General features: G+C 37.1%; 12 protein-coding genes and 1 pseudogene across 14 annotated transcripts; 8 read left to right on the top strand and 5 right to left on the bottom strand.

Moving 5' to 3' along the window:
• Positions 1–5,137: 5,137 nt before the first annotated feature.
• LOC106394045 (AAA-ATPase At3g28570, mitochondrial-like) lies at positions 5,138–6,631 on the bottom strand. Its single transcript, XM_013834663.2, has one exon. It carries the CDS (start codon positions 6,195–6,197, stop codon positions 5,619–5,621), a length of 579 nt encoding a protein of 192 aa, XP_013690117.1. The 5' UTR covers positions 6,198–6,631; the 3' UTR covers positions 5,138–5,618.
• Positions 6,632–7,159: 528 nt separating this feature from the next.
• On the bottom strand, positions 7,160–11,361 carry LOC106394046 (AAA-ATPase At3g28570, mitochondrial-like). Its single transcript, XM_013834664.3, has one exon. The coding sequence runs from the start codon at positions 10,723–10,725 to the stop codon at positions 9,250–9,252; it is 1,476 nt and encodes a 491-aa protein (XP_013690118.2). The 5' UTR covers positions 10,726–11,361; the 3' UTR covers positions 7,160–9,249.
• Positions 11,362–12,360: 999 nt separating this feature from the next.
• BNAC07G25150D lies at positions 12,361–12,822 on the top strand. Its single transcript, XM_013834665.1, has one exon. It carries the CDS (start codon positions 12,361–12,363, stop codon positions 12,820–12,822), a length of 462 nt encoding a protein of 153 aa, XP_013690119.1.
• Positions 12,823–51,114: 38,292 nt separating this feature from the next.
• On the bottom strand, positions 51,115–53,250 carry LOC106391419 (AAA-ATPase At3g28510). Of its 2 annotated transcripts, XM_013832056.3 has the most exons (2): positions 52,143–52,857; positions 51,315–51,436 (listed from the first exon to the last, which is right to left on the bottom strand). In XM_013832056.3, the coding sequence occupies exons 1-2, from the start codon at positions 52,813–52,815 to the stop codon at positions 51,315–51,317; spliced, it is 795 nt and encodes a 264-aa protein (XP_013687510.2). In that variant the 5' UTR covers positions 52,816–52,857. The 2 variants fall into 2 exon arrangements, with proteins under 2 accessions (XP_048618109.1, XP_013687510.2); XM_048762152.1 differs by having other exon boundaries at positions 51,115–53,250.
• A 10,899-nt stretch (positions 53,251–64,149) lies between these two features.
• On the bottom strand, positions 64,150–64,656 carry LOC106395760 (60S acidic ribosomal protein P2-5-like). Its single transcript, XM_048762153.1, has one exon. It carries the CDS (start codon positions 64,603–64,605, stop codon positions 64,264–64,266), a length of 342 nt encoding a protein of 113 aa, XP_048618110.1. The 5' UTR covers positions 64,606–64,656; the 3' UTR covers positions 64,150–64,263.
• Positions 64,657–65,392: 736 nt separating this feature from the next.
• LOC106391422 (probable prolyl 4-hydroxylase 7) lies at positions 65,393–67,521 on the top strand. The gene is made up of 8 exons (XM_013832059.3): positions 65,393–65,590; positions 65,698–65,784; positions 65,873–65,930; positions 66,060–66,164; positions 66,504–66,561; positions 66,661–66,836; positions 66,907–66,967; positions 67,081–67,521. The coding sequence occupies exons 1-8, from the start codon at positions 65,484–65,486 to the stop codon at positions 67,380–67,382; spliced, it is 954 nt and encodes a 317-aa protein (XP_013687513.2). The 5' UTR covers positions 65,393–65,483; the 3' UTR covers positions 67,383–67,521.
• A 181-nt stretch (positions 67,522–67,702) lies between these two features.
• On the top strand, positions 67,703–69,057 carry LOC106395254 (transcription factor MYB35-like). Its single transcript, XM_013835762.3, has 3 exons — positions 67,703–67,982; positions 68,073–68,202; positions 68,287–69,057. Exons 1-3 carry the CDS (start codon positions 67,703–67,705, stop codon positions 68,933–68,935), a joined length of 1,059 nt encoding a protein of 352 aa, XP_013691216.2. The 3' UTR covers positions 68,936–69,057.
• An 84-nt stretch (positions 69,058–69,141) lies between these two features.
• On the top strand, positions 69,142–71,092 carry LOC106391424 (putative rRNA methyltransferase YlbH). Of its 2 annotated transcripts, none has more exons than XM_022705717.2 (9): positions 69,142–69,391; positions 69,475–69,563; positions 69,666–69,761; positions 69,856–69,960; positions 70,049–70,153; positions 70,224–70,362; positions 70,447–70,562; positions 70,653–70,709; positions 70,782–71,092. In XM_022705717.2, exons 1-9 carry the CDS (start codon positions 69,232–69,234, stop codon positions 70,857–70,859), a joined length of 945 nt encoding a protein of 314 aa, XP_022561438.2. In that variant the 5' UTR covers positions 69,142–69,231; the 3' UTR covers positions 70,860–71,092. The 2 variants fall into 2 exon arrangements, with proteins under 2 accessions (XP_022561438.2, XP_013687514.2); XM_013832060.3 differs by having other exon boundaries at positions 69,143–69,391; positions 69,663–69,761.
• Positions 71,093–71,280: 188 nt separating this feature from the next.
• On the top strand, positions 71,281–73,176 carry LOC106395208 (CLAVATA3/ESR (CLE)-related protein 25). The gene is made up of 2 exons (XM_013835720.3): positions 71,281–72,456; positions 72,842–73,176. Exons 1-2 carry the CDS (start codon positions 72,260–72,262, stop codon positions 72,876–72,878), a joined length of 234 nt encoding a protein of 77 aa, XP_013691174.1. The 5' UTR covers positions 71,281–72,259; the 3' UTR covers positions 72,879–73,176.
• A 730-nt stretch (positions 73,177–73,906) lies between these two features.
• LOC106394691 (inactive LRR receptor-like serine/threonine-protein kinase BIR2) lies at positions 73,907–84,515 on the bottom strand. Its single transcript, XM_048764254.1, has 3 exons — positions 84,454–84,515; positions 82,611–83,224; positions 73,907–75,042 (listed from the first exon to the last, which is right to left on the bottom strand). Exons 1-3 carry the CDS (start codon positions 84,513–84,515, stop codon positions 73,907–73,909), a joined length of 1,812 nt encoding a protein of 603 aa, XP_048620211.1.
• A 5,779-nt stretch (positions 84,516–90,294) lies between these two features.
• Positions 90,295–92,793, top strand: BNAC07G25060D. Its single transcript, XM_013877893.3, has 4 exons — positions 90,295–90,456; positions 90,552–90,728; positions 90,818–92,444; positions 92,630–92,793. Exons 1-3 carry the CDS (start codon positions 90,442–90,444, stop codon positions 92,399–92,401), a joined length of 1,776 nt encoding a protein of 591 aa, XP_013733347.1. The 5' UTR covers positions 90,295–90,441; the 3' UTR covers positions 92,402–92,444; positions 92,630–92,793.
• Positions 92,794–93,888: 1,095 nt separating this feature from the next.
• Positions 93,889–94,968, top strand: LOC106436944. Its single transcript, XM_013877896.3, has one exon. It carries the CDS (start codon positions 94,212–94,214, stop codon positions 94,836–94,838), a length of 627 nt encoding a protein of 208 aa, XP_013733350.1. The 5' UTR covers positions 93,889–94,211; the 3' UTR covers positions 94,839–94,968.
• Positions 94,969–96,896: 1,928 nt separating this feature from the next.
• On the top strand, positions 96,897–119,144 carry LOC106436943 (annotated as a pseudogene).
• The last annotated feature ends 13,447 nt before the right edge of the window (positions 119,145–132,591 follow it).

Here is a 132,591-nt window from a genome sequence, read left to right as displayed (position 1 = left end):
TGGATAAAAATATATTAAATCAACTTGTATCAAACTAATAAAAAAATTGTTATAAAAGTTGTATAATTATCAAAAACTAAAACCCAATATTTCTAAATTTTGTAGATCATATAAAAGAAACTAATAACATTGAGATTAAAAATTTATAATTTAAAAACAAATGTAAAATTTTTTGAATATCTTTTAAGTAATATAATTGTATAATTATATAAGATAGAAATAAATAATAATTTGAAATTTTGAAAATATTATTATATTTCTATTATTATATTATTTAATATCATATTTGAGTAGATTTACTTGAATGATGATGTATAATTTACTATCATATTTTTAAATATTTATCAAAAATAGAAATAATCATTTAAATGTAATTGTTTATGTCAAATTTAACCATATAAGTCATGTCATTATTTCTATCATATCACATTCATCAGTGAAAATGATCTCAGAGAAAACATGTTTCAAAATCACTTTGTAAATAATCTCCGGGAGACTGTATATGTGTGCAAAAACATTTCTATACTTGCATTTATTTGAATTACATGACGCTGATTCATACTTTATCCTTAACGATGATGAATATGATGGTTGTAGCTAATTAGTCAGCTTCATCACAAAACGGGGAGTTGAGAAAATCAATATTTTATGGGTTAAGAGTTTAAAAATTGCCCCATACGTTGAAATCGATGGCCCAAAATTGTTCAGCCAACTAGAAGTTGGAGAAAATAGCAGACAAAATCCTTTTAGCTAGTCGTCTTTTGAAAGCCAGCAGTTAATTCGTGCTACGCACAGAGCTATTTTGACTTTCAAATGTTAACTATATAGCTATATTTTTGGATGTTATATTCTAAACAACAACAAAATTCTAAATTTTATGTTTGTGTGAATATATGTTTCCCCAGAAAAAATAGAAAACCATACATTTTTCGTATAGATGTTTGATATAGTTTTCTATTTCTTATATTATATATTTACTTATTATCTAGTTTTTCTTATATTGTAAGGTAATACTCTCAAATATCTCTTTTTAAGTTTTTGTCACAAAATAGCATTCAATAAGAAAAATGACCAAAATAACTCCTTTTTACTTTGAAAATTTTAATTTTAATTTTTTTAAAATTTGAAATCCTATCCTCAAAACCTCACCCTTAACTCTAAACCCTAAGTCTAGATTAGTTAACCCTAGAGTATAAATATATTTCTACTATTTAATAAAACTTCTTTTGGTTATTTTTCTCACTAAAGACTATTTTTGTGACAAAAACTTAAAAATGGCTATCCTCGAGAATTTCTCTATATTGTATATTTATTTATTCTAATTTTCTTGCTTTAGATGAAATGGTAATATTATGATAGATGTTTAATGTAATATTTCTATTTTTTATATTGTATATTTACTTATTATTTATGTAACTATACATTTTTCATTTAACTATACATTTTTTGATAGATGTTTAATTTGGTTTTCTATTTTTATATTGTATATTTACTTACTATTTATCTTTTCTTATTTTGTATATTTTCTTATTCTAATTTTTTTGCTTTTATATTAATGATAATATTACTATATATATTTAATGTAATTTTTTTATTTCTTATATACTATATTTACTCATTATTTATTTTTTTCTTATATTTTATATTTACTTATTATAATATGTAACATTTCTATTTCTTATTATTTATTTCTTCTTATATTATATATATATTTACTTATAAAAATATTTGTAAATAATAAAAATGTAAAACAATACATTTTTCAGATAGGTGTTTAATGTTAGTTTTTCATTTCTTATATTGTATATTTACTTATTATTTATTTTTTTCTTATATTGTATATTTACTTATATTGTATATTTATCAAATGGTAATATTATTTATAGAGGTTTAATTTAGTTTTTATATTTCTTATATTGTATATGTACTTAGTATTTATTTCTATTCTAATATTATGATATTTGTTTAATGTAATATATTTATTTTTTATACTCTATATTTACTTATTATTTGTTTTACTATATATTTTTCAGATAGATATTTAATTTAGTTTTTCTAGTTCTGATATTGTATATTTACTTATTGTGAATTTTTCCTTATATTGTATATTTACTTATTCTAATATTACGATAAATGTTTAATATAATATTTCTATTTCTTAAATTGTATATTTACTTATTATTTATTTTAATATAATTTTTTTTTCACAAAGATGTTTAATTTATTTTTTTAATTTCTTAATTGTATTTTACCTATTGTTTATTTTTTCTTATATTGTCTATTTACTTATTTTAATGTTCTTGCTTTTATATCAAATGATAATATTATGATAGAGTATATAATATTATTATTTCTTATATTGTATGCTTGTTTTTCTTATATTGTATATTTACTTATAAAAATATTTGGAAATAGTGAAAATGTAAAACTATAAATTTTTCATATAGATGTTTAATGTAGTTTTTCCATTTCTTATATTGTATATTTACTTATTATTTATTTTTTCTTATATGTATATTTACTTTTGATTATTTTTCATTTTTTTGGTAATAATGCCACGTGTCATCTTTCGGGAGAAACTTTTTTCGCTGATATGGATGCTCTATGGAGCCTAAAAAGGTTACTCATTATATTTTCCTTGTTTTATATGAGATAATAATATTATGATATATGTTTAATGTAATATTTCTATTTCTTATATTGTATGCTTGTTTTTCTTATATTGTATATTTACTTATTATTTATTTTTCTTATGTAGTATAATTACTTATTCTAATTGTTTTGATTTTATATCAAAATTGTAATATTATGATAGATGTTTAATGTAATATTTCTATTTCTCATTTTGTATATTTACTTATGATTTATTTTATTATACATTTTTTTCAGATAAATGTGTAATGTAGTTTTTCTATTTCTTATATTGTATATTTACTTATTATTTATTTTTCTTTATATGTATATTTACTTTTAACTATTTTTTATTTGTTTTGGTAATAATGCCACGTATCTATTTTTCGGAACAAGTTTTTTTCGCTGATGTGGACGCTCTATGGAGCCTCAAAAAGTCCATATAGATTTAGAAGCTTTGTAAATTACTAAAAATCGCCTTGGTGCAGCAACAATTATGGACAAGGCTCGGAATGATTACGAGGCATGGGCAGAGGTTAATATTTTGAACTCCTCTCAAGTGTCAGATGACATTGCTGATGTGGCTTTGATCGGGAAATGGGAGAAGCCATGTCAGAGCTTTGTGAAATGTAACATTGATTCATCGTAAACACCGGAGTTTCTTGGATTCTTCGTAATAACTTTGGTGAGCCTCTGATACACAGTCGCAGATCCTTCTCTTCAGTCCCTACTAAGCTTGAGGCAGAGCTCTTAAGCTTCAACTGGGCTATCGACTGTCTCTCTGACTTACACCTTGATAAAGTTGTGTTTGAATCATCCTCTTACCTTGCGGGTGAAGCAATCCTTAGACCTGCAGAGTTCCTTGTTTTTCAAGACTTGCTGGCTCATATCCGGGTCAAGCTGACTGGCTTTAGTCTGTGGAACATCTCCTATGCCCACCTTGAAGGCAATAGATGCGCCCATGAAATTGCTCTCAGTGTCACTCGAGACCACCGGTACCAATCATACATAGCTCGTGGTGGACCATTCTGGCTGAGAACTTTGACCCTAGAGGATGCGAAGGACGATACATGAAGTCACCTCGTTGAAGAAACCTTCTCCTTGATTGGTCTGGTCTTCTTCTTCTTCTTCTCCTGCGATCGCGACTTCGGAGTGTTCTTCCTCTCTTGCTTCATTTTGGGACCTATCGGTTCCCTTTGGTTTTGGCTTTTTTTTTTATTGTCTTATGTTGAGGTTGCCAGACTTTGTTGGACTGAGCTTTGCCTCGTCCCCCTCCTATCTTCTGATGGAATGTTACTATGAGTTAAAAAAAAAAAAATTACTAAAAATCTCTCTCTCCTCTTCTTTTTCTCCAATTTCTCTCTAAAAAACTCGGGTAATTGGAATTCGACTTTGGTGGCCGGTGGCTTATGCTGCCGCTTACCAACTCTTTTTGTTTTTTTGTTTGTAAATACACCTTTCGATCTCTAGATCGAACTTCGTTTTCCGGTTAGCTAATCTTTTCTTCCCTAGGGGATTTTGATGGGTTTCAATCTCAACTTCAAAGCTTATCTTCATGCTCCATCTTTCTTTGATTTGGGATTGATTAGTAAACTATCTCACTTTTTCCTCTGGTTTTCAATTTCTAAATGCCGTTTGACATTGAGAAATGATCGTCTTTTTCTAGTTATCCTCGGGACTAAAATTTGAAAAGAATCAATATTTGCCTTTCTTAAAGAGTATTGTCCGGTCTGGCCTACATGCAGAGTATCTAATCAAATCTGGCCTTTGAGTTATTTGATTTTGCTAGAGAATTTTGGAAGACTCAGTAGAGTTGAAGCTTTTCATAAAAAAATTGTTTCAACGAAGTCTCTTTCCAGATTGTTCTCAGAAGCTTTTCACCGTTTTACACATCTGGTAAAAGACATGATGTTCTTAGTGTCTACGGTTATCGAGGGGTAAAAGTTAAGCAAGTGGATTAGAAGCCGGCGAATCTTTGCCATATTCAGAGATTAGCTTCCTGCTTCTAGTCGGTGAAGAGGATCAGTGAGATTTCCAGTATCTCCAAGCAGCTGCTCACTTCTTAACAGATCCTCGGCGTGACACGTAGAAGGGCATGCATAGTCAGGATCCAGACATGTGTTTTGATCTTATCTGCTTATCGTTGGGTTTGGGTGGGCTTGTTATAATTGGATCTGTTTATAAAAACTCCACTTGTATCCATTGGCGGATCTACATGGTCAATGGGAGGTAAAGAACGCATAGATTTGTACATTTGGTGTAATTTTCATACAGATTTTTAATTGTGCCCCTGTTAAAAACTCCAAGTTATTAGAGGTATAGACAGTGTTTTATAATTTTGCCCCTGATCAAAACTAATCCTAGATCCGCCACTACTTGTATCATCATCTGAGCTTTTATAGCTCCAAAAGCTTTAATGAAAAGCAAAACAGGTGACAAAAAAAATCATTTAGAAGCTTCAATGATAATTTTCTAGATTAGGGTTTTGGAGCCGATTAGCTATAGACGACTAAAAAAAAAAAACTCTAGATCTGCACCATCCCTTTGTCTCTGATTTTCGCCGGCTTTGTGGACAGCGGCTGACTAGAGTTTTCGGGGCTCTTCAGTGGCGGTGAAGGTGAGCTGGTGGAAGGGAGTGGTGTTGATCTATCCACTCGCTGGCCCCGCACCGGCAAAATCGAGCAGATCCAGTTACTACTCTAATACTTTAATCAAAAATATCATTCAACCTGTGGGTTGGCGGGTCAAGCGAAGCGGGTTTGACCCGCAACCCATCACTAGGTTGATCGGTTGAGTACTCACATTATTGACTGGGCCTAGTGCTAAATCTATTGAAACTTGGAATTTGGTAGTTTTAAATAGTGGGATTTGGTGCTAAATCTGTGTTTATTTTTTTGCAATCCCTATATATGATCTGTAAAATGGAAGATGTGAAGTACTAATAATAAACACCATATCAAAGCAGATACTAAAACTGCAAATATTATTTATTTGTTAATCTCCTTCTGTTGTTCATCTGAATGTTGGTTCAACTTCTTCTGTTCCAAAGCTCGGATCAAACCCTTGAGTGATCCATCAACACCATCTTTCACCATCAAATTCTCCGCAACATCAGCCGGTGTCATATTCGTTTCTTCCAGCAACGTCTCAATCTTACCAAACAAGAGATGCGAATCAAGATTCAGATAGTTCTTGGCAAGAATCTTGAACGCTTCAAATCTGCAATAAGACAACTCTATATGCATATCCATCCGACCTCTTCTGATCAAAGCTTGGTCAAGTTTCCCCAAATGGTTCGTTGTAAAGACAAGTATCCTCTCTTGTCCACAAGCCGACCAAATCCCGTCTATAAAATTCAACAATCCAGAGAGTGTAACTGCATTCTTCTTCTTCAACTTCTTGATCTCTGCATTGGTCTGAAGATCCTCTTTAACTCCCCTCTCTCCCGTGAGATCCAAGGAACAGTCTATATCCTCAATCACAATAATCGACTTACTAGTTGTAGCTAGCAACAGCTTCTTGAGCTCCCAGTTGTTCCCTATCGAAGTTAGCTCAAGATCATACATGCTATAACTCAGTTGTTTCTCTCTATCTCTCTCTCGCTGTCTGTCTTGTGTATTTTTCGTCTGTGTCTTCTGAACTTGGATTCTTCATAAAAAGGTTAACCTTCTTCTTCTTTTCTTTAATGGAGTAGGTTTGAAAAGACCCATCATCACCATTCCTTCTCTCGAATCTCTGTTTTAGGGTTTTGGAATAGGTTTATTTAGGTTCCGTGAACTAGAAGGAAGGCTTCTGAGATGAGATTAAGCTGAGAATTTGATCAGAAAGGAAGCTTAATGTTGGGGAAGAAGATATAGTGGTTCTGGCATACAAGAGCTTATGACATTTATAACAAAATTTTACTTGAGAAGTCTCTATCAATTTTGTATTATAGATGTTATGAGATCTAGGCCTGTGACGGATCGGGTATCCGGATCCGGATCCTTATCCGACAGATCGGGTATCCGGATCCGGATCCTTATCCGACGGATCCATAATTTTACTATCATTATCTGGATCCGGGGTTCTCGGATATCCGAGTGTCAGATATCTTTCTAAAAATTGTAATATCCGGCGTATATCCGGATCCGGATTTGGATCCTTAAAATAAATAAAAAATAATATTAATATATAAAAATATTAAAAATAATTTAAAAATAAAAAATATATAATGTTTTTAATTATTTCAGGGTATAATATTACAAAATTTACATAAAATTTATATATACTATTAGAAAAATGAAAATATATTAAATAAAACTATTTTTATATATAGATATTATTATTTTTGAAATAGTTATTAATAAAACTTACGAATCCGGATATCCGGACAAAAAAATTAAGATATCCGGATCCGGATCCGCCTTTGACGGATCCAACATTTTACTATCCGGATCTGGATTCGACCCTTCCGGATATCCGGATTTTCGGATCGGATCCGGATCGAATCCGGATCTCGGATAAAAGTCCCAAATCCCAAGTCCCAAGTCCCAAGTCCCAGGCCTAATGAGATCACACTTGGAAACTACCTAACCACTAATTATTTACAGTTTTTGTTGGAAAAAAAGAAGAAAATAACTCAACAAAGACGGCAAAGAGAACGAAATTCCATGGTTTCACCGTCAATTTCATCATAAAGTTATTCAATATAAGTAATTCAATTAAAAGTAGCGTCCATAAAAACTAGTAGGCTGGGCGTCTGAGTGTTTGGGTTAGGTTCAGGCTGGTTTTTTTCGGGTCCTAAACATTTAGACCCTATAGATATTTGTAAATTTTTGGTCCGGATTGGTTTTTTTTGGGTTCAGAAGAGTTTTTTTCAGGTCTATTCGGGTCTATAATTAAAATACATATAAAAAACCTATAATTTTCGGTCCATAACGAGTCTGGATCGGATTCAAATATTCAATATCCGAAAAGAACATGAATTACCCAACCACCCCCTCCCCCAATTAAATTTAGTTGAAATCTATCATATATATCTAATTTTTTTACGAAATAATTTAAAATAAGATATTTTTAAACTCTAAATTTTACATTTAATTCTTCATATTTCTTGAAAAATGTTACAGAAATAATACCAAAGATTCTTAACAAAAAAACATTTCAACTAAATCATAAAATAAAATATAGAAAATAGAACACAAAAATTGTAGTTTTGGATATTCATATTTTTAACTCAGGTATGAATCGGTTCTTATCAGGTTGGATTCGGTTAGGTTTTTTCCGAGTCCAGGTCTATTCGGGACGATTCTTTTTGGTTCCGGTTTTTTGGGGTAAATTTTTCTTGGATCTAATAGGTATTTGTAAATTTTCGGTTAGGTTTCGAGTCGGGTATTTTTGGATCGATTCTGATTCGAATTTTCGGTCCGGATAAAATGTTCGGGCCTAAAAACTAGTAAAACTAGTATACCAGTAAATGCCAAAATGTGTCTGAGTTACATAATTGTTTATCTGATAAAGTGACATGTAGTGGTGGACTAAAAACGTTTTGATATCCAACTTTCTTTGGGTAAAGATTTTCAAACTGGATAGTAACATATATATGTTTTTTTTTTATCGAAAACTGGATAGTAACGTATTATTTCTTTAACAAGTATATAACCTAATGCGGATGACCTGCGCTTAGATGACAATCGGATCCTTACATCATATGATTACGTATACATAGGAATACAATAGAGACAAACAAAACCCAATCTGTATATATATATTTTTTACACAAGTTTTAAACCCAGTACCATCCACGGAAAAACGGCTTATTTCTGAACTATGAGTTGCTGAAAAAATATTAAGTAAACTCTATATGTACACAAAAACATTTCTATACTCTACATTAACTTGAATTACGTACATGGATTTTATAAAATCGACGCTAATTCATGCTTTATCTTTAACTCTTTTAAATTATTGTTATGGACGATGACTATGATGAGTGCGGATTAATATTATCTGCGGATCCAGTGGATCACCCAAGAGTTTAAGCGGGATGAGTGCGGGTTTTATATTTTCTTCTTTCGGGTCAAGCACACCATATTTTTTTAATCAAAAACATCACTTAACCCGTGGATTGGCTGGTCTAGCGGGGTGGGTTTGACCCGAAACCCATCACTAGGCTGATCGATTGATTACTCACATTATAGGCTGGGCCTAGAGCTAAATCTATTGAAACTTGGAATTTGGTAGTTTTAAATACTGGGTTTCTCTTGGGAATAAGATTTAGGAGGCTTTGTTTATACTTATGAGATTAATTACATTTTCTTAGATCCTGTCCCAACTCTTGACTTAAGCCCAAAGATAATCCATACTAAACACACAACAAAGAATGAAAACAGAGACAAGAACATATGGAACTAACAGAAATTCACTTGAGATTACTTTCTTCACACATCAAAACATTGTGTTTTTGTGTTTATTTTTTTGAAATCTCTATATATGATCTGTAAAATGTAAGATGTGAAGTACTAATAATAAACACTAATTTCAAAGCGGCTATTAAATTCGATTTTACAAGCTATAATTGGTGCTAAAAACATAATGAAACACTGATATCAAAGCAGATGATAAAACAGCTAACATTATTTATTTGTTAATCTCCTTCTGTTGTTCATTTGAATGTTGGTTCAACTTCATCTGTTCCAAAGCTCGGATCAGACCCTTGAGTGGTCCATCAACACCAGAGTCACTATCTTTCACCATCAAGTTCTCCGCAACATCAGCCGGTGTCATATTCGTTTCTTCCAGCAACGTCTCAATCTCACCAAACAAAAGATGCGAATCAAGATTCAGATAGTTCTTGGCAAGAATCTTGAAGGCTTCAAATCTGCAATAAGACAACTCTATATGCATATCCATCCGACCTCTTCTGATCAAAGCTTGGTCAAGTTTCCCCAAATGGTTCGTTGTAAAGACAAGTATCCTCTCTTGTCCACAAGCCGACCAAATCCCGTCTATAAAATTCAACAATCCAGAGAGTGTAACTGCATTCTTCTTCTTCAACTTCTTGATCTCTGCATTGCTCTGAAGATCCTCTTTAACTCCCCTCTCTCCCGTGAGGTCCAAGGAACAGTCTATATCCTCAATCACAATAATCGACTTACTAGTAGTAGCTAGCAACAGCTTCTTGAGCTCCCAGTTGTTCCCTATCGAAGTTAGCTCAAGATCATAGATGCTATAACTCATTAGATTCGCCATAGCTGCAATCATCGTGGACTTGCCTGTCCCTGGAGGTCCATGCAACAAGTAGCCCCTCTTCCAAGCTTTCCCAATCTTCTTATAATACTCTTCACCCTCTCTAAACGCTAAAAGATCATTTATAATCTCACCTCTCTTCTTTTGATCCATAGCCAATGTGTCAAACGTTGCTGGATGCTCGAAGTCAATGCTACTCCATAGATTCATCGTAAACATCTCCCAGTTAGGGCTTGGATTGTTCATGAAGATCTTGACCTTCTTTTTCTTTTCTTCAATGGACTTGCCTTCTTCCACAACGTATTTCAAGTAGGAGCCAGTCACAACCTCCCAGTTACTTCTGTGGAAAGTAAGCCTACACATTTTAACCCCATCATTGAATTTAACAACCTCCCACCAGAGCTTCACACCTTCGTACTCATCCTCGAGTTTATCATCGTCGCGTTTGAAATCCAAAGATTTTCTCCCCCTCGTCTGGCTACCCTTGAGATTCTTCACTTGAGGGTTAACTTGCGCGCCAAGGTAGGTCGTGATGGCAGGGTAAGCGTAGTTGTATCTATACTCCTCGATTTCTGTGAACCTGATCTGAGCGTAAGGAGAGAAGAAGGCAAGAGTCTTGTCGGCACACTTCTTGAAAAAGGGTAGCCGGTGGATCGCGTTGACGAGGAGTTCTTGGATCGTGACCTTGAGCTGTCCAGGGAAGTATCTCCTTAGGGTTTCGATGATGAAGAGTAGACCAGCAATGTTTGATCCAATAGTTGTTAAGTTGTCTCCGAAGAGTGGCTTCACGATGGATCCCATCAAGATTTCGATTAGGTTTCTTTTGCTTTTCTTTTTCTGAAGAAGAAGCTTCTGATCTTGACTCATGATTGTGTTGTGTGTGTGTCTCTCTCTTTCTCTCGCTCTCTGCCTTTTGTATTTTTTTTTTCAGGTCTTCAGAGTGATGACCTATAAGTTTCTTATTGCTCTCTAATTTATCACTCTCGATAATCGTGAGCGTATTATTTGTGACATTGTTTGTATTCATCATCTTGTTTCAAATTATGTCAAGAAAAAAAATCTTAAGTATTCCATTTTTGAGTGAAATATTTCATATTATCTTATCTCCTACTAAATTGGAATGTTCTCTTATTAAGAAGTTAATAAATTATCTTTTTATGGTAAACAATATATACTTACTTCTTTAAAAAGGAAAAAAATCGTTTTCTATTATAGAAGTTTTTCAAGTCACACATGTTGTATTTATGTTCTCGAATCTTGGGTACGAATTTGACTGAAATAATTCAAAGATATATTTTGATATGAATTCGAACCTTTTTTTTTTAAAAAAGATCAAACTTAATGTCATGCGTATCGGGACCAATTTGATATTGACCCATCTCTGGCTAAAGCTGGCATTGTAAATTGTACAACTTTGGTTTGAGGTAATTGCTAATAATCTTTTATGTGAAATGAATTCTCATAGTCACTTCAAAAATTCTTATATCACCACCACGTTACATACAGTATTTGATTCTTCCACAAGTAGCCATGACTTGAGCAAATACACCAAAATCTTTGAATACTTTTGGGGTCTCAATGGTAATCGCATATTAGATAAAATCATAAAATAAATGGTGCATTGTTAAAATACGGTACAGTTCTATTATAGTTCATATGTTATGCTTGATAAATGTGGTTTTAATAGAATAAATGATGTCGAACAATATTTGATTGGTAAAAACATTTTGTGGTTTCGCTTGATAAATATTAAATATAATGTGATATATTTTTTAATTTACAACTTTTAATTTTTAATTTAAATATTATAAAATTTATTTTTAGTAGTGAACTAGATCACCATTTTGACGAATTTGGCCAAAACTTTAACTAATTTCTCCAGCTTAACTCAAATATGGTTTCTTAACATAAATCTAAATCAAATAGAGGAATAAGTCATGCTTCGACAGACCGGTTTAGTCCAACTTTTAAGTTGTTCTCCCAAAATTTTAAAACAGTACTAAATTAATGAGATTAGCCGGTTGTGATTTTGTCATGTATAATTGTACGTATAAAAAATCATTTAATTTTGTATATGTAGAAGTACATATCGCTAACGCACTCCCGACGGGCTTAAACCTACAAACAAGAAGAGTTCTCGTCAACACAAATTGCTTAAGGTGTGGAGAACCTGAATCTATATCTCATATTCTCTTCGACTGTAATTTTGCAAAAGAAGTGTGGAAACTTGACCCATGGCAGAACACAGTAGACACAAATGAAACATCTACCGTCATTAAAATGATACAAGAAGCAATTAGATAGAGGAACCTCCCGCCCTTCGGCATCTCAGGGAATGCGTTTCCATGGTTCTGCTGGGTGATCTGGACGTCGAGAAACCTTTTTATCTTCGAGAAGAGATACCTCACACCCATTGACACAGCAACCAAAGCGATTTTGGCCTAAAAAGAATGGGAACAAGCTCAATCATCTAGACCCTCTCAGACCTCTCAGACTCCGCAGATGAAGCCTCTAGCCCGAACCTCCTCCTCAAACGATTTCACTGTATTTTGTGACACAGATGCTGCTTGGCGATCGGATCTGATGGCGGCAGGGATGGGGTGGATCCTCACAGACCGACATGGCCAGGAGATCTCCAGAGCCACAGCCTCTCAACTCAATGTAACATCCGCTTGCATGGCTGAGGCACTGGCCATTAGAGAAGCTCTCATCAACGCATCGACTCAACACATCACACATATATGTTTCCGCACAGACTCTCAAGTGCTCGCTCGAGCAATTACGGCGAGAAGAACATCGACGGAGCTCTATGGCATCCTCTCAGACATCGACTCCCTGACTTCCTCTCCTTCCTCTCCGTTCACTAAATGTTCCGTCGTTTTCATACCTAGAGCTCGTAATGGGCCGGCGGACCTTTTAGCAAAATCATGTCTCGCAAATTTCATCATGGGCCTGAGGCCATAAAAACATTTTGCTTTGTTTTGTAACTTTTTTATTTAAATGAAGGTTTGCCCAAAAAAAAAGTACACATCGCTATTAACTTTTCTATACACTATATAAAGTCATTCAATAAGATCTACTGCATTAATTTAAAAATGCATAGAAACTAACAAAATTTACTAAAAATAGTTATATTAGATCATGTATAACATTAATATGTATTTGTATTAATCTATATAATTATTTAGTACAGTATATATTAACCATATTATCAGTTTAATTTAAATCCAATGCCTTAAATTAATTAAAATTTTACTTTACTTTTTTTTGTCGTAGAGAAAAACAATTGATTTGAGAGAGTTGAATTCTAAAACATTTTTTTAGGTGTAGAATGAATGTTCTACTACTGTCCAGTAGATCTTTATATATAGTTTTATTATTAAAATTATTGTTTTAAAAAATCGAAAATAAAAAGCTAGTATTAACTAGGCTTGAGACTTTTATCCGAGATCCGGATTCGATCTGGATCCTATCCGAAAATCCGGATATCTTGAGGGGCCGAATCCGGATCCGGATAATAAAATGTTGGATCCGTCAAAGCCGGATCCGGATCTGGATATTTTAATTTTTAGTCTGGATATCCGGATCCGTAAGTTTTATTAATAACTATTTCAAAAATAGTAATATCTATATATAAAAATTAATTTTGTTTAATATATTTCATTTTTATAATAGTATATATAAATTTTATGTAAATTTTGTAATATTATACATAGAAATAATTAAAAACATTATATATTTTTATTTTTAAATTATTGTTAATGTTTTTTATATATTAATATTATTATTTTATTTATTTTAAGGATCCAAATCTGGATCCGGATATCCACCGGATATTGCAATTTTTAAAAGGATATCCGACACCCGGATATCTGAGAAACCTGGATCCAAATAAGGATAGTAAAATTATGGATCCGCCGGCTAAAGATCCGGATCCGAAAACCTTAAAATTGTTTGGATACCCGATCCGTTCCAGGCCTAGTACTAACCAGTGCGGATTTCACTGGACGTCTGGTTAATATCCGCTGGCCCTGTCTTTACTAGCCTATTTTGTCATTTTTTGAAGTGAGTTTTTTTATTTGTTTTACAATTTACAACGAAAGGGCATTTAAAAACTAACTCGTGATTGGTGCTTTATTGCTGATTTCTAAAAAAAAAACGCTTTGAAAATCGCATTAATACTTTCAGTCAAATTCGTACTCAAGACCATGAAAATTTCGTGAATAAAAGTATTACAAGTAATAAATAAAGATTGAGTGGTTAAGTAATTTAGTCACAAAGTCTCATGAGAAACCAAAAGAAAGAAAGCAAAGAGTTTCTTGAACACACAAAGATGCGTGAGACCGGAGGAGTTTGGGGGTTCACAGGCTCCACAATGACAAGCCTTATGTTCTTCTGCGCGATCTACAAACAGTTCTTCCCTTACCAGCTCCGAGTCCTGATCGAGAAATACGTTTACAAGTTAATGGGATGGGTCTCTACTTCTGTTCACATCAAGTTCAACGAGTACACAGGTCTCAAGAAGAGCGAAGCTTACAACTCCATCCGCAACTACTTGTCCTCCAAGTCAACATCTCGTGCAAAAAGACTCAAGGCTAACGAGAAGAGAGGCAGCAAATCTCTGGTGCTTAGTTTGGACGGCCACGAAGCTGTTGAAGACGTGTTCAACGGCGTGAACGTCAAATGGTGCTCTCACGTGAGCAAGCGTGAGGAGCACTCCAACGCGAGCTCAGGTTCCGAGGAGAGAAGGTACTTCACTCTTAGCTTCCACATGAAGCACAGAGAGATGATCATCGAGAGTTATCTCGACCATGTTTTGAGAGAAGGGAGAAAGATCGAGTTCAAGAACAGAGAGAGCACTACAAGAAAACAACGATATTCTGACGGACATTCCGACGGAAAATGAAATCTTCGGAATATCCCGAGGAATTTCCGAGGAAATTCCGAGGAAACACAAAATTGGGTTTCCTAGAAATTTCCTCGGAATATACCGACGGAATTCCGAGGAAATATCAATCCGTCGGAATATTCCGAGGAAATTCCGAGGAAAAATGTGTTCCTCGGAAAAAACCGATGAATTCCGAGGAAATATTATAGCCGTCGGAGAGCCGTTGGGGGATTTTACAAAATTCCGAGGAAATTCCGACGAACTAGCCTTTTCCGTCGGAATTCCGTCGGAATTTCCTCGGTCTGTCGGTTGGATTTAAACTATAAATACAAGCATTCCTCTTCCTCTTCATTCACTCCATATCTTCATCCTCCCTCTTACTCTATTTACACACGAATTTGATTCATAAAAAATATGTCTTCTTCAAATTATTTTCGTTCTTGGATCGATCGACCTCATTTGGATCCGAACACGAGATTGCTTACGAAAGAATACCAACGAGTTATAACCGAATTCATGGGGTTAGTTCACCGACAACCGGAAGCAAAAACAGGTATGTTAAGATGTCCTTGCTCTAATTGTAAAAATAGAAAGGTTATTAAAGAGTGGGATGTTTGGACTCATCTATATTTGAGTGGGTTTACACGAAGTTACAAAATTTGGTATCATCATGGGGAAACTGATTATGAACATGGTAGTACTAGCGAACCTCAGCCAGCGGTTAGATTAGAAGAACCAATTAGAACGGATGTAGATTATGGTGTAGGTACTGAGCAGATGGTAAATGATCATTTTAGAGGGGAAGATTTACCCAATGCACAAGCTAGGAGATTTTATGATATGTTGGATGCTGGAAAGCAACCATTGTACGAAGGTTGCAGAGATGGTCATTCAACTTTATCATCTGCTACAAGATTGATGGGCATTAAAACAGATTATAATTTGGCTGAAGACTGTGTGGATGCGATTGCTGATTTTGTAAAAGGTATTCTACCCGAGGATAATGTAGCTCCTGGTTCATACTACGAGGTTCAGAAACTCGTAGCTGGTCTTGGTTTATCGTATCAGGTAATAGATGTATGCAGCGACAACTGCATGATTTATTGGAGGGCGGATGAACAGCGGGTTACATGCAAATTTTGTGGAAAGCCTTGTTATAAAGATACGAGTGGAAGAGTTCCAGTGCCATATAAAAGAATGTGGTATTTACCTTTGACATAAAGGTTGCAGAGGTTGTATCTGTCTGAACGCACAGCGCAACCAATGAGATGGCATGCGGAGCACTCAACAGATGGTGAGATCAGACATCCTTCAGATGCAAAAGCGTGGAAGCATTTCCAATCAAAGTATCCCGACTTTGCGTATGAGAGAAGAAATGTCTACCTTGGATTATGTACTGATGGTTTCAGTCCGTTTGGCAAGAGTGGAAGACAATATTCTCTATGGCCCGTCATTCTTACACCATACAACCTACCCCCAAACTTGTGCTTGCGACGAGAATTTTTGTTTCTCTCGATTCTCGTTCCCGGACCAGAGCATCCTAAGAGATCACTTGATGTGTTTCTTCAGCCACTAATATATGAGTTGCAACAACTATGGGCTCAAGGTGCTGAAACATACGATGTTTCGTGTAAAGAAAACTTTCAAATGCGGGCAGTACTAATGTGGACAATAAATGATTTTCCAGCATATGGTATGTTGTCTGGATGGACAACGCATGGAAGGCTATCATGTCCATATTGTCAAGATAACACTGATGCTTTCCAACTAAAACACAGAAGGAAAACGTGTTGGTTTAACTGTCACAGGAGATTCCTACCACCTGATCATCCATATCGTAGGAGTAGGAATTTGTTTACGAAGAACAAGAGGGTGTTTGACAGTCCACGTCTGGAAATTTGTGGGAAAGATTTGAAGATACAACTAAGAGATTTTGGTGCAGAAAGGACGCCAGACGTCGGTGGACATGAGCGTTTTCCGGTAGATGCTGTTGGAGAACTACATAACTAGCACAAAAAAAATATTTTCTGGGATCTGCCATACTGGGAGGATCATCTGCTAAGGCATAATTTAGATGTCATGCATATTGAGAAGAACTTTTTTGACAATCTCATGAACACGATCCTTAATGTTCAAGGTAAAACAAAGGATAATTTGAAGTCAAGACTGGATTTAGTCGATATATGTGCTCGTTCAGAACTTCATGTTGATGAGAATGGTAGGGCTCCTTTTCCCATATACCGACTTGATGCAGAGAGAAAAGATGCGTTCTTTGATTGGATTTCAAACGATGTGGAATTTCCAGACGGTTACGCATCAAATTTGCGTAACTGTATCGACATAAAGGAAGGAAAGTTTACTGGCTTGAAAAGCCACGATTGCCATGTAATGATGCAGCGCCTCCTTCCGTTCGCCTTCAAGGAACTATTACCACGAAATGTTCATGAAGCAATTGCAGGGATAAGTGGTTTCTTCCGCAATTTATGCACGAGATCAGTGATTCTTGAAGGTATTGAAAATTTGAAGACTAACATAGCCGTGATTCAGTGCAACCTTGAGAAGATATTTCCTCCCTCATTTTTTGATGTTATGGAGCATCTTGTTATTCACCTGGCAAGAGAATTGGAACTTGGTGGTCCTGTGCAGTATAGATGGATGTATCTGTATGAGCGGTATATGTTCCATTTGAAGAAGATGGTGAAAAATTTAAGTAGGGTGGAAGGTTCTATAGTCGCACAGATGATCAATGAAGAAACTTCAAACTTTGCCGAGTACTACTTTCCAGCAGAAGTTCAGACCAAAAACAGAAGACCTGCTCGGCATGATGATAGAGGCGAACGGGCAACATATCATGTTACGGTCCCAGACATTTTCACAGACGTTGGACGACTTAGCGGAAAACCAAAGGACCGTCGACTTACTGAGCAGGAGCGCAGTCATTTGCAAACATATTTTCTCACCAACTGCGAAGACGTTCTTCAATATGAGAGGTAAATAAATGAGCTTACAAATTTTTATTTTAACAAGTTGAAATTTAAATCTTAATTAATTACATTATTGTCATCATATACATGATTTTCATGGCAGAAAAGCGGTTCGAGTATAGATATGCCACAGAGGACGAACTAGAAGAAATGAAGCAGAGAGAATTTACTGGATGGATGTTTACTTATGTGAGTGCTTTAAAAAAATTAAAAGTTTGCGGCCAGCACCGGTCCCATGTTGAAGGCAGTAGCAGGTGGGAATGTAGAGTTTCCAAATGCCGGTAGCAAATGCCTCACACCTTGGTACATGAGGCACAACTCCCATTGCGTGACTGATGCGGCTGTGGTTGTCCCGTATAGGAATGAGCCAATGAGGCGTGTGGCATATCTCAGTACTGGGGTCCGGATAAGTGACTCCTTTGCCTGAGAAGATCTACAAACCCCTGTGCCAATCGTTTCCCAGAAGTTCGACAGCTCTGAAGTCCAATAAAGACCAGATGTCCTCTCCCCTGCACTCAATCCAAATAGTCCGCAGAGGTCTGTGAAAGATACCTCAAAGTATACTTTCTGCACTACGAATGCCAGAAAACCTTCCTGATGGCTATCATCGGGATGGCTGACGTATGCGGATGCTATGAACTGGCGTACCAACTCCGGATAAGTGGGTTCGTTGAGGTTGCATAGTTGGCCTAGACCCATGTTCTGGAACAGCCCTTCAATGTCTGATTTGATTCCCAATATTGTCATCGTCTCAGGACATGCTAGTTGTGTAGCCGGAACGGCTACCTTCTTCATGTTGTTGTAGTGGGTGGTATCAGACTTATCCCACTTCTTTGGTCTTTGCTTCTCTCGCTGAGACGAACCCTCTTCTTGTGTGTTCTTCTTTGCTGATGTTTTTGTGCGCTTCATTCTCTACAAAATAGAATCTTTGAAACAAGTAAGTATGCAGTATATGTTTTTCAAAGCAGCGCAATACTGACACGAATTCAATAAACACTAGCGACTCAGCTAAGGAACATCAATCCATAATCAGTTCATTCCCCAGGTTCATCATTCCAATATGTATTTCAACAACGATTTGCTCTCAACATGATTATAATCAATTAAGAACTCAAATCAACATGAAAATGAAAGGCGAAACATCTGTTTCATGCATATTTGATCAAGGAATCAACACGGAAATAAGAAATTCACAAAACCCAAAAAATTGCTCAAGAACACGATTTGAGAATGTGGAGATTCGCGGAGTATACCTGTCTTAGGGTGAAAACGAGTGTAGGAATAAGGTAGAGCTCAAAAAATCAAGGGGAATAGAGCCCAAAATTGTTCAAATCGGATGATTATAGAGAGAGAAAAGGGGGGGGGTGTTGAATTATAGGGGAAATCGGAGGGGATGAGAGTTCTGAGGTTTTGATCCAAAAAGTTCAGGTTTTGCCTTATAATTCCGTTTCCCGCACACGCATCGATCGATGCGTTTTTGTACAAATACGGATCGATCGATCACATTTTTACGCTTTGGTCCATCTTAGTGATCGATCGATGCGCTTTCAGACATATATCCATCGATCGATCCGTTTATAAAAAAACTTACAAGATTTTTCGAGGACATTCCGAGGAACGCTTGAGATTCTCGATCGATCGATGGGATAATCTAATCGATCGATCACATTGTTACGCTTTCGTCCATCTTAGTGATCGATCAATGCGTTTGGATATATATACATCGATCGATCCGTTTATAAAAAAACTTACGAGATTTTCCGAGGACATTCCGAGGAACGCTTGAGATTCTCGATCGATCGATGGGATAATCTAATCGATCTATCACATTGTTACGCTTTCGTCCATCTTAGTGATCGATCGATGCGTTTTTGGATATATATACATCGATCGATCCGTTTATAAAAAAACCTACGAGATTTTCGAGGACATTCCGAGGAACGCTTGAGATTCTCGATCGATCGATGAGATAATCTAATCGATCGATCACATTGTTACGCTTTGGTCCATCTTAGTGATCGATCGATGCGTTTTTGGATATATATATACATCGATCGATCCGTTTATTAAAAAAAAATTGACGTATTGAAACCCCAAACACTAGTTCCTCGGAATTTCCTCGGAATATTCCGACGGAATTCCGAGGAAGAAGAGGGTTTCCTCGGAATTCCCTCGGAATACTTCGAGGAAATTCCGAGGAAATAGGGTTTATAAACCGAAAACAACGTTTTGCGGTTTGAATAACACCTATATAACCCTTATTAAGTGTCTTACGTTCATTATGAAGTCAAAAATTTGTTCCTTACCGTATAATTAACACTTTTCCGATTGTATGAACGAAATCCCACAACATAAGAGAAACACTTATACCTTTTAATGAACGGTAAAGAAAATACTTTTAATTAGTTTTGAAATTTGTTATTTCATGGTTTATGCTCATCTATACAAAGAATCCTCAATGGTATGCATTACAATTGTATAAGAAATGAAAGACGGCAAAAAAAAATTGATGTTTTGAAACCCCAAACACTAGTTCTTCGGTATTTCCTCGGAATATTCCGAGGAAATTCCGACGGATATTTTACTATCCGTCGGAATTGCCTCGGAATATTTTCATTTTACCGGGCAAATATTTCGCGAAAATTGAAATTAGAATTCCGACGGAATTTCGACGGATAATGTCCGTCGGACCCTAGGTTTTATAACCACGAGCCCCTTCTTCTTCCCCATTTCTCTCTTCTTCCTCTGCGCGACTCCTCTCTTCTCTCCGGCGATTTCCCCCTGAAATCCCACTCTCTTAGGTTCTATTTGTTAGGTTTTTGTGTAGTTTTGATAGATTTTTGTTAGGGTGATTGGTTAGGATTGTGATTTGGTTGTATAATAGGTTTAGAATTGTGATTTGGTTGACTAATTTATTTTGTTGAATTGATTTAGATTTTTTTTAGAATTTGTTTTATTTTTTTTGTATTTATAAAATTGATTTTTGTATATAAAATCGATTTTTGTATTTTACAAAACGGTTTTTAATATCTATAAAACTTTTTTTGTGATTAAAAACTATTATTTGGGATTTAAAAATATTTTAATATATATATATATTATTAAAACTATTTTTTGTAATTATTAAACTATTTTTTATTTATTAAAACTATTTTTTGTTTATTAGAACTATTTTGGGATTAAATTATTTGGGATTTTTTTTAAAAAAAAATTAATTTATATATTTCTGTATTTATTAAATATATTTTTTTAATTTAAAGGTCTCATGATGATCAGACCCGGCCTCGACAGCGTCGTGGTCGTGGTGGTACGGGGAGCCAGTTTCGGGATTCCAGCCATTTTCAGGATTCCCCTTCGCCCCACAGCTCCAACCATACATCTCCCTCCGCTGCACCTGCTCCTGCTCCTCTCGCTCCCGATGCTGCATCCGCTCCTGCTCCTCCGGGTCCTCCGGGAGTGATGAGTGTTGCGGAGTTGGTTCAACAGTCTGGTCGTGACCATCTTCCGTATCCACATGGACGGGGTCAAACATGGTAATTAAACATTTTTTTTCTTTAAATTTGGATTCATTATTAACCGTTTGTTCTTTTTATTAGGTTCAACCGATCCGGGAACGGGATCAGCGCATGGATCAACCGTATGATGTACTCGGCCCTCGACAGGGGACATCCGACTTTCACTCACTTCCCTACCGACAACCAGGTTCTGTGGTTTCGTTAGTTTGCGGTAAGTATTCTAATTTTTTACTTATATTTTTAATCTTTAATATAAATTTTCTACTAATTGTGTTTTTTTTTTCAGCAAGAGTTCAACTGGAATTCCGATGAGACGCTCTTTATCTATCACCACTTCGTCCATAAAGTTATGGACAACTATGGGAAGCAGATCCACGAGTGGAAGAAGAAGTGGGAAATCAATAAGGTTCGATTTAATTTATTAAACAATTTTTTAATTTATTAAACAATTTTTTAATTTATTAAACTATTTTCTTTTTTTATTTATTAAAAGGTCCCAAAGTCGATGAACGACACGGTCTGGAAGGAGTTGTGTGCGCATTGGGATAAGGAAGAGACGAAAGAAACTTCTTCCACCAACTCCACCAACCGCATGAGCGACCGTAAAGGGAAGGGCATCTACAAGCATAACTTGGGTGCTCAATCTATTGCCACTCTGGGAGATCGCATGGTAAGTTCAACCGTTTTTTCTTCAATTATTTGAGTTTCAGAATTTTAATTTATTGTGCATTTCTTCTAATTTCTAATGTTTCTTTAATTTATGTTTTTTTCAAGGCGGAAGAAAATGATGGCGAGCCGGTTGATGATCTCGTCCTAATAAAGAGGGAGGGCGTATACCAACAAGAAGACCGGCCAGATTGATGACGGTCTTGTGAGGGACGTGATCGACCTGGTCCAAACTCAGGTGGTAGACGAAGTGTCTCAGCTTCAAACCGAGGATGACGCTTCGACGGCTTCGACCAACTTGTCCCGGTTTCGAATCAACGAAATCGTTGAATCAGTAAGTTCTTTTTTTTTTAAAGTTCAATTCATTTATTTCTTGGTTTAAATTTGTAAATTTGGCTATTTTCTATTCAGTCGGTTCCAAAGAAGAAAGGACGTTTGGTCGGTTTGGGTCGTCGCACCCGGTCAGTTCCTCCTTCTTCTGCACCACTGCCCTTTGTTGATCCAGAAGTACTTACGGCTCAGTTGAAGGACAAGGATGATCGCATATCTTTGTTGGAGACCCAGATGGCGGCTCAACAGACGGGCTATGAGGCACAGAGGAGGCTGAACCAGCAAATGATGGAGATGATGCAGAGGATGTACCCGAACGAGGTGTTCCCGGACGTGCCAGACCCGTAGTTTTTTTTTTTTTCCAAAAACTCGGAATGTTTTATTTTTATTTGTGAAACTTTGGATATTAATTAATATGATTTCAATTTTAATTTTATATTTTCGAATTTAAATTTCAAAAATTTTATTTTTTTAAAAAAATTAATATTTTTTACATTCCGAGGAAATTAATTATATTTTTTACTCGATCGATCGATGCGTTTTTGGACATATATCCATCGATCGATCTGTTTATAAAAAAACGTTCGGAATATACCTAGGGACATCTTCCTCGGAATATACCGAGGGACACCTTTCCTCGGAATATCCCGAGGGACATGTTCCTCGGAATATTCCGAGGAAGATGTCCCTCGGTATATTCTGATCGATCGATGGATATATGTCCAAAACGCATCGATCGATGAACTTCCGAGGAAATATCTCGACGAAGTTCTCCCTCGGTATATTCCGAGGATATTTCCGACAAACTAGTGATCCTCGGAATTTCCTCGAAAATTTGTTTCCTCGGAATTCCGTCGGAAAATTCCGAGGGATTTCTGAGGAAAGAAGAAATTCCGAGGAATTATTTCCGAAAACTTGTTTCGTCGGTATGTCGTCGGAATAACGTTATTCCGACAAAATTTCGACGATTTTTTCCCTCAGTATCCTTGCTGTTTTTTTTGTAGTGGAGGAAGCTTTACACTAACAACAAGACTCACGGTTGGTCTTTTAAGGAAGGCAAATGGTGTAGCGTTCCTTTTCATCATCCGGCTACGTTCGAGACTTTGGCTATGGATCCGGAGAAGAAAGAAGGGATCAGGAAGGAGCTGGTTAAGTTTAGCAAAGGGAAAGATTATTACAAGAAGGTTGGGAAGCCTTGGAAGAGAGGCTATCTCTTGTTTGGTCCTCCCGGGACTGGTAAGTCGACGATGATCTCTGCTATGGCTAACTTCTTGGAGTATGATGTGTATGATCTTGAGCTGACGACCGTGAAGGATAACTCTGACTTGAAGAGGTTGTTGTTGGATACAAAAAGGAAGTCTATAATTGTGATTGAAGATATAGACTGTTCCCTTGGTGTTACCGGGCAGAAGAGGAAGAAGGAGGAAGAGGAGGATCAAGAAGAAGAAGACGAAAAGGGGAAGAAGAAGAAAGCATCTGAGAAGGCTTTTTATGAAGAGGGAAAACGGAGTAGGGTTACTTTATCAGGGCTACTGAACGCTATTGATGGGTTATGGTCAGCTTGTAGTGATGAGAAGATAATGGTGTTTACTACCAACTTTGTGGAGAATCTTGATCCGGCTTTGATAAGGAGAGGAAGGATGGGTAATCATATTGAGATGGGTTATTGTAGGTTTGAGGCGTTTAAGGTTTTGGCTAAGAACTACTTGGAGGTTGAGACGCATGAGTTGTATGGAGAGATTGAGAGGTTGGTGGAGGAAATAGATATGTCTCCTGCTGATGTTGCTGAGAATCTGATGCCTAAGTCTGATGAAGAAGATGCTGAGGTATGTCTTATGCGTTTGGTTAAGTCTTTGGAGGAAGAGAGGGAGAACTTGAGGACGTTACCCGAGGAAGAGGTGAAGAAGAAAGCAGAGTGGGAAGCTAGGAAACTCAAGAAGAAGAAGAAGGCTGATCAAGAAGAGAAGAAGAAGAAGAAGGCAGATCTGGAAGTAAAGGAGAAGGCGGCACATCAAGAAGAGAGGAAGTAGTTAGTTTGCTTCTACAACAAGAAAAGTTAGAAAGAAAGGATCGTTTGCTTTTGCTAGATCACTAATCATTTTTTAAGTATTTTGTTTAATGAGTGTTTTTAAGACTAATCATGTGTTAATGCTTTCTTTAGTATAAGAGTATTTTAAGATTGATCATGTATTAATGCTTCTCTACGTGTCACATTGCTCCACTTTGCTCCTGTCTCAAGCATCTTTGTGTTGCTTGCGTTTCACGAAACTCTTCTCTTTTTTCTTTCTCTGTTTTGGTCTCTTTGCTTCTTAACCATTAACTCTCTATTTATTATAGCATCTTTATTGGTGTCTTTAATGACACCTCTTACCACTAAATGAAATAAAAGAAAATAAAAAAAAGAAGGAAAGTTTGGACACGCCTCTTGCGTAAATGCCGTGAAGGGTTGCCTCTTAGTGCCACGTGTCAACTCTGGATAGGCTCTCGGATCGGTTACGCGTTGAAGTCTCTCTCTCTCTCTCTCTCTCTCTCTCTCTCTCTCTCTCTCTCTCTCTCTCTCTCTCTCTCTCTCTCTCTCTCTCGAAAGGTCTCTCTGTCGATGAAAGGCGATTCGCCGTCTCCTTCGGTGGATCTTGGCGGCGACATCTCAACCGGTGATCTCTGGCTCTCTCTCGGTGGTTCTCTGTCTCTCTTTCTCTCTCTCTCGGTGGTTCTCTGTCTCTCTCTCTCTCGGTGGGTCTCCTCGAGGCAACGGAGCTCTCCTTCGGTGGCTCTTCTCAGAGACGTCTCCTTCGGTGTCTCTTATCGGCGACGTCTCTCTTTGTCGCTATCTCTCTCTCTGTGGTTCTCTCTCTCTCTCTCTCCTGGTGGTTCTCCTCGAAAGGTAAGCGGTTGTTGTGTTCCTCTTGATTATGCATGTCTTAATCATGTATATTATTGGTCTGATCGGTTGTTTTCTATGTAGTTTGTTGGAACTCTTCGGACCCGTCTCTCGGTGGGTCATCTCCTCAAAGCTTTCCATCGGTGGCTCACCTCAAATCGAAAGGTAAACCGGATCTTCTCTTGTCTCATTACACATGTGATTGATTTTTCTATAACTTGTTATGATCTCAGTTTTAAAATTTTGACATGTTTGATTCGGTTTGTGTTAATTAAAAAATTGGATAGATCAAATATGATTTGTTTGTACGTTTGTTTCTGCTAAGACTTATTGCGATCAATGTTGATTTGCTATGCTTTAGGTAGTAAAATATTATGGTTGTGTTAGTAATAACTAGGTTTAATGGTTGAAGTGTAATAAATTCATTCTCTTGTCAGATATAAGGATCAAGCTGAAGATCGACTAAAGGTTCCAAGGTTCATCGAGGACAGAGCACACTGCACAAATAAGGTTAGTGTTACTCTGTCATCTCGTTGAAGAACCGAATTGATGTAGTTTGTGGTTAGAATTGAATCGAGTGTAATTAATGTGTTGGTTAGAGTAAGGATATGGTTGTGTGATAAATTGAAGTGATGGCTAGCTAGAATTGCTAAGGCTTACTGTGATTAATGTAGTAGATATATATCAAATCTTTTTGTTTGTTGGTTGTCATGAATGCATCTGAATGCACATTCCTCATTCTCTTCCTTCTCGGCCTTTTATAAACTCTCTTTCTTATCATCTCCTTCATATCTTCTGAACTGCTCTCTCTATGGATTCTCATCAAAGCCAATCCTCTAGCTTTTTACACTTACTAAACAGTCAACAACCACCTATCAATGAAAACCCAACTCAGTTTATAAGTTTTCAACCCTCTTCAGACCTTGGAGGATCTGGTTCACGTGCAGAAATTGGTGAGGACCGTAAGCAAAGGTCGAAGTGGTCAACTGCTGAAGACCTGGTCCTCATCAGTGCATGGTTGAACACCTCCAAGGACGCAGTAGTTGGGAATGAACAGAGGGCTAAAACTTTTTTGTTGAGGATAACCTCTTACTATAATGCAAGTCCCAAGGTCGTTGGTTTGGCTAAGAGAGAGCAAAACAAGTGCAAGCAAAGGTGGGGGAAGTTAAATGAAGGTGTCTGCAAGTTTGTGGGATGCTATGACGCTGCAACAAAACAGAGAACTAGTGGGCAGAGTGAAGATGATGTTTTGAAGGCTGCACATGAAATTTTCTTCAACGATTACAAGGTGAAATTCGCATTGGAGCATGCCTGGAGGGAGCTTAGGAATGATCAGAAATGGTGTGGGACTTGTGGAAGTACTCAGCAAAGCTCTGGTTCAAAACGAAAGAGAGTCAAGGAAGAACAAACTTTTCACTCATCATCATCTATGCCCAGTGTCAATGGAGAGAATGAAACAAGGCCTGTCGGTGTTAAGGCAGCCACGGCGAAGGGTAAAAGGTCACTGGTTGACGAAGGGAAGAATCTGCAACAGGTGTTAGCTTTGAAGCAGGAAGTTAAAAAGACCAAACTGCTTGACAGTTTGCTCTCCAGGACAGAGCCACTTACTGAATTAGAAGTGGCGCTTAAGGATAAACTCATTACTGAAATGTTATCTATGTAATCTTTTAAACTGTCAATGTTATCAAACTTGATGTGTGATATAAGTTTATGTGCATTTCTCTTGTTTTTATTTAACTGCCAATGTTTTAATTTAACTCGGTGAAGCAATTCAATGTGTTTAATAATATCTCTGTTTCTTTTAAACTGTCAATGTCTAAATAATTTCTCTATTTATTTTTGCTTTTCAGGGGTTCAAGTAATACACATCCACAAATGGAAGCAAGAAAACGATTGTCCGTGGCCTCTCAGCAAGAGGAATCATACCACCTCTCCCACAAGAAGTTCATGTTGCGGATGTCACACCAGCTGGAGTAGAAGTAGTGGAGATATCAGATGAAGAAGAAGCCGACGTGGTGGAGTTATCAAGCGAAGAATACATGAGGAGTATGGGTTACTTGATTAGGGTGGAGGAATCAGAAGATGACATAGAACCTGAGGTCAGAAGGATGTTGAAAAGGATGCATAAGGAAGAGAAGAAGCTGAGAGAGAAGAAGTTCAAGGTTTTGAAGTCTGGAATCAAGCTAGAGGAAGGAGAATCCTCACGGACTTCATGAAGACAGCTTGTACTGTCTCTTGTCTTGTTTGTTTGTACTATCTCTTGTCTTGTTTGTTTCTGTTGTGTCTGGTCTTGTTTGTTTCTGTCACGGGAGTCATGAAGTTGTTTATGTTTTAGACTTTAAAGCTCACGGACTATGAGCTTTTTATGTATCACGGACTATGAACTTTTTTATGTCACGGACTATGAACGTTTTTATGCATTTTGTATGTCACAAACTCTATTTATATTCTTCAACATACTCATCTTCTCTCCATGAGAAGAACAACAAACTCTTCTTCTCTTTAAAAGACCAAACACCAAACATATCAACAAACTCATCTTCTCTCTATTTTTTAAACACCAACCATATATCAACAAACTCATCTTCTTTCATATTATCCTTAAACACCAAAGCCATATTTTCAAAATATGGCTTCTTCTTCTGAAAATACATTTGATGAATCGGTTGATGATAGAATTGAAGAGCTCTGTGAGCAACATTTTGAGGAAGCCTTTGAGAATTTAACTTTTCTCAGTAATCAAGAAGAACGAAGAAAAAAAAGAAAAAAAACGAGCTTATATCGAAAGACATCGTGAAGAGGGGCATATTCGTTTATGGAATGATTATTTCAGTGAAACTCCAACGTATCCTGAAAATATCTTCCGACGACGTTTCAGAATGAACAAGCGATTGTTTATGCCCATCGTTTATCGACTCTCCAATGAAGTTCATTACTTTCGGGGAAAAACAGATGCTCTCGGAAGGAACAGTCTCACACCTCTTCAAAAGTGTACCGCAGCAATTCGTGTATTGGCGTATGGTTCTGCAGCTGATACTGTCGACGAATACCACCGGCTCGGTGAAACAACAACTCGGTTATGTGTGGAATATTTTGTGGAAGGTATAATATATTTGTTCGGCGATGAGTACTTAAGAAGACCGACACCGGCTGATCTCCAACGTCTACTTGACTTTGGAGAGTATCGTGGCTTTCCCGGGATGATAGGAAGCATCGACTGTATGCACTGGGAGTGGAAGAATTGTCCCACCGCTTGGAAAGGGCAATATTCTCGTGGTTTGGGTAAACCAACGATCGTTTTGGAGGCGGTTGCTTCATTCGATCTCTGGATATGGCATGCGTTTTTTGGACCTCCAGGTACATTAAATGATATCAATGTTCTTGATCGTTCGCCTGTTTTTGATGACATAATAAACAGTCAAGTTCTGAATGTCACTTTCTTTGTCAATGGAAGAGAGTATCATATGGCTTACTATCTCACCGATGGTATATATCCGAAATGGGCAACTTTTATCCAATCTATTCCTTTACCACAAGAGCCGGAAGTAGTTTTATTTGGTAAAAAACAAGAAGCTGTCCGAAAAGATGTGGAGCGTGCTTTTGGAGTTTTGCAAGCTCGTTTTGCCATTGTTAAAAATCCGGCTGTTTTGGGATAAAGTCAAAATTGGCAACATTATGAGAGCATGTATCATACTCCATAATATGATAGTTGAAGATGAGCGAGATGGATACACTCAATATGATCTTGCAGGGTTCAATGAACGAGAAGACACTAGAACTTCACATGTCGATCTCAATTTTTCTTCACATATGCCTACACATATCACCGAAATGATGGAAGCTCGAAATGATATTCGTGATAGACAAATGCATCAACAACTGAAAGATGATTTTGTTCAAAATATATGGCATAAATATGGATCTAGTCAAGACAACAACTGAGCTCGGATGCTTCTTTCAAGTTATTCTCGTTTTTTTAACTAATCTTTATTTCTCTGTTTTTATTTATCATTATCTATATGTAAAATGTTATTTTTAATAATTGTATTAATAAAATTTAAGTTTAACAAAATAATTTTTTTTTAGAACCCGTAAATAAGATACTTGCAATGGTCTTAAATTGTCCCGACTCTTAACTAAGACCCTTAACCTAACTTTTCCAACTTAAAATATTTAAATATGCTTAAGAGTCCTTAAACACCTCTTAGGGATAAGGATGCTCTTAGTAGGGGTTATTGGTTCTAGTATTTTAATGGATTTACAAATCATCTTAGATTTAAAAATCTTTTGTACATCCAAGATTTTAAAAATCAAACAAGTGGATTTAAAAATAATTTATATGAGTTTCAAAATCAAAATAGGTGAATTGTTATAAATCGATAAAATGGATTCAATCGAGCAAGTAACTAGATTGAATCAATAAAATGGATCAATAAAGTGGATCCAATCAAGTAAGCAACGAGTTATTACAATTAAGTGGGACGAGACTTTGATGTATTTTAATAATTTAAAATAGGTGAATTGTAACTAGACCTAAATAATGACCTTACTAGTTCATGAGGGAAAATGTTTTGGGACAGAGAAATTGTTCGAATATACTAATTTTTGTTGGTTAGTGTGGGAAAGTGATAAGGTAACATTTAGAAAGGTCCAAAGCTAATTAATTACATACAAGAGAATAACTCAAAATATTGAACTATTGCCGGTGATTATAAATTGAACAAGTTGAGAATTCATTTGTTACCCAGAGAGAAGAAGGTAATGATGAACACGATAATAATATATTGACTGAATACATAGGTTTTGGGAAATTGACGGGGTTGAAAAATAGAAAACGTATTATGTACGTGAAAACTTGTTCAAACGTAAAGAACTGGAAAAAATATTACAAATCCAATCAAAATAACAAGGTTGAACTCAATATTTGTTCTTTTATATTTTTACTCTAAAAACATGCATAAATCCATTCAAATCCAATTTCAAATCAAATCTTTAAATAAATCTTTGTTTTTGAATAACACTAGATTTTGAAATTTATTTTAAAATCATAAAACCAATAATACTAGATTTGAATATAGATTTTAAAATCATAAAACCAATAACACTGAATTTGGTTTGGATTTTCAAATCTATTAAAATAAATAAACCAATAACACCTTCTTAGACTCCTGCTACAACTTCAAGGGTCTCAGAAAGGCCACTACATTTAATGTTTATTTTGATAATTAAAATTGTTCACATATTATAATAAAATTTTCTTGTAAATATGAGGGAGACTAGAAATTTGTGTTCATATTCAACATTTTTGTTCACATGTCACTACAAGAAAACACATGCTTAACGACGAAATTTAACGAGGAAAAACAATCCTCGTAAATTTACGTCGAGTTTACGAGGAATTTACGTGAAAAACTAAAGTCATCGTTATTTCCTCGTAACGTAACGACAAAAGTGTTTCGTCGTAAAGTGGATGTAACTTTACGAGTATTTTATGAGGAAAAACTATTTCCTCGTAAATACGACGTAAACTTTGCGTGTTATTTACGAGGAAATAGTTTACGTGTATTTAGCGAGGAAATTTTTGAATCCACCAACTTTATAGGTGTTACACGTTTTTTTTGCCCACCTAATTAATTTTTGTCGTAAATTCATAGGAAAATAACTACCAGATTCGAATTTTCCTACAAATATGGATGTTTGAACATCATTTTAAACACACCAACAACAAAAAACGTGAAGGTAAAAAAATGGATGGCTCCGGGACTATTTACGAGTTGCGGAAGTGGATGTATATGCATAGAGATGCTAACGGGAGAGTGACGAAAGAATACCTTGCGGGTCTGGAGACATTTATGCATCAAGCAGATTCAACACCGCTCGCCCAAGAAAGTGGTAAAATGTTCTGTCCTTGTCGGAAATGCAACAATTTGAAACTGGCAAACCGTGAAAATGTTTGGAAACATTTAATAAATAGAGGTTTCACGCCAAATTACTATATCTGGTTTCAACATGGAGAAGGTTTTAATTATGATCAGAATGAAGCTAGTAGTAGTAATAGCAATTTTCAGGAAAAAGAACCGGTTGATCATCATTTGCATAATGAACATAGTTACCATCAGGAGGAGATGGTAGATTATGATAGGGTTCATGATATGGTAGCTGATGCATTCGTAGCTCATGATGAAGATGAAGAACCTAATATAGATGCAAAAAAGTTTTACGAAATGTTAAACGCGGCGAATCAACCACTTTACAGTGGTTGTAGAGAAGGTCTCTCTAAATTGTCGTTAGCTGCTAGAATGATGAATATTAAAACTGATCACAATCTACCTGAAAGTTGCATGAACGAATGGGCGGACTTGTTTAAAGAGTATTTGCCGGAAGACAATGTGTCTGCTGATTCTTATTATGAGATTCAGAAACTGGTTTATAGTCTTGGGTTGCCTTCGGAGATGATAGATGTTTGCATCGACAACTGCATGATCTATTGGAGAGATGATGAGAAGCTAGAAGAATGTCGATTCTGCAAGAAGCCACGATTCAAGCCGCAAGGACGGGGACGTAATAGGGTACCGTACCAAAGGATGTGGTACCTACCAATTACAGACAGATTGAAAAGATTGTATCAATCAGAGCAGACTGCTGGAAAGATGAGATGGCATGCCGAGCATACTCAGACGGATGGTGAGATGACTCATCCATCAGATGCAAGAGCCTGGAAACATTTCAACAAAGTACATCCAGATTTCGCTAGCAATATCCGGAATGTGTATCTCGGATTATGCACAGATGGATTTAGTCCGTTCGGAATGTCAGGGAGACAATATTCATTGTGGCCAGTCTTTCTTACTCCATACAACCTGCCACCGGAGATGTGCATGCAACGGGAGTTACTATTCTTGACCATATTAATACCTGGTCCGAACCATCCAAAAAGGTCCCTGGATGTTTTCCTACAACCACTGATAAAAGAGTTGAAGGATTTGTGGTCAACAGGGGTGAGGACGTATGACTGTTCAACGAAGACGAATTTTACGATGCGAGCGATGCTTTTGTGGACCATAAGTGATTTTCCTGCCTATGGGATGTTGTCTGGATGGACTACACATGGGAGATTAGCTTGTCCATATTGTAATGGAACGACAGATGCGTTTCAACTGAAGAATGGTAGGAAGACAAGTTGGTTTGATTGTCACCGTCGATTTCTTCCCATTGGCCATCCTTACCGAAGAAACAAGAATTTGTTTAGGCACAAAAGGTTGTGAGAGACACTCCTCCTCCATATCTAACTGGAGAACAAATTGAAGCGCAAATCGACTACTACGGAGCTAACGAAACAGTTCGTTGGGGTGGTAATTGGCATGTCCCTCGTAATATGCCAGATTCTTACGGTGTTCATCACAACTGGCACAAGAAGAGTATATTTTGGGAGTTGCCATATTGGAAGGATCTTCTTCTGCGCCACAACCTCGATGTGATGCATATAGAGAAGAATTTCTTTGAGAACATCATGAATACAATATTGAATGTCCCAGGGAAGACAAAAGACAACATAAAATCGAGGTTGGACTTGCCGGATATTTGCTCAAGAAGCGAGTTACATATTAAAAGCAATGGACAAGTTCCCGTTCCGATATTCAGATTATCTTCAGAAAAAAAGTCGGTGTTGTTCAACTGGGTGGCATCAGAAGTGAAGTTCCCCGATGGGTATGTTTCGAATCTCTCTAGATGTGTTGAAAAGGGTCAAAAGTTCTCCGGGATGAAGAGTCATGATTGTCATGTCTTTATGCAACGACTACTGCCCTTTGCATTTGCGGAGCTACTTCCAACAAACGTACATGAAGCACTTGCAGGTACGTAGTGTATTATATCACAATAATTTACAAAATAATATATGACTAACAATGTGTTTAATTTTTTTTTGAATATAAAAGGCATTGGAGCATTTTTCAGGGATCTGAGCACACGCACTCTTAAAGAAGAAGTTGTGGAACAGCTTCAGGAGAACATTCCCATCTTATTGTGCAACTTGGAGAAGATATTTCCTCCCGGATTTTTTGACGTCATGGAGCATCTAGCTGTCCACCTCCCATATGAGGCATTGCTTCGTGGACCTGTACATTACGGATGGATGTATCAGTATGAGCGAGCCATGAAATATTTGAAGGGAAAAGCAAAGAACCTCGCCAAAGTTGAAGGTTCTATAATTGCTGGAAGTTTGACGGAAGAAGTTTCTCACTTCACATCGTACTACTTTGCGTCAAAAGTACGTACCCGGAGAAGAGCTCCAAGAAGATATGATGATGGTGGTGTTGCGCCAACATATGCAGTTGCTGGTGTTCCAGACATCTTTAGCCAGATTGGGCGACTCGGTGGGAAGTCTAAAGAGGTTTGGTGGTCGAGTGAACAAGACGCTCATAGTGCACACACCTATATTCTACTCAATTGCGAAGATCCATTGATGCGTTATTTTGAAAGGTAACATATATTGACACTTCGAAACACATATAAGTATAATTAATTGTATAATTGCGAGAGATTCATTCCTATAAAATGTGATTTTACAGCCTATTTGTTTCTCAAGTCGAAGAAACATTTCCTGGTATATCCACAAGTGACGTAGACAAAAGGAAAGATCAACACTTCATTAAGTGGTTGCGGAATCAGGTATTAACTCAAACTTTTTTTTCATACATGATCTGTATTTCATTAACATTCTCTTTATTTTTGCAGGTTGATTATGACGACGACGATGCAGATTATCCTAAGTGGTTACACGAAGTAATTCAATCTCCACTTGTAAAGGTCACCACATCACAGATGTATTTCACACGAGGCTATACTTTTCATACATATGACTATGGTAGACAGCGGGCGACCAGTAACTATGGAATATGTGTGAAAGGGGAAACAGATTTCTACGGGATCTTGACGGAGATTATTGAAGTCGAATTTCCAGGGATACTGAAGCTGAAATGCGTCCTCTTCAAATGTGAATGGTTCGACCCCGTCGTCAACAGAGGTGTTCGGTCTAACAAATTCGGTGTAGTTGATGTCAACGGTGGACGAAGGTACAACAAATTCGAGCCTTTCATCTTAGCTTCACAAGCAGACCAAGTTAGCTTCCTTCCATACCCTCGGATGAGAGATTCAGGTATAAATTGGTTAGCAGTGATCAAAGTTACACCTCGAGGACGAATCATCAGTGGAGAAGAACCACCATTGCAAGAAGAACAGATAAATGAAGTCGAGGAACCTGAACAAGAAATTGATGACATCCTTCTCATTGATCCGCATAATCACGAGTACGAAGATCTTACCGATGATGCCACAGACGAAGCTGTTGAAGACGAGTTTAATGAAAATGATGATGTTTCTAGTGATGACGAGAATGTCGATGTATCCGATTGATGTATTTGTTTTATGAATAAGATGAGGGAGTTTGTTTTATGAATAAGATAATGTGGGGTTTGTTTTATGAATAAGGTAATGTGGGAGTTTGTTTTATGAATAAGCAAATGTGGGAATTGTGGTTTGGAATGGAAATAAAGATGGGGTTTGGAATATATGAAGTAGGAAATAAGGAATATGGGGTTTGGGGTTTCGGGTTTCAGGTTTCGGGTTTTGGATTCTAGGGATTTAAACATAACACTCGTTAATTCCACGTAAGCACAAATCGTCGTAAAGTCCTCGTATTTCAACGAGGAAATAACGACGAAATATAAAAATAAAGAACGCGGGACTCGTTAATTCCACGTAGGATGAAATCGTCGTAAATACCACGTAGGATGAAATCGTCGTAAAAACCACGTAGGATGAAATCGTCGTAAAAACCACGTAGGATGAAATCGTCGTAAAACCCACGTAAGACAACGAGGAAATAACGACGAAACCTAAAAATAAAGATGAGGTTTGGAATATATGAAGTTGAAAATAAGGAATATGGGGTTTCGGGTTTTGGGTTTCGGGTTTCGGGTTTGGGGTTTCGGGTTTCGGGTTTCGGGTTTCGGGTTTGGGGTTTCGGGTTTCGGGTTTCGGGTTTCGGGTTTTGGGTTTCGGGTTTGGGTTTGGGTTTCGGGTTTGGGGTTTCGGGTTTGGGTTTCGGGTTCGGGTTTGGGTTTCGGGTTTTGGGTTTGGGTTTCGGGTTTGGGTTTCGGGTTTCGGGTTTGGGGTTTCGGGTTTGGGGGTTGGGGTTTCGGGTTTCGGGTTTGGGGTTTCAGGTTTTGGATTTCGGGTTTCGGGTTTGGGGTTTGGGGTTTCGGGTTTGGGGTTCTAGGGATTTAACCATAACACTCGTTAAAAATAACGACGAAACTAAAAATTAAAGATGGGGTTTGGAAAATATGAAGTAGAAAATTAAAGATGGGGGTTTGGGTTTCGGGTTTGTGGTTTGGGGTTTGGGGTTTCGGGTTTCGGGTTTCGGGTTTCGGGATTGGGGTTTGGGGTTTCGGGTTTGGGGTTTCGGGTTTCGGGTTTCGGGTTTCGGATTCTAGGGATTTAAACATAACCTCGTTAATTCCACGTAAGCACAAATCGTCGTAAATTCCTCGTAGGATGAAATCGTCGTAAATACCACGTATGATGAAATCGCGTAAATACCACGTAAAAGGATTTAAACAAAACACTAGTTAATTCCATGTAAACAGAAATCGTCGTAAAGACCACGTAAAAGGATTTAAACATAAAACCCGTTAATTCCACGTAAGCAGAAATCGTCGTAAATACCTCGTAGTGTAAAAACTAGAAAAAAGGGAAAAGGATCAAAATACCAGAATAACATGTGGCAAGACTTCCAGCAATTATAATACGTAAGTCTCGCCCACATGAATTCTAATATCTTATCCTTTTCCTATTTTTTTCAAATATTTCTAATTTGAATAGGATTTTGCTAAGGAATGTGATTTCAGATAGGGTGTAATTTGGGAGTTTGTGTGTGGTTTGATAATGAGAGTTGTGGGTATATTTATAGGAAAGCAAGCCTCGTTAATTCCACGTAAGCTAAATCGTCATTAATACCTCGTATAGAAAAACACGGGCCTTTGTGATTCCTCGCAATTTCCTCGTAAAAAAAAAACACGGGCCTTTGTAACTGCTCGCTATTTCGTCGTAAACTTACGAGGAATTTGCGACGATATGTAATCTTATATATACACACGAGCGCTCACTCTTTCTTTCCTCTCTACTTCCTCTCTACTTCCTCTCCATTTCGTAGCAATGGTAAGCCTTTCTGATTCCTCTCTAATTTGGTTAGTTTAGGATAGATTAGGTGGTTAGTATAGGGAATTTAGATAGGTTTGCGGATTTTATGTTATTTAGTGTTGATTAGGTGGATAATGTTGGGAAATATATTGTTGATGTTAATTTTAAAATTTTCATTTTTTTCCCAGGTTCGAAAAGAAAGACTTACTGCCCATTACAAAGAGATCTTCGGTGAGCCGCGTAGTCGTTTAGACCCGGCCTCTTCTTCCGCTCCAGGTTCTTCGGGTCAGGAGACTGTCCCCGAGACTCAGTACACTCAGAGAGTCTTTGGGTCTACTTCTTCTACTGCACCATCAGCTCCTCATGTGCCTTCCTCGATGGCTCATCCGACGATGCCTCCTCCTGTGCCTCCTCCGATGGCACCTCCGATGGCCGCCGATATTCATCCTGAATTGATGGTGCCTCCGAGTGCTCCTTACTCGCAGTACACTGTAGATGACATTCTCAGTCGGCCAGGCAGAGAAGGTTTACCAGTCATCGACCCAGACGGACCGGACGGAACTTTGTGGTATGTTGCATTAATTTTTTTTTAATTCGTTTAAATTTCTTTTATAACATTAAAAAATAATTTATATTTTAAATTTGTATTTTCCAGGTGGGGGGTTGACGGATGTCTTGCATCGGACGTAACCGACACGATCAAGGGTTACTTCTCCATGCCACATCCAAACTGGAGTAAGACGCCTCACTACGTCAGAAAGACGTGGTTCAAAATTTACGCTGTAAGTTTCTATTAATTAATTATATATACTTTAATTTTTTCATGATTTATATATATACTTTCTAAAAAACTAATTGTTAATTTATTTTTTCCAACAGCAAAAATATAATTGGGCCTTGGGGATCACTGAGAGGGTGAGGAAGAAGTTTAACGCGAAGGCGAAAGTTCGCTTGTTGGACACGGTCTCCAACTGGAAGGGTGACTGGATCGTGAAGGGGTATGAGCGTGGCAAACCCGCTGAGCTCACCACGGATGTGTGGGATGGCCTCATCCGTTATTGGCGCCTTCCTGATTCCATTAGAATCGCCCAGGCTTGCTCTAACTTCCGTAACACGGTCGATGAGCACGGAAACGGGCCGATGCTTCACACTACGGGCCAAAAACCCCACGCCGGTGTCCGTTTGGAAATGGTAATTAAATATTTTATTAAATAATTTTTTTAATATATATATTAATTTATTCTAACTTTCTTAAATGTTTTTTAGGCCAAAGAGACGGGACATCTCCCGTCTCTTATGGAACTTTACGAGAGGACCCACAAGAACAAGGCGGGCGTATTTGTAGATGGCAAGTCCGAGCAAATCTACAACGACGTAGTTGCTCGGGTTGAAGACCGCCAGACTCAGCTGACCCAGCAGTCTACCGACGGATTACCCGTCACCTTATCCACACTTGAAGTGGATAAGATTTACGAAGAGGTAAATTTTCAAAAAAATTAATTTTTTATTATTCATTTAATTTAACTTTAAATTTTTACTTACAATATTTATTTTTTGTTTTTAAGGTTGTCCCTAAAAAAAAGGGACGGACGTTGGGTATTGGTTCCGTCAGCGATGTACCGAGAGCAACATCGTCTTATGGTCAGCGACGGGATGATGAAGTCACTGAGCTGCGTAGAGAGTCCGCTCAGCTGCGTAACGAGTTGACCGCGACAAAATCTCGTATGGGTGGAGTCGAGGGCTTCTTGGACGTTATTGCGGCCACAAATCCGGAATGGGAGTCCATGTTGAGGAACATGCGACAACAACATCCCATTCAAGGCGAGTCATCCGACGTACATAACGAGGCGGATGTTACGAGGAGGAGTGATGAATTCTACCAGGCGATGAAAGACCCTTAGTTTTTTTTTCGGTTGTTGTATTATATAAATTCAAAACTTATTTATATATAAAATATTTTCATATTGATTTATTTTTATTTTAAATTTAAATTTATTATTAAATTAAATAATTTTAATTATTTTTTAATTATATTTTTAAATTTTGTAAAATAATAAAAACGAAGTAAATTCGTAGCTAATGTACGACCTCTTTACGTGGAAACCTTACGAGGAAATAACGAGGAATAATAAACGAGTAATTTACGAGGAAACATTTACGAGGAAATAACGAGGAAAGATAAACGAGTATGTTACGAGGAAATTCTTTCGTGGTTGTTACGTGTATTTTGCGAGGAAACTCTTTCAAGGTATTTACGTGTAGATTACGAGGAACTTGTTTCGAGGTATTTACGAGGAAGTATAGCGACGTTCTTATGTGGAATGTTGACGTGGTCTTTACGACGAAATGCTCTACTTCGTCTTTACGACGAAATATATTCCTCGCTAAGTTACGACGAATTAGCGAGGAAATATGTGTTACGACAGATGAGTAACGAGCAAACGCGCTTCCTCGCTAATTCGTCGTAAAGCCTCTTTTACGACGAACTAACGAGGAAAACCGCCCTCGTTAAGATTATGTTTTCTTGTAGTGTGTATCATTGGTTACATCATGAAGATATGAGCTTAAAGTCTCGAAGCTAGATGTGTGGACCAATCTGATTTCTGAGCAGTGAGAAGTAGTAATGTAAAAGTTTTGTTGCTATTGAGAAAAAGTTTTGGTAGTGGTGAGCTTCCATATAATTTTTTTGGTACGCCATTCATATAATTTCTTAACCTTTTAACTCTCTATACATTATACTCTGAGCATATGATTATTGGAAGTTCTTAGGGTGGAATTCTTACCGGAATATAAAACCCCGTCTCTTAATTTTTAACTAAAAAAGTTAAGAACTAGTTCTTAAATTCTTAAAACTCTTATTTAAGAACCGGTTTTTAACTTTTTTTAGTTAAAAGTTAAGAGACAGATTCTTATATTTCGGTAAGAATGATATCTTAAGAATTCCCAATAATCACTCATGAGTCCTGTCACAACTTCTAGGGTCTCAGAAAGGCCACTACATTTTATTTTGATAGTTAAAATGTTCATATATTATAATGAATTTTCTTGTATTATAAAGGGAGACTAGAAATTTGGGTCTGTATTCAAGATATTTTGTTCACATGTAGATTTCATTTTCATTGGTCACATCATGAAGATATGAGCTTGGAGCTAGGTCTGTGAACCAACCTAAATTCTGAGCAGTGAGTGTTGACCAGTTCTGAACCAAGCAACAATAAAGTGGTAATGTATAAGTTTTGTTGCTATTGAGAAAAACAGGTTTGGTACTGACGACTACTGAGTATTCATACAATTTCTTATACATACTTTTTTTTTGAACTGTACATACTTTTTTTTTACATCAACCATCAAGGTATTTATTAGCATTACACCACGTTGAGGTCTATCTATGCATTGATTCTTAAACATTTTTTTTTCTCTTTTTGGTGGGGAATAGATCTTACGTAAGCTTGGGCACATGCACCAGGTATTTATAGTCTTTCCTGTATTTTTTTTTTTTTTTTTTTTGATAATCCAGGCAATCCGGACACTTCGGAGGGAATCCGACTAGCGCGTAAGTACACCTCCGTAGATAGCATCCTGAAAGACCGCTTTTTCACCCCAGTTTAATCGACGGTGGCCAGCGGGATTCGAACCCGGATCCGTATTGGGGCCAAAGCTCCCTCAAGACCACTGGACCGTCCTCGCTTGGTTTTAAATGGTGTTTTAGGTAAATTATACATATATATATATATATTTTTTTTTTAAAAAATATTTACTTATCTATTACTTTTTAGTTTTATTTTTAAGTAGTTAAAATTTTATTTACTTTCCAATAAAGTTTCAGAACTTATATTTTTACACTAGGTATGGACCCCGGCAAAAGTACAGAATTTATTTAATATTTAATTTTATGAAAAATTAAAAAGAATAACTTTTGAACATAAATTTTAGGTTTTTTGTATACATTGATGTTAGACTTCGGTTACAAATTTTTATGTAATTGACTTTGGTTACATAAAATAGCATTAAATTAAACTAATTCAACCAATAAAAAAAAGATGCAGTATTTTATAACTGATCAAAAATTTCAAATGATATTAAATTTTACATAGAATTGTGAGAACATCAATTATTTTGAAACCAGATCAAAATCCTTCAACACCAGTTAAACTGATACAGAGGGAGTATTAGAAAATATTTAATTATAAATAGTTAAATTTAAATTATTTGTAAAATAACATTAGTTGTAGGTAATTAAAATACATAAAAATTATTGGTGTAAACCCTCAATATTAATAATAATATGTAAGTTAATAAAAACTAATATATTTAATTTCTCATCATGTTGTAAAGAATTCATTTCTATAAATTCATTTTTTTTTGTTTTTCACTTTCTAGTAAAATGTACTACACTAAGACAATAAAAATACTTTTATTTAACTATCCTGTATTAAATAACTATATGAGTTCATTATCATTTGATAATTCTCAATAAAAATAAATAAAAATTTAAATTAGAAAGAAAAATCCTAAATAGAAAAATGTAAAAGAATGTAATAAATGTTATGAACCAGATTGTATTGTAGATGACTCATAACCAAGAGATTATGATTTGTAATCTTTCCATTTATCTATGACGGTGTAATCTCTTATATAAAGAACCTCTATGTTATGAATAAAGATAGACTTTTCCATTACTTTTATAACACGTTATCAGCACGAAACTCTAAATCACTAAGCTAATACCCAAATCGAAAAACCCTAAACCCTAATCCTAGCTGGCGATCCGACGAACCCTAAACCCTGATCGCGTCTCTTGTTCCCGCATCTGTTCCAGCTCGCGTCCCCGATCAGCTTCAGCCCAAGGCGTTCCTGATCCTAGCTCAGACGTTCGCGACCCGAGAGCAGCTCCAGCACGCGACCTCTTCCTTGTTCGCGACAACATCAGATAGCTCGCGTCTGACGATCAAGGTGTTCCCGATCAAGCAACAAAGGACGTCCGCGACCTGATAGAAGCGACTCGATCCATTCCAGCTCGCGTCCCGTTCGTGTCCAGCTCGCGGCTCAACTCTTTTGGTGGTCCGATTCAACAATCATCTAAGGTTAAAAGGTAATTCAAAACCTAAGAACCCATAATCGAACATGGATTGATTGATAAAGAATGTAACCCTAAAACCCTAATCTTTATAAATCAAAACCATAGGGTAATAGATCAAAAATCCTAATTGAGAAAATCGAACCTCTAAAAGTTCGATACCCCAAACCCTAAATCATGTTCCTACATGATTAAAACCCCAAATCGGTTTTTACAAGTTAAAATCCGATAAACCCTAACCATATATCTATAAACCCTAAATAATATACGTATCAGAATTAATTATACTATAATTATCAAATCACATAATAAACCCTAATCGAATATTTTGAAATCGAAACTGTTTTCGGTTTTGATCATTGATGTTTTAAATCTGATTGAATCTGATGCTATGTTGCTAGAATTGTTTGACCATTAAATTGATAGATTTATTTTCTCATCTTGCTTGGTTAATTGTTCATCTGATTTAAAATTGTTTAAACCGACCAGCCTGTTAAAACATTGATTGAATCCGATATGTTGCTAGCTTGTTTTGCTTATATAATTCGATAGGTTGATAGATTGATTGAGGTTACTTGTTTAAAATCCGAATGATTTTGATTGCATGATTCTTGAGGTTTAATATCATCTGCTAGGATTGATAGTTTTGTTATCTGATATGTTTTAAATAGAAACCCTAAATAATCTGTATGATTGGTTATATTGATCTGATTTAGATGTCTTTGAGAATTGAGAATCCGTATTCTAGGTTGATAGATTCATGATAAAATATAATGTTTTAAGGTTTAAGATTGTATGCTAAGTTCGATTAAATTGATTGATCTGATTATATGTTTTTGAGGTTTGATAAATTCGGATACTAGATAAATTATTTACACATGGTTTATGCTAAATACCAAACATCATTGAAACTGGTTCATTGAAATTCATGCTTGAAATCTATATTCTAGTATTGCTAAAATCAGCCTTGAAACTGATTCATTGAAATTCATGCTTGAAATCTAAATTCTAGTATTGCTAAAATCAGCCTTGAAACTGATTGAGTGATTAATAAATCTTTTTACTGGTCTTGCTAAAATCCATTGATTGTTAAACCCTAATTACATGATTAATTGAATCTGTTTTTGCAAGTCTTGATAAACCATAACATTATGAGCACATAGAAATAGTATTGATGAGACTTGCTAGAAATTGACTGATTGATTAAATGCCTTTAAGATTGATAGTCTCATTGTCCTCACAAGATTGAAATCTGAATTGATTGTTTTTAAGAGTAAGGCCGCATGAAAATTATACCTAAATATTGAGTGATATATGATTTGAGATGTCGAAAATCAACCTGGATTTTGCTGCCCTAAATCGCTCTGGAGATAATTATTTACGATGGACATTGGATACAAAGATTATCCTAAAGTCAAAAAGACTTGGTGAATGTATCATAGAAGGCAATAATGCCAATGAGAAAAAAATGATACATAGCAATATTAATTATTAGCCATCATCTTATTAAGAGTCTCAAAGATCAGTATCTGATTAATCCTCTAGACCTTTGGACAAAGTTAAAAATCGAGATATGATCACCAAAGAACAGTGTTATTACCAAAGGCCCTATTTGATTAGAGGAATCCCAGAATCCAGGACTATAAGTCTGTTGATAAGTCTATTGCTAGCTGGGCAAAATAATGGATTACTGATGAGAAACAGTGAATTGAGACCTCCTGGATTAACCCCATTACCTGATACCAATAAGGCCGCAAAAAAAAAGGTAATCACGTCCAGAATGATAGATTAAACGGTCATGGCCGTGGAGGGTGGAAAGGACGTGGCCATGGCCACTATAACACATTTGGCCGTGGGAATCACTATGACAGAGGCCGTGGGTATCAACCCAATTTGAGCCAGGGTCAAGGCAGTGGTCGTGGTATATCCTTTAAACCACAAAGCTCGACCAAATCAGTGTGCCATAGATGTGGCATGGGGAACCATTGGGCTAAGATATGAAGGACTCCCAAACATTTTTGTGACCTCTATCAAAGAGAGTCTGAAAGGGAAGAATCCTGAAACCCACTTGGTCTATAAAGATGGTGAAAATAATTTCGAACATGATCAAGATGATCTTATGGAATATGCGACTTATGATTGCCTAAAAGAATCAAGTTGATAATCTGATTTCGACATCAAACTTGTCTGATTGCTTTGCTTGTATGTTTTCTCTGTTTTTTATCTCCTTGAATTTATTTCTATTACATTGTCTGCTTAGATTAAATGAATGAATGATTTTTCTATATGAGTACACTGAAAAACGCCAATATAAGTACTAAAGCTGGTATCGCCAGTCTGAAAGAAGACTATGGCTAGGCTAATATATTATTGCCTAAGGGTATGCATCTAGAAATCAGTGATGCCTTATATTCACCCAGCTCTAAGAGCAAGAGCAGCCTATTGAGTTTTAAAGATATAAGAAAGAATGGTTTCCATATTGAAACAATGGGCGAAGGAAGCAAAGAGTTCCTTCAGATATATGTATAAAATCGCTCAAAGCCATAATAAGTCATAAAGACTATACCTGCATTCTCTACTGACCTAGACTATGCATATATCAGTATGATAGAGGTTAAAAGCCTGCGAAAATATACACTTTATGGTACGACCAAATTGGCCATCCTGGTCCAAACATGATGCGAAAATTGATATTCAAAAGGCACACATTAAAAGATAAGAAGAGTTATCCCAAAGAATCTCACGTGTGTAGCATGTACACAAGGGAAACTCATTAGGCCATCATCAGTAAAACGGCTACGAGCCCCTTTTTCATAAATAAAGACTATATGTCTAGATAATAGTGGTGAATACATGTCCCAAGCGTTTAAATGATTATGGTATGTCCATAGGGGTAAGTGTGGACAATTCTGTGATACATGTTCATACCAAGAACGGCTTGGCCGAAATCTTTTAAAGCGCAAATAGCTGATTGATAGTCCATAACTTATGAGGTCAAAACTCCCATTCACAGCTTGGACCACACGAAATTTACATGCACCTAAGTTAATACTCATCATGTCATTTAGTGAGCATAGATATCCCCTATCACAATTATTAACGGGTCAAGAGCCAGACATACCCCATCATTAGACATTTGAATGTGTTGTCTATGTACTAATTGATCCACCACAGAGAACTAAGATGGGACCTCAAAAGGAGGATGGGGATATATGTTGGATATGATTCTCCCACAATAATAAAGTACTTTGAACCAACTATGAGTGATTATATTTGAGGCCACGTACACGAATTATCTTAAGACCAGGAGGAAAAAAAAATAATAAAGCTGGTAAAAGAATGGTAAAAGAAATAGAATGGAATCAACCATCAATATCTTGGCAAGATCCTCGGACTAAAGAATGTGAAATAGACTTCCAAAGATTATACATTTACAAAGCTAGCTAATCAAATATCAGACACATTTGCTGACTTGAAAAACAATGACTAAGTCATATATAAACCAGCTTGTAAAGCACCAACGAATTTGATGTGCAAGAAGAGACACAGTCAAGTTGCTACAGATTCTAGACAACGTATGAAACGTGGTAGACCAAATAGGTTCCAAAAGATAAGAATCCTCGGAAACAAAAGAAAGGTGCAGAGAGTGATAATCAAAATCCAAATCCGAGGTTACTAAGGAAACCATCCCAGACATGGAGATAAGGCCGCCCGGCTCTAAGGTACGGGTACCAAACAATGTAGCTTGGGACGCCAAGCTGCAAAGTATTAAAGGATCTGATAATAATGAATCTCAATCGATTATATCATATGTGGAACATAATGGAACCAATAAGGAATGTCGACATAAGATGATTTATTTGCATACAAGGTAGCACTTGAATTTATGAATATAAACGAGGATCATGAACCCACGTCAATATAAGAGTGCGCACTCGTAGAACCGATTGGATTGAATAGAAACGTGGGGTTAAATAATTTAAGGAAGAAAGACGTATTTGGCCATATGATTAAGACGCCATATGATGTTAAAACCAGTGGATATAAATGGGTCTTGTGAGGAATAGAAATCGTGAGATATAAAGCTGATGTTGCACAAGGATTCTCACAAAGACCAGTAATAGATTATAAGGAGACATACTCTCATGTGGTGGATGCAACTACTTTTAAATTTCTCATAAGTCTGGCTATATAAGAGAGAAAATTAGACTTGCAACAAGTTGATGTAGTGACTGCATATTTGTATGGTCTACTGGATAATGAAAGTACTAGAGGGTATTGAGCTGAAAGTACAGCAAATTCTCGAGAACAATATTGATAATCATCAAAGTATATGATCTGAATATCCTAGGAACCTCTGGATACAATTTCCCAAACAGTTGAATATCTCAAGAAAGAGTTTGGAATGAAAGATCTTGGAAAACAAAGTTTTGTTTGGGATTACAGCTTGAGTACATTAACAATGAAATCCTTGTGCATCAAATAGTATATACAGAAAATGGTACTCAAGAAATTTAATATGAACCAGTCTCACCTATTATCTAGGTATGGGCGTGAGATCACTTATTTTGGACACTGATCCATTCAGTTCAAAGGTGGACGATAAAGAAGTCCATTTAGTCCTGAGATGGACGATGCAGAAGTCTTGTTTTAGACACTGATCTGATTGGTCCATAAGAAGGACGATGAAGAAGCCTTTGATTTTGGTTTATTTTATACTAACCAGCCCAAAGAGGAGTTATTTGGTTTTGTTGATTTGTTTTCAGACTGGTTATGTTTTACACATGGTGGTACACGCATATCACAGCAAATCATCCAAGATTTCGTGTGTGTGTATTTGAGTTCGATGACTCACTATGTTCGATCAGATTGTGGTATGGCTGATGGTAAAGAAGAACCAACTATCATGTTTGAGGACGAAACATATTTTGCCCAAGATCTTCATCACCCGAGAATTGCAGAAAATTGGAGAGGTCCAAGGGACCTTCAGTAATGTCTAAATCAGGGGGAATAATGTGTGTTATACTCTTTTTCTTTCACCATGGTTTTGTCCTAATTAAGTTTTTCTGGTAAGGTTTTAATGAGGTAACATTTAAGCACATTACAAGCTCTAAATGGTTATGACATCCAATGAGAAGTGTTATGAACAAGATCGTGGATGGCTCATAATCAAAAAATTATTATTTGTAATCTTTCTATTTATCTATGACGGTGTAATCTCATATATAAAAAACCTGTATCTTATAAATAAAGATAAACTTTTTCTTTATTTTTATAACAATAAAGTGACTTATGACCCGTACAAACATAACATCGTAATAAAATGACGTTATACCTAGTTATATATTTTCTTATATGAAAGAATACATATTCATAATATTCATATGTACAAAGATATCATCATAATTTCACAACAATTACAACATCATCGTAAGATGTAGAAAGAATAAAAAAAATTAGAGTTAGTATCAAGAAAACAAAAAGATACTCACGTAATATTTATGTTGCAGTCCGGACGAGGTAGTCCAAGTGGGAGGACGGGTTTGTGGTGGCAACCATCATCCGGGTTCGATTCCTTCCTCATGTAGAAATTACCTTGCCTCTTCTGGACACCAAAGCGGTACTGGGTTCGATCCAGCCCAGGTAAAACCTTTTCAGGTGAAGTAGACCGCTGCCTGACCGGGCCCAGGGGAATGACCCGCGAAGCTGAGAACCTCTGGATTATCAAAAAAAAAAAATATTTATGTTGTAAATACGTATGATCCTATTTTCTACAGAAAGAAAGAAAACTAATGTTTTTTTTTTTGAAAATAATATGAGAAAGCTTAGACTATACAGATGTGAATATTTGAAGTTCTTTTGGGTTTATGATTTTTAAAATAGGATATTTTATATTAAAGTGGAAAGTTAACTATTTATAAACAAATAACTGAAAAGTTACTTTTACAATTCTGTTTTGTTTAGGATTTTCAAAAAATAAAAGTTACTATTAAATATTTTTCCCTGTTAGTATTTAAAAATATTATCAATAATTAGTTCCAGTTAATATTATATATTTTTTAATTGGTATTTTTACAATTCTTTTTTTAAATATCACAACTTATTTTAACAATTTTTCTTTGTTAATTAAATATTTTTTAGTATCATATTTATCACCAAATTATTAAAAAGAAAAAAATACTATTAAATAAACTTTTATAATTCTGTTTAGTCAGCCTTTTTTTTAAAAAAAAATAATATTTTGGTTAGGATTTAAAAATAGAAAAAAAAAAAATTTACACATCTCTTTTAGGGTTTTATAGAAAGAAAATTATGATCACATAATATTTTAACATTGTCTAATTAACATGATCGTGACACATGACAATGTATATTGTAAAATTGTGACATTTGTTTAATTTTTATCATAAATACAAAATTATCTTATTCGGAAATATTTGTTAGTAATTTTTCCTTTTTAAATTCATAAACGAAAAATAATTGTAAAAAGCCATCTGAATTGTTTTTTAAAATTCTATTTTTTAAAGATACTAAAGAAAGAGAATTATAAAAAAAAAATAGTAAAATGAAAACTACAGTTAAACACATTTACTTTTTTTTTATACTCTTAATCTTTTTTCTTTTTGTTAGGATTATATTTTATAAATCTCTTTTATTTAGAATTTACAAAGAATAAGAAAAAATAGAATCAAATACTCTTTTACATTTTTGTTTAGGATTTTAGAAAAAAAAAATTACTATCATATAAGAGAAATACCTTAGGATAACACTAAAAAGTTTTTGTCTATCAAAATATTTCATTAAAGAGGTAAATATATATATATACCCCTAGGGTTAACTAATCCAAACCTTAAAGTTTAAAGTTAAGGGGGGAGGGGGGGGGGGAATTTGGGATTGAGGTTTAAAATTTTATAAAATAAAAAATAAATATTAAAATTTGAAAATAAAAATTTTTAAAATAGTTTCAAAAAGTATTTTCGAATTACAAAAAGAAAATTTGAAAAAACAAATTCAAAAAAACAATTTCAAAAAAAAAAACTATAAAAAAGTTCGAATTTGAAAACATAGAATCTAAAACTATAATTTTTTTTTGATTTTTTATATATCTAGGGTATTAAAATCCTTTTACCTATTAAATGAAATATTTTGGTCATTTTCCTCTTTGTGGTATATTTTTGTGACCAAAACTTGAAAATTGTCTATTTAGAAGAATTGCCCATCATATAATCTTTTACAATTATCGATCTGTTTAGAAATTTCAGAAACAAATAGATTACTATCAAATAATTATTTGTAGTTACTATTAAATAATTTTAAAAAATTCATATCAGTATTACAACTATGATATTAACAAAAATCAGCATCAGTTTAAGTAGAAAATAGCATGTGAAAATCAGGAGATCTAGTTAAACTTCAACATGTGACACCCAGAAAACAAAAAAATTAACACACCAAGATGTAAAAGAACATGTAGAAAAACTCACTTAATATTTTTTTGTATCTCTCATCATGTTTGGTGACAAAATAAGAGAAGTGACAAAATATGAGAGAACTTAATCATATATAAGGATATGAATAATTGTAGTTTCTTTTGGTTTAAGATTTTTAATCCGAAAATTAACTATATAAATAGAAATTTTGATTATGCATAAAAAAATTATTTGAAATAATTATCCTACAAATCTTTTTCTTGTTTAGGATTTGAAAACAAAAGAAGAAAACTACTAAACACTCATTTACAATTTTCTTATGTTTATATTTATCTTTCCTATATGATTTAAGAAAAAGAAAATTAGTATTAAATAAATTATTTTGGAAAAATTTTGTCGTTTAAAAAACAGAAATTCATTTTTAATATCTTATTATATATCTAATGAGATATTTTAACACATGTCAATTTTTTAAAAGTAAAATTACTATCTAATAATGTTTTACAATTATCTATTTTTTAGAATTTTAGAAAAGAAAAACTGATAATTCTTTTAAAATTGTAAAAAGGAAAACTACAATTAAACACTCTTTAATTTTTTCTTACTTTTTAATAATTATCCTACAAATCTTTTTTTTCTTGTTTAGGATTAAAAAAAAACTACTAAACACTCGTTTACAATTTTCTTATGTTTAAGATTTTTGAAAAAGACAATTACTATCAGATAATTACTATCAAATATTTTTGTATTTATCTTTCCTATACGATTTAAGAAAAAGAAAATTAGTATTAAATAAATTATTTTGCAAATTTATTCTCGTTATTATATATCTAATGAGATATTTTAATACATGTCAACATTTTAAAAGGAAAATTACAATCTAATAATGTTTTACAATTATCTATTTTTTAGAGTTTTAGAAAAGAAAAACTGGTATTCCTTTTAAAATTGTAAAAAAGAAAACTACAATTAAACACTATTTATTTTTTACTTCATTTTTAATAATTATCCTACAAATATTTTTTCTTGTTTAGGATTTAAAAAAAAGAAGAAGAAAACTACTAAACACTTTACAATTTTCCTATGTTTAAGATTTTTGAAAAAGACAATTACTATCAGATAATTACTATCCAATATTTTTATAATTATCTTTCCTATACTATTTAAGAAAAAGAAAATTAGTATTAAATAAATTATTTTGCAATTATTTTGTCGTTTAAAAAACAGAAATTCATTTTTAATATCTTATTATACATCTAATGAGATATTTTAACACATGTCAAATTTTTAAAAGGAAATTTACTATCTAATAATGTTTTACAATTATCTGCTTTTTAGAATTTTAGAAAAGAAAAACTCGTATTCCTTTTAAAATTGTAAAAAAGAAAACTACAATTAAACACTCTTTATTTTTTTCTCACTTTTTAATAATTATCCTACAAATCTTTTTTCTTGTTTAGGATTTAAAAAAAAAGAAGAAGAAAACTACTAAACACTCGTTTACAATTTTCTTATGTTTAAGATTTTTGAAAAAGACAATTACTATCAGATATTTTTATATTTATCTTTCCTATACGATTTAAGAAAAAGAAAATTATTATTAAATAAATTATTTTGCAATTATTTTGTCGTTTAAAAAACAGAAATTCATTTTTAATATCGTATTATATATCTAATGAGATATTTTAACACATGTCAAATTTTTAATAGGAAAATTACTATCTAATAATGTTTTACAATAATCTATTTTTTAGAATTTTAGAAAAGAAAAACTGGTATTCCTTTTAAAATTGTAAAAAAGAAAACTACAATTAAACACTCTTTACTTTTTTCTTACTTTTTAATAATTTTGAAATTTTATTTTTTCTTCAAAATTCATTTTGTATCTTAGTATATATATTTGTAATCATGAGATATTTTAATACATGTAACAATATTAAAAGGAAAATTACTATCAAATAATTTTTTTTGTAAATATATTTTGTTTAAGATTTAAAAAATGGAAATTACTCTTAAATAAGATTTCTAATAATTTATAAAAAAAATTCATTTTTGTTATTATCAAATATATATATATATATATATTAATTATATATATATATATATATATATATTGTTTTTTAATTATGAGATAATTTAACCCATATCACAATCTTAAATATATAATTGACATGTGTCGCGATCGTGTTAATTAGCAACTTTGAGGAACCAAACTTTATATAATAAAATTAATAATATTTGATCTAAAAAAAAATATTTCATTAATTGAAATATAAAACATCAATCTTTTAAATATAATAAAAAATTATATAACATCATATTCTTACATGGTATTGGTACACCACAAATAGACAAAATACATTATTGGGCTATTTTCCTTGTATCTTCTTAGTTTGTACCATTGCTCTCATGAAGGTCACTATTTTCTTCAGAACCCTTAACTTTCTTATCTTCTTCCTCTGACTTCTCCTTCTTGGCTTCTTCCTCTATCTTCTTCTTCTTCTCCTCTGCTTCCTCTTTCTTCTTTCTCCTTCTCTCTTGCCTCTCTGCTTTACTCTTCTCTTCTTCCTCAGCCAGCTTCTTTGCCTTCTCCTTCTCCTCCTCCACAGTCTTAACCAAACGCTTGATGCAAACATCCGCATCTTCCTCATCAGACTTCGGCATCAAAGTCTCCGCAACATCAGCAGGCGACACGTCGGTCTCCTCAAGCAACCTCTCAATCTCTCCATACAACTCATGCGTCTCAATCTCCAAATAGTTCTTAGCCAAAACCTTAAACGCTTCAAACCGACAATAAGACATCTCAATGTGGTTATCCATCCTTCCTCTCCTTATCAACGCAGGATCAAGCTTATCCACAAAGTTGGTTGTGAATATAATAATCTTCTCATCACTACAAGCTGACCATAACCCATCGATGGAGTTTAGTAGCCCCGAGAGAGTCACGTTACTCTGTTTCTCACCTTCCATCTTCTTCTTCTTCTCTTCCTCTTTCTTCTTCTCCTCCTCGTCTTCTTCTTCTTCATCTTCCTCCTTCTTACTCTTTCTCTGACCCGTGAGGTTAAGAGAGCAATCAATATCTTCAATCACAATAATAGACTTGCCTTTAGTATCAAGCAACAGCTTCTTTAACTCGGAGTTATCCTTCACGGTGGTTAGCTCAAGATCATACACATCATACTCCAAGAAGTTCGCTATTGCAGATATCATTGTTGACTTCCCCGTCCCGGGCGGACCAAACAAGAGATAGCCTCGTTTCCACGGCTTCCCAACCTTCTTGTAATAATCTTTCCCTTTGCTAAACTTTATCAGATCCTTCTTGATCCTCTCTTTCTTCTCTGGATCCATAGCTAAAGTCTCGAACGTCGCGGGATGGTGAAAAGGTACATTGCTCCACTTACCGGACCTCCAAGCATACCACTCTGAGCTCGAGTTATTAGTGAAAAGCTTCCTCTCTCTGTTCCTCAACCCTATCTCTCTCCCTTCTCTCAAAACATGAGTTATATAACTCTCAATGATCATCCCTCTGTGTCGTCTATGGAAAGTAAGAGTAAAGAACCTCCTCTCCCCCGAGCTGCTTCGACCATAACCACTAGACTGTGTCTGAATCTCCTTCAGACTCGAATACCACTTTACCTTCACGCCATCAAACGCATCTTCAACCTCCTCGTGGTCGTCCATGCTGAGCACCAAGGCCTTGCTGTTTTTGGATTCGTCTGCCTTTAACCTCAGGGCACGAGCCGCGGAGTTGGTTGAGAGATAGTTGCGTATCGCGTCGTAGTTCTCGCTTCTTTTGAGACCTTCGTCCGTGTACTCGTTGAACTTGATGTGGACGTAGAGGGTGACCCATCCGATCATCTTGTATGCGTATTTCTCTATGTAGCTTCGGAGATGGCGAGGGACGTATTGTGAGTATATCGCCCAAATGAACATGAAGCTCGTCACCGTCGTGCCGGTTATCCCCCATATAGCTGCGGTATCAAGCATGTTTTTTTTTTTTGGTTTCTTGTGTCTCAAGACCAGTTGCTTGTGTGTCTCTTTTTTTTTTTTTTTTAACTCTCTTGAGACTTTGCAAGTTTGCTCTGGTTTGGTTTAATTGCTCAATTGCCTCTATTTATAATACACTAACGAGGAAGATGCCACGAAATATCTAATTAATTTACAGGAAAATGAGCATACATTTGTAAAAAATACTATTGTGATGTGGAATCGTTACGATATTGTTTAGTTTCATAATTAGTTTTAAGAGTAGTTTTAATATACTTTTAGGGTTTATTACATTTAATAAATAACGTCACTAGGGTCTTGTCGTTTACGATCTTAAAATTTTTAGGTAAATCCGTGAATATTCTTGCTCCTGGCGTCATGCGAGGAGCCACTTATATGTTTTACAGGATTTTATAAAATTCGATAAAGTATGAGCCACAAATTTTCTTTAATCAGGGAATCATTACACTTCTTATTTTGTTATATTATATATAAGTCTAGTAGTAAAATAGTACACTTTCGACTACACGTTAAACCTTTTTCCTTTGTCCGTTTATGAAAGAGCTAAGAGCTAAACCTCACTGTTGGACCGAGATTTAGTACCAATCTCTTCCATTAACATTTGGCGTTGATTATTATTCTAGATTAAATCAAATATGTTAGTTGTAGACTTCATAAAATCTCGGTCTCATTCAACGCGAGAATAGATCAAAACTGAAGATGAAGAGCATGTGTAACAACGAAAGAATATGTAGAGAAAATCCTATAAAAGGACATGAAAGTTATCTTCACAAGGATCCCACTTTTGGAACTCACGAGGGCTCACGACCATGAAAACAATTGTTCACGATCTTCCTATTTAATTAAAGAAGATTATGGTTTATTGAGGGATATATCGTCATCCACCTGAGACCATATCATTCTTCACTGTCATCCCGATGACGTCTACGTAATGCTCACAACGTCGAATTCTCTCCACCACAGTAAACAAGACACGAGTCCTTGTTCACTGATATTGAACCCTGATTTTCTAAAGACTTCCCGACCAAACTCAAACGACCTCTCATCCAAGATGGTAAGAGATAAACCGACGTCTATCTCGAGAACCGAAGAAGCCGATGTCACGCTCCAGACCAGTGAAAACGACATCTCTTTCGAGATGATGATAACCAAACTAAGTTTAGACTTGAACCCTTGAAGGGTACGTAGGCAGCTCGATCTCGAGTTCAGTCACGATCCTTCCTTCTCCCGATATCTCTATGATATTCGACCTACGAATATAGTCCATTTCGACGACTCAGACCTGATTATATCGTTGTGTTCTGAGGATATCGTTGCCCACGTTATTTCTTTCCTAGATTGAACTCCCGATCACTATCAAATTCTTAGTATAGATTTTAGGATCCACAATTTTGCGCCGACAGTGGGGAAGAGAAACGAAAAACATCCTTGCTAGGAACCCGATCTAAGGCTTGTAAGCACGAAAGTGGATCCATCTCATATGGTGTCCAATATCGCGACAAACGAACCATCCCATCATGACGACACCGATCTTACTCGATCATAACTAGAAACAGAACATGAGATTCAATTCCGACTTCAGCCAAATTGAATCTCTGTTACTGATAAAAATAATTCATCTCGCCGAATTTCACCGATAAATGCCCTTAAACCGCAGGAGACCGACGACGAGTTTTGATAGCCAGACCTCCCGAGTTCGGGTCCAGTCAAATGATCGCCCAACACGAGAAAGGTTACTAACTGAACCGATGCATCAAAGCGATTGTCAACAGAAGATGGTCTTAGAACAAGGCGAAGAAAAAGACCTTACTACGAATCGAGTAGGAATCCTCAATCAATAGATGATCAAAGGCAAGGAAGAATCTAAAGAGGCCGAAACGCAATACCTCGAGCACGTTTCGGAATGTGTACAAAAAACTAAGTACGACAGACCCTCAAGAGCTCGATATTTGTATCGAAGAGACGTCTAGAGATCAGAGTTCTCCACTTTCCGAAGAAGAAGAGTACAAGCTCTTAAAGACCACCAATGTGCTCGTTATTTTCTTCACGACACGGTCACGTATTTGACCAGATCAGAATCTTTCCTCCAGAAAATCAGCTCAACGAGACTTCCCATTGAAGGATAGAGAAAATCGTAAACAAACAGAAATAAATTATTATGATCTCATGATAATGAGGATCTTCTTCGACCAAAAAAAGATAGTCCTATATGCCCTGTGAATTGGTTTTGACTTCCTCTTTTTATGACGATTACACCATATCTCTCTTGGAGAAAAACACCGAAATGGAAACAAGGAATATCCTCGCCACCGTTTGATGAAAAGGTCACAAACGAGAATTCATGGACCTCAAGGAGCCAAAACCGTAGACATTTTTCACTATGAAGACTTCTCTACTTCCCAAAGAAGAAGCACGAACCCCTAAAGACTTCTTTGGTTCAACGAGAGAAACAACACCGAAGGTAACACGTGTCTCTCATTGGATTATAAAATAAAAAATAGCCTATTCCACCATGTGATTGGTTGGACGAGAAGGAGAAAAATTTATATCAATCCTTTAGTACGAACACATTGCCGTAGAAGGTTAACGTTTATCAACAAAACTCAAAGAAGGAATATAGCAGTTTCATGTCGTTCGGTCTCGCTCGAGACCAATGAAACCAACGTCTTGTCCAGGGAGATAATTGAAGAAACCGGGAGACTGATGAAGCCAACGTCTCGCTCGAGACAATGAAACTGATAAGGCCGACATCTTACTCGAGACTGATGAAGGGAAACGTTTCGCTCGAGACTGAACTAATTTCTCGCTCAAGACTGATTAAATCGTCCTCCCGACCTGGTGCGATCGATCATTCATTAAACAATGTCTTCCTAGACGTGATTATTAACAACAAAACGATTCAGACTATTTGAGGAGGGAAGACACTCGATTCTATGCATGATGCACAAAGTAAAAACGTGTCATTACTACAACGAGAAACGAATCATATTTTCATTATAACAATGAACAAAGACACAAACTTTTCAAATAAGAAGAGCCCGAGTCTTAAAGATCATTAGCATGTTCACCATTCGCTTCACAAGTCAAATACGGTAACGTAATGGGCCAGAATATAATCCTTCATCCGACAAAGCAACTCAACAAAACCAAGAATGGAGAGAAATATTAGCAGAACGATATTACTACCTTGAGAATAAGAATTTTCTTCCACCCTCTTGCTAGACAAGAGCACGGGCACTCATAAGAAAATGAAGAACAAGTAAAAAAACCATCAAAATGAGATGGGATCACCACTACAATAAGTTTGACGAGAGAGACTTACCGCAAACGACATCCCAAGGCTGAAGAGCTCGTGAGTTATAGATAATTCCCCTCGCTCAGCAAGAGCAGCGACTTGGATGAATACTTCATTCCCACGTAATTAAAACATTATGTTTTATAATGGTTAAACGCTTCCCCCACCACTCGATTATTCAACGAAAAGAAAACAAGATGCATTTCTTTACTACTCTTCACAATGAATAATTTCTTCTCTATTCGCTGAAGATAAGAAAGTTATGAAAATGAACCTGCTCATACTAATGAATGAGGGTAAGAGCTCGTTTTCATATGATGATATTTACATGCACTCGATGTCTTGCCCGAGACCAATGAAGCTAATATCTTACTCGAGAACGATGAAGAAAGCTTCCGACTCAAGGCGACAAAATCGATGTCTCAATCGAGATGATTATAAATCGAATCATGAGAGACTTGAACTAGGGTTGCTACCCACACGACATCCATGAACGAAAGCTCACAAGTTGGGCAACCACGACTACAAGCACCCCTATCTCACCTTCCAGCGAAGAAGAGTTCTCAACGCTCAAGAGAAAACATTAAAAAGATCACCATACCCCTATCATCATATGATTGTTGGCGTTAAATTATTCTAATTGTTTATAGAAAAAAAAAATATTCAATAATTGATATTCGCCGCACGAAAAGCAAACGAGAAGTGGATGTGCATTATAAACAGACGACCAGGAAACTCTCATTAGCTAAAGAGAGCCAAATACAGTCATGTGTTCGATGGAAGCGGTTCTCTCCCATTACGAACATAACCAACCAAGATCTCAAGTTGATGACACACCATTTCGTTACGATCTTCCTACAACATAAGAAAATCCCCGTATTCATTATAATAAGAGCTGAGATCATATTATAACTATGATAGACGAACAAGGGTACAAGATCTTTTATCACGATCACGATGTCGAACTCGTTAACCAAAACCGACGTACCATTTAAAACCGACGAATCCCATGGCTTGCTTAGGACCAATGAGGAAAACTTCTCAATAAAGAAAAGGGAGCTCAGAGTCATGATTAAAGGCTTCTCTGTTCTACAACCTCGTCACCTCACTTGAAGAACTGGGGAGACAACATCCTGCCAAAGGATAAAAAAACGGTTATCATCAACCCTTCAACTGTTAGTTTGTTCAAAAGGAAAGAAAAGAGCCGAGAGACTTTTCCAACAAATAGAAGTCGTGAATTAAGACAAATGTCCCACTACGAAGACCAAAGATCAGAGAGAGACACTATTTACAGTCATATCATCTCGATGACTTGTCTTATTTGAGCGCCACTGGCGTAACACGATCGAGCCACGGAGAATCTCTAGGTGCTCCCGAATTTTTCATTTTACGATCCGTACATTTCGAGACCGTAGAAGCATCTCGACAGCACCACGATCCAAATCAAACCACCACAGCCTAAGTCTCAATAAACTGGGCAAAGACTGGATCAGCTAGCTCGAACGCGAAAGCCTACCAGTTCACGCTCCAATCAATTTGACCGACCAAAGGCAACGCAAAAATCCCTCGAGCTATCGAGCTCCCGAAACCCTAATGACACAGATACGAACTGTATGAAACATATATCCACTATCATTAAGCAAATACTGATCTTGCATCCGAGTTAAAAATAAGACCGACTCGACCTCTAACGAGCTCGAAAAAACACGAAGGATCGACAAGTCGCCCTCCTCCAATAATGGCATCGAGTTCAATCTCTGATGCAGAAGCTCGAGGAGCCGAAACTGGATCTTGCTCCACGAAAACAATGAGCCATATGTCCAAGGAACCTTAGCAGCTCAGTGGCCGAGTTCGACTCCTCAAGAATATCGACCAACACAACTCCCAAAGAGCTGAAGTCAAGGAGCCAATGAAACTTTACACTCTCAGATCGATAGTGAGCTTTTGAACAAGCTCTTCGCGCCTTTACGGTATTTTTGTTTCGATCTGCTTGATATCATGCTCAATATATTTCTCGAGGCACGATATCAAGCTGATCGAGACAAAAATACCGGAGAGGCGCAAAGAAAGCTCAACCCTTGCATTCTACACTCCTTAAGTGACAAATCCATCCACTTCATTATGAAAAGAGCCATCGAACGCTTGACTTCAAACGATCTCGAACTACTTAAGGGGCCAGTATATCCCTTTCCGTAGAAGAAGCAAATAGATTTTATCTATAACGAATCGTGGAAAATCACGAACAAAATCCAAAGCATCACTAAAAGGCTCTGATCATTTCCTGTTAAGGAAAACAATAAATCTGGACAAACCACGCAGAAATATTCTAAGATCACATGTTGTCTAAACGATATTTCCAAACAAAAGAAAAGCAGCAAGAGGCAGTAAGCGCGACATGGTCCACGATGGCGTACTATGAGTTGTGCACACATCAAGTTAATAATAATTCACAGCCGCATCAACTTCTCATCAACTCCACAAGGAAAAACCAATCAAACATCCAACACCATTCTTATCCGCTAGATCGCAGTCGTTAAAACCAGAACACGCCCATGTCGGTAAATAATTATCTTTAATCTATTTACACATAAATACATTGCATCAGAGAATAGATTCTCGCATTACTTTTACAACCTATATATTATCAAATTCAAATCACTATTTCGAATCACAAGTTTCATAAATAAAGTTATATAACCGCAAAATGTTTTATACATTATTCTCAAGCTACCAGTAGCTCGAACTACTATTGAGATTCACTTTTCGGTCTCAATTGGCTCGAAATATCCTTTAACTCTATTTTCAACTTTAAACAAGCTCAAATTTTTAGCGAGTTTTACCACACGGTCTCAAACGACCCAAACTCTCATCTTTCATATCAAAAAACAACATCGATAAACCACGTCCTTAGGCCACCACCGGCCCGCGAGTTAGATTTCTGATAAGCTTCTATCTCGCAAAACATCCCAAGGACGAGCGATACAAATCGCTCCTATAGTCGAACCAAAATAAACGTTCACTCTCTACGTGTATCCAATCATTTTGCATTGACTTAGTGATTCGTTGGGACTATATATATCTCCAACACCTTTACAAACACAAAAATATTAACACAAACTCGAGTTGACGTGAAATAAGCAACTAGACTCACATCAAAAAATCATAAACAGAAACAAATTCAATCACAAAATCCCATCTACCATGAGAGATCAAAATAACTCTCTATGCTTTTCAAATAAGCGACTCCGTTGACAAGCTCGACCCATATTTGTGAAACCGCGAACTCGATCCAACTCTCGTCTTCTGTGCGGCGTCTCAAACAGACTACTTCGAACTATTTCCTTAACCCACAAACATAAACGAAATCGATCACTTAGTGATCAAACGAACATCAAACGGCTTGATATAATACACCAAATAGCTGAGATCGAATTCACATTTTGATCACGACAAACAGGACAAGTTCTCTTGCACGATCTCGCTACCAAACGGCGAACGACTTCACGAACTCTCTAGAGGAAAGTTGATTCGGAGCCACGTGGCTTCAGTTGTTAAAAGAATTTTCCGTTCTCCGACCTCATCACCTTACTCGAAGAACTGGGGGGCAAATGTTGGACCGAAATTTGGTACAAATCTCTTCCATTAATATTGGGCATTGATTACTATTCTAGATTGGATCAAATATGTTAGTTGTCGACCTCCTAGAATTTCGGTCTCATTCAACGCGAGAATATGTCAAAGCTGAAGATGAGGAGCATGTGTAACAACAAAAGAATATGTAGAGAAAGTCCTATAAAAGGACATGAAAGTTATCTTCACAAGGATCCCACTTTTGGAGCTCACGAGGGCTCACGACCATGAATACAATTGTTCACGGTCTTCCTATTTAATTAAAGAGGATTATGGCTTATTGAGGGATATAGCGTCATTCACCTGAGACCATATCATTCTTCACCGCCATCCCAATGACGTCTACGTAATGCTCACAACGTCGAATTCTCTCCACCACAATGAACAAGACACGAGTCCTTGTTCACCGATATTGAACCCTGTGTTCCTAAAGACTTCCCGACCAAACTCAAACGATCTCTCGTCCAAGATGGTAAGAGATAAACCGACGTCTCTCTCGAGAACCGAAGAAGTCGATGTCACGCTCGAGACCAGTGAAACCGATATCTCTTTCGAGATGATGATAACCAAACTACGTTTAGACTTTATCCCTTGAAGGGTACGTAGGCAGCTTGATCCCGAGTTCAGTCACGATGCTTCCTTCTCCCGATATCTCTATGATATTCGACCTACGAATATAGTCTATTTTCGACGACTCACACCTGATTATATCGTTGTGTTCTGAGGATATCGTTGTCCACATTATTTCTTCCCTATATTGAACTCCCAATCACTATCAAATTTTTAGTGTAGATTTTATGATCTACATTCAATTCTCACTTTTACAAATATTATTATTTATGTGCATTAAGTGGTAATTTGGATCTGAACATATATTAGGTTCAAGTTAATCCGTTATCTTCAACTATAATCGAAGCAGAGATCTCTATGAAATTACATTTACATCCTAGAACCCTAAGTTAATCAATCACCACAACACCACATGCAGATTATATACTCACGAAACTACGATAAGAAAAAACACAATTATAGCTTTAAATAGTAACAAATGGTTTACGGCTAATCAATTAAATAATCACAAAAACCCTTGTAAAAGCGAAAATTGCATAGTATTAATTAAATATGAAACTGATGTCATTTAATCTGTTAATATACGCGGGTGTGCTTAGAGCAGCATGGATGACGTCAATGGAATTAGAGCTACAATCAAAATGGACTCGCTGGAATATTGATGGGGTATGCAGAAAAACGTGACTAAAGCAGTCAAACATAGCCGACAAAAATAAACCAAACATAACTAAAGCTTCTGACTAATTAACTTATTAGAAATTGCACTTTATAACCACAAAAAATCCGAATTTGCTAAGTAACCAAAACTACCATCTCTTTACTTTTCTCTTTATATCTATCTCTATCTATCTATCTATCCTCGTCGTAAAAAGCTAATTTTTTTTTGGTTATTACACAAATAAACCATTAATTGACACATAGTCAAAACTCAAAAATATATGTTAACTAGTCTTTTGTTGTACTCTTAAGTTTATTATTCCCAATATTCTAGAAAATAAAATTTTCTAAGTATTCACGCATATTAAAGATAAAATAAATGTTTATAATTAAATTTATTATTTAAATTTACTATACATTTTTAATAAATTTAAAAAACAATATTTAATCAATTTAAAAAATTTCAATTAATATTTTTTAAAATATATATAAATTTATTTTAAAAATATAAACATTATATTTGTGAAACAAGAAAAGAATAAAAAATAATTACTTAAAAACGGGGAGTATCTATACTATTATTTGAAAGTTATTTTCGCATTCGAGCTCTCAATTTAAAAGTTAGAGCGGTTAACATCGTTTATGTCCTTAATGAATAAAATATATAAATTAGTCAAAAGGTAAAACGAATTTCAAATTTTCTGATTAGATAACTGATTAAAATTAATAAAAATAAGAATTATAAAAAATAAAAATATATTTGAAAATAAAAAGATAATTCTTATATATTGTGTTTTATGCAATTTTTTTATAATAAAAATTAAAAATTAAAAAATAGAAAACACGGAACTAAATATTAATCAAGTAAAATAATTAATTTTATATAATTGAAAAGATAATCTATATTATTATTTATGAAGTGATTTGGCTTATTTGTCATCTTCTCCATGATTTTAGTTAATTTGCTTACTTGTCATATTTTCCATGATTTTAGGATAAATCATTAGTCTAATTAATATTTTTTTTTTGATATATATATATTTATCATGATATTTAAAATCATGATAAACATGAACCTATTTTACCGATATATATACTAATATTTTTAAAAAATATATAATAAACATGATATTTAGGACATTTAATTAATAAATAGATATTAATAATATATACCGATAATATCATCATTACTTTTCTCTCATTTATATTTTAATGACTAATATTTTAGCTAATAGCTAATTTTCCTGATTTTTACTGAAAATATTGATCAAATACAGATTATTATAAAATTTATATATAAGTATACTAATATATCTGAATTAATCAGTTTATTTAGTTAATTTGCTTATTTTTCATCTTTTCCATAGTTATATGATAAATCATTAGTTTAATTAATATTATTATTTAATTTATTTATTTTGATATCTATATATTTATCATGATATTTAAAATAATTAATAAACATTAACATGTTTACCAATATATATACTAATATTTTTTAAATATATTTTAATATATAATTATCATGATTAATAAATAGATATTAACAATATCTACTTATAATATCATCATTACTTTTCTTTCATTTTATAATTTTAATGACTAATATTATAGCCAATTTCTCTGATTTTTACTGAAAATATTGATCAAATACATATTATTATAAAATTTATATATAAGTATACTAATATATCCGAATTAATCGGTTTCTTTTGTTTATTCGGTTTGATCCCGTAATATATTGAACCATATTCATATACTGATGTTTTCTAAACATAACATCCTCGGTACTTCCAAATCCAGACTATTTTCTCTATTTCGATTTGGTTCGGTTTTGAATAATTTGATTTTACCAGATTGAACATTCCTAAACTATTGTTATTTGTTAATGTTTTATATTTGTGATTTTTTATAATCGTTATAGTACCACATGATTTCTTTTTAGTCCAAATACAATATGTGTTAATTTCACATACAAAATTTTCTAATTTAGTTATTACTATAAAAAAGATTTTGATCCAAAATCTGCATCACATAAATAAAAATATGAAACAAAATAATACAATTTAATAAATTGATTACCAATATGAATATTGAAATTTTATAATTTATAATAATTTAAAATTTGTATCTAATTTAATTATTATTATTTTATTAAAAAAATTAGAATTAAAAATTGTTAGATGTATTGATATATTAATCTGCACAAGGTGAGAGACATCAACTAGTATTGAGTGATTTTTAAAACTAAATTATTAATGATGATTATAGTATACAAAATTTATAATACGTAAAAAAATTCAAATGTAAACATAAACAACAATTTATCATTATAGTTTCTTAATTAGTAATTCATATATTAATAAATAATTATAAAATGCTTATGCCGGCGTGTCGGAGCGAAACGCCTTTTACTAATGCCGGAAAGAATAAAAGCTTAACCAAACTAAAATATCAGTAACCCAAAACGAGGATTCCAAACTATCAAGAAATTGGGCTTCAAAAAGGCTCATTAAGAACAAAGTGGAAAGACAACACAAAAGTGGCTATAGCAGTAATTCTTGGCGCAAGCTTAGACCATCATCATGATCATCAACTACAAACGCAGAATTTCTTCTCACAATACAAAGAGAAAACTCGTCAAAATCTTTGCGGCCTTTTCCATTATACACTCAATGAGAGAGAGAGAGAGAGAGAGAGCTTTAAAATCGGCATTAATGGAAAAAAACAAGAGCAGCTCAAAAGTTAGCATATTTTTCACAGTTAGTTTCTAAGTTACTCTTTGAGTATTAGGAAGGAAGAAAACCAGTTCCTTGTCTATATACAATGGATTTCTCCCAAGTAAAAACCCCCAAGGTGGAGTTTTATTTATAACTTATTAGATTTTGGGTTTCACTTTAACATCTTTATCCTGAAACCAATGTCAGTATCTAGGATTTGCAATGGGCATGTATGTTGATTGTTTCAAGGTGTGTGACATTCAAATCTGAAAGCTTGTCAGGTTCAAGGATCAGATGCAAGTGGTCTGTCTACAGGATAATAATGTATAATAAACGAAATAAACATCCTAAACACCAGCATGCATGTCTGGTTTGCATGTCTGTTAACTCGATTGAGAGATCTTGGTAATTATAAAGACGAGTCATAATTCGAGCATCAGATAGATTTAAAATATTGAACTTATCCGAAGGTTAGCAACAACGATCCATCCATAGAATCCCACATTAAAAAAAAAAAACAAAATAAAAAGCTGTTTAGATCTTACAAGATCAGAATCAATCAAAGAGACTCATCATGCCTTCACCATCATCCGACTCCTCTTTCTCTTCCTCAACCTTCTTAGATTCCGTCGCTGGCTCAGCCGCGGAAGGAGCGTCGCCTCCTGCTCCAGCCACCATAGCAACAGCTCCACCACCGGAAGATAGAGCCCCCATCTTCTCCCTCCCAGCCGCGATCAGCTCCGTCACGTCGTGATCCTTCACCAGAGAAAAGAAGAGATCCGTCTTCGTCTCGTCGAACTCAGCTCCAACGGAATCGAAGATGTTCTTCAGATCACCTTTGTTTGGGTTCTCGTCCCCGGCGAGTTTCGCGAGGAGAAAAGCAGCGATAACCTTCATCGTTCCTCTTCTTCTTCTCTGCAAATCGAAAGAAAATAAAGCGAGTGACTGCTAGGGCAAAGTTGTGTATTTATAAGAAGTCTCTTCCCCATAATGAGGAGGGTTAGGGTTTTTCGGACGTACGTTACACGAAAGAGAGCCGTTAATGGGCCCATTCTGTTAGTGAACTTTAATGTAATAAGCCCACTAATATTGGAACTTGCTTTGGTGGAGAACTTTTCTTTTCCGGTAAAGTAATTTCACTAATATTATTATTACATAAACTCCGAAAATCAATTATTACATAAACAACATATATTAAAAACGAAAAAAAAAAATTCAACAATGATTTCTTTAAAATTTTATCCACTAACGAATTATTTAGTTATTTTTGATAATCGAAATATTGTAATAGTTAATTTTTCTTTGGTAGAAACTTCAGTTTTACAGAACCCAATTATTTCGTCAACAGTTTGATACCAATTAGTCTTTAATCTTTATCAATGTCATCCAAAATAATCTCCAGATCTCAAAAAAAAAAAACATTAATCCACCATGAATTTGATATTGACAAGGGCTATTGACAACTTACAAAACTTTATTTTATTTTTTGGTCAACAATTTTTAAAATGCTGTCTGGTAAGAAAGAGTTAAAGAAAATCTAAAGGGAATTAAAAAGGAAGGCAGGAAATTACAGCTGGCGCTCCCTCACTCGCTTACCGTCATTTAATAACTTTAAAAAGGGGATGAAACTGTAAGATTTCAAAACTACCGGGAACAAATTGAGAAGAAGAATATAGTTGAGGGGTTGAGAATTGAGAAGAATACAAATTCGTTACTAAACGTCTGGTCTTCGCCACCAAAAAAAAAAAGTCTTCTCTTTTCTCAGCAGGGGAAAAATGGATTCTCGAAATTTCCTCGCGTTTTCGCTAAGTCTTATCCTGATTTTCCCTCAAATTTCCTCTGCTTCCATCAGATTCATCTCTCGATGGAGTAGTAGTAAAAGGTAAGGTTGGCTCTCTCTCTCTCTCTCTACGATGAATGATGTTTTTTCGCATTGTTTTGACTGATAAAGATTTGTTTTTTTTTCTTTTAATTGGTTGGGTTGGGCAGAGAAGGGACAGTGATTAAGCAGAAGACGAGTGCTTCGTCTCTAGTTATTGATCCAACTCGTGTCACTCAGCTCTCTTGGACTCCTAGGTTTTGTTTGTTTGTTGCTTTTGCTTTTTTAAAAAAAGTCTAAATTTTTATTGTTTTGATTATAAAAGTATGTGATGGGTTTCTGCAGGGTGTTTTTGTACAAGGGACTTTTAACAGATGAGGAATGTGATCATTTCATCAATTTGGTACAATCAATCAATCATCTTCTTGATTATTTTTGTTTGTCTGTTTGTTTGTTTGTTTGAGGACTTAGTGATGATCATGTAATGTTGTGAGACTGTGTGGCTGAATTTAGATACTTTTGTTCTTTTTAGGCGAAAGGGAAGCTTGAGAAGTCAATGGTTGCGGATAATGATTCAGGTAAGAGCGTGGAGAGTGAAGTGCGCACAAGCTCTGGAATGTTTCTTTCCAAAAGACAGGTGAGAGCTTCAGTTTCTATTACTCACAACGTGTGCAAATCCGTTAGCAAAACATGTTGTTGGCTCTTGTAAAGGTTTCGGAATGATACGTTAGAAGAAGCTGTGGTTTCAATCAGTTGAAATTTATCATTATGTTGTTGTCTGTTCTTGATTTTCTATGCATTCTTTTTGGCTAGCTTCTCTATTACTGATGCTAGGATGTTCTTCTTCTTCTTATGCGGTTAGACAAAGTGGTTTTGAATGAAAATTTGCATATGCTATAGGTTTTCTGTGATTCACTGATTTTTTTGACCCTTGAGCTTGAAAGCATGTATGATAAAGATTTTGTGTTGGGTGCAGGATGATATAGTGGCTAATGTCGAGGCTAAACTTGCTGCGTGGACTTTTCTTCCCGAGGGTATTTGTTTGAGGCATATGTATACTTTTCTTACTTTATCTTTAGTAGCAGAAAGACACTCATCTCTTCTTCTTTTTCTTTACCTGTGTTGTCTATCAGAAAATGGAGAATCAATGCAAATACTGCACTACGAGAACGGTCAAAAATATGAACCGCATTTTGACTTCTTTCACGACCAAGTAAACCAACAGCTTGGTGGTCATCGGATCGCCACTGTATTGATGTACTTGTCCAACGTCAAAAAGGGTGGAGAAACAGTCTTTCCCATGTGGAAGGTAATATCACATGATTTGGATTTCATTTCTTGAGTGACCTCATTTGAACACTATTCATACATTCTTGAAGGGAGCAACAGCTCAACCCAAAGACGATAGCTGGACCCAATGTGCCAAACAAGGTTATGCAGGTAGAAACACATACATGTGTACTTCATGTGTTCTCCAACATGCGTTTGCTTTAAGTATGATTCTATCTTTCCAAATTGTATATTGCTCAATCTGAGTGTGTGTATCTTTGCAGTGAAACCGATGAAAGGGGATGCATTGCTATTCTTCAATCTTCATCCAAATGCAACAACAGATCCGAGCAGCTTACATGGAAGCTGTCCAGTGGTTGAGGGAGAGAAATGGTCAGCAACCAGATGGATTCATGTGAAGTCGTTCGAAAGGCCCGTTTCCAGGACAACTGGGTGTGTGGATGAGAACGAGAGCTGCGAGAAATGGGCAAAGGCAGGGGAATGTAAGAAGAATCCAGCCTACATGGTGGGTTCAGAAACAGACCAGGGATATTGCAGAAAGAGCTGCAAAGCTTGCTCATCTTAAGAACCAAGTAAAAATCAAAAGCTCTTATTAAATGATTGAAAATTTTTGTGTAGAGAAAAAACCTTTGGTCTATGTAAGGAAAAATGTTTGAACACATACTAAAAAGAATAATAATAAGTTTCTCTGGTTACATGTTAAATTTATTTGCATCATCAACTTCAAGCAAGGAATACATGATAACTGATTATGTATTAATAATATACATGATGTAGTGTACATGAGATGATAGTTGTCTAAACTACGTCATGCACATAGAGACTCTTATATTTCTAATGAAGTGTAACAATCATGCAATTACCGTTAACTAGGAGCCTTCAAGCATGAGATCCTCACCTTTTATTTCTCTCTCTCTCTGGACAAGTCTCAGAGCTTTTGCATTGCATCATTCTATTTCCATAAAGCCCTTCTTGTGGCACTTCCCTACAGCATCTTCTCCTTCTCTCCTGTCTCTGAATAACCCACAAAAAATGGGAAGGCCTCCATGTTGTGACAAATCAAATGTCAAGAAAGGTCTCTGGACTGCAGAAGAAGACGCTAAGATCCTCGCTTATGTTGCAATCCATGGTGTAGGAAACTGGAGTTTGATCCCCAAGAAAGCAGGTCTTTGTTCATAAGTCTCTCTCCTTTCTTTCTAAGAACTCTCATTGTACAAGTCTGAGTTTATATTTTATTTTTTTACTTTGGGTGCAGGTCTGAATCGATGTGGAAAGAGCTGTAGATTGAGATGGACTAATTACTTAAGACCTGACCTTAAACATGACAGCTTCTCTCCCCAAGAAGAAGAGCTTATCATTCAGTGTCACAGAATCATTGGCAGCAGGTTACCTAATTGCTAACTAACTTTTTAACAATGACAAAAAATCTATCAAACTCTACTAATAATAACAATCTCTGATGCTCTCAGGTGGTCTTCGATTGCGCGAAAGCTTCCAGGAAGAACAGACAACGATGTGAAAAACCATTGGAACACGAAGCTGAAGAAGAGGCTGGTGAAAATGGGGATAGATCCTGTGACTCATAAACCTGTTTCTCAGGTCCTTACCGAGTTCAGAAACATTAGTGGCCATGGAAACTCATCCGAACCTTTTTTTGTCAGAAACTTCAAAACAGAACCATCTAACAACTCTATACTCACACAATCCAACTCAGCTTGGGAAATGATGAGGAACGCAACAAGCCATGAGAGCTATCACAACTCTCCAATGATCTTTACTCATCCCACTTCATCTGAATTCCATTTCTCTAACCATTCAAACTTTCCACTCAATGGAGCCACATCTTCATGTTCTTCCTCGTCGTCTTCTGCTAGTATCACGCAGCCAAACCAAGGGGCTCAAGCATTCTGCTGGAGTGATTACCTTCTCTCGGATCCGGTTTTACCACTGAGTTCTCAGACACAAGTAGTGGGATCCGCAGCTACTAGCAACCTCACTTTAAACCAGAACGAAAACTTCAACAGCCATTCCGCGAGCTCATTTGTGGATGAAATATTGGATAAGGACCAAGAAATGCTGTCACAGTTTCCTCAACTCTTGAATGATTTCGATTATTAGAACCTTCCTTTTGTTATTCTTGTTGTTGTTGCTTCTCTTGTAGCTTAAATTCGACGTTTTATGATGTTTCAAGAACTACTTTCATCTAGTTTTTCAATAAGTCATATTATCTCTCCTCTTTATCCAAGTTTCTTGGGATTCATCAATTATGTAACAGTCTCTACTCAAATAAGTTTACTACTTTTATAGAGAAATAGACACCCTCTGGCTAAGAAAGAGGGTCTTAGTTTATTCATATCCTTCGTGCTAAGCTCTTTAACATTCACGCGAGCTCCAAAGTCGAAACCTTTAGAGCTATGGCGGTCGTAGTGTTATCTTCTCCCATAGTCTCTCCACTTGGAATCAACATTGACATGAGTAAGAATCTGGGTTCTTTCCACAAAGTTCAACTCTTCAGTGTTTCTACTCCACTGCGTTCTCGGAAACCCGTCGTCACCGTCGCCTCGAGCCGTAAAAGTGTGAAAAGTTTGTTTCTTTCAATACTCAAATACATATAGACTTCTTTGTTTAATTACCTTGTGGGTTCATTTTGAAATCAGATATAGGAGCTGGTTTGGCAAGCGAGGATAAGAAGCTGTTGCTGGAACGATATGGTTATGATGCTAATGAGTTTGCCTCTCAATCTAAGGTTCATTACTCATCTCTCCTCTGTTCTTATCTGATACAGTTGTTGAAAGCTGTGGAAAATTTCTGACTTGCTGTTGGGTTAATTCAATATACGTTGTAGAAGTCTAGAAGAAAAGAAGAGGAAAGGAGTGGAAGGAACAGTCAAAAGGAGGAAGAGGTTGTTGCTGTACAGCCGAGAACAACTCATAGGTTACTTCAGGTGTGCTTTTGCTCTTGTTTCTTGGTGTTTTAAAAGCATCTTTTGGGGGTGGGTTTGTGTTGTTTGGTTGCCTCAATGTGTGGAGTTGTTTTAGGTTCTTGCAGGAACGGCCAAACGAAAGAAGTTGCTTTCTCTCAAGGGGATGGATGTTAGACCTATGATGGAAGTTGTCAAAGGTGCAGCTTTTGGCATTCTCCAGGTATTAGCAATGAGTAATGGAGCTTATCATATCATCTGAGATTAGAGATTTCACTTGTTTTGTGTGATGAACATTCCAATTCTAATAGGCTGCTGGTGGTTGTCCAACGTCTCTACGTCCTGGGAGGTGGTTGGATTTGTACAGCGGTACAGGATCCGTTGGCATCGAAGCAATCAGCAGAGGATGTTCTGAGGTAACAAAATAAATAAATAAAAAGTTGTTTTGTATGATCTTGTTTGATTCTCTCTTTGGTTTCTCCACAGGCACACTTTGTTGAGATGGATCCTTGGGTTGTTTCAAATGTTCTGCAGCCGAACTTGGAACACACTGGGTTTGTTGAAGCTTCGGTTATACACACTGCTCGTGTCGAAAACTTCTTGGAACGTGCAGATAAATTAGTAGGCATGTCTTGTCTAGCCTTGAAGATGTTATTCACTTTTTGCAAAACTTTCAGCATTTTTTTAATATTATTTTGTTTACTATCAGGTAAGGATGGAGCATTTGATTATATCAGCGTTACACCACCGTACATGGAGGTTGATTATGAGGTTCTGATGGATCAGGTTTCTAAGTCGCCAGCAATTGGCGAGAATACGTTTATTGTGAGTTAGCTTTCCTTCTTAAACCATCTTAATAGTGTTTTTGCGTCACCATGTGTTTGTCATGTTCACATGGGCGTATTCTGGTCTTAGGTGGTTGAGTACCCTTCACGAACCACAATGCTTGATTCATGCGGATGCCTTGAAAAGGTAACTATTTCCCTTGCTGGTTGTGTAATGAAATGGGGTTGAAGGAATGTTGATTAGAGATGTTTCATACAGATGACTGATCGAAGGTTTGGCCGGACACATCTGGCTATATATGGACCAAAATGGGCTCAAAAGCCAAGAAAATCTTGAATCCACAGTGAATCTCAGCAGTCACTTGTGGCCATTTTCTCGTTTAAAGGCATTGAACAAAGGCTGGGATTGAAGAGCTATAGTTTGTTCCAACCTTTGAATACTAGAGTATCTTGTTTTAGCTGTAAATAAATAAATAAATATACAAGATCATTTTTTTTTCATTTTTGTTTCTTCCTGTCACATTTTTCTTACGGTCTCAGACTTTCAGGTTATATTCTTTTGCAAAGGTTTATGAATGTTTTATTCTAACTTAGATAAAACCTTTATGAAAGTGACTTAACTGAGGTATGTTTGGAATCCTTCTTTCTAATTTATTCTACTTTGGTAAGGAACTCTTCCATTGAGCATGTTACTTGAAGTGAAATATTGAGATGTCTTTGGTCACAGAATCCCTGTAAGAATCAATACTGGAAGACACCATCCTGATCCCTAACAGATATATAGTAAGTAAATTGTGGGGCCAGGTCTGTTTAAACTTTGGCTTTACTATGTAACAAGGCAAGCTTCTCTATCCCACCAAGGCCAAAAGGAAGTTTGCTTGTGACATGAAAACAAACTGACTCAAATCTTCCCTAGCTGTCAATCAGATATGGATTCTCTTCCTTTACAATCTGGATATGTTTCTAAATCTCATTTTTGTAATATTATAGTTTTTATTATTTCATCTGCTTTGAGGTATACTATAGTAAGTGCCCTTTTAAGTTTCCATTTTATCTTTAAAGGATGCATTTCTTTTCTGCTAATTGGCTCTTGGTGAGAAGAGAATACTTAAGAAGGAAGAAAATTTTAGCTTTAGCTCCTTTTTCACAGTTTTTTTTTCTTCTAAAACTTATGCATTGTTACAGTCTTAATTGATTATCTTTTATAATTTAAAGGAAATATCCAAATGATTTAAGATAGTGGTCAGGAAAGTAGTAGGCTTGCTAATACTCAGTCACAAAAGATACACTATTCCTATGCTTTATTTGGCTTAAAATATATGTTTAGGGGGAGCTTGTGCCCAGTGGTTTGCCTGCATGAAAACTCACAAATCAAAGCAAAGAAAAAGTTACTTAGCGGCCCCATATGTTACGTAAAGATATGTTTTTCCATAGCTTTCTCTTCCTCGTGCTTACTTTTTTTCCTCTCTACGTGGACACCTACGTATGTATTATGTATACTGTTGCTTTGTGTGTTTCATCTTTAAATAAGGCCAATCACGGATTTGTTTTCCAAAGGTATATAAAAACACAACTTATAAGCTTTGTTTGTTTGCTTCCCATTTCGCTTTCCCCCCCTCTTTTTAGCATCTTCTGTCAAAAGATCTCTTCCTCTATTTATGTGACAGTCACTTCACCAACTTCATGGATGTTCTGCTCATGTTAAACAGGAAGCTGTAGGGACATTGGGTTTGGAGTATGGGTGGAAATGGGATTAGAGCTGTTTTGTCTCTCAGTATTATTGTGTTTCTTCTTGTCGGTAATTTAGCAAGCTCAGCAACAAGTGTTCCATCAACAGAAACGGTCAAGAATTTGCGGTTTAGTGGTGAGGATGCGAATCTGTATCATGAGAGCAAGCGAAAAGTTCCAAATGGACCTGATCCTATCCACAACAGGTTCTCTCATCTTCTCTCCAACTTCAATCTTTTGCTTCTTTGAGTTTGCTATTAGAGATCAAGCCTTTTGAGAATCTTCTATTATTATCTTTTTCTCAATTTAAGATTGTTAAGATGTAACTTTACACAGATACCAATGATCACTGGTTTCTAGAAAGATTATTAGCATGCAAAATCATTGTTCTTTCCTTCTTTTTTTTTTTTTTGAGCAACAAGTTCTTTCCTTCTTTTCAGTGTCTATTGTTATCATGTTTTAGTAAAAGCTTCTTCTTTCTCTAATTTCTAGGCTTTATGAGAACTAAAGGCACTTCTGAAGTTCTTGACCACTTTAGTTAAAGTAAAACTCAACTCTACTGAGCTTTTTGTTTCAAAACTATTTCTTCAGGAAAGCAAGAACTTCAAGACTGCCACCAAGAGTTTGATTTAGCTCCAATACATACGATGTATATGCTGTAAACTCATAGCTTCTGAACCCTTGCTTTGCTTTTGCAAAGATGAAGTCTCTTCTTGCTGAGTAGGCATTTTGGAAGGTGAAGTCTTGCTCTTTTTTTCTTTTTTTGGGAACATTATGTCTGAAGATTGATTACTTTTAGAAGTGAAGATTGAGTCTGATATTAAGACTTTTTCAGGGCTTTGTAGGGTTTTGTAATAACATTTTGTATTAACTCTCTTTGCCTTTTCTTTTTAAAATTTATTTAAGTTTTAAAGTTTGCTTTTGTTTTTCATCTGCTAAAAAAAGCAAACCATTAACTAAAGTTGCTCTGTTTTCTAGAACTCATTTCCCCTCCTTAAATTACTGATTTGTATCAATATTCTATGCCTTGTAATATTATCTTTTCACCACTACAACAACTAAAATATTCCATGATGTTTGCTTCCTAATAAAAAAAAGCATGTCCATGTACAACTTTAGAATCACATCTATTTTCATTTTTGGTTTGTTCTGAACTTTGGGAATCTGACAAAGGGGAATACAAAAGGAGTGATACATTGAAAACCTCTCTCTCTTTCTTGCATTCTTTAGCTTCTTTCTCTGGGATTGATTTTGACTGTATCGAGAAGCAGACCCTAAAGTAAGATTCTTCAGATAAAAACACTCTTTATCCTGTTCTGCATGGGACATAGATTCCTCTCTTTGTTCTTAAAAGAAAAGATAAGTGAAACATTGTTTTGTCACTCTTCAAACTCTTTTAACAGTTACTCTTCAGAAATCTAGTTCTTGATCAGCTAAACACCAAACCAACATAGCTTTTCTTAATTTTGACAGAAGAACACATAATATACACCATTTTTTTTTACAATGAACATAGTCTATACACATACATTTTCATCTAAATTGGCAGTGGAAACTAGTACAATAAATAATAATAATAATACCTCAAGATAATGTAATAATCCTCTAAATCCTTGGCATCACAGGCTTCCCATAAAGGTTTTACTTCACACAGTCTCAGTTCTCTTGGGTGTCAAAAATCAAAGGGAAGTCATCATCTTGTTCTGTGAACGAGTAACCTTGTTTCTCAGCCATAGCTTTCAATGACCGATACGCTTGAAACATAGTCCATCTCTCTTTAGGCCTTGGAGCCACACAATGACAAGCAACCTCAACAAACTTCAAGATCTCTTCATCATGCCCTTTCCCTCTAATGCCTTCATCGAACGCATCAGCCATTCTCCCCGAGCTTTCAAGCTGTTTCACCCAATCAACCAAACTCCCTTTGAAGCCTTCCCCTCCAAGAGCCTTTACCCCTGTAGCCAACTCCAAGAGGACAACACCGAGTCCATACACATCGCCTTTTAATGAAGCTACCATCGTGGTAAAATACTCAGAAGCTACGTAACCAAACTCACCTAAATCACCAGTCATGAAACACCCATCGTTGTTGTCCGAACGAACCATAAGCCTAGCAAGCCCTGAATCTACTATCCTCGCGTCGAAATCTTCGTCAACGAGAATCACACTCGAACAAATGTTCTGGTGAAGTATAGGAGGGCGGCATCCATGGTGAAGCCAAGCCAAACCCCTCGCAGCACCTAAACCGATCCTAAACCGAGTAGACCAATCCAACTCAACATCCTCTTCCTCCAGCAAACTCTTCAGCGTCCCCTTAGACATGTACTTGTAAACAAGAAACCTCTCTTCCTCCACAGCGCAGAAGCCAAGAAGCGGCGCTAAGTTAGGGTGACGCAGCTCCCACAGCCGATTCATCTCGTAACGAAACTCCATCTCCTCGAGCTTACACTTGGCGCTCAGATGCTTCACCGCGAGCGCCGAGCCATCCAGGAAAACCGCCTTGTACGTCGTCCCCGTCCTAGTCGTAACGATAATATTCTCAGAGCTGAAGTGATTAGTGGCAGACATCAAGTCCCCGAGCTTGACCTTAACCAAAGGCTTCTGAAACAAAGAGACCTGAACAAGCTTATGGATTCTAAGCCTCTGCGCCAATCCTCCTTCTGTTAAACTGCTTGTTGTCCTCCGCCGCTTCAAATAAACAACAAAGGCTAACAAGATCGATGCAGCAGCACCGAACACACCAGCTGCGATTATAATCGCGAGATTCTTTTTGTAGAAGCCGGAAAACCGGACTGACATAAACGATAAAATAAAAGCGATGTTAAGGAAAGAAACGAATGTAAAAAACGAATACAAGAACGATAAGAAATCGTATTCGCAAAGAGACATGGAGTCGAGATATGATCTCTTTCCTTAACTCAAAATATTCGCTCCGTTAGTGAGACGGGACTGTACGAATATAGAGTCCCAGGATACAACCATGGCAGACGAATCACGCCTCACTCGTGATCGCCCTATCGAACTATAAACTCTACGAAACACTCTCGTATTTAAGACTTACGGTAAGGGATTTTCGCTGTTGGTTTTAGGTGTCAAAAAATTAGAGAAATGAGAAGAGAGACGAGTTGTATTTAAAGAGATGGACGAGGAGCGACTTCCCGTAACTGTTGCATAACGTGCGCTCGTTAGTGGGGATTTGGCAAAGATCTCGGGAAGTTCAAGTTACGAACTTATTCCCCAAGACTCGCTATCTCTCTCTTTCTTATCTCGTTTAAATATTTCAAGAGGATAAACATCATGACGTTTTTTATTTTCTAGACAAACTGCTTGTCGTTTCAAAATAAAATGCATGTTGTTTTTGAGATTTTAAATGGTAAAATGTTGAGCTTAACTTGGTCCAAAAAGAATATTTTTATCGGGCCGGAGGCCCTCCACGAAGACCCAAGACCCAAGACCCAAGACCCAAGACCCAAGACCCAAGCCCAAGCCCAAGCCCAAGCCCAAGCCCAAGCCCAAGCCCAAGCCCAAGCCCAAGCCCAAGCCCAAGCCCACGCCCACGCCCACGCCCACGCCCACGCCGAGCCGAGCCGAGCCGGCCGGACGGCGGCGGCGGCGCGCGCGTGGAGAGCCTTCCTCTCTCTCCAAGCTGTTTAACACATGATATCAAGTGACCATATATAAACACCTCATTTCTACTTGTTCCCACCGATGTGGGGCAAGTATCTTCTTCTCATTATTATTGTTTTTTGGGCTGTTGAACACACATGCCCATGTCATTTATTTTTCATAATTTCCATTAAAGCCCAATGGCTATAAATGGATCCAACAATCCCCCACATGAATAGAAATGACTCTTCTAAATATATGCAGACTAAATGCAGACTCGATAGACTCTAAACTATACTTATTCTAATCCTCACTAGACTGGACAGACTTATCGAGAGTGTTTGCGAAAAATTCACTGTGTTTGAATTGGTGGCATTTTTAAGCCTTGAACCACTCATAGTTAATATCTGTCGGGTTTACTTTACCAGAAGGTGAACATGATGTCTTGAACCAACCGGTGTTTTATGTAAACCGAGACAACATGCATAACGCAGCTTCATTTTCTCGTAGAACTTAGTTCTCTATTGTGTTCATTGTGGCCCTGAACTATTCCTGGTTTTCATGAGTGAACTTAGAGAATATAGCCTTGCATTCATTCTCCTAGAAACGGCCCCATTTCACACTCATTAGGTGATTGACCATGAAAAGTATTGAGTAATACCCCGCTTAGAAGCTATGGAATCATTAAAAGCTTATGCTTATCCTTCACACATTTGTTAGCACTTTTATCATCTTAGGAGCTGGGAAGAGACTACTTTGTCTCAAGTGCTTTGGTTAGATTCTGTTTGATTTTGTTTTCCCTTTGAACCTACGTCTTGGGATCTCCAGTCATGATAGGTAGGGTTGCAATCAAGCATCCTCATTCGTTATAGGCTTTAAACCCATTCCTTTTGATGATTTAGCAACAACATCTCGTGGCAAACCTTTAGTAAATGGATCCGCTAGGTTGTCAGCCGATTTGATGTAGTCTATTGTGATTACACCAGTTGAGATAAGTTGTCTAATGGTTTTATGTCGTCTTCTGATGTGACGAGATTTACCATTGTAGAGATTATTCTGAGCCCGAGCTATTGCTGATTGACTATCACAATGTATGCGTATAGCTGGCACAGGTTTCTCCCACATAGGAATATCTTCCAAAAAATTTCTAAGCCATTCAGCTTCTTCTGCTGCTTTGTCTAAGGCTATGAACTCAGATTCCATGGTAGATCTGGCTAACACTGTTTGTTTGGTAGATTTCCATGATATTGCTGCTCCTCCTAGTGTAAAGACATATCCACTCGTGGATTTTGAGTTTTTAGAATCTGATATCCAGTTAGCATCACTGTATCCTTCTAAAACTGCTGGTTCTTTACCATAGTGAAGCCCAAAATCTTTGGTGTAGCGCAAGTAATTGAGTACCCTCGTTATAGCTTTCCAGTGTGTATGACCTGGATTACTTGTATATCGACTAAGTACGTTTACTGCATGCGCCAGATCCGGTCTAGTACAATTGGTCAAGTACATGAGACTTCCGATCACACGTGCATACTCGTTTTGTGAAACCGCTTCACCTGAATTCTTTGTCAAGTGCATTTGGGGATCTAACGGAGTTTTTGCCGTACTATTAGAGTAATTTTTAAATCTCTCTAATATTGTTTGAGCATAATGAGATTGGGTTAAGATAATTCCGTTTGAATTTCTTGTGACTTTAACCCCGAGAATTACATCTACTAATCCCAAGTCTTTCATCTCAAATGTCCCTTTGAGCATGTTCTTTGTTTGATTGATAATGTCTTTATTGCTTCCAATAATGAGCATATCATCTACATATAGACATAGCAAAACATACGCATTTTTGGTAGTTTTGTAGTATATGCATTTGTCACATTCATTAATTTTGAAACCATTTGACATCATTGTATTGTCAAATTTTTCGTGCCATTGTTTAGGAGCTTGTTTAAGCCCATAAAGTGACTTTACAAGTCGACATACTTTGTCTTCCTGTCCGGGAATGACAAAACCTTCAGGTTGTTTCATGTAAATTTCCTCTTCTAAATCACCATTTAGAAAAGCAGTTTTTACATCCATTTGATGGATTTCTAGGTCTCTTAAGGCTGCGATTGCTATCATCAGTCTTATTGATGTTATTCTCGTCACTGGAGAATATGTATCAAAATAGTCAAGGCCTTCCTTTTGTCGGAATCCTTGAACTACAAGCCTAGACTTGTATTTTCCACCAGGTTTTCGTGTCATTATCCATTTATTCCCTAATGCTTTGCAGCCAGGTGGTAAATCCGTTATGTAATAAGTATAATTTTGCATGATCGAATCAAATTCACTCCTGACCGCTTCGTTCCAGAATGGAGCTTCTGGTGAAGCCATGGCTTCTGCCAAAGTTTTTGGAACATTTTCTACTAAAAATGCCATTAGGAAATCTTCTCCAAAAGATTTTTCCTTCCGAGCTCTTTTGCTCCTTCGAGGTTCATCTTTTTCTTCATTTTCTGAAATATCATTTATAGAAATCTCGACGTTTGTCTCAGTTTCTGAGTTTTTGTCATTGTCTCTTTCTTCTCGAGTTCGTTTTGAACCTTGTTTTTCCTTATATGGAAAAATATTTTCAAAGAAAGATGCATTTCTTGATTCCATGACTGTATTTTCATGAATGTCTGATATTTCAGATTTATGTACCAGAAATCGATAAGCATTACTGTTATGTGCATATCCGATGAAGATGCAATCCACTGTTTTAGGTCCAATAGTGACCTTCTTTGGTGGCGGTACTGCAACTTTTGCCAGGCACCCCCACACTTTGAGGTATTTATACGAAGGTAAATTACCTTTCCATAATTCATATGGAGTTTTGCCAGTTACTTTGTGTGGAATTTTGTTGAGGATATAATTAGTGGTAAGCAATGCTTCCCCCCACATGTTCTGGGGTAACCCAGATTCCTGCAACATTGCATTCATCATCTCTTTTAGAGTTCGATTTTTGCGTTCAGCAACTCCATTAGATTCTGGTGAGTAAGGAGCTGTAGTTTGATGGATTATTCCATGTTCTTTACAGAATGCATTGAATGGACCATCATACTCGCCTCCTCTGTCGCTTCTAACTACTTTAATAGTTGTTTTAAGCTGATTTTCGACCTCGAGTTTAAATTCTTTAAATTTTTCTAAGGTTTCGTCTTTGCTATGTAATAAATATACATAACAATATTTTGTGCAGTCATCTATGAAGGTCACAAAGTACTTTTTACCACCTCTAGTTTGTAAGTATTTTAAATCACATAAATCTGTGTGAATTAAATCTAGAGGTTTATTAGTTCTTTCAACACGAGGTGATGGCGTTTTCGTGAGCTTAGCCTGTACGCATACTTCACATTTTTGTTTACTTGTTTTGCATTTAGGAATTAGATTTAAATTCATTAATCTTTGTATAGATTTGTAGTTTACATGGCCTAATCTTTCATGCCATATATTAAAAGACTCAACCAAATAAGCAACTGGCTCTTTCTTATTCATTGAAACTTTTGAAGCTACAACTTTCGGAGGGACTGTCATTACATTCAACTTGACAAGTCCACCCTTAACATACCCTCTTCCCAAATACATCCCATTTTTCCTAATCACGAGCTTGTCCGCCTCAAAATTTGTGGCGAATCCATTCTTGCTGAGCAAGGTTCCCGAGACCAGGTTCTTCCTCATGTCAGGCACATGCTTCACATTCGTCAGAGTGACCTCATGTCCAGATGTCATCTTCAAAATCACATTGCCGCGTCCTTCAATCTTGGAGACTGCAGTGTTTCCCATCTTGAGCTTCTCCTCAGTCATGCTTTTCTGATAGGTGCTGAACATCGCCCTATCGGTGCAAATGTGGGTGGTTGCACCAGTGTCATACCACCATTCCTTGGGGTTGTTGCTTTCAACCATGTTGGCTTCAGTCACCACAGCAACGAGATCCTCCTCTGTGAGATTTGCCTGAGCCTTCTCATCCTTGATCTTTTTGCGACACTCAACAGTCTTGTGCCCCACTTTGTGGCAGTAGTGACATTTCCCCCTGAACTTCTCCACATTCGCATTCGCATTGATTTCAATGCCTTTGTTCTTGAAGTTTTTTCCAGAAGCCTTCAGGGCTGCAGCAGTTTTGGAAGGCTTGGCAGGAGAATGGGCGTGTGCCTTTCCTTTGCCTTTGTGCTCAGCCATGTTGACACTGTGCTCCTTAGCAGTGACCTTGTCAGCAATTCGGTTTCTGGATTCCATCTGAAGCCTCATGATGAGCTCCTCGAGCCCCATCTTCTTCTTCTTGTGCTTCAAGTAGTTCTTGAAATCCGCATAGCTTGGAGGAAGCTTTTCAATGAAGCTGAGAGTTGTGAATGTCTCGCAGATGGACATTCCTTCAGCAGCGATTTCATGGCAAATGAGCTGAAGCGCTTCCACCTGATCCATGATGGGTTTTGAATCCACCATTTTGAAGTCGTGGAACTTTGAGACCACATACTTCTGGCAGCCAGCGTCCTCACCTCTGTACTTCTTGTCCAGTGATCTCCATAGCTCTTTCGCCGTGGGGATCTCACAGTAGACACGGTACAATGGGTCAATGAGACGACCCAAAATGTAACCTTTACAGATGAAGTCGGAATGCACCCATATGTCAACAGTTGCAAGACTGTGGACATCATCAATCCCGTACGGAATCAGGGGCTTGTCCTCCTGGATGAACTTGTCCAGCTTCATCGTTGTCAGGAAGAACATCATCTTCTTCTGCCACGTTTTGAAGCCTTTGCCATCAAACTTGTCTGGCATCAGCCCTTGAGTGAACAAGCTAGGTACAGCCGGAGGAGTTTGAACTGCCACCGGACCACTTGCAGTTGCTGATCCTGAACCCGTCTGATAAAGACCAGCACCGAATAGGCTACGGCGAGTGGTTTCATCAGCAGCATTTCCCGCAGGGAGGATAGTGCTCGTTGTTGCTGCAGCGGTTGTTATGCCAGTTGCATCAGTTGCTGCAGCGTTGAGTGGAGTCTGAATGACATCCGTGGTGTCAATGGGGGTGTTGTTATCGTTTGTCATTTTTCTGTAGAGAAAACATGAAAAAACGGATTAGTACTCCATTCAACAAATAACATATTATTTTAAAGAAAATAATAGTCTAAAATCGATGTTCATTTTTGGTATTTGAACCAAATCATATCGATATAAGTCTGGAAAAAACGTTTTGCAAACTCGCTTAAAAGCGTTCGCAGAGATCATTTTTATAGACTTAGAATGTTTCACAAACTTGCTTAAGAAAACTGTTACTGAAACGATTCATGTATATAACGTTTGAAGAATGTTTCAACGTTTTGCGAAAATGCTAGAAAGCAATCCGCAAAGCGTAATGAAATAAACCAGAAACGTTTCGCGAAAGTGCTCTAAGGCAAATCGCAAACACATTTAGGCATAAACGTTTCGTGGATAAGCGTATAGCAAATCGCAAACATCGTTGTGAGATAAGAACAAAACGTTTCGCGGAAATGCTAGAAAGCAAATCGCAAACACGGTTCGAAAACCAAAACCCGTTTCTATTAATCGTTTATCAACCCGATTAAAACTTTAAACATAAAGCGATTTTGAGTTAAGATTGTAGAAGCGGGAAAACCGGACTGACATAAACGATAAAATAAAAGCGATGTTAAGGAAAGAAACGAATGTAAAAAACGAATACAAGAACGATAAGAAATCGTATTCGCAAAGAGACATGGAGTCGAGATATGATCTCTTTCCTTAACTCAAAATATTCGCTCCGTTAGTGAGACGGGACTGTACGAATATAGAGTCCCAGGATACAACCATGGCAGACGAATCACGCCTCACTCGTGATCGCCCTATCGAACTATAAACTCTACGAAACACTCTCGTATTTAAGACTTACGGTAAGGGATTTTCGCTGTTGGTCCCAGGATACAACCATGGCAGACGAATCACGCCTCACTCGTGATCGCCCTATCGAACTATAAACTCTACGAAACACTCTCGTATTTAAGACTTACGGTAAGGGATTTTCGCTGTTGGTTTTAGGTGTCAAAAAATTAGAGAAATGAGAAGAGAGACGAGTTGTATGTAAAGAGATGGACGAGGAGCGACTTCCCGTCACTGTTGGATAACGTGCGCTCGTTAGTGGGGATTTGGCAAAGATCTCGGGAAGTTCAAGTTACGAACTTATTCCCCAAGACTCGCTATCTCTCTCTTTCTTATCTCGTTTAAATATTTCAAGAGGATAAACATCATGACGTTTTTTATTTTCTAGACAAACTGCTTGTCGTTTCAAAATAAAATGCATGTTGTTTTTGAGATTTTAAATGGTAAAATGTTGAGCTTAACTTGGTCCAAAAAGAATATTTTTATCGGGCCGGAGGCCTTCCACCAAGACCCAAGCCCAAGCCCAAGCCCAAGCCCAAGCCCACGCCCACGCCCACGCCCACGCCCACGCCCACGCCCACGCCGAGCCGAGCCGGCCAGACGGCGGCGGCGGCGCGCGCGTGGGGAGCCTTCTTTTCTCTCCAAGCTGTTTAACACATGATATCAAGTGACCATATATAAACACCTCATTTCTACTTGTTCCCACCGATGTGGGACAAGTATCTTTTCTCATTATTATTGTTTTTTGGGCGGTTGAACACACATGCCCATGTCATTTATTTTTCATAATTTCCATTAAAACCCAATGGCTATAAATGGATCCAACACTTTTTGCTCAACCCTCCGCAGGGAGAAGACAAAGGACGGCCGCAAAGACCTTTGTTCCCGTTGAAATCATCAGTGGAGTAACTCGGTGAGGTAAAGAAAGAAGGAATGCGACCTGTTAGATCGTTGTTGGAAACAGAGAAGGTCACTAATCTCCCTAGAGAGGATAACTGAACCGGGATTTGACCGGATAACCGGTTATCAGAGAGAACCAAAGAGTTAACAAACCTACACTCCGCTAACTCGGGAGGAATCTCGCCGTTTAATTGAGTGTTAGACAAGTCAAGAGAGACCAAGAACGGTAGCCAAGAGCAGAGGCGGCGAGGGATGGTGCCGGATAATCGGTTGTTGGAGAGATCGAGCTTCTGTAAGCTCCCGCAAAACCGGAGAGAGTCGGGGATTTGACCGGAGAGAGACATGTCTCTGAGCTCGAGGTTGAGGACTCTGTTTTCTTGGTTGTTCCAGCAAGAGACGCCGACGAAGTTGCAGAGGAATCCGACAGTGGTGTTCGCGAAGTTCCATGATTTGAGAACGCCGTGAGGGTCGGCGAGGGAGGCGTGGATTCCTCGTAAGCATCTTATGTCGTCTTCGTCGGCTGCTAGAGCAGGGGAGTAGCAGAGGAGGAAGATGATGAAGAAAGGAAGCAGCTTTGGGGTTTGAGATGATCTCCATTGAAGAAGAAGGGTTCAGAGGTTTTTTATCTTCTGGGGTTTGGATAAAAAAGTAAAGGTTTTTTTCTTTTGTTTCTGCGAATGAAGATGCAGAGAAAGAGAGAGAGAGACAAAGGCTGCAAGTCAGACGTGTTGAACGGTCGTCGCGAGATTGATGCAGAGTAGTCGTCGACTTTGATGTCTTTATTTTATTTATCTATTTATTTTTCTTTCTTCATTCTACAGTGAAAATTGGTAATTTTTAATTGATGTCTCAAAGCTTCGAGTGCATGAACACTTTTAAACCATTCCGATAGTTCACTCTATTTTTTTTCCAATAACTCTATAATAGAATTCGATGTTGCTCCAATGGTATTCTATTTCTATTTTAGAGTGAAAAATAGAATGATGAATAAAAAATAAAGAAATTACTTTATATATAGAATAAAAAATAAGTTTACAATATTATAGAGTTGAAAATAGAGCATTTTTACTCTAAACTCTATTGTAAAGAGAAAAATAGAGTGGAGTTGGAGATGCTCTTGCGTGTATCAGAGTTTAAAACTAGATGAGAATTCATTTTAATTGAGATCCAAATATACCGTATCAAGAAGGCGAAGGATGGGGCCGCACAAGGTCACTGCAATCCTCATCTTATATAGACTACTACCTAGGTATTGTAACATTTCTTCCAACTCATCTCCCAAATTAGTAGTAGTCACTTGCCCCGATAGACTCAATGAATTCTATGTTCACACATTGCTTACTGACTAGATATATCTCTGCTCTCGAGATGATGGATGCTTATCTTAGAGCATGATTATTGGGGAGTTCTTATGGTGAGATTTTTAGTGGAATATAAGAATCAGTCTCTTAACTTTTAACTAAAAAAACTAAGAATCGGTTCTTAAATAAGAGTTTTAAGAGCCGGTTCTTAACTTTTTTAGTTAAAATTTAAAAGACGGGTTCTTATATTCTACTAAGAATCTCACTCTAAAAACCCCCAATAATCATGCTCTTAGACTCTATGGTAAGTATTGGTCAAAACACCCAGATGTATGGAAATCATGTTAACGCCTTTTTTTTGTCTGATATCATCAAAGCACACCAGATGTTCGACCATTTGTTTCAATCAAAAATTTTGGCAATGAACTTTGGTTCTGAAATCGACTCTATACCTCTAGATTCTGATAATTTTAAAATAATTACAAGTTTTGTAATTTCTTGGGCATTCAGGTCTTGTACCTTCCGGGAAATTTCGTGGGCAAAAATGAAAAGAGCTTAAGCCTGTCAGAAGCAGTCCCCATGAAAGTGACGGCCAGTGAACCCACTTACCCACAATAATTATTGGCCTCTTCATTTTTTTTGTGTGTTCACGCGGAATACTCAATCGGCCAAGGAAGAGCAAGAAAAAAAGACCACCTCATGCCGATTTCCGATGTGGCTTCTTTGGTTGGAGGTGCTGTTCTGGGAGCTCCTTTTTCTGAGATGTTTAAACAGGCGATCGAAAGGGCCAAGAAAGTGAAGGAATTCAAGTCTTTATTCGAGGATCTCGCCTCGACCATGGAGAGACTGGTCCCGATAATCAATGACATCATTTCGATGCAAGGACGATCGACGCATGAACTAGAGTTTCTGATCAACACGGTGCAAAGAGCTGAGGAAATGGTTAGTAAGTGTTCACGCGTCCAGTGGTACAATATCGCCGATAAAGTTTTGTATACAAGGAAAATACAAGGAATCACTTGGGATGTTCTCAAGTTTTCTCAGGTTGATTTACAGTTTATTCTACTTAGAGAACAACAACATTTTAGGCGTTCGTTGGAAGGCAATTGTAGCATATGTGAGGGTTGCAACTCTGTGATTGAAGATGGATGTGTTGTCAATAATGTATTGGGTGTTCTTTGGCACCCTGATTGTTTCTGTTGTGATGCTTGCCACAAACCAATTTCTACCGATGAGATTGGAAACCACCATGTACGAAAAATCTACTTTTGAAATTGCTTGGTATTTTAGTTTACTGCTTTGCATGTTTATTTGTCAATTTAATGCAAGACCTGATTCTTGGTAACGGCTTTATTAGATAACAAAAATATTCTTTGACATATTTTGTATATCCCGCAAGAGTAGCTACTCAGTTCCTAAAATCTCTGTAAAGGTTAACTGATTGTAACAACCATGACTATTTATGATCAATGAATGAGAACGATCCTGGCAAGGGAATTACCTCAACTTTCATGGTATCAGAGCAAGAACGCTCTTAGACCTAAATATTGCTTCCTCTATTTTCTTCTTCTTCTACACTCTCATCGTTCTCATCTCTCTCTTTCTATCATTCTTACTATTCCTTCTGCAACATCGCAATCATGGCTGCTCAAAATATTGATCGTGCTTTTGGTGTGACTAACATCAAGACACACATACCATTGATCCTTGATCTCGATGACCACAACTATGATGCCTGGCGTGAGCTCTTCTCAATGCATTGTCTCACGTTTTATGTTGCTGGTCACATTGATGGGACCTCTCTTCCCAATGACGATAATGATGTCCAATGGAAAAAAACGAGATGGCTTAGTGAAGCTTTGGATCTATGGCACCTTGGCTAAAGACTTATTCAAAAGTACTTTCGAATCTGGAGGCACTGCACGCGACACTTGGGTTCGTATTGAGAACAAGTTCCGCAATAACAAAGAGGCGCGAGCGATCCAACTTGACAATGAGCTGCGTACCACTGAGATTGGTGATCTCACGATCGAGACTTATTCACAAAAACTAAAGTCTCTCTCTGACCGTCTAGCCAACGTTGATGCTCCAATAACAGATCGTACTCTGGTAACCTATCTTCTCAATGGTTTAAATGCAAAATTTGAAAACATTATCAATGTTATTCAGCATAGGGACCCATTTCCATCATTTGATACCGTAAAATCTATGCTTCAAATGGAGGAAACCAGACTAAAACGATTCAACAAACAAGTAGCTTAGCATTCGGACCACTCCTCTTCCACGACAGCCCTAAACGTGGAAACCAAGCAACACACTTCTGGCCGGGGCCAACATAATCGATCCTACAACAACAATCGTGGGAATCGACGTAACGGAGGGAACAAGTCTCGTGGATGGACCAATCAACGCAACAACAACTACAACAACATGACACAGCCGCAGTACTGGAACACACCATTTCCTCAGTGGCAACAGCAGATGTTACCTTGGTCATACGTGACCCAATTTCAACAAAACAGAGGACTACTTGGACCAAGACCGACTTCAACTCCAGAGGCAAATGCTGTGACTGAAATTCAACCAACAGCTGACTTTGCTCAAGCTTTCAACACGTTGACACTCAGTGATCCAGGTGCCGCTGATTGGTATATGGACAGTGGTGCGAAAAGCCATTTAGCATCATCATCAGGTATCCTTACTTCTGGTCTCAAATCAAATATCGGAAAATCAGTCATGGTTGGTAATGGTTCTTCCATTCCTGTAATTGCTTCTGGTTCAAGCTTTCTTTCTTCTAAAAATCGTCCTCTATCATTATCTAATGTTCTTGTTGTTCCTAGCATTATCAAGAACCTTATCTCTGTTAGAAAATTTACTAGAGATAATTGGTGTTCTGTGGAATTTGACCCTCTTGGTTTTTCTGTGAAGGATCTACAGACAGGCCAAACTCTTCTCCGCAGTAACAACTTGGGTGATCTTTATGCCACTCCTGCCTACAAATCTTAGTCTCTTCCTTCGTCTGCTTTTATTGCTTCTACTCAAAAACTTTGGCACAAAAGACTTGCTCATTCTAATAATGCTTCTATGCAATATGTTCTTTCTTCAAATTTATAATGACAGTCTTGATTCTTCTTGTCAGGCTTGTCAGTTGGGAAAACAAATAAAGCAACCTTTTTATCCCTCAGTTTCAAACGTTTCAAAACCATTTGAGATTATACATTCGGACGTTTGGACCTCCCCTCTAGAAAGCATGAGTGGTATCAAATATTACGTTTTATTTCTTGATCACTATACTCAATTTCTTTGGGTTTATCCTTTACGACATAAATCTGAAGTTTTTTCAAAAAATTTTCACTTTCTCTCTTACGTTGAAACTCAATTCAATTCAAAAATTCAATTATTTCAATGTGAAAATGGGGGGGGGGAGTTTAACAACAAAAACTTTCATAATTTGTTCGACACAAAGGGCATACAGTTTCGTTTTTCATGTCCTCATACCTCACAACAAAACGGCAAAGCCGAGAGGATGATACGAACTGTAAACAACACCATTCGATGTCTTTTGTTTCAGGCTAAACTTTCTGGTGTCTATTGGGTGGAAGCTCTCCATGTTGCTGTGCACACACTCAACATGCTCCCTTATTCTTCCATTCAAAACCAGATTCCATACATAAAGCTCTTCAACAAAAAGCCTTCTTATAATCATCTAAAGGTGTTTGGTTGCCTTTGTTTCCCAAACATCAATCACTCCAACCTTCACAAATTGTCCCCAAGATCAACACCATGTCTGTTTCTAGGTTATCCTTCTCTTCACCTGAGGTTACAGATGCCTAGATCTCCAAACAAAGAAAATTATAATTTCCAGACATGTTGTTTTCGACGAGACTGTGTTTCCTTCTACAGTTTCTGGTACATCAGCGCTTAGCTATGATTTTCTTAGCGACGATGCTGACCCTCATCCTCTCTTTAAAGCCATTCTTCAATCTGCTTCCTCCACAAATAATCAACCCCCACCTGCCTTGCCTTCTACGGCTCCAGCAATTATGCAGAATGCATCACAACGTGTGGGACATTCAATGCAAACTCGTAGCAAGACAGGTAACCTAAAGCCTAAAACACAAATCTCTCTTCTCACTTCTGTTTCCCCAATACCAAAAAGCCATACAAACTGGACACTGGCTATGAGAGATGAGTATGATGCTTTTTGTGTGACTAGAACTGGGATCTTGTTCCAAGACCTGTTGATACTAACATTGTGAATTGTATGTGGCTCTTAAGCGCATAATACGGTACATACAAGGAACAAAGGATCTGGGACAACAGCTTGTCAGATGCCAAATTCATCAGCTAGTTGCCTACACTGATGCAGACTGGGCCGATTGCCCGGATACAAGGCGCTCAACGTCCAGATATTGAAGTTTGAATTGTTTTTTTTCTTCAAAAAAACTAAAACAAAATTTGTGCCTAAACTTAGAAATTTAAAATGTAATTGAATCTAAATCTAAATATATACATATATATGATTGCTGTGAACTTCTGTTCCATTTTCTTTATTATTCCGTAGAACAAAAAAGTATGACGAAACTCTTATTGAAGTCTTGGTTGGTTTACAAAACCATCAAAGACTCTTTATGAAAAAAAAAAAAATACAGAGTTCTAGATCAGTGGCTAACACCAAATGCGCCCAACAACTTGTGAATTGACTTTGGACAAGTCGTGTCAATTTTTAATAAGAAGATACAGTCCATAGGAGACGGTATAATGTGAAGTGTGGAATTCAGTTACATTTTAGGAAATACGCATTATGTCACTAATCACTGCTTTTTTCATAATGTTTATTTTTAATTGGTGTTAGTGAAATGTGAATTTGTAATGATTGTTAAAACTTTCAGATTATATTGTTATTGATTAATGGATTCTAGTATTCTTACTAAAATTTTGTGTAATTGGTTCATGATTGTTTAATGAACTACAAAATCAATTGTTATTTAAAAAGTTTGGTCTATGATTCCAACAAATCTAATATTATTGAGATTTGGATTCTAAACAATTTTACTCATAAAATAAAACTTCAAAAATCTTACATATATCCTATAGATTCTTAAAATCATTATACTAAAATATTTTGATAATTTTTTTTTAAAATATGAAAAAATATTTATAAATCTGTTGATTTTTATAATCAACCAGCTCTAAATAAATTATACTCTCACTAATCCCTCTTTAAAAAAGGTAGAATGATGATTAAGGTACTTATATGAGTTATTATGGTATTAAATAGTGCACTAATAAAGTGAAGATTCGAAAAGAAATATATAAAAAATTGCATTTCTTCACCCTTCATATTTTTTTTTTGTTTAAAAACCTAGTTTTTAGAAAGAGAAACCCACACATGTTTTCAATTTAGGTAAAATACACATAAAACATAAAAACGCATTTAAAATTTTTGAGACAAGCAAAATAATGCGGTAAATACAACTTTTTGAAACTAATAAAATTTATCCATATTAATTGCTCAAACTCAAACACCATATACATACTTCTTTTTTTTTGCTGTCGATCACAAAAAAAAAAAACAAAGCCTTATTTTCACTATCATTGGTCTTCAAATCAATCAATTGAAGTAAATACTTCATAATTATCATATTATGTCAATTACTTTGCAATGTTTAAATACTAAAAAAATAAATTCAAATTTAGAAAATTTCCATATGGAGTTAAAGTATATGTGAATAATTAATGTTATGTGATTTGGTAAAAGAGTGACAAAGCAAAAAGATTGGTCTTGTAGAGAAGACAAAAAGGAAAAAATGGGCAAGCTGAACATAAAAGAAATATTATAAGAATATTAAAACCGAGAATGAAAGAGGTGAAACCGAGCATGAAAAATGTGTTGAAAGATAGTCCACTCTCTTTGTTTTTGGTGTTCTGAAAAATGTGTTCTTAGGTGATCTTGTAACACTGTGGAATCTCTAAAGCAACAGTTTTGTTTTTGTTCCTATTTATGTGATCTTGTATCTCTAATCATTTGCATATTTCCATATGTATTCAACATACATAAAATATATCAAATAATCTCATAATAATAGATGAAGTTCAAATCTATAATATTATGAATTTAAATATTTTTTCCTTTTAAAATAAAAAGAATACTTTTAAAAATACAAATCTAAAAATAAAAAATTTCTTTAACTCTATAAATTAATATAGTCCAAACATTATTAACTATAACAAAATAATCTCAGAAGGTAGTTCAAGGCCCATTCTCTTAAAAATAACGCATCCCAATGAAGCAGCCCGAATTGGTTTTCCGTTTTGCACGGTTCGGGAGATCGCAAAGGGCGAAACTGTAATTTAAGCAAGAAGCGCATGGTCAGTTTCCTAACAGACCGGTGAGAGACGAAAACATTTATTTTTTATTTCCTTTTTGTGTGTTCTGTTCTGTTCTGTCTAACCGAGTTTCTTTTTTCTTCTCTTCGGCGGGAGAAATTGAGTCGATACACGACCATGGAAGAGTCACATGTAAACAAAATTTATATGCTTTCTTTCTCGATCTCTGTTCTAACGATCTGGGTCGAGCTTCATTTTTTTTTTACTTTTGTGTGTGTGTGTGGCAGAAAACGACAGCCTTGAAGAAAGCTTACGCGGAGATTATCCTAAACACGGCCAAGGAATCCGCCGCTAGGGTTATGCTTTCCGACAGAAAATCAGCTCGCTTTCACCACGATCTCTCCGAAACCAAGGAGGAAGCTCTTCGTTTGCTCGTCCGATTGAAACATATGATCGACGCTAAGGTTATCTTCTGCTCTCTTTCTTTTTAACATTGGAGAATGATTAGCTTAGGTTGCTTTGTTATTCACTGATGGAGGCCTTTTATCAACAGACGATTGAAGGAGATGTTATATCATCAAACCAGCAACGACAGATTGATGTGCTTGAAGCTCAGCTTCACGAGGCTGAAGATATTATTACTGACCTTAGGTCTGAGGTTAGATGGGTGAGAGATAGATTGGAGAAATCTAAGGCTTTTGAGTCTCAGGAACGTAACATTGTGAACATGGAAGAAGAAGAAGAAACGGTTTCTGTTCATCCAGATTTTGTTGCTGAAAATGAGGAAAAGCAGTTTGACGGGTTAAGTGTGGCTGATACTTTAAAGGCTTATGAGTCGCAGGAACGAAATGTTGTGAGGGAGGAAGAAGAAGAAATGGTTTCTGTTCACAAAGTTGACCCAGAGGTTATTGTTGAAAGTTCGAATCCGAATCAAGAGGATTGTAGCTCATTGGATGATGTTGAATGTGAAGATGGTGAAAGTTTGGAGAAAGCAAAAGCTTCTGAGTTGCAGCAGGAAAGGAACCTTGTGGACATGGAAGAAGAAATGGTTTCTGCTCACAAGGTTGATCCAGAGGTTGTTCTTGAAAGTGTGAATCCTAATCTAGAGGATCATAGCTCATTACATGATGCTGAATGTGAAAATTTGGAGAAAGCTAAGGCTTATGAGTCTCAGGAACGGAACCTAGTTGTGAACAAGGAAGAAGAAACGGTTTCTGGTCACAAGGTTGATCAAGAGTTTGTTGTTGAAAGTTTGAAACCTGATCAAGAGGTTGCAGATACGTGCTTCTCTCATGAAAAACATTTTGACGGGTTAAGTGTTGTTGATACTGTGATGGGAAACGCTGTTAGTGAGTCGGAATCTGATGGTGATATCAGAATCAAAAAGCTTGAGCTGTCTAGAAATGGTTGTACACAGAGGATCCATGCTCTGGAAAGGATAGTTCTGGATGGGAAGTCATCTTCTTCTGCAGATGAAGAGGAGCAACAACGCACAACAGAAAAGGACAGTGAAGAAAGCTTGAGCTCAGGAAAAGCTGGCACTTTGGGAAACACAAGATGTCTTGTTCTTGCACTTAGAGCTAGTAGTGCAGAGGTGGTAACACTGCCGTCAAACGCATTAGGAATCAAGAAAGCCAGGAAATTAAGAGGAAGGAGAAAGAAAAGGTTTGGCAAACCAAAAGCTAAATCGGTTAGGTCTCAGAGTCAGCTTATAAAGCCTTGTCAATCTCAGTCTAATGCTACCTGTTCCAAGACATCAACTTCAGATGGAGAAGATTCTATGGAGACGCATCTTACCGTAGAGAGTGAGGAGGTGGATGACCTTCAAACCTGTATAGAGTTGAAAGAACATTTGCAGCTTAAACGTACTCTAGACAGTGATGTGTTGGTTAGTTGTGAAGGTGAAGAAGAAAGTGTGGTGGTTCCTTCTACCAAAATGGCTTCTGAATCGAAAGTTGCTGCATTAGTATCAGATCAAATCAGTGAGTCTCCTCCAAGAGCCAATGTAAATCGACTCTTGAAGTACACATTCCAAAGGAAACGAAAGAGAGGATCTGCAGATGATACTAATAACCTTCCAAGGAAACATCAAGAAAACGAAGCGCAAGACCAAACTGAAACCACTTTGAGTAAATGAACCATCAAGAGGAAACCCACAACTAGCAGAGGTTGCCACACATGTGAGTAGTTTCATAGTTTCATGCTTGTGTGTATTGGTGGAGCATTCAATCCAAAGTACATCATTGCATCTTTTTGTCCATCAATTTTGTTCTCATGTTATCTTACATCTGAGGCTGTGACTTTTGTTACAGTCTTATCTGGATTTGTGCTCAGTTAGTGATGCGCTTACTTTTGTCATGTGCAGCTTAAAATCTTTGTCTGAGAGGTGATGGTAATCTTTGTGCAAGGGAAACACTTAGGAACATATATAAATATCAACTAAAACGCTTTAAGCTGAGAAGTATGTACTTATCTCTCTTGACACCTTATGGATTATATTTTAACTTTTCAGCTTATTGTGAGTCATTGGAAACTTGGAGAGTGTTTTTTACTTAGGGACCCAAAGTTGATACTATTACTCTTTACCGTAGTAACTCGAGCTTTGAGATCTAGTGAGACGAGGGAGAAGGAAGAACCACACAACCAACATGTGAATTTTGAAAGTAGATCAAACTTTAAAATATTTAAAATGTCAATATGGCAAAGGATGGAAGTTGACTGAAACTACAAAAGCGTGGTCCTCTCCATGATCTCATTCATCTTGGCCTTCTTAGCCCCACTTGTATAAAGAATGGTTTTCAATGTAGATTCATTGATTTTTGAATAGAAATTGAATTTTCATTGGAATGTTAAACTTTTTGGTTGATTGATAAGTTGATTTTCTTGAGTTTAATACACACTACTATAACATTTAGAACGGATCTAGTTTTAAAGAATATCAATAAATATATGTTAAATAACTTGAACTAAAAAGCTATCCAGTGCAGTTCGAGTTATATATGTATATATTGTTTTGGGGATTAGAACACTTTGCAAAACAGAGAACCCATGTGTTTGGGAAAGACGAGCAAACGGGGGGCCACACTAGTGTGAAAGAATTAACAAGACTAGCAGGCGTGTAATGTGTTTTAATTATTATTTTTGTTACTCTACTCATATTTGATATTCATAGTTTTCTGATATATTACTATTCAATATCAGAAAAATACGTATTTTGTTTACTTAATCCCCATTTTTCTGTGAAAACTGTTCCACTCTCTCCACCTATCTGCTTAGCATGCGGTTCCCCCATTGAGCATAACTTTGCGTAGCTAACACTTCTCTGGCTTTTTTCTGTTCACTCAGAAATTATAAACACAATAGAGTATTACATTTGCTCAAAAAAAAAGAGTATTACATTTGTTTCTTCATTCTGAGCTATTTGCATGTATTACAATGTGGTTAATAATTAATACTTGGAAACAAAACAAAAACTAAAGTCCAGAATCTTAAAATTAATTTATTATATCTTAAATATAAAGGTTGAAACATCTTCTTTTGATGCCAAGATTAAATCTGCATATTTCAGATAATAATCGAAAATAAAGTTGCAAATAGTGGAAGTTGAAAATGATTGTTTTAAGGAAAAATGGTCCCATAAGGAAGAAAAAGGGAAAAACAAAGAAATCAGAAAAGCCTGAGAAGAAAGTAATAATATGATGTCTGGAATAATAAGAGTAGATATGAAGGAAGAGGGGGGCATGCCTGTTCTTGTCTCCTCCTTCTCCTTCTCCTGTCTTTTCATTTTGTTCTTTCTGTTCGCCATTTGGTCTTCCACACTCGGACCCACTATCTTCTTGTTCAGGAATCTTGAAAATTTCTTATAAAGAATCTCAACTTCATCGAGCCAAAGAAGAAAGAAACATAGCAAATCAAGAAGAGAGAGAGAGAGAGAGATAACAACGGAGATGAAGAGAGACCTTAGCGTGGAGGAAGAGAACATGTGTACATCGTTGTTGACTGCTTTTGTTGTTCTCTCAATGGCTTGTCTAAAACATTTCTACTCAGTATCTTATTTGATTGAGAAATGGCGTTCTTTAGTCTTTCTTCTACTCAACGTCGTTCTCTTGGCAGTTTACTTCACATCGACTCGTCCTATTTCCTGTGAGACTCGTGATTTGAAGACTCGTCGTGGAAGTAGAATGAGGATGGTGCGACGTAAGACTAGGAAGACAAGAATGGTGGAGGAACCAGCTTGTTCTGGACAAGATTTTCTTGTTGTCGAGCCAATGGAAGTGATCAAGAACTGTGTCGTGGAGGAGACGAAAAGGGTTTGTCCTGAATTCGAGGAAACTGTGAAAGGTTGCTTGCTTCACAAGAAGGAGGTAGAGTCTAATGGAGAAGAAGATGATTTTGAGCCAGGGAGGTTATCTAATGAGGAGCTTAATGAGAGAGTGGAGGCGTTCATCACAACGTTCAGAAAACATTTGGTACTTGATGCGCGGAGAGGTAGATATAGAGAAACTGACCAGAAGATGAGATCAAAAGACTCTGACGTTAGGTTTTTAGGTCGAGAGGTCACTTGTTCAGTTTAAGAGTTTCTTTGAATTTGTTTTTTAGTTTTTTTTTCTTAAGGTAGATATAGAGAAACATTTGGTACTTGGTTCTGTTCGTTTTATTGTGGGTTGGAGCTAAATAGCTCATAAGATCGCATCTTCTTTTTTACTGATGTAATGTCATAAGAACACATGACTATAAATCAAACTCTCTACAAAATGGACATGTGAAGAAAAATCAAATCTCCACAAGACTATAACACGAAAGTGATGAATTATAGTTTCTTCTTTTCTGACAAAGATTGAGATGAAACAGTGAAGATAAAATTAAGCCATAGTTTTATAAAATGGGTGAAGATATTGATAAGTGTTGCTTGTCCAAATTTAAGACAGTTACGGCTCAGTGACATAATAGGCCATCTGCTAGAATTTTTTTAAATAAAAGCATGGTTCAGGCTCAAACAACCCACAATTATAAGGATTTAAAAAAACGATTCTAATCAATTACAAAACCCTTGAACTTATTGCTTTAAAAAATTAAGAGTTGTTCATGTCCTCGCAAATGATCACTTGCTAGCATGTTTTAATGGCGCAGAACAATACCAAATCAATTCCATGCATGTGGATTTAACAGCTGTACTGTCCGCCACCCGGGTTCGAGCCTTGGCCACAACGGATTTAACATCCCTTCCGTTGGGGCGCTGGACCCCTTACGAAGGGATAGTTGAGAATGTAGCTGCCCAGATACCAGAGTTATCAAAGAAAAAAAAAAAAAAAATTCCATGCATGTGCATGTCTACGAATCTTTATGATGCAAATGCTATGAAAATCTATTATCTTATAGTCTTATTATAGTTGTAGTGGTCAGTATTTGAATATATATTGATGTTTGTAATTATTTCTTGTTATATTAATTATGAAAAGACAGCTATTGTCAAATAACAAAATGATAACAGATCTCAGTAAGATACATTATTTTCTAAAGAATGATCGAAATAATAGCTAGGTCTTTAATTAATACTAGTATGACTGATGATATATACGTGAAGATGATACGTACTCTAAACAAATATGGATTTGATTCTTCTAGCATTCCGTTGACCTATACGTGAGCTGTTATTTACCTATGAAGTAAGGCCAATGTATTTTCTTGGTCTTTTCTCTGAAACAAAACGTAAAGGAAGAAGACAAAGATGAAGAGTTGGGAGAGTGTAAGATCAATATTTATGCATGCGGATGGTGTGGATTGGATGTTTCATGCGGATCAATATTTAATAGGAGCCGTAGGATGATGATACCAACGTCGTTCAGTAGTATCACCCGCTTACTACTGAACGACGTTGGTGGTTCCTCTATCGGTGATGAAACCTTCATGCAAGCCATCTCGAAGGTCTTTTCTCTCTGTTCTCTGTTTCTTTTTGTCTCCATTCTTCCTAAGTAGACGTGGCAGAGTAAACCAAGTGTTGATACTTATAAGAGAAGTGTGAAGAACCCAAGCTGGTATAGAAAAGTTATAAATTAGACAAATGAGGAGTTAGTCTAGCCTCTAAAACTCGTATATCACTTAGTAAAATTGATCAGTAGTCAATCCATTTTTTAGCAGTAAGTGTATTTTCTGGGGGCTTACCGGATCTGCCGATAGAGCATATAAAAAATTACTTAGCAAGGAGTTTAAGAAGTTCCAGGTTTAAATTCCCATTAGAAAGAGAGTTAATTTAACATGATTTAGATTCCGGGAGAGATGTACGAGCTTTCTGATCTTAATCTTTTTGTCATTCCAAAAAAAAATGGATCATTACATTTGAGTCATTACTAGCTAATTGGTTTTCAGATAAATACAAGTCAATCTTGCCTTTTCTATTTCTATTTTTCTTACATAATGAAAGAGAGTACTAATGTATCTTGCTTGTTTTGTACACGTTAACGTTGGGTATTAATCAGAACGTTGTAGCTTTGCTTAGTGTCGCTTGTGCATCTTGGGTGATATGTTTCCTTGGTATCTCTTACGCTATTTGGGGTTTTATGACTTGGTACGGAAGTCGTATGGTTATGGAACATGGCGCCAAAGGAGGTACCATCTTCGCATTCATCGTATCAATCTCCTTTGGCGGCACGTAAGTATACATGTCCAAGGCTCTTTAGGGTTCTTGACGCACAAGTAAACCATGATCTTTGATGTCTTATGTTTTACAGATCACTAGGTCAAGGTTTGTCGAATCTCAAGTACTTCTCAGAAGAGGTTGTAGCAGCAGAAAGTATTACCAAAGTGGTGAACAGAGTTCCTGATATTGATTCAGACAACCTTAAAGGTCAAATTCTAGGAGAGTTGAAGGAGAAGTGCAATTTAATCTTTGATGATTTCTGTTTGAGGGTTCCATCCGGAAAGACTGTGGCTTTGGTTGGAGGAAGCGGGTCGGGAAAATCAACAGTGATATCGCTTTTTGCAGAGATTCTTCTTGATGGTGTGCCCATTAATAAGCTGCAGGTGAAGTGGTTAAGGTCGCAAATGGGTCTAGTTAGTCAAGAACCACTGCTATTCGCCACTTCCATAGAGGAAAACATATTGTTTGGTAAAGAAAATGCAACAATGGATGAAGTAGTGGAAGCTGCAAAGGCCTCAAATGCTCATACTTTCATCTCTCAGTTCCCTCATGGTTACAAAACTCAGGTTTGATTCAAGTTTAAGTACAACCTGCTTATGTTTTTTTTTTTAAATTGGATCAAATGCTAATATTAATACAAAAAAATGCTCACATATTTTTTTTTTATTAACGACAGGTTGGAGAAAGAGGAGTGCAAATGTCAGGGGGGCAGAAGCAGAGGATAGCAATAATCAAATCACCAAAAATGCTTCTTCTAGACGAGGCAACAAGTGCATTGGACTCAGAGTCTGAAAGAGTAGTCCAAGAAGCCTTGGACAATGCCTCTGTTGGCCGTACAACTATTGTTATTGCACACCGCCTCTCTACTATTCGTAATGCTGATGTTATATGTGTAGTCCATAATGGTCGCATTGTAGAAAGTGGATCACATAAAGAGCTCATGGAGAACTTGGATGGTCAATCACTACAAGAAAACATCAAAGATTCTGAGGGAAAAAATCGTCGGAATTTCGTCGGAATACCGTTATTCCGACGACATACCGACGAAACAAGTCGTCGGAAATAATTCCTCGGAATTTCTTCTTTCGTCGGAAATCCCTCGGAATTTTCCGACGGAATTCCGAGGAAACAAATTTCCGAGGATATTCCGAGGACCATTATTTTGTCGGAAATGTCCTCGGAATATACCGAGGGAGAACTTCGTCGGGATATTTCCTCGGACGTTCATCGATCGATGCGTTTTAGACATATATACATCGATCGATAGGAATATACCGAGGGACATGTTCCCTCGGAATATACCGAGGGACATGTTCCCTCGGAATATACCGAGGAACACGTTCCTCGGAATATTCCGAGGAACACGTTCCTCGGAATATTCCGAGGGAACAGTTCCTCGGTATATTCCGAGGAACATGTCCCTCGGTATATTTCGAACTTTTTTTTGTAAACAGATCGATCGATGGATTTATGTCCAAAAACGCATCGATCGATCGCGTAAAAAATATAATTAATTTCCTCGGAATGTAAAAAATATTAATTTTTTTAAAAAAATAAAATTTCTGAAATTTAAATTCGAAAATATGAAATTAAAATTAAAATTAAAATCATATTAATTAATATTCAAAGTTTCACAAATAAAAATAAAACATTCCGAGTTTTTGGGAAAAAAAAAAATAATCTACGGGTCTGGCACGTCCGGGAACACCTCGTTCGGGTACATCCTCTGCATCATCTCCATCATTTGCTGGTTCAGCCTCCTCTGTGCCTCATAGCCCGCCTGTTGAGCCGCCATCTGGGTCTCCAACAAAGATATACGATCATCTTTGTCCTTCAACTGAGCCGTAAGTACTTCTGGATCAACAAAGGGCGGTGGTGCAGAAGAAGGAGGAACCGACCGGGTGCGACGACCCAAACCGACCAAACGTCCCTTTTTCTTTGGAACCGACTGAATAGAAAATAGCCAAATTTACAAATTTAAACAAAAAAATAAATGAATTGAACTTTAAAAAAAAAGAACTTACGGATTCAACGATTTCGTTGATTCGACACCGAGACAAGTTGGTCGAAGCCGTCGAAGCGTCATCCTCGGTTTGAAGCTGAGACACTTCGTCTACCACCTGAGTTTGGACCAGGTCGACCACGTCCCTCACAAGACCGTCATCAATCTGGCCGGTCTTCTTGTTGGTATACGCCCTCCTCATTAGGGCGAGATCATCAACCGGCTCGCCATCATTTTCTTCCGCCTTGAAAAAAAACATAAATTAAAGAAACATTAGAAATTAGAAGAAATGCACAATAAATTAAAATTCTGAAACTCAAATAATTGAAGAAAAAACGTTTGAACTTACCATGCGATCTCCCAGAGTGGCAATAGATTGAGCACCCAAGTTATGCTTGTAGATGCCCTTCCCTTTACGGTCGCTCCTGCGGTTGGTGGAGTTGGTGGAAGAAGTTTCTTTCGTCTCTTCCTTATCCCAATGCGCACACAACTCCTTCCAGACCGTGTCGTTCATCGACTTTGGTACCTTTTAATATAAAAAAAAAATAGTTTATTAAATTTAAAAATAGTTTAATAAATTAAAAAATTGTTTAATAAATTAAATCGAACCTTATTGATTTCCCACTTTTTCTTCCACTCGTGGATCTGCTTCCCATAGTTGTCCATAACTTTATGGACGAAGTGGTGATAGATAAAGAGCGTCTCATCGGAATTCCAGTTGAACTCTTGCTGAAAAAAAAACACAATTAGTAAAAAATTAATATTAAAGATTAAAAATATAAGTAAAAAATTAGAATACTTACCGCAAACTGACGAAACCACAGAACCTGCTTTTCGGTAGGGAAGTGAGTGAAAGTCGGATGTCCCTTGTCGAGGGCCGAGTACATCATACGGTTGATCCATGCGCTGATCCCGTTCCCGGATCGGTTGAACCTAATAAAAAGAACAAACGGTTAATAATGAATCAAAATTTAAAGAAAAAAAAATGTTTAATTACCATGTTTGACCATGTCCATGTGGATACGGAGTGAGATACGGAAGATGGTCACGACCGGGCTGTTGAACCAAATCCGCAACACTCATCACTCCTGGAGGACCCGGAGGAGGAGGAGCGGGTGCAGCAGCGGGAGCGAGAGGAGCAGGAGCGGGTGCAGCAGAGGGAGATGTATGGTAGGAGCTGTGGGGCGAAGGGGAATCCTGAAAATGGGTGGAATCCCGAGACTGGCTCCCCGTACCACCACGACCACGACGCTGTCGAGGCCGGATCTGATCATCATGAGACCTGTAAATTAAAAAAAATATATTTAATAAATACAGAAATATATAAATTATTTTTTTTTTTAAAAGTCTCAAATAATTTAATCACAAAAAAATATTTATAGATATTAAAAATATTTAATAAATATATAAAAATAGTTCTAATAAAAAAAATAGTTTTAATAAATAAAAAATAGTTCAATAATTACAAAAAATAGTTTTAATAATATATATATATATATTAAAAATATTTTTAAATCCCAAATAATAGTTTTTAATCAAAAAAAAAGTTGTATAGATATTAAAAAATGTTTTGTAAAATCCAAAAAATCGAATTTATATACAAAATTTTTTTTGTAAAATCCAAAAAATCGAATTTATATAGAAAAATCGTTTTGTAAAATACAAAAATCGATTTTATATACTAAAATCGATTTTCTAAATACAAAAAAATAAAAAAATAATAAAAAAATTATAAATCAATTCAACAAAACAAATTATTCAACTAAATCACAATTCTAAACCTATTATACAACCAAAAATCACAATCCTAACCAATCACCTTAACAAAAATCTATCAAAACTCCACAAAAACCTAACAAATAGAATCTAAGAGAGTGGGATAGGGTCCTTACATGATTTGTGTAAGAAAAGGGGGAGATCGCCGGAGATATCGTCGGATTTCAGGGGGAAATCGCCGGAAAAAAAGAGAGGAATCGCGCAGAGGAAGAAGAGAGAAATGGGGAAGAAGAAGTGGCTCGTGGTTATAAAACCTAGGGTCCGACGGACATTTTCCGTCGGAATTCCGTCGGAATTTTAATTTCAATTTTCGCGAAATATTTGCCCGGTAAAATGAAAATATATGCCGAGGAAATTCCGACGGATAGTAAAGTATCCGTCGGAATTTCCTCGGAATATTCCGAGGAAATACCGAGGAACAATTGTTTGGGGTTTCAAAACATCAATTTTTTTGGGGTTTTTCATTTGTTATACAATTGTAATGTATACCATTGAGGATTCTTTGTATAGATTAGCATAAACCATGAAATAACAAATTTCAAAACTAATTGAAAGTATTCCCTATACCATTCATTAAAACGTATAAGTGTTTCTCTTATGTTGTGGGATTTCGTTCATACAATCGGAAAAGTGTTAATTAAGGGGTAAGGAACAAATTTTAGACTTCATAAGTAACGTAAGACACTTTATAAGGGTTATCTAGGTGTTATTCAAACCGCAAAACGTTTTTTTCGGTTTACAACCCCTATTTCCTCGGAATTTCCTCAGACTATTCCGAGGAAACCCTTGTCTTCCTCGTAATTCCGTCGGAATATTCCGAGGAAATTCCGAGGAACTAGTGTTTGGGGTTTCAATCTTGTATGTTTTTTTATAAACGCATCGATCGATGCGTTTGTTTAGAAAAACCCATCGATCGATCACCAGATGGACGAAAGCCGTAAGAATGTGATCGATCGATTGGATTGAACTATCGATCGATGGAACAAATCTGAAGCCTTCCTCGGAATATCCTCGGAAAATCTTGTATGTTTTTTTATAAACGCATCGATCGATGCGTTTGTTTAGAAAAACCCATCGATCGATCACCAGATGGACGAAAGCCGTAAGAATGTGATCGATCGATTGGATTGAACAATCGATCGATGGAACAAATCTGAAGCCTTCCTCGGAATATCCTCGGAAAATCTTGTATGTTTTTTTATAAACGCATCGATCGATGCGTTTATGTGAAAAAACGCATCGATCGATCACCAGATGGACGAAAGCCGTAAGAATGTGATCGATCGATTGGAATGAGCAATCGATCGATGGAACAAAATCTGAAGCCTTCCTCGGAATATCCTCGGAAAATCTTGTATGTTTTTTATAAACGCATCGATCGATGCGTTTATGTGAAAAAACGCATCGATCGATGGGTGTGCGAACAGAATTATAAGGCAAAACCCGACCTTTTTGGATCTAAACCTCAGAACTCTCATCCCCTCCGATTTCCCCTATAATTCGCCCCCCCCCCTTTTTCTCTCTCTATAATCATCCGATTTGAACAATTTTGGGCTCTATTCCCCTTGATTTTTCGAGCTCTACCTGATTCCTACACTCGTTTTCACCCTAAGACAGGTATACTCCGCGAATCTCCACATTCTGAAATCGTGTTCTTGAGCAATTTTTTGGGTTTTGTGTATTTCTTATTTCCGTGTTGATTCCTTGATCAAATATGCATGAAACAGATGTTTAAACATGGAATAGAACACAATTGTCTGTGATCAACGAGTTTGTAACAGGATTTGAGATGATTTACGGATTGACAATTTTTTTGAATTTGTTTTTTTTTTATCACAACTCGATTTCGCTTTTCATTTTCATGTTGCTTTGAGTTCTTAATTGATTATAACCATGTTGAGAGCAATGATTCTATTTTGTAGAGAATGAAGCGCACAAAAATGTCAGCAAAGAAGAACCCACAAGAAGAGGGTTCGTCTCATCTGGAGAAGCAAAGGCCAAAGAAGTGGGATAAGTCTGATACCACCCACTACAACAACATGAAGAAGGTAGCCGTTCCGGCTACACAACTAGCATGTCCTGAGACGATGACAATATTGGGAATCCAAGCAGACATTGAAGGACTGTTCCAGAACATGGGTCTAGGCCAACTATGCAACCTCAACGAACCCACTTATCCGGAGTTGGTACGCCAGTTCATAGCATCCGCATACGTCACCCGTCCCGATGATAGGCATCAGGAAGGTTTTCTGGCATTCGTAGTGCAGAAAGTATACTATGAGGTAACTTTCACAGACCTCTGCGGACTATTTGGATTGAGTGCAGGGGAGAGGACATCTGGTCTTTATTGGACTTCAGAGCTGTTGAACTTCTGGGAAACGATTGGCACAGGGGTTTATAGATCTTCTCAGGCAAAGGAGTCACTTATCCGGAGCCCAGTACTGAGATATGCCACACGCCTCATTGGCTCATTGCTATACGGGACAACCACAGCCGCATCAGTCACGCAATGGGAGTTGTGCCTCCTGTACCAAGGTGTGAGGCATTTGCTACCGGCATTTGGAAACTCTACATTCCCACCTGCTACTGCCTTCAACATGGGAGCGGTGCTGGCCGCAAACTTAGCAGGATACAAGGGGAAAGTAACCAAAAAAAAGAGCAATGCATGTGGATTTGGTGCAGTGATTACTCGGATCCTTAGACATGTGGGTGTAGACTGCAAGAACCAGGAGGTAGCACTGGACAGATCGAACAACATTGCTTGGAACTACCTGGATGTCATTTCTCTAGTAAGTAAGGAGTTCATAGCTGGTCCCCACTCGAGGATCCATCGGGATGGTCCTTACGTCTACGTATTCCAGGACCGAGCGAAGAAAACACTCTACTGCCACCTACCTCAGATCGGTCTCACTTCTCTACTTTCAGAGGCTGCAGTTGAGTTCCTACCCCCTGCTACCGCACTAGTAGACAAGCCATCCTTCTTCACGCCAAAATATCAGACCAAAGGCAAGGGCGTGGTTGATGAAGAAGGAGAAGATGAGGCTGCACAAGCCATTCCAGATGATTCACAACCCCATCAGCTACTCCCATCAGACTCCAGCCAGTACAAGCTGCAAGAGCTTCCACCGAACGCCACTTCGCGCCAGCAACAACATTGGAGAGATCAGAGCATAAAGACAAACAACGACATGCTACACAAGATCTGGGCTGCCATTTCACGTATCAGGCCGTGTCGTTGCCAAAAGGATGATGTAGTTCATCGGGACAACTCTCCATCCACCTCTGGTTCGGGTTCGAGTGGTACACACAGGGTAAGAAAGAGGTCCAAGAGACCCAACGATGCAGGAACATCTGGAGCAGGAGACGAGGAGTAGGAGCTATCACCATCTATTTTATTTTCTTTTCTATTCTAACGTTTTATGGTCTTATTTTCTGTTAATTTTGAACTGAGTTTTTTTTTGGGTTTCTTAATTATGAGTTCGTATTTCTTTTACATGGTTTCTTCGTTTTATTTGGTTGTGTTCTGAGTAGTTTTTAATTCGTATTCAGCTTTGCCTTGCTAGATAAACCAAATAACTATTATTCGAGGAAAGAGGTTATATCAAGTGTTCCTCGGAATTTCCTCGGTATTTCTTTTAAAATAAAAACAAATAAGTTCAATGGTAGTCTGTTTCCGAGTCATCATCACCAGATGAATCTGAATCTGGATCTTCGTGAAACTCTCCAATCACTGGTTCATCCTCTACGTGAACGACGGCTTCCTCTCCAAAGTCGGTTAAATCGACTACAAGGCCAACTCCAGCTAAATCTTCTGCTGCACTTAAGTTGCCGGATGTGCTTGGTTGTAGTGGGTCTTCCAGCTCAGAACTTCCCTGAACTCGGCCTCTCGGGTTGAGTCTTGTAACAGTAACCCATGGATCATCTCTGTTTCTTACCCGGGGGTACTTGATATAACAAACCTGTAACATTTAGAAAAATTATAAATTAATACACATGATGATGAATCATTCTGAATAATTAACATTTAATTACCTGATCGGCCTGAGAAGCAAGAATGAAAGGATCATAATATTGCAGCTTTCGCCTCGAATTTACTGATGTAACACCAAATGCATCTGTTCTCACACCTCGATCTGGGGTGTTGTCGTGCCAATCACAATAGAAAACAGTACAGCGCAATCCAACCATGCCCAAATACTTAATTTCCAAAATCTCATGTATGTGTCCGTAGTATACATCATCTCCTGATGCAGAACAAACGCCAGCATCATAAGTCGTACTCGAACGTCTCCTCTTCTGAGTTGTGAATGCATATCCTCGAGTACAAAATCTCGGATATGACTTCACAACAAAGTTTGGTCCAACGACCATCTCACGTATCCAATCGTCAAATGTTTCACCTCTGGCCAAACCAGCAGACACCTATTAATAGCACATATATATATATTATATCAATAAATGTGAATTAGTATAAATATGTGATAAAATATATTTTAATTTGTTTAAAGCACTCACATAAGTAAACATCCATCCACTAAATTCTCTCTGCTTCATTTCTTCTAGTTCGTCCTCTGTGGCGTATCTATACTCGAACCGCTTTTCTGCCATGAAAATCCTGTATATGATGACAATAATGTAATTAATTAAGATTTAAATTTCAACTTGTTAAAATAAAAATTTGTAAGCTCATTTATTTACCTCTCATATTGAAGAACGTCTTCGCAGTTGGTGAGCAAATATGTTTGCAAATGACTGCGCTCCTGCTCAGTAAGTCGACGGTCCTTTGGTTTTCCGCTAAGTCGTCCAACATCTGTGAAAATGTCTGGAACCGTAACATGATATGCTGCCCGTTCGCCTCTATCATCATGCCGAGCAGGTCTTCTGTTTTTGGTCTGAACTTCTGCTGGAAAGTAGTACTCGGCAAAGTTTGAAGTTTCTTCATTGATCATCTGTGCGACTATAGAACCTTCCACCCTACTTAAATTTTTCACCATCTTCTTCAAATGGAACATATACCGCTCATACAGATACATCCATCTATACTGCACAGGACCACCAAGTTCCAATTCTCTTGCCAGGTGAATAACAAGATGCTCCATAACATCAAAAAATGAGGGAGGAAATATCTTCTCAAGGTTGCACTGAATCACGGCTATGTTAGTCTTCAAATTTTCAATACCTTCAAGAGTCACTGATCTCGTGCATAAATCGCGGAAGAAACCACTTATCCCTGCAATTGCTTCATGAACATTTCGTGGTAATAGTTCCTTGAAGGCGAACGGAAGGAGGCGCTGCATCATTACATGGCAATCGTGGCTTTTCAAGCCAGTAAACTTTCCTTCCTTTCTGTCGATACAGTTACGCAAATTTGATGCGTAACCGTCTGGAAATTCCACATCGTTTGAAATCCAATCAAATAACGCATCTTTTCCCGCTGCATCAAGTCGGTATATGGGAAAAGGAGCCCTACCATTTTCATCAACATGAAGTTCTGAACGAGCACATATATCGACTAAATCCAGTCTTGACTTCAAATTATCCTTTGTTTTACCTTGAACATTAAGGATCGTGTTCATGAGATTGTCAAAAAAGTTCTTCTCAATATGCATGACATCTAAATTATGCCTTAGCAGATGATCCTCCCAGTATGGCAGATCCCAGAAAATACTTTTTTTGTGCCAGTTATGTAGTTCTCCAACAGCATCTACCGGAAAACGCTCATGTCCACCGACTTCTGGCGTCCTTTCTGCACCAAAATCTCTTAGTTGTATCTTCAAATCTTTCCCACAAATTTCCGGAGGTGGACTGTCAAACACCCTCTTGTTCTTCGTAAACAAATTCCTACTCCTACGATATGGATGATCAGGTGGTAGGAATCTCCTGTGACAGTCAAACCAACACGTTTTCCTTCCGTGTTTTAGTTGGAAAGCATCAGTGTTATCTTGACAATATGGACATGATAGCCTTCCATGCGTTGTCCATCCAGACAACATACCATATGCTGGAAAATCACTTATTGTCCACATTAGTACTGCCCGCATTTGAAAGTTTTCTTTACACGAAACATCGTATGTTTCAGCACCTTGAGCCCATAGTTGTTGCAACTCATATATTAGTGGCTGAAGAAACACATCAAGTGATCTCTTAGGATGCTCTGGTCCGGGAACGAGAATCGAGAGGAACAAAAACTCTCGTCGCAAGCACAAGTTTGGGGGGAGGTTGTATGGTGTAAGAATGACGGGCCATAGAGAATATTGTCTTCCACTCTTGCCAAACGGACTAAAACCATCAGTACATAATCCAAGGTAGACATTTCTTCTCTCATACGCAAAGTCGGGATACTTTGATTGGAAATGCTTCCACGCTTTTGCATCTGAAGGATGTCTGATCTCACCATCTGTTGAGTGCTCCGCATGCCATCTCATTGGTTGCGCTGTGCGTTCAGACAGATACAACCTCTGCAACCTTTCCGTCAAAGGTAAATACCACATCCTTTTATATGGCACTGGAACTCTTCCACTCGTATCTTTATAACGAGGCTTTCCACAAAATTTGCATGTAACCCGCTGTTCATCCGCCCTCCAATAAATCATGCAGTTGTCGCTGCATACATCTATTACCTGATACGATAAACCAAGACCAGCTACGAGTTTCTGAACCTCGTAGTATGAACCAGGAGCTACATTATCCTCGGGTAGAATACCTTTTACAAAATCAGCAATCGCATCCACACAGTCTTCAGCCAAATTATAATCTGTTTTAATGCCCATCAATCTTGTAGCAGATGATAAAGCTGAATGACCATCTCTGCAACCTTCGTACAATGGTTGCTTTCCAGCATCCAACATATCATAAAATCTCCTAGCTTCTGCATTGGGTAAATCTTCCCCTCTAAAATGATCATTTACCATCTGCTCAGTACCTACACCATAATCTACATCCGTTCTAATTGGTTCTTCTAATCTAACCGCTGGCTGAGGTTCGCTAGTACTACCATGTTCATAATCAGTTTCCCCATGATGATACCAAATTTTGTAACTTCGTGTAAACCCACTCAAATATAGATGAGTCCAAACATCCCACTCTTTAATAACCTTTCTATTTTTACAATTAGAGCAAGGACATCTTAACTTACCTGTTTTTGCTTCCGGTTGTCGGTGAACTAACCCCATGAATTCGGTTATACCTCGTTGGTATTCTTCCGTAAGCAATCTCGTGTTCGGATCCAAATGAGGTCGATCGATCCAAGAACGGAAATAATTTGAAGAAGACATATTTTTTATGAATCAAATTCGTGTGTAAATAGAGTAAGAGGGAGGATGAAGATATGGAGTGAATGAAGAGGAAGAGGAGTGCTTGTTTATATAGATTAAATCCTGCCGACATACCGAGGAAATTCCGACGGAATTCCGACGGAAAAGGCTAGTTCGTCGGAATTTCCTCGGAATTTTGTAAAATCCCCCAACGGCTCTCCAACGGCTATAATATTTTCTCGGAATTCATCGGTTTTTTCCGAGGAAAACATTGTTCCTTGGAATTTCCTCGGAATATTCCGACGGACGGAGGTTTCCTCGGAATTCCGTCGGTATATTTCGAGGAAATTCCGAGGAACCCCAATTTTTTGTTTCCTCGGAATTTCCTCGGAAATTCCTCGGTATATTCCGAGGATTTCATTTTCCGTCGGAATGTCCGTCAGAATACCGCTGTTTTCTTGTAGTGAATACACATCTCTTGTTCGCTTACAACAGATGGAGAACCAAGAATCAGATGGTAGTCCAAGACGTCCTATTCAAAGCAGTGATTTGAATAGTAGCCCAAGACTTTCTATTCAAAGCCGGTCTAACTTGTTAACCACTTCAAGCGCTGAAACCAATCTTTCTGGTTCTATAGCCAAGGAGAGGAAGCCGCCTATGCCATCATTTAAGAGGTTGATGGCAATGAACAGACCAGAGTGGAAACATGCATTGTCTGGTTGCACAAGTGCAGTGTTACATGGTGCCCTACAACCAATATATGGATTTTTTTTTTAAAAATAAATATATATTAATTATTCTTCATCCCCGAAGGGCATCGGACTACAGCTCGTTCCGATGCACCGGAGAAACGTGAACCCTAGGTTACAATATATGGATTTGCTTCAGGATCAATGGTGTCAGTCTATTTACTAACGAGTCATGACGAGCTCAAAGAGCAAACAAGGATCTACGTGCTGTTTTCGTTGGTCTATCTCTCTTCTCTTTCTTAATCAATATCATTCAGCATTACAGCTTTGCTTACGTGGGTGAAAACCTAACAAAACGTATCCGAAAAAAGATGCTCACAAAGATATTAACCTTTGAAGTTAATTGGTTCGATGAAGACGAGAACTCAAGTGGTGCAGTTTGTTCAAGACTTGCAAAAGAAGCTAACTAGGTATGTCCTTCCCCCTTATCAATTTAAACATGTTTTCAGGGCCGGATCTGGTCATAGGCCAGTAAAACATTGGGCTTGACCCCCAAAAATTTTGGAAATTTCTTACATAGGCATAGATCCTCAAATTTTTGATTTTTTTTTTAATTAAAGTTCTTAAAAAATGTTTCAAGCCTCCAAAATCTCGGAGCTGGATCTGAATGTTTTACAAATTTCTTGATCTCGTAATATTGTCGCTGTTATTAGACACAAAGTGTCCCACCCCACATCGGATGTTGGAAGAGATACTTAGTAATATATAAGATAGATGAGCCACTCCACTTATCATCAATTGGTTTCAGGTTGGAAGTCCATCTAGCTTAATATGGTATCAGAGCCCGATCCACGCAGTTCAACCTGATTAATCGATCTGGCCCAAAGTTGGCATATCGATCTTTACCTGAGCATTCCTAGATTGATGCTCAAAGAGCCATCATCTCAAGGGGGCGTATTAGACACACACTACAAGAAAACAACAAAGATTCTGAGGGAAAAAATCGTCGGAATTTCGTCGGAATACCGTTATTCCGACGACATACCGACGAAACAAGTCGTCGGAAATAATTCCTCGGAATTTCTTCTTTCGTCGGAAATCCCTCGGAATTTTCCGACGGAATTCCGAGGAAACAAATTTCCGAGGAAATTCCGAGGACCATTATTTTGTCGGAAATGTCCTCGGAATATACCGAGGGAGAACTTCGTCGGGATATTTCCTCGGACGTTCATCGATCGATGCGTTTTAGACATATATACATCGATCGATAGGAATATACCGACGGAACTGTTCCCTCGGATTATACCGAGGGACATCTTCCTCGGAATATTCCGAGGAACACGTTCCTCGGAATATTCCGAGGGAACAGTTCCTCGGTATATTCTGAGGAACATGTCCCTCGGTATATTTCGAACGTTTTTTTTGTAAACAGATCGATCGATGGATTTATGTCCAAAAACGCATCGATCGATCGCGTGAAAAATATAATTAATTTCCTCGGAATGTAAAAAATATTAATTTTTTTAAAAAAATAAAATTTCTGAAATTTAAATTCGAAAATATGAAATTAAAATTAAAATTAAAATCATATTAATTAATATTCAAAGTTTCACAAATAAAAATAAAACATTCCGAGTTTTTGGGAAAAAAAAAAATCTACGGGTCTGGCACGTCCGGGAACACCTCGTTCGGGTACATCCTCTGCATCATCTCCATCATTTGCTGGTTCAGCCTCCTCTGTGCCTCATAGCCCGCCTGTTGAGCCGCCATCTGGGTCTCCAACAAAGATATACGATCATCTTTGTCCTTCAACTGAGCCGTAAGTACTTCTGGATCAACAAAGGGCGGTGGTGCAGAAGAATGAGGAACCGACCGGGTGCGACGACCCAAACCGACCAAACGTCCCTTTTTCTTTGGAACCGACTGAATAGAAAATAGCCAAATTTACAAATTTAAACCAAAAAATAAATGAATTGAACTTTAAAAAAAAAAGAACTTACGGATTCAACGATTTCGTTGATTCGACACCGAGACAAGTTGGTCGAAGCCGTCGAAGCGTCATCCTCGGTTTGAAGCTGAGACACTTCGTCTACCACCTGAGTTTGGACCAGGTCGACCACGTCCCTCACAAGACCGTCATCAATCTGGCCGGTCTTCTTGTTGGTATACGCCCTCCTCATTAGGGCGAGATCATCAACCGGCTCGCCATCATTTTCTTCCGCCTTGAAAAAAAACATAAATTAAAGAAACATTAGAAATTAGAAGAAATGCCCAATAAATTAAAATTCTGAAACTCAAATAATTGAAGAAAAAACATTTGAACTTACCATGCGATCTCCCAGAGTGACAATAGATTGAGCACCCAAGTTATGCTTGTAGATGCCCTTCCCTTTACGGTCGCTCCTGCGGTTGGTGGAGTTGGTGGAAGAAGTTTCTTTCGTCTCTTCCTTATCCCAATGCGCACACAACTCCTTCCAGACCGTGTCGTTCATCGACTTTGGTACCTTTTAATATAAAAAAAAAATAGTTTATTAAATTTAAAAATAGTTTAATAAATTAAAAAATTGTTTAATAAATTAAATCGAACCTTATTGATTTCCCACTTTTTCTTCCACTCGTGGATCTGCTTCCCATAGTTGTCCATAACTTTATGGACGAAGTGGTGATAGATAAAGAGCGTCTCATCGGAATTCCAGTTGAACTCTTGCTGAAAAAAAAACACAATTAGTAAAAAATTAATATTAAAGATTAAAAATATAAGTAAAAAATTAGAATACTTACCGCAAACTGACGAAACCACAGAACCTGCTTTTCGGTAGGGAAGTGAGTGAAAGTCGGATGTCCCTTGTCGAGGGCCGAGTACATCATACGGTTGATCCATGCGCTGATCCCGTTCCCGGATCGGTTGAACCTAATAAAAAGAACAAACGGTTAATAATGAATCAAAATTTAAAGAAAAAAAATTGTTTAATTACCATGTTTGACCATGTCCATGTGGATACGGAGTGAGATACGGAAGATGGTCACGACCGGGCTGTTGAACCAAATCCGCAACACTCATCACTCCTGGAGGACCCGGAGGAGGAGGAGCGGGTGCAGCAGCGGGAGCGAGAGGAGCAGGAGCGGGTGCAGCAGAGGGAGATGTATGGTAGGAGCTGTGGGGCGAAGGGGAATCCTGAAAATGGGTGGAATCCCGAGACTGGCTCCCCGTACCACCACGACCACGACGCTGTCGAGGCCGGATCTGATCATCATGAGACCTGTAAATTAAAAAAAATATATTTAATAAATATAGAAATATATAAATTATTATTTTTTTTTTAAAAGTCTCAAATAATTTAATCACAAAAAAATATTTATAGATATTAAAAATATTTAATAAATAAATAAAAATAGTTCTAATAAAAAAAATAGTTTTAATAAATAAAAAATAGTTCAATAATTACAAAAAATAGTTTTAATAATATATATATATATATTAAAAATATTTTTAAATCCCAAATAATAGTTTTTAATCAAAAAAAAAGTTGTGTAGATATTAAAAAATATTTTGTAAAATCCAAAAAATCGAATTTATATACAAAATTTTTTTTTGTAAAATCCAAAAAATCGAATTTATATAGAAAAATCGTTTTGTAAAATACAAATATCGATTTTATATACTAAAATCGATTTTCTAAATACAAAAAAAAAAAAAAATATAAAAAAATTATAAATCAATTCAACAAAACAAATTATTCAACTAAATCACAATTCTAAACCTATTATACAACCAAAAATCACAATCCTAACCAATCACCTTAACAAAAATCTATCAAAACTCCACAAAAACCTAACAAATAGAATCTAAGAGAGTGGGATAGGGTCCTTACATGATTTGTGTAAGAAAAGGGGGAGATCGCCGGAGATATCGTCGGATTTCAGGGGAAAATCGCCGGAAAAAAAGAGAGGAATCGCGCAGAGGAAGAAGAGAGAAATGGGGAAGAAGAAGTGGCTCGTGGTTATAAAACCTAGGGTCCGACGGACATTTTCCGTCGGAATTCCGTCGGAATTTAAATTTCAATTTTCGCGAAATATTTGCCCGGTAAAATGAAAATATATGCCGAGGAAATTCCGACGGATAGTAAAGTATCCGTCGGAATTTCCTCGGAATATTCCGAGGAAATACCGAGGAACAATTGTTTGGGGTTTCAAAACATCAATTTTTTTGGGGTTTTTCATTTGTTATACAATTGTAATGTATACCATTGAGGATTCTTTGTATAGATTAGCATAAACCATGAAATAACAAATTTCAAAACTAATTGAAAGTATTCCCTATACCATTCATTAAAACGTATAAGTGTTTCTCTTATGTTGTGGGATTTCGTTCATACAATCGGAAAAGTGTTAATTAAGGGGTAAGGAACAAATTTTAGACTTCATAAGTAACGTAAGACATTTTATAAGGGTTATTTAGGTGTTATTCAAACCGCAAAACGTTTTTTTCGGTTTACAACCCCTATTTCCTCGGAATTTCCTCAGACTATTCCGAGGAAACCCTTGTCTTCCTCGTAATTCCGTCGGAATATTCCGAGGAAATTCCGAGGAACTAGTGTTTGGGGTTTCAATCTTGTATGTTTTTTTATAAACGCATCGATCGATGCGTTTGTTTAGAAAAACCCATCGATCGATCACCAGATGGACGAAAGCCGTAAGAATGTGATCGATCGATTGGATTGAACAATCGATCGATGGAACAAATCTGAAGCCTTCCTCGGAATATCCTCGGAAAATCTTGTATGTTTTTTTATAAACGCATCGATCGATGCGTTTGTTTAGAAAAACCCATCGATCGATCACCAGATGGACGAAAGCCGTAAGAATTTGATCGATCGATTGGATTGAACAATCGATCGATGGAACAAATCTGAAGCCTTCCTCGGAATATCCTCGGAAAATCTTGTATGTTTTTTTATAAACGCATCGATCGATGCGTTTGTTTAGAAAAACGCATCGATCGATTACCAGATGGACGAAAGCCGTAAGAATGTGATCGATCGATTGGATTGAACAATCGATCGATGGAACAAATCTGAAGCCTTCCTCGGAATATCCTCGGAAAATCTTGTATGTTTTTTTATAAACGCATCGATCGATGCGTTTGTTTAGAAAAACGCATCGATCGATCACCAGATGGACGAAAGCCGTAAGAATGTGATCGATCGATTGGATTGAACAATCGATCGATGGAACAAAATCTGAAGCCTTGTCGTGCCAATCACAATAGGAAAAAGTACAGCGCAATCCAACCATGCCCAAATACTTGATTTCCAAAATCTCATGTATGTGTCCGTAGTATACATCATCTCCTGATGCAGAACAAACGCCAGCATCATAAGTCATATTCGAACGTCTCCTCTTCTGAGTTGTGAATGCATATCCTCGAGTACAAAATCTCGGATATGACTTCACAACAAAGTTTGGTCCAACGACCATCTCACGTATCCAATCGTCAAATGTTTCACCTCTGGCCAAACCAGCAGACACCTATTAATAGCACATATATATATATTATATCAATAAATGTGAATTAGTATAAATATGTGATAAAATATATTTTAATTTGTTTAAAGCACTCACATAAGTAAACATCCATCCACTAAATTCTCTCTGCTTCATTTCTTCTAGTTCGTCCTCTGTGGCGTATCTATACTCGAACCGCTTTTCTGCCATGAAAATCCTGTATATGATGACAATAATGTAATTAATTAAGATTTAAATTTCAACTTGTTAAAATAAAAATTTGTAAGCTCATTTATTTACCTCTCATATTGAAGAACGTCTTCGCAGTTGGTGAGCAAATATGTTTGCAAATGACTGCGCTCCTGCTCAGTAAGTCGACGGTCCTTTGGTTTTCCGCTAAGTCGTCCAACATCTGTGAAAATGTCTGGAACCGTAACATGATATGCTGCCCGTTCGCCTCTATCATCATGCCGAGCAGGTCTTCTGTTTTTGGTCTGAACTTCTGCTGGAAAGTAGTACTCGGCAAAGTTTGAAGTTTCTTCATTGATCATCTGTGCGACTATAGAACCTTCCACCCTACTTAAATTTTTCACCATCTTCTTCAAATGGAACATATACCGCTCATACAGATACATCCATCTATACTGCACAGGACCACCAAGTTCCAATTCTCTTGCCAGGTGAATAACAAGATGCTCCATAACATCAAAAAATGAGGGAGGAAATATCTTCTCAAGGTTGCACTGAATCACGGCTATGTTAGTCTTCAAATTTTCAATACCTTCAAGAGTCACTGATCTCGTGCATAAATCGCGGAAGAAACCACTTATCCCTGCAATTGCTTCATGAACATTTCGTGGTAATAGTTCCTTGAAGGCGAACGGAAGGAGGCGCTGCATCATTACATGGCAATCGTGGCTTTTCAAGCCAGTAAACTTTCCTTCCTTTCTGTCGATACAGTTACGCAAATTTGATGCGTAACCGTCTGGAAATTCCACATCGTTTGAAATCCAATCAAATAACGCATCTTTTCCCGCTGCATCAAGTCGGTATATGGGAAAAGGAGCCCTACCATTTTCATCAACATGAAGTTCTGAACGAGCACATATATCGACTAAATCCAGTCTTGACTTCAAATTATCCTTTGTTTTACCTTGAACATTAAGGATCGTGTTCATGAGATTGTCAAAAAAGTTCTTCTCAATATGCATGACATCTAAATTATGCCTTAGCAGATGATCCTCCCAGTATGGCAGATCCCAGAAAATACTTTTTTTGTGCCAGTTATGTAGTTCTCCAACAGCATCTACCGGAAAACGCTCATGTCCACCGACTTCTGGCGTCCTTTCTGCACCAAAATCTCTTAGTTGTATCTTCAAATCTTTCCCACAAATTTCCGGAGGTGGACTGTCAAACACCCTCTTGTTCTTCGTAAACAAATTCCTACTCCTACGATATGGATGATCAGGTGGTAGGAATCTCCTGTGACAGTCAAACCAACACGTTTTCCTTCCGTGTTTTAGTTGGAAAGCATCAGTGTTATCTTGACAATATGGACATGATAGCCTTCCATGCGTTGTCCATCCAGACAACATACCATATGCTGGAAAATCACTTATTGTCCACATTAGTACTGCCCGCATTTGAAAGTTTTCTTTACACGAAACATCGTATGTTTCAGCACCTTGAGCCCATAGTTGTTGCAACTCATATATTAGTGGCTGAAGAAACACATCAAGTGATCTCTTAGGATGCTCTGGTCCGGGAACGAGAATCGAGAGGAACAAAAACTCTCGTCGCAAGCACAAGTTTGGGGGGAGGTTGTATGGTGTAAGAATGACGGGCCATAGAGAATATTGTCTTCCACTCTTGCCAAACGGACTAAAACCATCAGTACATAATCCAAGGTAGACATTTCTTCTCTCATACGCAAAGTCGGGATACTTTGATTGGAAATGCTTCCACGCTTTTGCATCTGAAGGATGTCTGATCTCACCATCTGTTGAGTGCTCCGCATGCCATCTCATTGGTTGCGCTGTGCGTTCAGACAGATACAACCTCTGCAACCTTTCCGTCAAAGGTAAATACCACATCCTTTTATATGGCACTGGAACTCTTCCACTCGTATCTTTATAACGAGGCTTTCCACAAAATTTGCATGTAACCAGCTGTTCATCCGCCCTCCAATAAATCATGCAGTTGTCGCTGCATATATCTATTACCTGATACGATAAACCAAGACCAGCTACGAGTTTCTGAACCTCGTAGTATGAACCAGGAGCTACATTATCCTCGGGTAGAATACCTTTTACAAAATCAGCAATCGCATCCACACAGTCTTCAGCCAAATTATAATCTGTTTTAATGCCCATCAATCTTGTAGCAGATGATAAAGCTGAATGACCATCTCTGCAACCTTCGTACAATGGTTGCTTTCCAGCATCCAACATATCATAAAATCTCCTAGCTTCTGCATTGGGTAAATCTTCCCCTCTAAAATGATCATTTACCATCTGCTCAGTACCTACACCATAATCTACATCCGTTCTAATTGGTTCTTCTAATCTAACCGCTGGCTGAGGTTCGCTAGTACTACCATGTTCATAATCAGTTTCCCCATGATGATACCAAATTTTGTAACTTCGTGTAAACCCACTCAAATATAGATGAGTCCAAACATCCCACTCTTTAATAACCTTTCTATTTTTACAATTAGAGCAAGGACATCTTAACTTACCTGTTTTTGCTTCCGGTTGTCGGTGAACTAACCCCATGAATTCGGTTATACCTCGTTGGTATTCTTCCGTAAGCAATCTCGTGTTCGGATCCAAATGAGGTCGATCGATCCAAGAACGGAAATAATTTGAAGAAGACATATTTTTTATGAATCAAATTCGTGTGTAAATAGAGTAAGAGGGAGGATGAAGATATGGAGTGAATGAAGAGGAAGAGGAGTGCTTGTTTATATAGATTAAATCCTGCCGACATACCGAGGAAATTCCGACGGAATTCCGACGGAAAAGGCTAGTTCGTCGGAATTTCCTCGGAATTTTGTAAAATCCCCCAACAGCTCTCCAACGGCTATAATATTTCCTCGGAATTCATCGGTTTTTTCCGAGGAACACATTGTTCCTCGGAATTTCCTCGGAATATTCCGACGGACTGAGGTTTCCTCGGAATTCCGTCCGTATATTCCGAGGAAATTCCGAGGAACCCCAATTTTGTGTTACCTCGGAATTTCCTCGGAAATTCCTCGGTATATTCCGACGATTTCATTTTCCGTCGGAATGTCCGTCAGAATACCGCTGTTTTCTTGTAGTGACAAAATGTCTCACATCGGATGTTGGAAAGGATTCTTAGTAATATATAAGATAGATGGACCACTCCACTTATCACCAATTGGTTTTAGGTTGGAAGCCCATCTAGCTTAACAGCTGGTTGGTGAACGAGCATCATTGTTGGTACAAACTACATCGGCAGTGATCATAGCTTGCACACTTGGTTTAGTCGTCGCTTGGCGATTAGCCTTAGTTGTGATCGCAATGCAGCCACTAGCTGTTGTGTGTTTCTACGCGCAAACCATTGTGCTCAAGAGCACGTCGAAAAAGGCGATCAAAGCGCAAGATGAGGGCAGGAAACTAGCAGCAGAAGCTGTCTCCAACATCAGAACCATCACAGCTTTCTCGTCACAAGAACGTATCTTTAAACTGCTCAAAAAGGTTCAAGAAGCCTAGCAACATGCACTTCGGTTTTAAACTTTTGGTACGGTGGTAAACTCATCGCTGATGGAAAGACAACGTCAAAAGCATTTATTGAGATATTTATGATCTTTGTAAGTACTGGTCGGATTATAGCTGAAGCTGGGACCATGACGACCGATCTAGCTAAAGGCTCAGACTCAGTTGGGTATGTGTTCGATATTTTAGATCGTTGCACAACCATTGAGCCTAAGGATCCAAAATGGTATATCCCGGAGAAGATAAAAGGCCAAATAAGTTTTCTCGATGTGGACTTTTCGTACCCCACACGACCAAACATGGTTATATTCAAGAACTTCTATAGAGATCGAGGAAGGGAAGTCAACGGCTATAGTGGGTCCAAGTGGTTCAGGTAAGTCTACAATAGTCAGCTTAATCGAGCGGTTCTATGACCCATTAAAGGGTTGTGTTGAAATCGATGGGCGTGATGTAAAATCGTATCATTTGAGATCGTTTCGTCGACACGTAGCTTTGGTTGGCCAGGAGCCAGCGTTATTCGCCGGAACGATCCGAGAGAACATAATGTACGGCGTAGAAGAATCCGATAAATGATACAAGTGGTGATCTTTAAGGATCAAATGGTTAAAGGATAAGGATCAAATGGTTAATAGATACCTGAAATGTAACCAAAGGAATAAAAAAATACCCAATATTTTCTCAGAATACCTGAAATGTTTTTTTTTTAATTGAAATTTTACATGATACCCAAAACTTTGCATCGATGTTTTATAAAATATCTGAAATGATGTCATGTAAAGACAGCTAAAGTTAATGATACTGATAACATGTCTGATTATCGATTTAGCATACTTTTGTTTTAAATGTTCAAATTATTCTTTAAGTATTTGTATGACTGACAACTATACGTGATAATAATAATAGGTACTCTAAAAACGTTAAAAATGCAACGTCGTTTACTAGAAAACAAAATCAGGATAGATTTGATTCTTTTCGCATTCAATTATTGAGTTTCCCCCCCCTCCCCCCCCCCAGGAGGTGGGAGACACGAAAGCTCGAGAGATGTGTTAACAGATATTATTTAGTGAATGGTGTTTAAAAAAAAGAACAATACTTAGGTTCACCCCTGTGGTGAATGGTTAAATTCACCACAGTGTTCATAACCAATCAAAATGCCATGTATTAGTAGTTAAAAAAGACAATAAAAATAAAAATAAAATAGCTGAAAAAAAAACAACACCGCCATTAATTAACGCCGTCTAAAAACTTAAACTCTAAAACCATAAATCATAAATCTGAAACCCTAAACCATAAATATCAATCCTAAAATCTAAACCCTAAATCTTAAACCTTAAACTCAAACTCTAAACAATAAACCTTAAATCCTAAAATCTAAACCCTAAACCCAAAACTCTAAACCATAAACCCTAAAAGCTAAACCCTAAATCCTAAACCCTAAACTCAAATCCTAAACTTTAAACCCAAAACTTCAAATCCTAAACCCTAAACTCTGAATCCTAAACCCTAAACCCAAACCTCTAAACCGTAAACTCATCTGCTAGTTAATAAGGTTAAGGTTTACGGTTTAGAAGTTTGGGTTTACGGTTTATGATTTAGGGTTTGGGTTTAAGATTTAAAGTTTTGGGTTTAGGGTTTAGGATTTAGGGTTTAGGGTTTAGGGTTTGGGTTTAAGATTTAAAGTTTTGGGTTTAGGGTTTAGAATTTAAGGTTTAGATTTTATGATTTAGAGTTTAGGGTTTAGAGTTTAGGGTTTAGGCTTTAGGGTTTAGATTTTAGGATTTAGGGTTTATTGTGTAGAGTTTGAGTTTAGGGTTTAAGATTTAGGGTTTAGATTTTAGGATTGGGGTTTATGGTTTAGTGTTTTAGATTTAGGGTTTATGTTTTTAGAGTTTAGGTTTTTATAATTTAGAATTTTGCAGATGGCGCTAATTAATGTCGGTCTTGTTTTTTTTTCAGCTATTTAATTTTTTATTTTTATTACCTTTTTAAGATATTCCTACATGGCATTTTGGTTGGTTATGAAGAGTGTGGTGAATTTAACCATTCACCATAGGGGTGAACCTAAGTATTGTTGTGATTCTACGAGTTCTGAATATATAGATACAGATCACACACACACAAAAAATAAAATAAAATAAAATAAAATTAACGCGTAGAAACGAACCAAAATAGGGAAGTTTACTGATATAACTGATATAATAAACACATGTTATAAGAATTAAATTTTCCTGTATGAAAGGCCAACGGTCTCCTTCCGTATCTCAAATGTTAATATAAACGACCAGAAAGACGTGAACAACAACACTACACAAGAAAAGCCTCCGAAAAAGGCTCTAAGCTATCGTTTCCTTAAGGTTCAGGTGTAATTTAGGTCTTTTCTCTGAAGCAGTTTAGAAGAAGGAAAAGGTTAAGGAAGAAAAAATTAAAATGAAGACTTGGGCAAGCATAAAATCGATTTTTATGCACGCGGATGGTGTGGATTGGATGTTGATGGGATTAGGATTAATCGGAGCCGTTGGTGAAGGCTTCATCACTCCTATTATATTTTTCATCACCGGCTTACTACTGAATGACATAGGTGGTTCTTTCATTGATGGAACCTTCATGACAGCCATCTCCGAGGTTCTTTCTTTTCTCTTCTTTTTGCTCATTCTTTTCTGGTTTTGGTCCCTACATGACAAAGCAGACCAAATACGAAGTGATACATAACCTATTAATAGTTCTCTGGTTTATTGTAAGAAAAGATGATTAATATGAGAGTAAAAGACAATGAAGAACAGAGTAAACAGAGAGATAAGTGATGAAGAGTAAATTAAGTTGAGAATAAGAGAGTATGAGTATCAAGAGATTATAGAGATTGACAGTAACCAAGAGAGAAGAGAATGGTGGAGAAGAAATGAGAACTCTCCTCTTTCAGCTTAGATTATAATTAATTACAATGAGGGCTCTTTATAGCCAACACACACACTAGACAAATGAGAGGAAGAAGACAAAGAGAGATAGATCTGGATTCAAAATGAATGGTAGAGATGAGAGGATCTGAATTAATTTGAATTGGATGGCTGAGATGCAGGAGAGCTTCCAATGTGATAGTGACAGCTCCTAACAGCCATCTCTCTTCTCTCCAACATGTTATTTTAATCTCCACTTGTCCAGCCTCTCTCTCCAAAGGTCAGAACCTAATTTGAATTCAAATTTACCTCTCAAGTTGAAGTTGCACGAATTTCACTCTTAGGCACTCAAGTCTGGCACTCAAGTCTCAAGCCTGGCAACTTACTTCTCATGTCTGACAGCTTACTTTTCAAGTCTGGCAGCTTAATTCTCAAGTATAGCAGCTTAATTCTGCTTCATGTCAACACTCCCCCTCAAGCTTGACCATAGGAGATACTTGGGCAAGCTTGGAATGGAGAGTACTTGCCTCATTAAAAACCTAAGCATAGAAAACCCTTTGGGATAAAACCACACTTAGGAAAAGAGTACAAGCCTCTCTGCCTAGGGATTGACCAGTGAGTTTATGAGCCTTATGATGATGTTGAGGGACTCATAAACTCTGGATCATGGCCTTACTTCAATGGCAAGCAGACTCCAATGTCTTCCTTGCTTCACACTTAAAACAACATTTGAGCTTCTTCTTATGACCAGAGCTTGTCTCCCCCTTTCTTCTAGCTTCTTGCTTCCATTTAGGGTTGAATCCAAGCCTGCCTTTTCTCATGAGCTCAATAGGTACCTTGTAAACATTTCTGGAATGCTGGTGAGGAGTACTGAACACTTGAATCCCTCACACCAGCTGCTTCTCAACCAGTCTGTGCATTGTCACTCTTGAAGCTTTCAACATGTAGGGGACGTTGCAACTCCATGATCTGCCACCATCATGTGATTGCTCAGCCAAGAAAATCCCTAGTTGAATACTCCTTGTGTCCTTGCATATATCTGGCCAGATTGTAAATCACCATTTGCTGGCTTTCTTAAACTTCATCAACCAGGTACAAGCACACATGCTATGGGCTGATTCAAAGCTTCCCAACTGAAGGTATCTGTTCTAACTCCATATAGTAGCTGATCCATAGCTTCCCAACCAGAAGATATTGTTCCAACTGAAGGTAACTGCGCTAACTCTATATAGTAGCTGATCCATAGCTTCCCAACCAGAAGGTAACTGTTCTAACTCCACGCCTTGGGCTGATCCATAGAATTCCACTCAGCTCCACCTGATTTTCTTGTCAAGTAGTCTATGATGGCCATCTGTTCTAACACCAAGTTGTTGTTGTCCATGTTGATGTTTCTTTGTAGCACTACAAGAAAACACGCCGAATTCCGACGGAGGTTCCGACGGACACCAATGTCGTCGGACATTTGTGACGGATTACTGACAAATTTCCGACCAAATCCCAAAAAATGAAGTCGTCGGAATTCCGTCGGCCATTTCCGACGGAATTCCGACGAAACATGGTTCGTCAGAATTTTTCGACGACTTTTCGACGACATTCCGATAAAAAATGTAACCGTTGTAGTCGTCGGAAGTTCGTCAGTATATTCCGACGAATTTTCGACGACATTCCGATTAACAGTAAAGTCGTCGGAATTCCGTCGGTATTTTCCGACGAATTTCCGACGAACCATGTGACCGTTGCCGACAAATATATATGACCGTTGTATAGCCGTTTGAGATTGGACAATACCGACGGAATTCCGACGGACTGCTTTACATCCGTCGGAATTTCGTTGGAAAGCCGTCGGAGGTCCGTAAGCAATTTCCTATAAATACAACCCCTCCTCATTCAACTCATTCACACTTCATTCTCTCTTCATTCTCTTTAGTCATAACAATTCCGTGAAAATCATGTCTTCAGAAGTTTATTATCGTTCGTGGATGGATAAACTTCATTTGGATCCGAACACCAATTTGCTTACGGAAGAATACGTTCAAGGGATTGGAGAATTCATGAGGCTTGTTCAACAGCAACCGGATGCAAAAAGTGGTATGTTAAGATGTCCCTGCTCTTCTTGCAATAATAATAAGGTTATAAAAGAATTTGATGTTTGGACTCATTTGTATATGAAAGGGTTTTCACGTAATTATAAAGTTTGGTACCTTCATGGGGAAACTGGTTATGAATATGGTAGTACTAGCGAACCTCAGCCTGTTAGTGAACTTCAGCCTGATATTAGGTTAGAAGAATCTAGAACGGATATAGATTATGGTGTAGGTACTGAGCAGATGGTACATGATCATTATAGAGGGGAAGAACCAAACCCCGAATCTAGGAGATTTTTTGACATGTTGGATGCAGGAAAACAACCTTTGTATCAAAATTGTAGAGATGGTCATTCAGTCTTATCATCTGCAACTAGATTAATGGGTATTAAGACAGACTATAATTTGGCTGAAGAATGTATGGATGCGATTACTGATTTTGTCAAAGGTATTCTACCTGAGGATAACCTTGCACCGGGTTCATACTACGAGGTTCAGAAACTTGTTGCAGGTCTTCAACTACCGTATGAAGTGATAGATGTATGTATTGACAACTGCATGATCTACTGGAGAGCGGATGAGACACGGAATGTATGCAAATTTTGTGGGAAACCTCGTTATCAGGAGACGAGGGGAAGAGTTCCGATCCCATTCAAAAGAATGTGGTATTTGCCTTTGACGGAAAGATTGAAGAGGTTGTATCAGTGTGAGCGCACAGCAAAAGCAATGAGATGGCATGCAGAGCATTCCACAAATGGTGAGATTAGACATCCTTCAGATGCAAAGGCTTGGAAACATTTCCAGTCAACATATCCAGAATTTGCGGAAGAGAGAAGAAATGTTTATCTTGGATTATCTACTGATGGTTTCAGCCCATTTGGAAAGCATGGAAGACAGTATTCTCTATGGCCAGTTATTGTGACACCGTACAACTTACGGCCGAGCTTGTGCATGCGACGAGAGTTTTTGTTTCTCTCAATTCTCGTCCCCGGGCCAGATCATCCTAAAAGATCACTAGATGTGTTTCTTCAACCACTAATATATGAGTTGCAACAACTATGGGCGCATGGTTTTGAGACATACGATGTTTCGCGCAAAGAAAACTTTCAGATGCGGGCAGTACTTATGTGGACAATAAGTGACTTTCCAGCATATGGTATGTTATCTGGATGGACAACACATGGGAAGCTATCATGTCCATATTGTCAAGATGACACAGATGCTTTCCAACTAAAGAACGGAAGGAAAACGTGTTGGTTTGACTGTCACAGACGATTTCTACCACCTGATCATCCATACCGCAGGAGTAAGACTTCGTTTACGAAGAACAAGCAGGTGTTTGATGGTCCACCTGAGGAAGTTAGTGGGAAAGATTTGTTGAAGCAGTTTAGGTATTTTGATGCAGAAAGGACGCCAGATGTAGGTGGACATGAAAACATTCGAGTCAATGCGGTTGGAGAGCTACATAACTGGCACAAAAAGAGTATTTTCTGGGATCTGCCATATTGGGAGAGTCATCTATTGCGGCATAATTTAGATGTCATGCATATTGAGAAGAACTTCTTCGATAATCTGATGAACACAGTCCTTAACATCCAAGGTAAAACGAAGGATAATTTGAAGTCAAGGTTGGATTTAGTCGATATTTGTGATCGTTCTGAACTTCACGTTGATGAGAACGGTACGGCCCCTTTTCCCATTTATCGGCTGGATGGTGCTAGAAAAGAAGAGTTCTTTGATTGGATTACAGATAAAGTGAAATTTCCTGACGGATATGCATCAAATTTGGGGAACTGCGTTGATAGAAGCGAAGGAAAGTTTACTGGCTTGAAGAGTCATGATTGTCATGTAATTATGCAGCGCCTCCTTCCGTTTGCTTTTTCAGCATTATTGCCACGTAATGTTCATGAAGCAATTGCAGGTATATTATATTTTTACAATTTAATTTATTTTTATATTTAACAATTATGCTTATAAAAACTTAATACTTACGAAAATTATGTCTTTTATCTATGTAGGGATTAGTGTTTTCTTCCGCGACTTATGCAGCAGAGTAGTGACTGAAGAGGGTATTAATAATTTGAAGACAAACGCACCAGTCAGCATGTGCAACCTTGAGAAGATATTTCCTCCATCATTCTTTGATGTAATGGAACATCTTGCTATTCATCTCGCAAGAGAATTGGAACTTGGTGGTCCTGTGCAGTACAGATGGATGTATATTTTTGAGCGTTATATGCATCATCTGAAGAAGATGGTCAAAAATCAAAGCAGGGTGGAAGGATCTATAGTGGCACAGGTGATCAATGAAGAAACTGCAATCTTTGCTGAAAATTATTTTCCACCAGAAGTGCATACAAAACACCGAAGACCTGCTCGGCATGATGATAGAGGGGAGAGAGCAACATATCATGTTACTGTCCCAAGCATGTTCAAGGAAATAGGACGACTTAGTGGAAAATTCACGAAGCGGAGACTTACGGACACTGAGCACGCTCATTTGCAAACATATTTGCTCACCAACTGTGAAGATGTTCTACAATATGAGATGTAAAAATATTTATTCATTTATTGTTAGATTAATATTCAATAAATTTATTTCATATTGATAATATTTTTGTGTATAGTGTATATATGGCGGAGTTGCGTATGACTCACAGGCATGCAACAGAAGATGAGCTTCGACAACTTAGAGATAACGGATTTGCTGCGTGGCTTCGTAGTTATGTGAGTCATATATCATATTACCCTATGCAAATGATTATTTTAAATTTAATATATATAAACTAATTAACTTTTCAATCATATATGTTTTTAATTTATAGGTGAATGATGGTTTGGCAAGAGGTCTTGTGTTCGATGATTGGATACGCGAATTTGTGCAGGGACCAAACTATGTGGTCAAATCATATCCTAAATTTTGTACGCAAGGATATGCATTCACAAGGAAAGGTCATTTTAAGACAACATATGATGCTGGTGTTTCATCTTCTTCTGGTGACGATGTCTACTACGGCAACATAAAAGAAATATTAGAAATCCAATTTCCTGGAATGGTTGGATTGCGTTGTGTAGTATTCTATTGTGATTGGTATGACACCACCCCAGATAGAGGAGTGAAGATTGATGCGTTTGGTGTTACATCAGTTCATTCGCGGCGGAAACTTCAATATTATGATCCCTTCATTCTTGGTTCGCAAGCTGATCAGGTATGTCAATCTATTCATAATTTTTACCAGTATAATTAATTAATGTTATATATTTTACTAATACTTGTATAATTGATATGTATAGGTGTGCTACATCAGTTACCCTCGGGTGACGTACAGAGACGATCCATGGGTTACTGTAACGCAAATCAACCCAAGAGTGGATGGAACTTCTGATGATGATGAACCATTGCAACCAGAGTCTACCAGCAACGCCCAGGCAGTTGAAGATTTGGAAAATGTTCAACTCGTTGAGAATTTGACTGTGTTTGGACATGATGTTGTCGTACATTCAGAGCCAGAAGCCGAGGTTGGGGAGTTTGATGAAGATTCAGAAGATTCTGATTAGTTTTTTTTTTTTTTTTTTTATTGGTCCGTCGGAAATCCCTCGCAATATACCGACGACATAGCGATGACATTGGGTTTCATTGAAATTTGGAAAGGTCGTCGGTATTTCGTCGGAATATACCGACGACATTCCGACGAACTGGACAAGTTCGTCGGAATGTCGTCGGTATATTCCGACGAATTACCGACGACATGTGTTTCTATAAAATTTCAATCATAAAAATCTATAAATTTAGATGCTAAAACTATGAAAATAACACATAATAAGTGTTTAGTATAGTACTAGATCGCAACCGTTCAAATATAATAACTCATTAAAATATTTATGTATGCATATCATTGTTTTCATAACATCTCATCTTAACATTATATACTTATACAATCATATTTATATAAGCTTACACTACAAAAAATGTTGTTGTGTAAAATCGTGTTATAAAACATTTTTATTGTTAAATCTTTATGCAAATACTATATATATTATCAAATATTTGGATTTTGCATTTAGAAACTTGAAATCAACACCCTAAACACTAAGTCGTCGGAATTCCGTCGGAATATACTGACGGACACATTCCGTCGGAATTTCAATTTGTCCGGGAGAACCAAACCGCTTGAAAATTTTCGCGAATCGGCATTTGGTATATTTTAATTATACCGACGGAATACCGACGAACCCGTGTCCGTCGGAATCCTCGGATATAATAACCCTCCTTCTTCCTTCTTCTTCGTTATCTCCGCGGCCTCTCTCTCTCAAAACGCACACTCTCCGGCGATTCCGGCCCTTCTCCACCTCTCTTCACCGGCGAATCGTCTTCTCACCCTCATATCTCTTCCCCAAGCCCCAAATCATGTAAGAATCATCCCAAACCTTCTTTTATATCAATTGTTTAGGGTTTTGGAAGTTAGATCTCGGGTTTTAGGTTGTTTGATTGAAAATTTTAGGATTGAATGGATAGTTTAGGATATATAAGTTAGGATTGTTGTTTGGATTGTTGTTTTAGTTTTTTTTGGAACATTTTTTCATTTTTAAAAACGTTTTTTGATTTTTAAAAACGTTTTTTGATTTTTTACAACGTTTTTTTTTATTTTTAAAAAAGTTTTTCAAGTTTCCAGTAATGAAATATATATAATAAAACGCTTTTAAAATTTTTAAAAAATATTTAACAACATTTTTCTATATTTATAAATTTTTTATAATTTTGTATACATATATATATATAAATCATGTATAATAAAAATTTTAAATTTTTTTATAATATTTTATAAGTTTCCACTAATAAACTATGTATAATAAAACGTTTTTAAAAAAAATATATAAATATTTAACAACATTTTTCTTCATTTATAAATTTTTAACAACATATTTCTATATTTATAAATTTTTTATAATTTTGTATACATATATATATATATATTTATATAAATCATGTATAATAAAAAATTTTAAATTTTTTTATTATTTTTTATAAGTTTCTAGTAATAAACTATGCATAATAAAAGGTTTAATAGTTTTTTTTAAAACGTTTATAAAAAAACCTTTTGTAAATATATAAATGAAAACATTAAAAATAGAAATGATTTGAAAATATGTTTGATGTATTAATTTTTTTTTTTAGGGCCGAGGATGAAGCCCGCCCCGCAGCCCGTCTTCGACGTAGTTCGGTGAGCAGTTCCCGTGCATCGGGATCGTCTCATGACTCGGTTCCCGCGTATATTCCCGTTCCAGCTCCCGCTGCCCCTCACGCTGCCCCTCACGCTGCTGCTCAACAAGATCCGGGGGTCATGCCGGTTCATCTATTGGTTCAACAACCAGGTCGAGAGCATCTCCCGTTTCTCCAACCCAACCCACGACTAGGCCATAGCACTTGGTTAGTATTTTTTTTATTTGTACCGTTATATTTTTTCCTTTAATTAACTTGCTAACTTGTATTTTTTTTAAAGGTTCACCAAGTCAAAAAATGGCATTAGCCGGAGCATCAACCAGATGATGTACTCCATGCTCCGTTTTGGATATCCAAAGTGGAGCGTGATCCCTTCCGACGAACGAGAGTTGTGGTTTCGTCAGTTTGCGGTATAGTAACTCTTCATTTTTTTTAAGTTTTTACATTTTTTTAATATATTTACTTATTAAATTGTGTTTGTTTTGTAGCAAGAGTTCAACTGGCACTCCGATCTTACGGAAACAGTCCGTAAGAAATTCAACGAAAAGGCCATGGACTCTTATACAAAGCAGATAAACGCGTGGAAGACAGTTTGGCAGAAGAACAAGAAGCCACGGTTCATCAACGGGACGGTGTGGGAGCAGTTGATAGCTCATTGGGAGAAGGAAGAAATTGCAGAGACGTCTTCTAGGAACTCCAGGAACCGGAAGAGCGATTGTGGCGGGAAAGGTATGTATGTGCACAACCTCGGCGCTTGCTCTATGTCTACTAAGGAGGATGAACTTGTAAGTTTTTTATTATTATTTATCTTTATATTTTTTAAATAAATATTTTATATATTCCTTGGCTAATAATGGCGGTTTTTTTTAGATCGAAGCAAATGACGGTAATCCCGTTGATCGTCTCCAACTCATTAAGGTGGCTCACACTAACAAGACGACGGGTCAAATTCAGGACCCCGTGATCAAAGGTGTAGTTGATTTGGTGGAAGCTGAAATAGTATCTCAATCTCAGCCTCTCTCTGATGACGGCGACTCTACAGGAGCTTCAACCAACCTGTCTCTATTGCAAATAAATGAGATGGTTGAAAAGGTAATTTTTTTTATTAATATATTTTTTTATAATGTCGATTACTTACTTGTCCCTATTTACTTACTTTAAATATTTTTGTAGGCGGTTCCTAAAAGGAAAGGAGGCTGTTTAGTTGGGTTGGCCCGTCGTGCTTCTTCGTATCCGGCATCTTCTTCGCAAGCTCCGTATGCCGATCCCATGATTCTCGAGGAGCTACATGACAAAGATGAACGGATTGGAGCATTGGAGGAGAAGAACACCACTATCCTTTCGGAGAATGCCACTATCCGTTCGGAGAATGCCACTATCCTTGTTGAGTTGTCATCCCAGAAGAAGTTCAACACCGAGATTATGCAGAAGCTAGATCGTTTGATGTCTTCGAGTTCATCTTAGTTTATTTCGGCTTTTTAAAACTTTCGGAATGTTTTTTTTTCTATTTCGGTTTGTATGAATTTTAAACTTTCTGAATGTTTTTTTTCTATTTCGGTTTGTATGAATTTAAATTATATAATATTATTAGTTTTAAATTTCTGATTTTTTTAATTTATTAATATCAAAAAATATATAAAAATGCAAAATTAATTCGTTTTTAAAATTGGTATATACCGACGGACAATGGTCGTCGGAATATACCGACGGACATATATCCGTCGGAATGTACCGACGAACCACATTTCGTCGGAATATACCGACGAACATTGTTCGTCGGTATATTCCGACGACCATTGTCCGTCGGTATATTCCGACGCTCAAAGTTCGTCGGAATACACCGAGGAACACGCTACGTCGGAATTGTCCGAGGAACGCTCTCCGTCGGTACGTAGTTTTTCTGATGAACTCTGGTCTCGTGTGTCCGCATCGTAATATCGTCGGAAGTTCGTCAGAATGACATTTCTCGGTATTCGTCAGAAAGTCCTCGGAAGTTCTGACGAAATTCCGACGAATTTTTTTTTTCCGACGAAACGTTACCGACGGACAGGTTCGTCAGAAATTCGTCGGAATCGGTCTATTCCGACGAATTTCCGACGATTTCGGCCATAAGAATCCCCCTGTTTTCTTGTAGTGTAGTGGGTTCTAGATGGCTGGTGAACTCCACTTCAACTCCACTTCTGATCTCTGGTGAGGCAATGGACGACTTGAACCTTCAGGAATGATGCTCACCATTACCCCTCCTCAAGCTTGATCCGGAGAGTATAAGTGAAGGACCAAGCTTGGAAAGTGAGCAATACTGAACCTGAACCAGGAGGACAACAGTACCAACACCTGCGCTTAAGCCAACTGATCCACCCTTGGTCTCTGCTCCAATGCCTTTAGAGGTAATTGAGGCAACATATGACTTGGACTTTTAGGATTGCTCACCATTACCCCTCCTCAAGCTTGATCCGGAGAAAATGAGTGAAGGACCAAGCTTGGAAGTGAGCAACACTGAGTCTTGAAACCAGGAGCGCATCACCCTAACAGATGCGCTTAAGCTAACCGGTTCCTCCCTTGATCTCTTCTCCCCTGCCTCTTGTAAGTCTTTTGAACCAGGAGCTCAACAACCAAATGGGCTGCGCTTAAGTCAACCGGTTCTTGCAATTCATGAGGAGATTCAGCCTGGTGGATGGCTGATCAAACATTGGTCTGCCTCTCCATCAATACTCCTTCCTGAAGTATCTTCAAAGCTCAGCCATATTCTATCTCAGCCATGACTTATTACCATCTGGACTCCTCACACAAACAATCTCTCCATGGTCAGGAATATACACACTGTATAGGCTCTGGATCATATAGGAATGTACACATGTGTAGGCTCTGAACAACATGGGCAAAGTCTTCGTCTTTGTCTTGATTTGATGATGGACAGAGAACAACACTTGTGTACCTGAAACATCACTCAAACTCCAGCAAGAATCAGACCACACACACTAGAATCAGACCTTGGTAACTCACCAATCATGATCCCAATGTTTTAAGAAAATGCAATAGATAGAATCTAAACAACTCATTCAGTTCAAATCCATGCAAACTATTCACTAAATGCTCAGGTATGATAACTCATCAATTACAAGGCATTTATGCTATTTTTAATGACCATTTAAGTAACAACATGATTAATTAAATGTCAAAACATGGACTAGATAACTCATTTAATCATCCCAAGCAGTCCATGAATGCATCACAGGACCAGAAACAACATATGGATGCAAACAAGACTAGAAACAACATATAGATGCATTACAAGACCAGGAAACTCTCCTAGACTTCTAGCAATGCAACAAGACACAAAACAGGTTCTAGACAACTCGCCTAGACCTTACAGAACTCAAACAATTGATCTAAAACAATAACTAGTCATAACCATGCTGGTAAACTTAGAAATAATTTAAAAACAGAATCAACAAACACAACTTAAGTATCTTGAGACATGAACTAGGTTCAACAACTCTAGCAACTTGAACATGTCCCAAGTATACTAAACACACCACTCAACACAACCAGAACCATTATCCCAAACTCATATCAAGAAGGAGAGGTTTAACTTACAACCAAGGAACCTGAGCTGCTTCCTTGAACCTCCAATACACATGGGTCATGACAATTTGTTGGATCTGAGATGTTGAGTTGAACTCCAACTCCTTCTCTTTAAGTACATGACCTCCTTCTTGTATCCATCACACCAAAGTCTCCTCCTTTCTTCATGCTTGAGAGTCGCCACCTTCTTGGAAGCTCTCTTCTTGGATAGAGAAAGAGAACCACTTGTACAAGGTAGTTTTGAAGCTTGGCTAGGCAAACTACTCCATAAACTTTTGCTTTCAAGTGGTTTCTTCACCATATTTGACAGGGGAAAAGAGATTGAAAACTTTGGAAAACAATAGACCGCTAGATAAAAGAGTGTGCTCAAGAATCTTCAAGACAAATGAGTGGTAGACTGAACTGGTTGAGCTTGATGAGGGTTCTTGAGGCTTAGAGACTTGTATACACCTTGTCTTAGAGCTGGTTGTGGGTTCTTCCTTCTTGGAAAACCTTTGGACCGCTGGACAAAAGGTTGTACCAGACTCAGACTCAGATGAACTGAGAATGAATTAGATTTGCGGAAGCTTTTGTGAGGTTCAGGAGCTTAAAGCTTTGATACCATGTAAGAAAAGATGATTAATATGAGAGTAAAAGACAATGAGGAACATAGTAAACAGAGAGATAAGTGATGAAGAGTAAATTAAGTTGAAAATAAGAGAGTATGAGTATCAAGAGATTATAGAGATTGACAGTAACCAAGAGAGAAGAGAATGGTGAAGAAAAAAGGGGAACTCCCCTCTTTCAGCTTAGATTATAATTGATTACAATGAGAGCTCTTTATAGCCAACACACACACTAGACAAATGAGAGGAAGAAGACAAAGGGAGATAGATCTGGATTCAAAATGAATGGTTGGGATGGAAAGATCTGAATTAATTTGAATTGGATGGCTGAGATGCAGGAGA

The sequence above is a fragment of the Brassica napus genome, chromosome C7 (genome assembly GCF_020379485.1).
Source record: "Brassica napus cultivar Da-Ae chromosome C7, Da-Ae, whole genome shotgun sequence".
NCBI classification, from domain to species: Eukaryota; Viridiplantae; Streptophyta; class Magnoliopsida; order Brassicales; family Brassicaceae; genus Brassica; species Brassica napus.
The sequence above is the reverse complement of the archived record's forward strand: the minus strand, read 5'-3'. Positions and strand labels throughout refer to the sequence as shown.

Bases quoted from the DNA above. Each gene is read 5' to 3' on its own strand.
- LOC106394045 (XM_013834663.2), bottom strand. From the start codon at position 6,197: ATGTATGATCTTGAGCTAACTTCGATAGGGAACAACTGGGAGCTCAAG.
- LOC106394046 (XM_013834664.3), bottom strand. From the start codon at position 10,725: ATGAGTCAAGATCAGAAGCTTCTTCTTCAGAAAAAGAAAAGCAAAAGA.
- BNAC07G25150D (XM_013834665.1), top strand. From the start codon at position 12,361: ATGAAGCCTCTAGCCCGAACCTCCTCCTCAAACGATTTCACTGTATTT.
- LOC106391419 (XM_048762152.1), bottom strand. From the start codon at position 52,815: ATGCTTGATACCGCAGCTATATGGGGGATAACCGGCACGACGGTGACG.
- LOC106395760 (XM_048762153.1), bottom strand. From the start codon at position 64,605: ATGAAGGTTATCGCTGCTTTTCTCCTCGCGAAACTCGCCGGGGACGAG.
- LOC106391422 (XM_013832059.3), top strand. From the start codon at position 65,484: ATGGATTCTCGAAATTTCCTCGCGTTTTCGCTAAGTCTTATCCTGATT. The intron at 65,931-66,059 runs GTACAATCAATC...TGTTCTTTTTAG, and splicing joins GTGATCATTTCATCAATTTG to GCGAAAGGGAAGCTTGAGAA. The intron at 66,165-66,503 runs GTGAGAGCTTCA...TGTTGGGTGCAG, and splicing joins TGTTTCTTTCCAAAAGACAG to GATGATATAGTGGCTAATGT.
- LOC106395254 (XM_013835762.3), top strand. From the start codon at position 67,703: ATGAGATCCTCACCTTTTATTTCTCTCTCTCTCTGGACAAGTCTCAGA. The intron at 67,983-68,072 runs GTCTTTGTTCAT...CTTTGGGTGCAG, and splicing joins TTTGATCCCCAAGAAAGCAG to GTCTGAATCGATGTGGAAAG. The intron at 68,203-68,286 runs GTTACCTAATTG...TGATGCTCTCAG, and splicing joins CACAGAATCATTGGCAGCAG to GTGGTCTTCGATTGCGCGAA.
- LOC106391424 (XM_013832060.3), top strand. From the start codon at position 69,232: ATGGCGGTCGTAGTGTTATCTTCTCCCATAGTCTCTCCACTTGGAATC. The intron at 70,363-70,446 runs GCATGTCTTGTC...GTTTACTATCAG, and splicing joins ACGTGCAGATAAATTAGTAG to GTAAGGATGGAGCATTTGAT. The intron at 70,710-70,781 runs GTAACTATTTCC...TGTTTCATACAG, and splicing joins CATGCGGATGCCTTGAAAAG to ATGACTGATCGAAGGTTTGG.
- LOC106395208 (XM_013835720.3), top strand. From the start codon at position 72,260: ATGGGTGGAAATGGGATTAGAGCTGTTTTGTCTCTCAGTATTATTGTG. The intron at 72,457-72,841 runs GTTCTCTCATCT...CTATTTCTTCAG, and splicing joins CCTGATCCTATCCACAACAG to GAAAGCAAGAACTTCAAGAC.
- LOC106394691 (XM_048764254.1), bottom strand. From the start codon at position 84,515: ATGGGGACTGCTTCTGACAGGCTTAAGCTCTTTTCATTTTTGCCCACG. The intron at 83,225-84,453 runs GTACAAGACCTG...TCTTCAATGGAG, and splicing joins CCCACGAAATTTCCCGGAAG to ATCATCTCAAACCCCAAAGC. The intron at 75,043-82,610 runs GTCTTTGCGGCC...CGTTTATGTCAG, and splicing joins TGATTTCAACGGGAACAAAG to TCCGGTTTTCCGGCTTCTAC.
- BNAC07G25060D (XM_013877893.3), top strand. The intron at 90,729-90,817 runs GTTATCTTCTGC...TTTTATCAACAG, and splicing joins AACATATGATCGACGCTAAG to ACGATTGAAGGAGATGTTAT.
- LOC106436944 (XM_013877896.3), top strand. From the start codon at position 94,212: ATGAAGAGAGACCTTAGCGTGGAGGAAGAGAACATGTGTACATCGTTG.